This window comes from Uloborus diversus, chromosome 10 (genome assembly GCF_026930045.1).
Source record: "Uloborus diversus isolate 005 chromosome 10, Udiv.v.3.1, whole genome shotgun sequence".
Lineage (NCBI taxonomy): Eukaryota > Metazoa > Arthropoda > Arachnida > Araneae > Uloboridae > Uloborus > Uloborus diversus.
In genome coordinates this window covers 80,712,339-80,815,546 of record NC_072740.1, presented here as the reverse complement: position 1 = coordinate 80,815,546, position 103,208 = coordinate 80,712,339, and the positions used below count along the sequence as shown (strand labels likewise).

Sequence of the window (103,208 nt, the reverse complement as noted above, 5' to 3'; positions counted from 1 at the left end):
ACAAATTGTGCAATTTACCACAGAAATAAAATTGTGTCTTTGAATGAACTTTTCTCTTTGATGGATAAAATACATTAAAATTCCTTCCCTATACGCTCTTGAGGATGTCACGTGATCATGCTCTCTGAAATAATTTATGTTTTGACTGATTTCTATTAGCTGCAACTTTCACTGTTACTGTAAATTCCACCAAAGTTGATTGAAGATTCTGACTTTTTACATTTTGCTCCAGTCTTCAGTGTGTACTTTGGCAGATATGGCAATGAATCCGACGGACGCATTAATAGATGAAAGTAGTCCGGTTATGCTAAATCCGAGAACGCATGAGATATTAAATTTTGAAATTCCGAATGAAGATCTGAAACTGAAAGTGCGGAATTATATTATTTCCAACCTAGTAAGTAAAAAACTTGTTCTGTAAACATTTACTTGTTCCTCATTACTTTATAAAATTAATATCTGTTCTAGATGTTTATCAAAAAAAGGTATGTAATTCTAATTTGAGACACATTTCTTTCTGATTTCATTACTATTAAGATTTCTACTCTGCACTAGTCTTCTATGTGTTCTAATAGACAAAGCGAAAGATTGACATATCAGACGGAAGTATACCGATAATCATAAATTTGGAAGCGTTAGAAATATCAAGTTCTAATGTACCTTGTAAAGATCTTCGCTTCAAAATGTGTTTGTGTTTTTTTTTTTTTTTAATTTATTTAATTATATTTTTTTCGTATTCTGTCCAATCCGATTGATCAAAAACTTATTCACTTGCAGTGGCGTAGCCACGAGAGGGGTTTTGGGGTTAAAACCTTTCCTAGAACACAAGCACATTCATTTCCTCTGTTAAAATCAAGGGAAAAAAGCAGAGTATTTGAGCTTTTCCAAGCAGAATAGTCGGAAATTACTTTTCAATTCTTAAATATAAAAGTTATACTTCATGATGAGCACCCCACATCCCGACGGATATAAGATAGCTAAAATGGTGTCAATAAAGCTCTACAGGGTATCATGGTCCCTCAGAACTTCCATCACTGCACAAATTCTTTTTAGGGAAATCTAGAGAGAGTAAGCCTACAGCGAGAGAGAGAGAGAGCGCCTACCGCACCAGATTTTCTGAGGCTCTTCATCAATTTTCATTGAAAGATCCAAACCGTTATGATCTGGCATTTGACATTCATAAAGACATAAATGTATTTGAGGAGAAGGTTTTAAATGCTCTCGCGGAAAAAAAAAACACAAAAAAGTAATGTAAGATTAAAGTAAAACTAATGATGATAAATATTATGCGCTCTTTCCCACTTTCTTCGTTTCATAGTGATATCAATACGAGTTATTCATTGTTTTTAAGCAAGTACTTGGAATAATTACTAATCTATAGAAACTCTTTGATATTGAACAATTACGCATTGTAATTGAATGGGTAAGAAAACAACAATTTTCGATTTTGAAAACGCCTCCCAGAAAAATTTTCTGGTTGTGCCACTGTTCACTTGTTCCTTAATGATTAAAAAACTAATATCCAGATTAAATGGTATAAAACACTGGTATATAGTCTTAACTTAGAAACATTTAGTTTTGAAAATGATTCCAATAATTATGTTCTGTACTAGTCAAAGTCTTTAATGTCTAGTAATAGGCAACATGAGTGGCCTATTACTAGACATTTTTCAGACACCTTTTCAAAAAAACCTATTAAGGTGTCTTAGAAATTTAAAACTCTATTCGCCAAAACATATAAAAAGATAGTCGCCTGCGGCGACCAGCTGGTTCACCTATCTATGCAAGCAGCCCCAAAGGAGGGGGAGGGGGGGGGAGGTGTACTTTCAATGCCCATTTAGTTGGAAAATAACTAAAAGTGTGTCCACTTTTATGTGAATGCTTTATTTTTCCAAAGTTGGGGAGGGGGCGGGCATTGATCACCTGTTGAACTTCCTAAAATTACGGGCTTATCTATCTCCTACTGATCCTCTACCTATATCGACCTCTATTATATTTACCTATAGATCTATCTATACGATATATGCATATCTACATCTGATGGTTATTAATGATCTTTTTCTATGAAAATGAAACAAAGATCATGCAAAAAACCGTGCGCTTTATTTATTTAGTTAAAATAGCACAAAAAAAACCCCTCTGTTCTCCTTAGTGTGCAAAAGATTAAAAAACCAAACGGCTTTTGTTGAATCAGATGCACACAAATGTGTAACGTTAAATAACTAGAGCAAAATGTCAGAAGGGGGGATGGAAAAATTCCAAATTAAAAAAAAAGAAGCTAAAGCAAGCGTTGCAGTTGAACCACATGACCATGACGTAATGGCCATTGTAAATTGAAGATTGTTAAAACTTCGGCTATGCTTGGAAGTCATGCCTTGCTCCGCATTAAACAAATTGTTAAAAAAGAATATTGCCTATTTTTGAAGAGAATGAAATGTTTTTACTATTACATAGTTTAATTTTAGAAAAGAGGCCTTTATACTCTTTACGGGATGAGTTTAGAAAAAATTAAACACAAAAAAAATATGAAATAAAGTTTTATATTTTTTTATGAATTTTTGAAAAAAAAAAGGCTCTATCTGCGAAATCTTTTTTTCATCGTATTTAAAAGTACATTTCCTACATTTTAGTGCAAAAAAATATTTTTCTGGTGCAATTGATTCAGAGTCTGGGGAGAAAATACTAAAAACCGCATAAAATATTGAATAACTTTTTTTTCTAATTAAAATATCAATGTGAATTATAACCTATAGCCTTCCTCAATAAATGGACTATTTAAAACAAAAAGAATTTTTCAATTGGAACCAATAGTTCCTGAGATTAGTGAGTCCAAGTTAACAAACTCTTCAGCTTTATATTATTAGTAAAGATTATTGTTCATGAAATCCTAAGCAAAGAGAAAAGTGCTTACGCTGCCGTTTTAGAGACGTTTATAACAATACCACTGCAAAATTGCTATGAGAAAACAAACAAGCAAAATCATTTAAACCCAAACTGACTTTCAGCTGTTAATTTCTTTTAAAGAAACAAACAACAAGCAGTATAATTATTTGGCAGTATTAGTTATTTACTGCTTGCAGGAGCATCACAAGTGGGCCAATTTGGTTTTTTGCAAAATTAGCAGATCCTGTGGAAGTTGATCCCTCTAATTTAACTTTAAAAAATGTTCCAAGAATTATCGGTTAATACACAGAAATATGCGTTATTTTGATTACAGATTTGCTTTTTCGATAAACAATTTGTGAAAGATCCGTTTTTGTTTGTCAGAATTTTGTGAAGGGTCCGTTATGGTTGATCGGGATTTTGTGAAAGGTTCGTTTTGGTTGATCAGATGTTTGTGAAGGGTCCGTTAATGGACCCAAACTTTCTCTGGCCAGACCCCTGTTAATATAGTGTTGTTATCACCAGTGATGTTCCCATAAATTTTTCTGAAGGTATATGCCCAGTAATCAGCTATGCACACAGAGCCGGCCTTAGCAGATGCGGGGCCCGATTAGAGAGATCTGGCGGGGTCCTTTACAGAACGGGGATACAAATTCGAGAAGTGCCAACCGATTTTTCTGATTCCGGCAAGGATTCGAAACTGCCGCAGTTGTCCGTCTTCCATCAAATTTCTACATCGCATTTGATTTTTGCATTTTTTTTTCTTTTTTTTATATCATTATTAAAGAAATGAATGAATGAATGACCACAAAAAAATAAGTAAATTTTAAGAACGTAAGAAAAATAGCTCTGAGAATATTTATTCTCAATCATATGCGTTTGGTGCACGAGAAAAGGGGGGGGGGAGAAGTGTGGGGGTTAGGGAACGTCGCCCCTCTTGATGATTTCCTGTTTTTTTTTTTTTTTTTTGTAAAATTGGACGATATTGTGGGGGTGTTTTCCCATTTGGTCCAAAAAAGAAGGGTGTTTTCCCATTTGGTCCAAAAATTTCTCGTGGTTTTGACTGACAAGATTTTCTTTTTGTGTTTGACAGTTTGGGCCAGTTGGAACCTCACCATTGTGGGATTTTAACATGACTGATTAAATTAATTCCAAAAAATGTGGAATATGGCCTCCAAAACCGGAACGGATGGCCACCGTAGACTTTCTTCTTCCAATTCAAAGTTCGATTATCGTGAAATAACACTAGAAAAGTCCATTTAGTTTTAATTTTATTTTTGTGGAATAAATCAATCCACCCATAAAAAATCATTTTTGTATGGATCATTATTGAGCAACTTTGAGAAAATGAGAAGTGAGCGGGCGGTTGGCTCCCCCCCCCCTCCCCTCTCGTACGAGCCACCTACGCAATTTACAGCTTAGACGGAAAAAGAAAATGCACCAAAATTTATCAGTTCTAAAAAAGGAATTTTAGACTACATGCAAAAAATCAGTCGTCTTTGGGATGTCAGAAGTGGAACGGAATTGCAGGGAACGTGGGAGCTCTTCTTGGGAAATTTTTCGAAATTGAAGTTTAAAAAAAGCAGTTTGGGTACGGAGACAAGGGTTGGGGGGGGGGAGGGAGAGGGACGTTCGAGGTCAGATAAACCCCCCACGGTCCCCGGAAGAGTCTTCAAAGCTGACGTCTAAAATCGCAAATTTGGACAATTCTGTGTAAAATGAAGGGAAAGGAGTAAGGCGGAGGTTCCCCGTCTACCGAATTATTTTTAAAATTTAAGATAAGTTTAGATTAATTTTGGTAATGATAGGGAATTGAGGGCTCCTCTCAGAATTTTTTTCTGAAATTTTAGTCCCAAGGTGATGTTGATGAAAATGGAGATGAAAGAATTTGGTGATCTCCTATCAAGGGCTTTAAGGCGCAATTTTAGACTATCATTGATGACGTTAGGGGATTCAGTGATTCTTCGAAAATTTTTCAATATTGAAGTGTTAAAAACTCAATTTTAGGGTCTGTTTGGAAACGATGGAGGAAGTGGAAGAGATTCTTCCCTTAATTTTTTTCGAAACTGAAATCAATTTTATGCTATCCATGAGAAAGAAGGGTTCGATGGTTCTCTCGTAGTAGTATGTTCTAAAACGGAAATTTTAAGCTATTGTGCTGATTCTAAAGAAAGGGGTCATTAGTTAGGAAAAAGGTTTCTGAGAACTTTACCAGAAAATATTTTGAAATTTAAATCTTAAAACACTATTTTAGGCTGCCTTTGGAGCAGGGGCGTGCACGGGGGGGGGGGGGGGGGGGGCGAGAGATGGGACACCTGTTGGCCCGGACCTGAGTCTGAAGGGGGCCCAATATTTTTGTAACTAGGGGTGAAATATAGGGGTAAACAATATGGAAGGGGGGTCCGGAAAAGTCATTTGTGACGGGCCCAAAATTTCTGTGCACGCCCCTGCTTTGGAGACGTTAGAGGAGAAGAAGGGGTGGAGGGTGGTGAAATTTATGAATTTTCTTTCCTTGAAAATCCTTTAAAATTGAAACTGAATGATGTAATTAATTTTAGTCAGTTTTTTTGTGATAAAGTAGAGGTAAGGGTGGGCACTTGAGTAGCCTCCTCTTGAATTTTTTGAAATTGAATTTTAAAAACGCATCTTCAGTCACGTTAGGAGATATGTCAGGATTTGGTGGCTGTCCCAAGAAATTTTTTGGGCTTGAAGATTTAAAAACCTATTTCCAGGCTATATGTAGAAACGTTAGAAGATTAATGGCAATTTGCTTTATAGAATTGTTATGGAGATGTTTTACGCTAATAAAAGCACGCAGTATTTGAAGTATCTTTTATTTTTGTTTATTTTTCAGAATTGCACCTACGTTAGTGTTAATAGTGTAATAAAAAAAATTGTCAATGCTGCTGAGTTTTAAGATTTTTTATCAACACAAATAAAGAAAGTAAAAAAGTAATAAAAGTAAATATTCCTGAAATTTCGGAGTCTCGGGGGCTAAGTTTCCGCATTGAAGATGTGATAGTAAGATCCTGGTATAGGGGCCCGCATTAATTGCTGATAATCATTAAAAAATCGTACTTTGGTTCCCCACTACCTAGTTCCTTTCTCTTGACCGAAAGTTATAGGGTACAGCGGGTATGGCCTTAGATATGGATTTAAAAATGTTCAACTGGCTGTATGTTTTATTTTTTTCTTCTAGAAATTTATCTGTTACTACTAGTTTCAGATAGGTTTCTAGGGACAGATATTTGCTTATGCTTTAATAGGGTTGCTAAACGTCTCAAGGAACTCCCCTTACTCCCTTAATCACACTGAAAGTAGCTCCATACCCCCAGCTTAAATATCAGTTAAGTTATATTACGATTATTATCAGTTAAGTTCATTTGAACTTTTTATTTTCTTAATTTTCTTATTTATTTTTGCGAGGGAATTTTTTTTCTTAGAGCGGGGCCCCTGCTGGCGCGGGGCCCCATTGGGCTCTTTTGCTCTAATCGGCTTAAGGCCGGCTCTGTATGCACAATATGTGTACGCAATCATATACATAATATGTTATAGTATGAAAATTTTTGAAGCTCGAGGGTATACGCTATGTGTCTAAAAAATGTTTGAGAGTCTATGACATATATGAAGTTTATCTAATGAGAACACCACTGGTTATCACATAAAAACTATTGTGTTAAATCGATAAGGTTTATTAAAAATAATTCTATTCAGAATCACAAAGACGCCTGCATTATAAGTATAGAAAAATAAAATCAAAGGACAAATGTCATTCATTGGTCAAGTGCAATAAACGATTTGTGATTGCTCAAAAAACTGGCAATAGTCAATAATGTTTTGAAAAGAAAGAAAATGAGAGGTAAGAAACATCTTTTCTAGTGTATTAAAAAGAGTTCATTTCTGTGATCTCATTTTTTTTTTTTTTTTGGAAAGGTTTCCTTTTTTCAATTATGATAGTTGTTAATTGTTGCATTGAATTAATATCAATAGGAATTTGCTTTTTAATTTGTTCTTACTTCTTAACTATTTTATATACAAACTTTTCCTCTCACTTAATGAAAAATTTATGATCCTTGTAGCCATATTAAATTTTTCTTGATTCAAAATTGAAACTCATATATCTGCATTGATGTTCATAAATTAATTAATAATTTTCATTTTTAGGCCGTTGGACATACAAGTCATGAAGCACAATTGATGGATATGTTGAACAAACATGATTATAAAGGGCTGAATGAAATAATGATGAAGAGACTTACTTTTGGAACTGCTGGTAAAATTTTTCATAAAATTTTAATTACCTTTTAAGTCGATAGTTCCCAACATTTTGAACATTGCTACCTCTTTTTTTCCAATTAAGCAACAACATACAATTTACATATGTCATACTTGCAAACTCTACTGTTTTTAGCAGAAGACTCCTGCTTTTTGCTTTAATCTCCTGATTTCCCGTTTTTTACCACTTTCTCCTGTTTTTTTCAATCATCAAAAAGGTTCACTTTCTTCTCAATAGATGGCGCCCTTTTCTAGTTATCTACCAATGTCAGGGTAAAAGGATTTTTCCAATAAATAACTCATTTAGTAAGTAATTTTTTGAAGTTTTACACATAGCATGTTCAACATGCTTTGCAAAAAATTGCAGATTTCAATCCCTTTGCGTATTAAAAATATTTCAATTATTTTGAAAGTTTGAAGTTATTTTAACATGTGCTACCCTATACCTATTAATTTTATTTTTTATTTTCATAAAATATTGATTTTTTGGGGGGGGGGGGGCATTAATAATTAAATTTTTGTTGCGACTTTTTTTTGGTAGAGACTATGGAGTGTACGAAACTTTAAGCAAATTTACTCATTATTTGGTTTTTCCTTGCAGTATTTTTTATTTTTCTGGCTGCTACCAATTAGCTTACATCCCCAAAGCAGAATATTACTAAATTTGCGACGTATGTCGCAGAACAGATCCCGGAGCTGCAGAAAATTTCTGTTCAAATGTGAGAGGAAAACTCAGACAAATTCTCTGCAGAAACTGAATAAATTTCTGTGAAATTTCTGTAGAAACTGCAAATTTTCTGCAAATATCTTCCACCTTAAGATGAAATTTTGCACAAATTCTACAGATTTCTTTTCTAGAAGAAAATCTAAAATCCTCGGAAATTACAATAATTCGGCGGAATGCTCGTGAAAAATGTAGAATTTGATAAGTCATCTGCAGGAACTTTAGATCTTCTTTGAACTTAAATAAATTTGTAGAATTTGTGCAAAGTTCTATCTTGAATTGGAAGATATTTGTAGAAAATCTGCAGTTTTTGCAGAAATTTCATATTCTGAATCTGTAAAGATTCTAATTTTTCTAGCATTTTTGTTCCCTTTTTCCTTTCTTTTCCCCCAATTGACCTTCATCCACTGCAATTTCCTCCATAAGCATATGTTTTGGAAGCTTGCCAACATTGAAATACGTCCATTGCCGAGAATTGCATGTCTTGTTTGAGATTTCAATCTTTTTGCATCCAGAAAATATTTCAATTATTTGGAAAGTTTTGAAGTGTTTTATTATTTGCTACCTAAACTCAACTCATTTTATTTATTATTTTAATAATTTATTTATTAACATTATTTTAATTTCTTTTTCATGCCATGTAAAAATTAGCCAAAAAAAAAAAAACGTGGTTTAATGTTTCAAATAGGTTCAAATTTTTATAAAACTTTGTGTCTTTGCTCTTTTTATGCATTTTAGAAAGCGCATAAAATATTTTTGGAGAATCTCAATCAGTTTAGATTCCACAGGAATGCATAGCAACAGTGACTTTAAAAACTGAAACTGACGTTTTAAAAATCCGCCCCCCCCCCCCCTCCTCTTGTGTATGAAATTTTGACTAAGGGATCCTGATTTGTGGAAAGGGTCATGTTAGTTGCTTGTGTGCAATGCTTATGAAGTACTTTCAGAACAATTTTGGTCAAATGATCTTACGTTGCGGAACATTGTCATGTATTCTGCTTTGGGGGCTTACATCTGTAAAAAATCCTCATTTAATTTTAAATTTTGTATTCATGTTATTTATAAGCATAATTTAATAACTTTGTTGTAAAATATGTTGCTAGTGAATCACCTATATACCTCTAGTGGAATCTCTGTTTTTGTTTTTTCAATGGTGGGCAAGTATGATTTGTGCTCCCTATGTGTATAAAGATTTCCCATCATCCTTGAGAACTTCTTATATTTTTTTTGCCAACTTGAGCCCCTGAAAAGTACTTTTTTTTTCTTCTTATAATTAAGTCCTTAAAAAAATCTAATAAGTACATGATTTTTCTGATAGGTCCTATAAAATGAAAAACTAATCCTTTTGGCTACCACTAACATTGTGTTGAGCCTTATTATTATTATTTTTAATATTTCAAATTCTGTTGAGAACTTTCACACTTGCTATTTTGCTATGCCCAGTCGAAAATTTCAATCCATTATTTAACTTGAGAGTTCCCCACTAATTTGGGATCTTAAAATTTTGCCAAACATGTCAGTTAATTGTTTTCATACATATTTTCGTCTTATCAACCCTTTGCTCCTTCAAAACTCCTCTACTACTACTTCATATAGTAAATTTTTTTGCTGGGCCTTTCAAACTTGTGCCTTTTGGTGCTAACTCCTTCAAAAATCTTTGCATTTTTAGTTGCAGTAAGCCTAAACTTGCGCCAATGTGGCCTGTCAAACGGCCATGTTCCCATAGAGTATCCTCCATAAATGCCATATACTCAAACATTTTTTAGACATATTATGTATATAATTTAAGTACCCAAATTACTTAAAGACAAAGAGTCAACATGAAGGAGCAAACTGTCTAATCTTGTGCAAATGAAGGCTTCGTCCTTAACTGTAGGTTGTTTATTTTACATCTCCTGAATCACGTAAGAGGAACATTCAAGCTACGTAAAATAAACAACTACAGACAGTGAAAGAACATTCAAGTTATGTAAAATAAATAACATACAGGCAGTGATACAGTCTCTAGTAGTGAATCCTACTGTAAATATTGAGGTTCAATGCGTTGGTGTTGAGAAAAAAATCAGATAATTCGCAGCAGCGTATAATCCATACCTCCTTACTTTCCACTTTTTAAACACATAATCTGTGGATTATATGCAGGAAAATGCGGTAGTCCCCTAACACATTAAAACAAACCATTTGCTGAAGTAAATTTCAGCAAACACCTAATAGAACTGTCATGAATCTCGAACGGTTCAAGCTAATGACAACCGAGGAGCTGCACCCCTCAAACTTGCCATGTTTCCTTGCTCCAACCAATCCTCCTTGCTCCAACCTTCCTCCAATGTATTGCCACAGCCAATAAATTGTGGACATCCATGTTGGTATCGGCTGTGATTTAACGTTAAGGTTCCCTTCTCAGCCCAACAGCCATACCCCTCATAAAATCGTCTGTCTGTTAAAAGTACCTATAACACATATCCTCTGAGGCAGAAACAAAATTTTTTGGATGATTTGTCTAGCAGAAAAAACGGCACGAATAGTGTCCATTTTGCAAGTTCCGTCTTTTATATTTTACTTCACATGCGTTGGAGAGCTTCATTTTTCACATCATTTGCATAACTTGGTGACGTGAGTCTACCCTGAAATTTGTATAAATTTCTGACCATGCCTTCTTGGTGTTGCATTTTCAATGTCAAACAGTGTATTTTTATGTTCCTTTTCAATTTGTTATTTTTAATTGAAATATACTATTGTATATGGAAAGTATAATGTTCTCTTTTTATCTTTAAATAAAGAAAAACTCCTAACATTTTTACTTTGAACTGAATCGAAAAGCAAAGTTTTTGCAGGGAAGGAATGTTTTTTCTTGTTTTTATAATAGTACCAGTAGCAAATAGAAAATGGTATTGATTGCAAAGAAACAAAAATCGTGTTACAGAATGTAATGAGCCCCATGCATAAATAATATGCAAAATATTAAATTTTTTTAACAAAAATCTGCTGAATTGAAAAACGTCCTTTTAATACCCATTTTCCAAGCCAAACACTATTGAGGAAAAGTGCGGAACATATGAAAATCTTTTGTAAAGGAAAAAATTATTTCATGCATATCATGTAATTTCTTAGGTAAACAATTAGATGCACTACAGTTACAAAAATAAAGCAGTAAATTTTAAGCTAAAATTTACTTTTGCGGCCTATAGTATGTAAAAAAATATTAATTTTAAAAAAACGATGAAAAGTATTGTAGGGCTGGTCGATGTAGGAATTTCTACATCGTGATGCATCACCCACCTTACATCGCAATGTAGCGATGCCTCACAATGTTAGGATTTTTTTTTTTAAACTAAACTCGCTTGTTTCATTTTTACAAAATATAAACAAGGTTTAAAAATTATGCATCATGCCAGATACGAATTAACAGATTTCAGCACCAGAAAGAAATTCATTATCATAAAAAAAATTATCAAATATAGAGTGCCCAATATAGAAGGGAGAGAGGGAGGTTACATATATTATCTAGGATAAATTTTAGATAAAATGGATTCGCAGTTTATACTTGTCTTTCAAACTTTTGTTATGCCACAAAAATAGAACTTGGTTATTTCTGAAAATTATATAAATTTCCATAAAACATTTATATATTTTTTTGGTCGGGGGGGGGGGGGAGAGGAGAGAGGTTGGTGACACTACAAGTTACTGACCCATATGACTTCCTGTGCTAGGAACCCCGTTTCTCGTAAGAGTAAAATACATGCTGCCTTTTTTTGTTGCTGATTTGCTCTTTAAATTTTGCTTTTTTCTGGTAAGTGACTATATGATAAAAAGTTACTAGTTCATCTACATACCTTTCGTCTGTAACCAAGAATACATGTGTAATTCTTACATGTTTTGGGAAAAATGGTCTAACTCTTCTCACCTTCATTGTTGAACCAGATTGGATTGACACTGTGATAATTAACATTAGTGTGGAAAAATTATAGATTAAAATGGCAAAAACTTTGGGCCGATGTCTGTACATCGGAGCAATATTGATGCATTGGTTTAGAGAAAAATTCAAAACTGGTTTAATGATGTAGGATGCACACCAGTTTTTGATGATGCATTGATGCATCGCCCAGCCCTAGTGTACTGGTATATTTTCAAAAAGATCAAGAGTTTATTAATCTTGTCACCCCTATCAGTTTAAGTTAAACTGATTTCAATCATTACTTTTACTCCTTTTTTTTCTTTTTTTCAGGCATACGTGGTAGAGTTGGCATAGGATTTTCAGCCATGAATAATGTAGTAGTTGTCCAAACAACCCAGGGCATTGCAGCATTGCTTGCTAATGAAGATAAAACAAAAGGAGTTGTTATCGGATATGATAATCGCAATAACAGTAAAGAGTAAGATTCTTTTACTATTTTCTCAGAGCTACTGGAATTCAATGTTGTAGTTAACAATAAATTTTAAAGAGAAGATAAATATAGTTATAGTCAGAGCTGATAGTGTTCCAGTATTTTCATCTTTAAAAATGCTGGAATTCTGGTATTTTCAAAAAACTTAATTTTCTAAACTTCAGATAATTGAATATGAAATGTATGAATCTTCATTATTTGCACTATAATATATTTAGGGAAATTGTTATTCTCTTACACACTGGATTTCCGGTATTTTTCCATGTATTAATACTGGTAATCTGTTTTTTTTTTTTTTTTTTTTTTTTTTTGTGCTTTAGTATTCCTACTTCTAAAGTTTCTATTCTTAACTCTAGAATTTTCAGCAATTAACTAAATAAGTATTAACAATATTCATCATGTAGACCAGTATCTAAGTTAGCAATCTTATCTCAAAAACAACATGAGATAAAGGAGAAGTTATTTACAAACTCGAAAAACATCATGATTTTGTGTGAAACAATACCCTATGGATATTGTTGCAAATAGAATTGTTACAGCATTTTTTTTTTTTTTTTTGGTGATTTACTATACTGTGACATAAAAAAACTATCTAAGAAATAAAGGAAAAATAAGTTATCATAATGTAACTTTTTTTTGATGTTGCAGCATCTTGCTTTTCAAGAATGATAATCATAGATTAGTATATTTTATTTTTAATTTCGTAAACGATAAATAAATTCATTTCATGAGAAACACAACAATTGAACTTGTTGCAATATAACAGGCAGCCTGGTTATCTCAGCGAGAGACTACAGTTTGGTTCTTCACTATTCAGTCTAGCGTAGTGAAGAACCTAGCCAGAGGCAGATGTCTTCTTATTGAAGCTGAGAATGCCAACAAATGAGTTGATAGAATGAATCCATCTCACCAGCGAGCGTCCACGGTATTATGCAGTTCAACTCGCGAGTTGAAGGCAAAGCTTGGGTATTTAGCAGTAAATTACCACCCTCCAGCCAGGGCTAAGGCAGAACTACTTGCAATATGCTAAATAGCCTAGTTTTCACTGCTAGAGACTGTAGTTTCGTTCTTATTAGAACTCTTCTGTCGAGCATCGTGAATGACCGAACCTGAGTCAGGTGTCTTCGCTTCTACCAGTTTGTTGGCACTCTCAGCTTCATTGAGAAGCTTCAACTTTCAAAATAGAAATCCAAAAAAATTGGCAGGATTAATTACCTTGGCATATGTGTCTTTTGTGCCAAGTATTATGAAAATCGAATATGGTAAGTTCAAAAATTTCGTTTTTTGAATGAACTGACATGGAATTGCTCAATCACCTAAGTATGCTGGTAAAGCACAATCATGTATAAAATATGTTTTTTATTACATTGAAAAGTTTTAAAAACAAGAAATGAGCCAGCATACAAATTGTGTGGAAAGATAAAACAAATAATAAGCAAAAAAAAAAAAAAAAAAAGAAGGAAGGGATACTCTACAGCAGAAAATTGCACTGGGAAATTTCAAATAGAAAAATAAGTTTCCATTTCTAACAGCATTTTCATAGGGATAAGAAATGAGGGAAGCAAAACAGAGCCATATATTTTAGCTCAGTAATATTTGTTCAGTATAATACCCTAATGTTAGTATCTCATTATCCAGAACCTTTTTGTTTATATATGAAAAAATAAATAAAAAAAAATGGTCCCAAAAGAAAGAATTCTGAGATTGTTGAATTTATACAAAGTTTGTATTAATCAGTTCAACAATCTACTTCATAAGTAAATTTTGCTTCATGCTGAGCAAAACTCTTGGCAATCACTTTTTGAAAGTACAGCAGTTCAGCTTTTTTTTTTTTTTAAAGTTTTTTTCAATGCCACGTGTTATGCATAAAAAAGTGTTTTTCTGTAACTGTGCAGCAATCATTTTACATCCGCTTTCAGTTAAGAGTGATTCTTTTTTCTTCTTGTAAGTATACAATACAAAGCCTATTGAACCAAAGTACAAAATTGTGTTTAATAAAAATATGAATTATTTATTGTATCGATCAGATAGGCATCTCGTACAGGCAGAGGTGTGAAAGGGGGTGGAGGGACGCCTGTTGGCCCGGGTCCAAGCTTGAAGGGGACCCAATATTTTTGAAACTAGGGATGGAATATAGGGGTAAACAATTTGGAGGGGGGTCCAGAAAAGTCCTTTGTAACGGGCCCCAAAATTTTTGTGCACGCCCCTGCATACTGGGGGCAACTGTCCCCTCACTTTCAAAATTAAAGGGACTTTGCTACTCCATTTTTCTGAGTTAAAAATTAACAATCAATCAAAAAATTATAAAATTGGTCGCTTTACAAGTTCAAACTAAGAATTGACTTAATAAGTAGATTTTATGCTTTTCTTAAGTTAATACTTCAAAAAAGTAAATTTGAGTTTTAAGTAGGAAAAAAACTTTTTCTGTGACCATCCATCCTGATTTTTGAAGTTGCATAACGAATTTCTTAGAGGTCATTTTATCAGTAATAGCGGTAAACTTTTTTTCATTAAAAAAGAATTCAGCTGTGGAGGCCTGGGTTGTTTGGTTTAAATCAAGTGTTTTTTGTACTAACGTGTAAGTGTTAACGTAATTTTTTTTTTAAATTTCATTGTTTTCTCCCAAATGTTTTCATAAATTTTATATTTTATTACAAAGAGTAAAATCTAATTAATGCAAAGTAACTGGTAAAGCTTTATAGATAAATTACAGATTTAATAAATTTAGACACTTGTATTTCTTAAGGTAATGCAAGTGTGCTATATAGTTTTTATTTTGTTTATTTTTTCTTTTTTAAAATCTATGCAGCTTATTATTCTACTATTACTATTTCCGCTTAGGTACTTAAATATACAAGGCAGACCAACTGCTAAGTTTTTCTAAAATTACATGGAAAAAAATCCAAGTTACTCTTTTTTAATTTTTCCGTTGTCATTATTTTTTAGTCTTTGGCATTTCAAAATAGTCCAAAAAGCATATTTGAACCAAAACTTCTTTTACTACCTAATATGCTTGAATACTTAAAATTTATTGAGACAGATTATGTACGTTGAAGTGATGCATAGTGTATATAAATCCTAATGCTACAATATTTAAATGACAAGAGAAAAAAAAGTCCAAGAACACTTACAGTAGGCATAAAATTGCGCTTATACCTGCACTTTTTGCATCCCCAATAGACGATGCAGTCAGAGCAAGAAAAGAAAATAAATAAAGTTATGAAAACAGAAAGTATTCATGTAACTCTGTGCTCTTATAAAAAAGATTAATGCCTAATTTTCACCTTTCAAAGAACTTTTTTGATCTCAATATAATAAAAGAATTCTCATGTATGATTGGAGGAAGAATCAATAAACTTTAATTTTTATGCCAGTCTTCATTATTAAAATATGTTAAAAGAGTAATTTTATTCAAGTTTGTACTGAGGCTTTTAATTAAAATGATTTTATTTTCTTTGATAAAAGAATTGTACAGTCGGATCCCAACTTACGTGAAAGATGCATTCCAAGACTCCTCTGCGTAGGTCCAAATTTCGTGTTGTGGAAAAGTGTTGTGATTTTTTTTATTAGCATACCCAATCATTTTAAACATTTTAAAACAATTTTTAAACTGTTTTAGACTATTTTTTAACAATATATTACCATTTCTTACATAAAAGAGCTGAATCTTTACTGTATTTTTCAAAAAAGCTGCATTATTCACTGTAAAATACTGTTACGATGCTCAAAATCATTCATCCATGGGAGAGAGCCATAAAAATAAAACAGTACGGTACGTACAGTATGTAGTAATAATAAAGTACTGCACTTAAGATTACTATACAGTAAATACAATGAGTTACATTTATTTTTAAATACAGTAGCTTCGTATTTACTTTTATAACATTTACATCTATGCTAACACCCCTCTTTCAGGGTCTCTATAATCTAGAATACAAGAGCAGATTCCAATTTCATATTGTTTGCATTTTGCTGCAACACTACTGTGCGAGCTTCATATCAAAGCTAAGGTCCGGACTTATATGGATTGCCCTCTCTTGGTTTTAAATTATACGTGTGAAAGATTCACTCATACTTAATTGTGCTATCTTTGACCCACTTTCTAGTTGTTCAAGCATATCAAAAATCTTCATCTTTTCTGAAATTGTCGCAAACTTTCGCTTTTTGTTTCCATCTTCAAACTTTAGATGAAACAGTGTGCCTAGATGAACAATATTTCATCACCTTTTATATTTGGGATAAATAAATGAAAAATGAGAAATGGTGATAAATACACACTAATAAAGCTATGTTAATAGTGCGGTGTGTGATAACTTGCGCAATCAGTGATGAGAACGAGAAATTGGCTTTAGTTCTAAAGTTCAATACTCCTGAAAAACTTGATGTTATAGCCATTTCCTGTATGTGGGATCGCATTGTAGCGAAAGTTGACTGCATTCCTAAATGCATTAAACCAGGAGATAAAATGTCTACAATCTAAAACAAAATGATTTTCTTTAAACTTGTCCTGTTTCTATAATTGTTGTCACTGATATATTAGGCAAATAAATTACATGATTTGTAACTTTTTTTAAAAATCTTTAAACAAAATATGCATTGATCTTTTGATTTTAAAAGTTGTGTAATTTACATCAGACTTATGATTCACTGATACTGCAAAATACTTTCCATGTTTAAAAATGCGTGATTTTGATTTTACTTTTTTATTTATTGTAGATAGCTATGATTATGAGGAAATTAATTTACAAAAATTTATTCTTAGTTATTTGTATTCAGTAATGTCTGAACTAGCACAGTAAATTATCCCTTTGATTATTTATAAAAAAAACCATTTATGCATTGTATTTTTTACACCAGTTAAAGATTTTCAAGCAATAATCACCTATAAAAATCTCTAAGTATGAGGCAATGAAATTACAAGATTTTATTCTTAACTTATTTAATTCATTACAATGAAATTAGGTTTCAAGTATAAATATTAAACATTCCTTAACTATTAATTCATGAAATCTCCATGATTTTCCTAAGGAAAAATGTTTTTTCTTACAAATAGTGTTTAAACCAACAAAAACCTTTTTTTTTTCAAAAAAGCTGTTTTTTTATACCAACCTTGGTAGGGGCACTGTCTGCCTACCCCCCCAACCGCCTTTGACCCCCCAATTTTTTTTGTGTGCAATAGCAGCCTATGATCGTTCGGCACATTGCATAATAATAAAAAGCAACATCCGCAGACAATACGTTGCTGCAAATTGTCTCTGACTTTTGTTTTAGTACAATGAGTAAGTTTTATTTTATGCTGAGCAATAATTAATCATTTTTTGTGAAGATGCTGCTTTTATCACTTTATTTATGTTCTGATTTTTTGAAGGTGATATCTATAAATGGCAGTAAAATCATGTATTTAACCTTAAATTTAAACTTGAGCCATAAATACTAAAATTTTGTAAATTCATTTAAAAAAAATATTTTTTAAACAAAAAAAAACTCCACTGTTATTATATTTTAAAAAGATTGTCTGTCGGACAATTCAACAGGCTTCATGAGCCACTTAAGGCTTGTGGACCATAGGTTGTGCATCCCTGATATTTATTAAAGAACTCAAAAATTTTAAATGATTGGTAGTTCTGCTCTGCTTGTTGTAATTTTATGTTGTTCTCATGTTTCAGATTTGCTGAATTAACTGCAACTGTATTTTTGAAACAAGGATTTGTAGTTTATTTTTTTTCTGGCATGGTACCAACCCCTTTTATACCGTTTTCTGTTAAAAAGCTGAACTGTTTGCTTGGGATTATTATTACAGCCTCTCATAACCCAAAGCAAGATAATGGATATAAAGTAAGTCTTTTGTTCGTTTTACTCAGTAATTTTATTAATTTCATCTTTGAACTAAGTATTAAGCATATGTTAAAAATTTATGGTTAACTACTACAATGTTCATTACATTTATATAAAATGAGGTTTCAATTTTAACATTTCTATGGATAATATTATAACTTTGAAATATTTTGATTTAGAAAAAGAATACCAAGTTGTTATAAAGAGCTCCAATTCACAGACTTTTACGTGAATTATAGTGCTTGTCAAGTTGTGTTGACATTTTCTGTCCCCTCTGTTACGTACCCATTTAATTACAGAGGTTAAATGAGAATGGAATTTCAAATTTAGGTCAATTTATCAAGCATTGTCCTTAAAAATGCAAGAGTTGTCTGTACTTTTTTGTCGAAGAAAGATTTATGATTTTTTTTTAAGGCAAACTGTCTGATGTTCCCTCTTTTATGCTTGAAACTCACCTGATATCAATTTCACACTTTCTTTGCAAAACTTTTAGTGTGATGGGCTGTGTTTTGTGTTTCTGGGATGATGACAACTTTGTTTTAGCAGCTGTTGTATATAATTTCATCGCTATCTTCTTCAGGTGAAAAGACATTTTAAACTAACCCATGAGTTAAAATGAGTTATTGGAAACCATTGGATGAACATTCAAGTACACTTCTGATAAAATTTGTAAATTTTTTAATGCAGTAAATTTTTTTAATTTTGCAAGTTAACCTTTTAAACGTTGCCCTATGATCCAGATATAAAAGAGGGAGTAAAAATAAGATCAAAAGGCAACACTGCACTCAATGGCTCAAGGGGGGAAAAGTCCAAAAGAAAAAAAATCATAGTTTGGCATTTTGCTATTTGGGGACTTTGGCCTGTTAAATGAAGTTTCTTTTAATAAGATTTTTATTGGATTACATTTGATGCTTTTGGCTATAATTTTGTACCTATTCGAAAGTAGTGAAAGTAGTTGATATAATTGATGCTATTGGTCACATTCAAAAGGATTTCAAATGTTAAATAGTTCAGAATAAGTAAAGCAGAAAAAAAAATCAAATAAAGTATTTATTCAAAACTTACTGTATGAAATCTCAAATAACTGAATTAAAAAATCCTTCAAAATTAAGAGTTTGACTTACAAACAATAACTGTATTGTGCCATATAATAGTTATAAAAAAAGCAGACTTCCTAACAAAAATGTTCTTTTCATCTTCCAATACTTGATGATATAATGATTTTTATAACCATGAAATATTACTTTGCAAAGGACATATCATATGAAAGCCTATTTAATTGACTAGGTCTCATTTTTAAATGACACCTAGTGCAACACTCTAGCTCTCCATTGAAGCTGAAAACAAGTAATTTTTGTAAGTACCAAAATTCCACTTTGTGCCATTTTTAGAGCACTTTAGAGGCCTCACTCAAAAAACTAACAGTAAAAGAAACCTTTTTTTTTTCTGACGATGGGAATAAACTCAAACCTGTAAATTTTGTAGAAATTGATGATGGTCATGTTGAGAGACTTGTTGATTTGGTGTGGAGTGACCTAGAACTAATAAAGCAGCTAAAAGCTCTAGATTTTGTATACAGAAAGATCCTTGTTTTAAGCAGGGTTTGCGTTCCCCTGAAATGCCACGTAAATCAAATTAAGACTTAATAGTAGTGTTAAAATAGGGGAATGAAATAGGGGTTTCATAGATGAAAAAAAAGTTTCTCCTTCTAGTGATAGATAAATATATAAAATGATTTTAATGTGTTCATATTCCCATACTTATATCATACCGAACTTTATATATGTAATATCGTATTTTTCAAATTAATATTTATACAAACTAAGAAAACTTCTATCTAAAAAAACTTTTCTAAATTCAATTAGTGATTTACTTCTCTTAATTTTTTTATAGGTGTATGGACCAAACAGTACACAGGTGAGATTTGTTTTATTGTATCTTTTTTTAAAAGTTATTTTTATGTTAAATTTTAAAAATTTGCAATTCTTAATAGTAATATGGAGCTTTAATGAACTTTTATGGGTTTCTTAGAATATACTAAAATATTTTACTTACAGTCAATGATTTTTGCATTGAAATCAAAATTAAATTGTTAATTTTGAACCTTTTCATCACTATTTTTGTGGAAATGCAAGAACTCAATCTATTCCCGAGAGGTCATAGGAGATGCCTGTAAAGTATCATTGCCCTAGTTCTCTATCTTAGGTGCAAAAAAGAAAAAGATCATTTAAGACTACACAAAATTCAACTATCATAGCTGCCAAATTGTAAGATTTAGCCTTACGTGGTAAGATTTTTTGAGGTATTGTAAGTTTGTAAGATCTTATGGCATAATTGTAAGATAATTAAGTCTTTGATCTCTGGTATTGCTTTTTTTTTTAATGAGTTTCCTGTTATGTTGCTTCAGAAGAATAGAGAAACTACAGATGAAGAGCCTAAGATAAGCTCCAAAGTGAATTTTGCTCTGTACAAAGAGATAGTTTGACCGATGTTGTGCTAAAAAGGGAGAGGATCGATAAAAAATAGGCTGCTCTGAAGAAATTAGTTGATGTCAATGGTTCATTGAAGTATGAAAGGCTCTCCTTTTCTATGCTTTCCATTCTAGCCATACCTCACAGCAATGCAGAGTGCAAAAGAATATTCAGTAGTGTCAGAAAGGGGAGGACAGAGCTGTGCAGTTCTCTGTCTGATAATAACCTGGATAACATTTTAATCATTAAGAACATGCAAAAAAAAAAAAAAAAAAAAACTTTTGTTTTGAACAAGTTATTGAAATAAAATTTTTGAATGTTGCAAAGTCAGCAACTTATAAGAAAGCTTAAGTTCCAGTTAAAGTAGTTTCAGCAAAAGCAGCTGACTGCATTAATTTATGAAAGAAAAAGTAAGATAGTACAGCAAATTATTAGTTTCTTCCAAAAGAATATTTTTAAAGATTAATATAAAATGATGCATCTTACAGAAAAATATTAGCCAATATTTTAAAAGTGCACACTTCTATTCTTAAATTTTTAAATGCACAGGCCTGTTTTTTTGAAACTAGCTGCTTGTTGTAATTCTATGTTTCTCTTTTGTGAATCCAGGTTTTTTTTTTTTTTTTTTTCTTTTTTGTGCTGATTAATTACAAGTAAAGATTTCAAAATATAATGTTTTTAGTTTTAACAGTATGTTGTGTGTTGGTTAAAAAAGTACAAATACGCCCACAGCATGCATTGTAAGATTTTTAATGCTATGCAACTAGAGCAGTTGGCAACACAGCAGTCATGGGCTTGCACTAGTTGTAACAGCAGTAGACTGCAGTTAAATAGTTCAGTACTTTTAATTGCTTCTTTATCTGTGATAATATAATGTAAGCCTTTCTAAATGTGAAAAAACAAGTGAATGGAGTGAAATGTATAGTTTGGTAATTTTCTCTGAATAGCACAATCCAAATTTAGGAGCACTTTTAATTTTTTTTTTTTTTTTAATTTTTAGTAGCTATTTAATCTGAGACCTTAATTATTTATGAAAATTATAATTTGATCTAAAAGCACTATGCTTAACTCGCGAGAACTCGCGCCGTTATTCGTCACACAAGTACTCGCGCGGGGTCGAAAACGACCCCAGTATTTCTTTGTTTTTCTTCCTTTGAATTTTGCACGAATTCTTTATTTTATTTTATTTGTTTATGTTTCTCCACCAACAGGGACTTCTACCATAATTATTATTTTTATTTGAAATGAATAAAGATAGATTTTTATGAATTATACAATGCACGAAAAAAAAAATGTTTTATATGTTAAACAATGCATAAAAAATATTTTTCCTAAACTTTTACAATGTTTTTAAGCATATTTATGACACATTTTTCAACAACTATTTTCTAAACGTTTACCCATTTTTATTCCTATTTCAGTTACTATTCAGTTAGCAAGGGTTGTACAAAAAATATAGAATACCTAAAGAAACTTACTTACAGTTGTTGCAAACAATATTTTGATGTTCTTTACATGCATAATTTTTTCACAATACGCAAATCTGTTGACATTTTTTGTCTTTATTTCTTGGGCACAAAGCACACCTGAATCGACCCAAAACTTTGGCCTTTTTAGTTGGGGGTTCTTCACTACCAACACGGTTTGCTTTTTTTTCTTCAACTAAACACAATGCAAGCTTCTTTGGAAAATGTCTTCGGTTCTTATATTCCACAGGAGGGTCCTTTTTGGACAGCAGTATTATCCGTGCGTTTATAGCAGCAACATTCAGAATCCAAAAAAATACTACCATGGGCCATCGATTTGTTATCCTTGCCGTGGTGTAGAATGCTGCCATTTCATCAACAACATCCACTGCGCACTTTGTCATATTATAAAATGTAATTATCTCTGGTTTCTTTTTCTCAGCTGTATCCTCATCAATAGTGTCATCGTTATGCATCGTTGACAATAGTAAAACACATTTTCCTTTCTTTGGAACATATGAGACGATTGTGCAATCTTTTTGGAATCCAAATAATGAAGACTGTATTTCACGTTTCTTCTTATTTACGAATTCAACAGGGATTTCTTTTTTATTTTTTAGCAATGTTCCTACTATTGTAAGATTTTTAGAATTCAAATCTTTGGCCTAAGGACAAATAGTGTACAAGTTATCTGTGGTAACGTTTCTACCTGTATTGTACAGTGGCTCTACAAGTCTTTTTACAACGTCAATCGGTTTGTTCGATTTGTTGCTATTTTTACCACAATAGATTTCCATAGATGAAGTATAAAAAGTTCTTGCATCGACTAGTGCAAATAGTTTTATTCCATATTTCGCGGACGTGTTCAGCATATACTGTCTAAAGGCACAGCGACCCCGAAACGGTTCCAGTTTTTCGTCAATGGTCACATATTCCCCTAAAGTGTAATTTTCTTTGCAGTTTGCATCGAAAGCTTCAAATATTTCATTTATTGCAGCCAGTTTATTATCTTGTTTCCTTGAATCTCTGGTATGTACATCGTCAAGCGTAAACATCTCATCAAAAAAAGAAAACGGTTGTATGACATTACACAACGAAATGTTTCGATTCCGGTTCCGTCAGTAGCCCATAAGTCCCTTGCATTTAGATGAGAAGACTTGTGAAGACCTGCTAAATATAATAGGACAAATAAAGCCTTAATTTCCACAGAATCTGCATTTTGCATCCCTGAGTCTTGAGTAATTTTTTGAAATGTCATGTATAAGAATATTCTTGCATTCTACTATATGGCTTATCATTTTGTCATGGATAAAAACGACCCAGCTCTCAAAGACATCACTGACATTTTTGGCGTTTCCTTTTGGCCCAAGAAGAAGCGTAATTATATTTCGAGCTGGAGCACGGACATTAGCTCGAAATTTCGTTTTTTGCCAAATAGTTTTTGCATCTCTTCCAACAAAGGTGTCATCTTTATCGGGATCAGCAGAACTTTCACTTCCTGAAAATTCACTCTCACTGTCGTGGTCACTGAAGTTTTCTTGATCACTAAAACATTCATCATCTGGAATGACATCTTCATCACTCTCCACATCGGCTAATAATTTGCGGAGACGCTCCATCTCTTGATCATATGGAGTCGGCATGCTTTCTTTGTAATAATTATTACAAACACAATTGAAAAATATGGATTAGAAAGGACAAAACTAAATTATCATTGTAAACCGCACGCGTGTGCACTCAAAATCATGAGTAGAAGAAGGATTGCTGAAAACTACTTCCGTTTCCCAACCTTTTCTCCAAATTCATTGAATGCATTGCATTGGAAATAATTCCAAACACCTGTTCCGTTTCCAGAATTTTACTGACGTCAGTACTCGCGCGGGGTCGAAAAAGACCCCACTCTCAAATACCTCCTTGTTTAAAAGAATTGAAAGGAGATAAGAAAATTCCAACCACACCCACACATCAATCAAGGACACAGTCCCAGCTACTCAAAAAATGATTTCTTTATCTGTCCATGAAATTCCAAGAAATGGAAACAAAAAATGGCTGGGGCCGTTTACGACCCCGTGCGAGCTCTCGCGAGTTAAGGAGAAAAGTATCAACATATGAAAAATGTTGCAACATTGTATACATGTGTATATTTATTCAAAATAGAATAAATAAATAAATAACATTACTTCAGACTCTCAGTTTGTAATAAAAAATAAAGTATGTACAGATTTGTTTTTAAAATCAAATGATACTTATTAATAATTTAAAGACCAATGAAAATGAATGATGTATTCATATGTATAGTTGGAATTAACAAAATAACTGGGGGGGGGGGGGGGGGAATATGTCATCAAGCGCTGATGTGAGGGTACCAGAACATAAACTGTGGAAGTGATCCTGATTTTCTTTAAGAAAAAGAACTAAAGAATTAGGAGGCTTTTTATTTATTGTTTGGAAATATATAAAAGGAGGATGTGTTGTGGGATCATGTACACATTTGTTTATTTCTGTTAGATTTTTGTCCTTCAAAAGATAAAAAGAAATGACATCAATAACGAAAAAACAAAAAGTAGCTGCAAGGCAGGTAATGTGAAAAGAGGGGGAGGGGGACCTAGGATGAGATTAATATTGATTTGATATGGATATGTGTTGAAAGTTCTTTTTATTTATTGCAAATTTGTGGTTCTTTTCATTCATTGCAAATTTATTCAACATAGTTTCTTGTTGAAGTTATGTGTTAAAAAATTTCTTTTGAAAAATATTTTTTTTCTGCCGATTAAATGTCAAAATTAGGTTGATTATAAATAATCGGCAAAATGGCTCATTGATTGGTACTTAAACATTCTACACTTATCAATTGGTGCATTCTTAGAAGCACTTAAACAACCTCTTTGCTTGTGTGATAAAGCTGAAATTTAAGGTATTTTTTTCCACTCTTACAGATTTTACCCGAATTTGCTGAAAGAATTCAGAAAAGTATATTGAAAAATCTTGTGGTGAATATTACTAGCAAGGATAAATTGCTTATTCATACATCTACTTTCTTACATGATCCTTTAGCTGACATGGATCATTTGTATTTTGAAGATTTAATTAGTTCAGTAAATACTAAGTAAGTATTCTTTTGAATCTAAAGCTCAAAATGTTTAAAACAGTGTAACATGATTTACTTATTTACTTATTTGAGTAACAGAATGAAATTAGCAGATTGTAAACATTACATATCGAAATCTTGGAAAAACTCAGGTAAATGCAGCTTTCTTCTTTCAAGTTATGAGCTGTCAAAAAGAGGATTTTTGAAAAGTTTTAAATTTAGAAATGTTATACTTCAAAAGCAAAGTGAGAAAATAGCCCAATTTATTTTTGAAGATTATGTTTGTATATTGAAATATTATTTGTAAAAAAAAAAAAATCTGTCTTATCTCCTTTCTTTTCATGAGATATTCCCTTTCAAAAACTCAGTTTGCTTATTATTTCACCTTGTTTTAGACATTACTCATAGCTTTTTTTTTATACTGATAAAACACCAAATTGATATTGTTAGGCTAGAAACCTTTCACAGATTTCTGTAGTTTTGAAATTTTTAGCATATCTCGACTAGTTTAAGAATTATAGGGCATTTAGTAAAGCATTAAATTTTGCACAAACGGGCTAGCCCGTGGTTTTTGACTCACTATGACTTAAGAAAAAATTAAGTTAGATCTTTTCTCTAAATTTTTCATCATGAAAAATACGGAAAACATTAACTATGGTCCGGCAAACCCTTGTTTGGCAAAATTGTGTGGAATGACCCTAAGGATAATCTGCTTTTAAAAAGTATAAATATTTAGAAAAAAAGTAAAATTGGTCTGAAATTATTGTGGTATTGTGTAACAAAATATGCATGCAATAAAATTTCTATATCATTAGCATGTTGGACCTGTATTTTAAAAGTAGCTGAACAATTGAGTTTTTCAGTTTCAAAAAATATGTTCCTAATACTGCCCACAGTTCATATTGTCTGCATAAAAAGTGTAGGAAAATCAAAGAAATAAATCAGGAACAAATTTAATTATATTTTCATGCATTTCCATTCATTTTATGAAACATATAGTGGGTTAACAAGCTATAATTTTAGGAAATACTAACTTAGTCTCTTTCTATTACATTTGTTAATTTTTCATTAACCCTGTGAGAACACTTCCTATGCATCTTAATCAAGTTTTACTATGTTTGTCGCAATCAATAAAATTCTTCACAAATGCCACATTGTAAGTCATCATTGTCATTGCTACTGTCGCTCTCATCCATTCTCATGTAGGATAGCTCATCATCATCAGCCAAATGGGGTAAGTAGGGATTACAATACCGGACCAAAAATTCAATACCAGTATTCGGTATTTTTAAAACGTGATACCGGAATACCGGAATACCGGTATCACCGTATTAATACCCGTATTTGAAATTTCTCGAAAGCTGCTTGAAAACGTATTGTTTCGTTGTCACATCTCATAATTTTGTACAAAAATTGTGTTATTTATGAAAATGTATTGTGAACAAACATAAAATGATGGAACAAATGTCATAATAAAAAATCAATAATAGTAAAAAAAAAATGCACCAACTGATTTGTCTCTAAGCCTCTCATTTAGTGCTCAACTTTCCAACTGTTGAAAATACTCTTTCTGAATTCATGCAGGTCGGTGGTACTGTTAACAATGCACGATACACCTCCTTTAATTGCCTAAAAGTCCTTCATCTTCAAATAATTTGGTCTCTTGCATGTTATTTTTGGGAAAAATCCTTTGGTGGGTGTGTTTCTTTTGTGTTGTAACCATTCGTGACAAGGGGAGGAAATAAATGGCAAGATGGACATACAATATGGAGAATGTGACATCAAGCCTTTTTTGATAAGAACGTTTATGAAAAACAGTGTGACATGTGGCAAAGGGAAGAGGGGGTATGGTGAAGTGTGATACTTTGTGACAAAGGGGAGAGAGATCAAAAACAAGCACTTGGCACACAAAACATGAAGGCCACATCCACCAATAGGATGAACTTTTGAGTTGAAAAAAACACGTCCACTCGTGGACGATAGACCATCCTCTGTCAACGGTCACTGCATTCCAGGCACAGCCATGCCACAGTAGAGGACTCCTCACCATATGCGGCATAGGAAATTATTTACCTGGTTTCTATGCCAAACAGGAGAACATTCAGTAGTAGAGGACACACTCTATTAGAGGTAACCTCACCCTAATAGGGGACACACAGTCAAAGAGATGCCTCACCCCACACTGAACCCGTACCGTCCGACCAGCTCGGAACCTAGGATGAGCAGCTTTGGATCCTCCGGTCCTGTTAAGCCTAATTCTCAATATTTCAACTCTTTCTTTCTAATTTTTATTTTCACAAAACCGCCTTCCAAACATAGGGTACTGTTTTAGAACTCTTCCTGCACTTCTAGCAGGCAAAACGAATTTTATTTTCACATTTCTTTAATAAACTTCCACGTCCCCTGCATGGACAAATCAACCAGAGCTCACATGCTCACATCAAAACAAACCGTCTGCAGAACAGAAGCAAATCATAAGAGATCGATTGATTGATTGACTTTTTATTTAAACCATCACTGTTACCCCGACACAATGACGTGACGTCATCAAAATTTGCATCTCAAAGCAACTCAACACAGCTACTATTTTAACTGTTGCTATTTTTAAATTATCTTCACTGCTTTCAGCAAAAAGATCCTCAACTCTTGAGGCCTGACGTCATGTCCGCCGATGGGCGAAACACGTGATTGATTTGTTGGGTGTTTAGTCACTTGGGGATTTCTATACTTTCGCCGGATATTTACGTCTTTTAAGACCGGGAATCTATTTTTCTCGGATAGGTTCGAATTTACAGGTAAGTTTTAAGCAATTCAAAATACATTCAAGCTTTTTACGAATCTCTCCAAGAACCAAAAAATGGCTTTTGCCAACAAAATTAGTGTTAAAAAATATTAATATTTATCAAATTATTTAAAAAGTGGTTAAAACCCATGTTTTAATCATGCTCTTTCAGAAAAAAATACTTCTAAAATTTTGAAAATGACCCCATTACCGAAATATCCCCTTTTATTTATTTATTTTGAGATTAACAGTCAAAAAGCTAAATTGGAATAAATTATTACTGTTTGGTATTGTGTGTACATATAGAAACTGTATGTTTCCAGATGTGAAGTAAACATGAGTAAGAGTAGGAAAAAAAATGTTGCAAATAGTTAAATTCATACAAGTTTTCTCAAATATTCATTTATGAATATGGTCGAATTTCGACCACTGGGCGAACACTAGTACAATTAATTACCTGATTCAGAGGCAGCGATTGAGACAGAAAAGGGGGGGGGGCAAAAAAAACGACAATTAGAATCTATATTTTTAGCTGCAGCAAAAAAAAGAGGACAAAAAGTACAAAATTTTGCTAAGGATGGTTTTTAGAGCATATGAGTGGTAATTGATGCAAATTTAATAGCTTAGCTCATGTTTTTCTTAAGTTTTTGATGAATTATGTACAGTAACTTTTCCCAAAAAAACACTTAGGCATGAATTAGACTTACATTATTTACCCCAAAATATTTTGAGATGTCACAAACACTTGGTAATAATTTCATTAAGCAAGTATGGCTTGTTTTAGTTAAACAATTGGTTTACTCATATCTATACTATGAACACATAAACTAAAAGTTATTGCTTGTGCTAAATAATGTTTCTTAAACCGATGTACTAAGTAAAGCAAATAATTATGATCTAAAAGTTTTGACAGTTCTGCTTTTCTTATAATTTCTAGTTTGGTTTCTAAATTGAAAGAAAATAAATGAACTATAAAAAGGTGCGAAGGAGGGGAGCGGTTGCCCCCCCCCCCTCCCCTGAATCTCCACCACTGACCTGATTAATGAATTACTTATGATTTCTCTCTTTTTGGCCAGAAGTTTCAATATGCTCTCAAAATAAAATTACATGATAAGTATTCTTAAAACTTTTAGTTTTATATCCGTAGGGTAACTATGAACATACTATCAAATCAAAATGATTAATGTAGAAGCTAGTAATGAAAAATAAAACTTCTAAAATCTAGAAAAAAGAGAGAGAAAAAAAATTCTGGTCTTAATTTAAGTTATACTTGGTAATTTTGGATTCATTTTATTCCATTTAATTCAAAATCTTATTTAAGTGAAATCTTACTAAAGTGGCAACATTCCCATTTCAGAAAGTGAAAATCAACTCTGCATTTTAAAAACAAACTTTAATGTTGATATTAAATTGTATGTCTAATAGTGAATCAAAAAATTAATTCTGAATTTTTCTGTAATTTTTGTTCCCCTCCTCCCTCTATTTTAGATGTTTATCACACACTGCAATAAAAATAACAACTACTGCCTTGCATGGTGTAGGCCATCCATTCTTAAAAAAAGCTTTGCAGAAATCAGGATATTATAAATGGTTTCCTGTTCCATCCCAAATGCACCCAGATGGTGACTTCCCAACTGTAAAATTTCCAAATCCGGAAGAGAAAGACTGTCTGGTATGACAATAAATCATTATTTCTTTAATAAATTTAATTGTATTCAATTTTTTGTAGGTTTTTTTTTATATAAAATGCAAATGTAATGTATGTGTAATATTTTATATTTTAGTTTTTTTTTTTTTTTTTTTAGGGATTTAAAAATAATATTCTATGTTTAACAAGCATTGATTTAACTAATTATTTTAGCTTTTCATGTGGGTATTTATGTAAAGTAATTAATTTATTGTTCAAATAATACAGATGATTTTAAATAGAAAAAATGGTGCTATGCATTTTGTAGTACTGAATTTCTTTTGTAGAACATTCTGTTTAGTCACTACAGTTCATAGAAAAATAATTTGTGCTTTTAAGTTGTATGATTCTATTTTTCCAATAAGTTTCCCCCATAATGATTATCAGGAATTCTGTTGATTTCAATATCATCTTTTATGAAAAAAACGGTTCATGGCAATGAGCGGAAAAATTGTGAAATATTTTGTTAATGGTGCAATTATGCTGAATTTAGATATCTGTATTGCTGCTGTACTGGTATAGCAAAATCCTGGTTATTCACGGGATAGGGTGGCACAGTAACTTCAAGTAAGAGAATCCGCGAATAATCTGCACAATAGGTAAAAAACAATATTAGTGTTTGTAATACCTTAAACTATAGCTAAAATTATGACAGTGTATGAAAACAAAGCTAAACGAGCTGATGTGTGCATCACATAACTTCCTTTTATGCTAATTTAATGATAATAGTGCCTTGGAGTAAGCAAGGAAACACTAAATGTTTTCACTCCTAGTTTCTTGCGAACTAAAGCATGTTGGCATAAATTTAGGTTAAGGTTAAAATCCAAAAGTTAAGATATTTAAACTAAGCCAACATTAACTGGCCGTGTAATGTCAAGTTGGAGACAAGCAAAAAACATGTTTCAGAAAAATACATTTATTAAATATGACTAGAATAACATCCCCATAAAATACACCCCCAAAATATCATAACAAAAGTGGTTCCAGAAAATAAAGAAAAATGTCACCAAAATGTCGATGCAATCGCTTGCCACTCCGAAGGATCAGCTTGAAGACTCACAAAAGGTCCGCCGAATCACACTTCAGGAATGTCCATACTGAACAGGCAGCATTACACAATTCGTAGATCGGTGAGCATCACAGGTAGACACGTGGAACACACTTCCCCGACATTTTAATTGGCCGGACACAACACAACTGGTTCTTCACCTGGACTCACTAATTCCAGGACTTGGAAGATTAAATATCACATACCAAAAAAACCCCCCCACACGTGAGCCGGACTAGGCTTCACGATCAAACACAACAACTGGGGATCGTTGAGAGAAGAGAAGACGAGAGTGATCGCTTGCTGCCACTCGCCACAATATATATGTTTTATCAACCAATGAGATTCCATGCCTCGATGACGTCACCACACTAACTTCTACTTTGATCATCACTCATTTGCATATTCCACTGCCGCGAATATTCGTACTCCTCTCCATAGCACGTGCGGTCAACGAGTGGAATTAATTCGAGTCGATCAGGTGACAACTCAACTTTTCTGAATCGACACATCGAGACATGCAATCTCCAATGATTTCAGTAAACAGTCGCCATTAATTATGGCGTGGGGGAATCGTCGATTGAAGTGTTAGCACCAACTAGTTGACAGGTTCTACTTTTACCAGACTGGGCTTAAAGTAGGTACACTTAACTTTAAATTATTTTCTTTAAATTATCGGCTGTGGACCGAGAATAAAAATAAAATAAAATAATATTTTATGCTAACAAATTCCCCCCTTCTCGGTCACACAGCACGATACACTTCAAACGACATGAAAACTGACATATTCCAAACAACAATTAAAAAAAATTTTTAAACACTTTTGAGAAACATTGAAAAAATTTACACACTTGAATATTAAACTTTTACATTTTCATAATTACCAAAAATGAGTTTGCACATTTTTTTCAATGTACCCCGAGTCAGAGGCTTGGTAAACGTATCCGCAGGATTTTCTGCGCTTTTCACATATTTTAATTCAAATGTATTTTCCTCTACTAAGTTTCTCAAAAAATGATATCTGACATCAATATGCTTTGTTCTGGAATTTTCTATAGGGGAATTTGAAAATTCTATTGCAGCTATATTGTCACAATTAATTACAGACCCGTTAAATTTATATCCAGCTATTTCAAAATGTGATGTTTCTTCTAAAATTCTTTTTAACCACACCACCTCTTTTGCGGCTTCTGTCAAAGAGATATACTCAGCTTCCATGGTGGACAATGAAACACACTTTTGTTTAAATGTTCGCCAGATAATAGGTACTTTGTCAATGTAAATAATAATTCCCCCCATCGAAATCCTATCGTCCCTATTTGCAGCATAGTCTGAGTCAGAAAAACCATTGATTTTAATTTCATTTATTGCAGATAGACTTAATTTATAATAATTTGTATATTTTAAATAACCTAAAAGTCTTAATAAACACTGCCAATGTCTTTTACCCGGATTTGCTTGAAATTGTGATAATAGATTAACTGTATAGGCAATATCCGGTCTAGTTTTCCCTGCTATATAGGACAAACATCCCAATAAATTGCGATAAGGTACTTTCTCCATTTCTTTTATTTCTTGGTCCGTTTTTGGACAATCACCTAAAGACAAAATTGTACCTTTCGCTATTGGGAGGGTCGAGTATGGGTATTGATACTTTTCAAAATTTTCACAAACTGTCTTAATGTAAGAATTTTGGTGTATAAAAATTCCCCCATTGATTTCTTCAAATTCTACCCCCAATAATTTTTTAGTTCTCCCTAATTCTTTAATATCGTAATGTTTTGATAAATCCTGAATTGTTTCCTGAATTATGATTTCATTTTTTCCAAAAATTATTATATCATCTACATACATCAATAAAAACTCATTTCTGTTTCTTGTATAAACACAGTTACTACATTTAAATTTCAAAAAATTCAGACCTTGGAGAACCCTATCAATTTCCAAGTACCAATTTCTCCCCGATTGATGGAGACCATATAGCGATTTCTTTAGACGGCATACCCAGTCTTCTTTTCCCGGGATTACAAAACCCTGTGGTTGTCGCATATAGATTTCTTCATGCAAATCAGCATAAAGATATGCGTTTTTTACGTCTAATTGAAAATGGCTCCAACCCAGGAATATCACCAGAATTGAGAAAAACATTCTGATCAGGGAGAAATTGATAACTGGGGAGAAAACCTGAGAATACGATTCTCCTGCCACCTGCCTGTTTCCCATCGCAACCAATCTGCTTTTAAACCTGGCAATTTCCCCTTTTGCATTTCTCTTCAAGTCATAGACCCACTTATTACCAAGTACTGGTTTACCGACTGGCTGGGGAACTAACTGCCACACCCCCCTTTCTTGAATCACTTTCATTTCTTCTGACATGGCTTCTTGCCAATGTTTTACTTCTGGGGTTTTCAAGCATTGATTATAGTTTTGGGGAATTAGCACTTCCGACAAATTTGCCTCTGGCTCGGGTTCCATTTGTTCCTTAGGGGAATTAAAAATATCAAACAAAGGATTATAAGGTACATTTTTACTTTTGAAATCAAATAGTTCAGGATTGTAAACAATGTTATTCTTCTTACAATATTTTTCTACATCATTGGGTGACCTTAACCTGGTTTTATTTCCCTTTTCATAGTAGTAGATATCAGTACAGTCCCCTTTCTTTCTTTTTACTGCATCCCTCACCCATTCAATTTCCTCACAAGGGGTGGGAGCCTTTCTTTCATCTATCTCTTTATCTAAGAGAACTTCACTAATAGGTTTAATAAAAGAATAATCATCATCATTGTCTACATTCCCATTCAAGTTTCATTTCCCCCAAATTAAATTTTCTCTGAAGTCCACATTGATAGTTTCAAAAATTTTCTTTAGCTCTGGGTCCCAAATTCTGTACCCTTTTGCTTGGGTTGCGTAGCCCACCATTATGCCTTTCTTACTTCTCGAGTCAAATTTCTTTAGATTTTGTTTTGGCATGCCTCTGTAGGCAATACATCCAAACCTCCGAAAATGCCTTACTGAGGGCTTGTTTCCCCAGAACAGCTCAAATGGGGTTTTCCCCCTTTCTTTTAGGACTGTTCTATTCCTGACATAATCGAAGCATAAGGCGGCTTCCGCCCAAAATTCTTCCCTTAGTCCAGAGTCTTTCAGCATTGCCCTAACCCCATTCATTAATGTCAAATTGTATCTTTCTACTACCCCGTTCTGTTCGGGAGTATAAGGGTTGGTTCTTTCTATGCTGATGCCTTCTTTAATTAAGTGGGTCTCAAAATTAGAATTTGTGAATTCCCTCCCATTATCAGACCTTATGGCCAAAATTTTCTTGTTGAGGGCTCTCTCTACATGCCTCTGGTATCTAAGGAAATATCCAAAAGCTTCATCTTTTGACTTTAGAAAGTAAATAGTGGACTTCCTTGAGAAATCATCAATTATGGAAAAAATATATCTTTTCCCCCCTAGTGACTCCACCGGAAATGGCCCTGCTAGATCCATGAAAAGAAGCTCAAGTTGTCTTTTAGACCTTATCCCTGGAGTGGGCTTAAATGAACACCTTCTTTTCTTTGCAATAATACAAGGCTCACAATCTGGCCGGTTTCTACTTTTTATATTAAGTCCTTTGACACAGTTTTTCTTTTCAGTTTCCAAGATACTGTCATAATTAATATGGCAAAACCGTTCATGCCACAACTCCAGGTCTAATCCTTTGACCTCGGTTACATTTACATTTGGTGGTGAGTCACTACTTTGATTACTTAAAAATGAGGTGGGTTTTACAAAGTACAATTTATCAATTAAAAATGCAGAAAAAAGTTTGATACCATCATTATTAAAAATACATATTTTACCAGGATACCACCTTAATGAAAAACCAAGACTGTCTATCCTGGATCCGGGAAGCAAATTTCGTCTAAGTGTTGGAGCATAATAGACCTCATTCAATGTGATGGTTACTAGCTTACCATCTGTTTTAATTTCGAAAACAATTTTCCCTACCCCCTCGACTTGACTATTTACATTGCCCACAGCTACTTCCATTTTTGTATTTTTAACAGGCCTCAATTCACAAAATAGGTCCCTATCTTTACAGAAATGTGCCGTGGCACCTGTATCCAGTAAAAATACTGGTATTTCCTCCTTCAAATTTGTGTTGTTGGCCTGTACCCCTGATACTTTACTGATGGTGCAAAACATTCCAGCCTTAGGGGGATTACTTTGTTTGGAAAAATTACGATTACCTTTATTTTGATTATTTGGTTTTCTGCTCCAACACCTAGCCGAAATATGCCCCTTTTTCCCACATGTGAAGCAAACTCTCGTTTCAAATTTATTTACATTTTCAACTTTCCGCCCAGTCTGGTGTTTATTTTGAACAGAAAAAGCATTAACACCTGAACTACTATTTCCAAAATTTTCATTTCCTAAAAATTTTAATCTCCCCTCTTCTGCCAAAAGTTCATCCAAAACATTTGAAAAGTTAAATTTCCTTTCATCCCATCTATAAATATTTTGTACTATTCCCCTAAAATTTTGATCTAAACTACGTATTAGTTGAAATCCCTTTAATTTCTCATCCATTTTATAGCCATTCTCCTCCAACTGTCGGAGCAAACACTTCAATCGAGCCGCGAACATTCCAATAGTTTCTTTTTCATTAATTCTGCTAGAAAAAAACTCCTCCCACAATCCGGCAACACGGGCTAAAGACGGAGGTTCAAAATTCAATTTCAATGACGTCCATACAGCATATGGATTGTCTAAATCATCTATTAGTTGTTTTAACTCATCCTCTATGTTGAGGTAAATAATCGCCACTGCTTGGCCCCTCCGTTTCTTTATTTCTGCCGAAATACCTTCTTCTAATTTTGTTTGGGTTAATTCCCATAAATCTGTTTCTATCAGTACCATTTTCATATTTTTCGACCATGTTGCCCAATTGCAGGAGTTAAGTTATTAACAAAACAAAAATAAGATAAAATTTATTAACAAACAAAATACACATACATAACAGTAAGCAAAATTAAAAAAGGAAAGTACAAATTATAAAACATAAATTACAAACTTCATAACAAAACATTAAGAAAATCTTGACTATAGTTCAACACAAGTTAGTATTAAATTTAACACTAAAGAGCGCCAAAGGCACTGTCCGCAGTGTTTTTTAATTGATTTAGTATGGAGTACAAACACAAATATGCATTAACAGAAATATTTACAAATTAATTTTACACAAGTAGTAAAAATTTTACACAGAACAATTATTGGACTGTTTGACTCCAGAGAAAAAAAAAACACAATAACTCGCATTGAAACATTCAATAGTATAAAAATTACAATACAAAATCCCCCCCCCGGTTGGCAAGTCAGTATATTTTATCAGCTAAAAGTTAATTGTTGATACAATGTCATTATTTTGTATATATTCATTGACCCCTTTTTTATATTTTTTAAAGTTCTTCTCATTCCTAACATCTTCCGTTAGTTCATTAAACAGCCGCGGTGCCAAGTAAAAGAATTGTTTTTTAATAATCGTTTTATTTGGTTTTATAACTTTATATTGTTTACCTGAAATTCGAGTATTATATTGTTTTTCATTAATTTCAAACCAGTTATTGTTGTTATGCAAAAAATACAATATTCTCTGTGCATATATTTCTCTGATATTATAGATATTCTCTGACTTTTGTAAAATAGTATCGTTTTTATTAAGTTCTTGTTTAGCTCCATAAATTATTTTCAAAATTTTTGCATAAGTTCTATTTAAATTGGTAAGATTTGTTTCATAATCGCCTCCCCATGCACAAATACCATACGTAATTATTGAGTTAATCCAAGCGTAAAATAAACATCTAAGAAACTTTTTCCCAACTATATTTCTCAATAGATAGAGCCAATGTATTCTACCTCTTAACTTATTCACAAGTTTATCAGTATGGCATTTCCATTTTAAATTTTCACTAAAAGTTATACCTAAATAATTTATATTTTCGACTCTTTCTATGGTAGGGCAGTTACAGTTATTTGTGCTGTCACATGTTGGTTCGTGATATTTTATGCGTAAATCAATTTTATTAATTCCATTCTTTTTTAAATCAAACTTTATGTATTTTGTTTTATTTATATTAAGAGATAACATATTGTCAGTTAACCATTTATTTATAGCAGTTAAATCAAGTTCCATTTGGTTTTTTATATCATTAATGCTCTTTGCAGAATATGTTAATGCTGTATCATCTGCATATAGAGTAATTGTACCGTATAATTTAATGTATGACATGTCATTAATATATATTAAAAAAGTAATGGACCTAAAATTGATCCCTGAGGGACTCCGGTTTTTGTTGTTTTATATTTGCTTATACAGTTATTTAGTTTTGTTGCTTGTTTTCTGTCCGTGAGATAGGATAATATCCATTTGTAAGGTATTCCTCTTATTCCAACATTGTATAACTTTTTTATCAAAATCTTTATGCTTACACTGTCAAATGCTTTACGTAAATCCAAGAATACTGCTGAAGTTTCATAGTTTTCGTTAATGTTCGCATAAATTTCACCTGCTAATTTTAATACAGCTTTTTCAGTATTTCTGTTTTGCCTAAATCCGTATTGTGCGTTATGGAAAAAATCATATTTTTCTAAGAAATTCATCAACTGAGAGCTATAACATTTTTCCAATAATTTAGAGAATATTGGTAGAACTGAGATAGGTCTGAAATTATTACAGTCATCTTTAGCACCTGATTTGTGTATCGGTGTAATTATTGCTTTTTTTAGATCTTCTATGAATTCCCCCCTTTGTAGACTAATATTGATGATTTTTGTCACAATTTCTATATGATACTTAGCAATTATCTTAAGTGCATTACTTGTAATTCCGTCATGTCCCGGTGTTTTGTCATTTTGCATATTATCAATAATATTTTTAACCTTACTTATTTCCATTGGGTAAATATACATAGAATTTGTTTGGTGTGTTATGTTATTATCATAGTTTGATGCTTAATCGCCGTTTATTTCCACACAACAATTTATAAAAAAGTCATTAAATTTTTCAACTAGTTCATTGCTATTATCTACATCGATGGAATTCTTATTCTTAATCCCTGTAATATCTTTAATAATATTCCATTGTTTTCTTCCGTCTTTTCCAGCATGGACAAATTTTTTATGAAAAAAAACCTCTTTTTCTTTTTTAATCAACTTTTTTAATTTATTGTATTCTTTATAATTATTTTTATATTCCTTATTATAAGGAAATTGTTTTGTTTTATTATATAATTTTTCTTCTTTATTGATCATATTTACCAACTCTTGTGTAATCCATTGTTTTTTTAATTTATTAGCTTTTTTTATCTTCTTGTTTTTTTCCATGAGTTCCTTAATTTTACTGATAAAAGTGTTATAAATCTCATTTATCTCCATGTTTTCATCTATTAAGCTAGAGAAATTAATTTCTTTAATATCCTGTTCAAAAGTTCTATAATCGATGCATGTTTTAATTATTTGCTCGCTACTCCGATTACGTTTCAAATGTTTTTCTAATAATTTTTTGTTATCAATTTTTACTAGTAATGCATAGTGATCGGTTATTGTTGTTTTATGTACTGCAGCTGTTACTGCTCTATCTATTCTGTAATTACATTTATAAAAGACATGATCAATACAGGATGAGCTTAGGTCATTACACCTAGTTGGTATATCAACATATTGCTTGAAACCCATAGTGTACATAGTATTAATATAATCATTTGTTGTCGTGTTATTCTGTAAAGTATCAATGTTTATGTCACCAATATACAAAATGTTTTTACATACAATTCCTTTAACCTTTTGTTCAAGTTCTAATATATAATCATTTATACTACATTCAATAGCCCTGTAAATAAAAACTATAAAAAAATCAAGTTCCTTATTATACAAGTATAATGCCTCAGCAGTATTCATTAAAATACTCTGATCAGAAAAGTAGTGTTTCTCTTTAATATAAGCTATGACTCCCCCTGATCTATTTCTTTCTCTTGTATTATAAAGTTTGTTATACCCCTTAAGATTATAATTATCAATTTCACATTCCTTAATCCATATTTCACTTAATAACAAAATATCTATATCCATATTTTCAATTGTTATCAAGAGTTCATCTAAATTTTGCCTTATGCTCCTTATGTTCAGATGATAAATGTTTAATACCGCTGTATTGTCTTTTATAAGAAATGTCTCTGCTTCGTCCACGTTATTTAGTTCAGTGATTTTTTCAATTGAATCATAATCCATGAACACACGTTCACCTCTCTTAATATCGTGGTCTTCCATCGCACAAAAACTGGTTTGAATTATTTCTCAATTTATCCAAGTCCTCTTTCCTCCTTACCTGTATTACTCTATCATTCTCACTTTTTCGAAGAAAGACCTTTCCTCCTTTCATCCAAACAAATTTATAATCATTTTCACTCTTGAATTTTCTGGCTATAAAATGTAATTCCTTAACCTTTCTTGTAACATGTTCATTGATAAAAATCTTTTGTTCTTCAAATTTACTGTTAATCATGGTCGTGGTTAAATTTTTATTATCTTTGGTAGCTCTGAGCCATGTATTACGTGTGAGAATATCCTTAAATCTCACTATAATTGGTTTTATTCTATTTTTACTTTGCGTTGGAACTCGGTGCATGTTAATTATTTCACCTTTTTCTTCTAGATGCAACTCAGTAGCCATCTTTCCAATTATATCATTCAGATTCTCTCCTTTTTCCTCAGGATAGTTGTTAATTTCAATGTTGTTTTCTTTCGATCGAAGTTCGATTGCATCTAATTCCCGTTCGATGCTTTCTATCTTATCGTTCAATGTTCTATTTTCCAGCACCAATTTTCTATTTTCTTCTCTAACTTGTTTTATTTCATCGACTATACCGATAAGTTTACTGTTCATTTCTTCAGACGATTTATTGCAGAAATCCAGGGATTTTTTTAGTTCACCAATTTCTTCTTTAATAGGTTTCAGTTCTCGTAAAAATTGTCCTTCGAAACTACGGAAACAACTCTTGATTTCATCTCTAATCTTCATCTCTAATTAGTTTCTTAATGTTTCGATAGTCCCGTTCCATTATTCTGAAAACTTTTGCAAATTTGTCTCCAACTAAAATGACATTCGACCACGCTCTGCTACCACTCTGTTGGCATAAATTTAGGTTAAGGTTAAAATCCAAAAGTTAAGATATTTAAACTAAGCCAACATTAACTGGCCGTGTAATGTCAAGTTGGAGACAAGCAAAAAACATGTTTCAGAAAAATACATTTATTAAATATGACTAGAATAACATCCCCATAAAATACACCCCCAAAATATCATAACAAAAGTGGTTCCAGAAAATAAAGAAAAATGTCACCAAAATGTCGATGCAATCGCTTGCCACTCCGAAGGATCAGCTTGAAGACTCACAAAAGGTCCGCCGAATCACACTTCAGGAATGTCCATACTGAACAGGCAGCATTACACAATTCGTAGATCGGTGAGCATCACAGGTAGACACGTGGAACACACTTCCCCGACATTTTAATTGGCCGGACACAACACAACTGGTTCTTCACCTGGACTCACTAATTCCAGGACTTGGAAGATTAAATATCACATACCAAAAAAACCCCCGCTAGCATCGCGGGGAAAAAACCCCCCCACACGTGAGCCGGACTAGGCTTCACGATCAAACACAACAACTGGGGATCGTTGAGAGAAGAGAAGACGAGAGTGATCGCTTGCTGCCACTCGCCACAATATATATGTTTTATCAACCAATGAGATTCCATGCCTCGATGACGTCACCACACTAACTTCTACTTTGATCATCACTCATTTGCATATTCCACTGCCGCGAATATTCGTACTCCTCTCCATAGCACGTGCGGTCAACGAGTGGAATTAATTCGAGTCGATCAGGTGACAACTCAACTTTTCTGAATCGACACATCGAGACATGCAATCTCCAATGATTTCAGTAAACAGTCGCCATTAATTATGGCGTGGGGGAATCGTCGATTGAAGTGTTAGCACCAACTAGTTGACAGGTTCTACTTTTACCAGACTGGGCTTAAAGTAGGTACACTTAACTTTAAATTATTTTCTTTAAATTATCGGCTGTGGACCGAGAATAAAAATAAAATAAAATAATATTTTATGCTAACAAAGCAAAAAAAAAAAAAAAAAAAGGTTTTACACAAATTTTTTCCCCTTTTATTGGCATTTTAATGTGATTCAGTGGTTAACTCTTTAAATATCACCAACATTGGCCAAATTAAAACCAGACTTAAAAAATTAAAAAAAAATCGCCAAATTTTTCGCCAAGTTGACGACAAAACTTGGCGACAAAAAGCTTGCCGATATATCACCAAGTGTTTGACAAATTATAACACCACTTGAGTTAGCATTGAAATTAGCAATGATTTCCCCCAAAAAAGGTGTAAAAACCCCCTTAGGAACATCCAAATGCTACCAAAAGGGAAGGTGCACAACTAGACCCCACTAGGAGTCTGCGTACCAAATTTCATCTTTCTAGGATATACCGTTTTTGAGGTATGAGAGATATATACACACATACATATGTACATACAGACGTCACAAGAAAATTGGTTGTAATTAACTCGGGGATCGTCAAAATTTATATTTCTGGTGTCTATAAGTTCCTAGGCATATATCTACATGTGGACGGGTCGAAAAAAAACTCAACATTCATTCGGGGGGTGAGCAAAATGGAAATTAAGGCCGATTTTTGAGCGAACATTTTTCGTGAATACAGTACTTCCTTTTTTGTAAAAGGAAGTAAAAAGTATCTCACCTAAAACATACTGGGAAGGGGAAATTTTTGCAAACAAACCTGGCCTGGTCACTTGTTTACATGCATAAGGTAGTGTATATCTAAAAATCGGTAAGTAGTATCGTTCTAAAGCTGTAAGTAGTTTACCATTGAAAGTCATTCAAGGATTTAGGAAGGTTTGATATCATTAGAAAAGACAGGGAGAAAGAAATAGTATTGTCTAAAAATAGATTTTGAATTTGTTGAGTTAACCCATTAATGCCGGTTTCGAAAAAAACAATAAACTGTGATAATTTTATTAGTATTTATTTATTTTATGTCTAGTAAGTGCATTATATACAAATTTAATTTTTCCCGTTAAATTTTCTATTTTTATTTTTATGGTAGATTTTTCTACCAACCGGCGTTTGTATGGTGTGAGCACATTTTGATTGCAAATTTTACATTTATTGTTTGATTGCAATAATTGCATTGATTACCACTTATAATTACTTATAATTGTAGAATATTACTTACACTTACGTAAAAGAGTTTTCTAATTACAATTTCATTTATTTCAAAAGAAAAAAGAAATGTGTTCATTTTGTAAAATAAAATTTTATGAAATATGAACTTGGAAAAATCGATACTAAAAATGTAGTAAAATTTCGAATTGAATATATTTTTAACCGAATATTTATGCATCACAATCTTCTCGGAATGAATAGCGAATCTTCTTTTCAAGAAGTCTGGAACATTCGCCATTCTTTTACAGCACTTTGCAGAAATTGCCCCCCCCCCCCCCCCGCCCCAAAAAAAGTGACCTCCCCTTTTTTTTTTGCAACAATTTCTAATACCGTATTCTTCTACGGATCAAAAAGGTCTATCCGACAGATGCACTTGCTATGTGTTTCAATAAGTACGATATTGGAATAATAAAATTATTTTTCTCAAAAGCATCTCATTTACTGCTTGATTCACATCATATCCTGAATACTTTATTGCTTGGAATTGCTACTGCAGTACTGCCGTTCCATTTTACAGCATCATCTTTATAGCAGCATTACCACATGCTGTTCTTGGTTGATTGTGTGTGTATTTCTTCATTTCATTTCTTGAACCCAATGGAACATACATTTGTATACTCTTTCAATGTATAAGTTGAAAGAACATCATTTAGCACAGGAATAAAAGTAAAAAATTGCCCATAATGGCAGGCGTTTCCTCTGGTACTTAGGTTCTTATTATTTTTTCATACTATACCAATATACTATACAAATACTATACCAATACTAATATTTTATGCTATACCAATTCGTCTAGGTGACGCAATATGGTACCGAAAAAAATAAAAGTCCGTATTACGAGAATAACACCCACAGCTTATATTCAAATCTAATCGAATTTCCTCTTATCAGCTTTTTGCGTCCATGACGTCCATAATAAATTAACAACACTACTAAAATACTTAAAAAAGCTTTTAAAAATATCACTTATTTGTACAAATTTTAGATTAAACACTTCATTTGCCCGAAGCAAGACAGTGACTACATATTCGCCGGTTGGTACAATTTTCGACCATTGAAAGTAAAAGAGAATTCATAACACGAAACAAAGATAAAAACAACGTTTTAAAAGTATATCTGAATCAAATACACTGTTACAATTATGGTACAATTTTTAAACCTTTTTGAAATTACTAAAATACATGCAAAACTTGCATTTTACTTTTTGACGGAAGACGAATGCTTTTGGAGTTATGATTTATTCAAGTTTTAAGCCTACTGTTACGACCGTTTTCAACAAAGATACAGTAAACATATTTTTTTCCCTTTTTGTGATTATTTACTATGTAAAATGTACAGCTATTGGGGAGATATCATCATGTGAGGACGAATTATAATTTTTTTCCCGGTTGGTATATTTTTGTACCAACCGGCATGAATGGGTTAAAATGGGTGCATTTATCAGCATTAGTTAGTCATTACCATTTTTTTGTTCCTTTGAAAGTATAAAAGAAATTGTAAGAAGCCTCCTGTATATAATCTGGAATTTACTGTAATCTTAGAGAACAATAGTCTGAACATAAATTGTAGTGTTTGTTTCTAGTTTTGATACCAAGTAAGAAACAATTACAATCTTTTTGTTTTTAACACATGCATTAAATATGTTCATGTTCAAACTATGTTTGGAAAATGTTGACCTCAGACCCAGGGGAAAACATATGATTTGTTCATGCCATATTTGTGTACTTGCAGAGATATTGTAACCATTCTAAAATCAGAATCCACAGCAAAATCTTAGTTTAAAAAAAAATGGCAGTGCATATACTCAAGTTTTCAAATCAGTGCTGGCATGTGTTTTTTTTTTTTTTAAATAGGTAAAAAGTCCAGCATTTTTTCAATAAAATCCTCTAATTATCTTCATCAATCCTTTTACTTGGTTCTTCTGGTGCCAGACAACCCCAACAGAATTTGGTGACAAAACTTTCCTATTTCTCTCATTAGATAGATTTATGATTTTCAAATTAATCCTTTTTGGACAGCATTTTGAATGATTCAGTTTTCAAATAATTCATTTTAAGTTATAAAAACTTGTGGCAAAGTTGATATACGTTTTCCTCATTTAAGGATAAAACACTTACGCAAAACCATTCGTCCAATCGCCAGCTTGTGTTATTAACCTTTGATACCACAGAAATGCCATACAGTTAAAGGTTGTTAGTCTGAAATATTGCTTGGCATGAAATGCTAGTTTGGTCCCATGAATTAACAGTCACTTAATAATTGATTGCATAAGACATTGCTGAGCAATGTCAATGGGGTATGGATTAGCAAATACTAAATAAGGCTTTATGAAAGGAGTTTGCTTGTTATGCAATGTGCAAGTGTAGCAGTAATGTGCTGTAAAAAGACAGAAAGTGGAAAATTTAGCAGTGAATGATAATATAGGATTAAAAAAACACCTCTCATGGGTGCTAGGAATTCAACATACCACAACATTTACATCATTCAACATAATTACTCATCACTTCCCTTCAGTTCACAATGATTGCTCATCTTTTAGTAAGCAAATATATTTTTAGTTGTAAGTGTTGTTTGATGATCAAATAAGTTTGAATATGTTGGTGCTTTTGTATTTAATATTTTTAATTTTTATACTGTATGTTTTTTAGACCAATAGAATTTACCAATTACTTTATTTTCTGATTAAAATTTTAGGCTATGGCTATTGCTATTTCGGATGAAAAGGAGTGTAGCTTGATATTAGCGAATGATCCAGATGCTGATCGACTTGCTGTTGCTGAAAAACTTCATGAGTATGTTTTTATTTTCTACATTAAACAGGTATTTTATTTGTGAACTATTTTAAATTTTGAACAAAACATCAAGTTAAAGGTATAACATTTTTTTTTTTTAATTTAAAAATGCTTCTGAAATTCTTTCAGGTAAGTCTTTTGTGTCTCAATCTTTTTTTTTTTTTTTTCATTTACAAATAAAAAAAAATAACTGCTACAAATTATGTGCTACAGGGTGTGTATGCAGCCTTGAAAAACTTTAAAGAGTCCTTAAATTTCCTTTTTTTTCTTTTTCTTTTTTCAAGACCTTAAAAGTTCTAGAAAATTGGATTAAAGAGCAAAAACGCCTGGAAAATCCACAATTTTCTTGTTCCCATTTTTTGAGACATGCACTGAAATATCTGCTTAGATAAAATCTGCTGATAATCATTCAGCTCAAGTTAAAAAATCAAGAAGCTTTATCCTTATTGTAAAATCTAACAGCTTTCAAAAAATTTCAGTGAAAAGTCATGTAAAATTACTCAACATTGAAAACAATATTTTAAAAATTGGATGTAATAAAACACTAAATAAGAGAATTGTTATTTATCTCTGTTATTAAAAGTAAGAAGTATGATTTAAAAATAGTATTATTTTTTTAATGTTTTCTTTTTAGCATGCTGTTTTAAAAATATTAAATACAATTCAAATTTCATGTTTCATGAGCATTTAAAAAATTTGGTCCCTGAAGATCATAAAATAGTCAGACTTTTTTTGCACAAATTTGTTTTACCGATAAAATCATTTAGCTAAGAATGCAAAGCGTTGGTATTTAATTAATAGAACTTTTATAGTGAAAGAGCAAATGGTTTGAATTTTCGTCATCTAAGGTGAAATGGACGTAATGACTAGAACTCCACCTACTTCTCCTAGCAGTGCTACTATTGTTGGAAGCATTTCAAGAAGTCTTGTTTCAGAATGGAGTTTAGCTCAGCTGTCAGTGCAACCTTAATGTCTTCTGTTGTGAAATCTCTCTCCTTTCAATCACCTTCTCAGTTTGGAGAACAGCCAGAAGCTGCAAGGGGCAACAACAAAAACGTGAGAAACCTGTTGAAATGCAGAAATCTGGTGTTTCATCAAAAATGTCTGAATCAAGTGCAAGAAATATGCTGGAAAATAGTTATCAAAAGCCATCTGGACCTTCTAAATGGTTGATTCTTATCAGTCCTTCAATTTATATCAAAGCTTGATGCAGTAGCCCTGCTCCAGTTCCATCATTTTCCTTAAAATTAAAAACATGATAAGAGCACTACTTATTTCCTATGTCAAGTACTGTTTGCCAGCCACTGAAGCTGTAAAGAGATGTGAAAACATTCAGACATGGGCAGAAAGATTCAAGCTCTGCTCATGCAAGTGTGTGTGATTTATATCCGTCACGTTTTCATTAAAAAAAAGAAAGGTTGGATACTTTACTAGCAGATCTCATATGCCAGCTTGAAGGACACAACCAAAAAAAATGGATTTAATGTGCAGCAATCAGTAACTCTACATAATTTGTGTTGAATAGGAATGTAGAAATATAGGCAAAAACATATGTATCTAAAAGTTGAATTTTATGTTCACTATAGATTAAATTTTTCTTTTCAGCAAAACTTGGCATATATATTCCGGGAATGAAATTGGTGCCCTGCTTGGGTCATGGCTTTGGAAAAAATGCCCTGCTGAAAAGAAGATCATTCCAAGTAATTTTTTTTCTTTTGTTTTGTAAAACATTAGTCAGCTTACAGTTATTGTTGAAGTATGTCATCTATTTTTCTAATGTTTAAAACTACTTGTTTTTGGAATTGAAAGCAAAGGGTGCATTCAAATAAATCTACGAAATGTTTGTTTGTCAAAACTCAATCTTCTCTTCACAATAATAAAGTTAATGTAAGTGTAGCACTGTGATAGCTATTAAGTTTTATATGAGTGTATATCTTTAAAACAATCAGAAGAAATCAAGGAACTTATAGCCAATAGAATTTTGTGGAAAGACTTCCATACTAGTCGGGAATTTTAATCGCCCAAAAGTAAACTATGATAGTTCAAGCGAATACTATTTCCATTTCAGTAATGTAAACCCTCCAAAAATTAAGATTAAGGACCATATATACTTTGAAGACTTTCTACCCCAAAGCATGCAATGTGTCAAAAAATGCAAGAATAACAGGATGGAACACAGAAAGAAGTTTTTGAAGCTTTCCTTTTAACTGCATTGCTGTCTTGGTTGTAAGAAGAAATGTTATCAATTTGTGTCGGGATAATATAATGGTCTAATTTTTTTGAAAAAATTTCTGTAAGAAGTTTTGACAATATAGGTTCTTTTGTAGTGTTCAACTGCACAAATAAATGTTCAAACAAGATCCGTGAATTCTAATTTTGCTAAATCCGCTTTTATATTATTTGAACCAAATTCCTGCTTATTGTTATTGTGAATAAAATGCTATGGTTTTTTTTTTTTTTTTTTTTTTTTTTTTTTTTCAAAAATTAACCACTTATCATTTTTTAAACTTTCCACATTAATTTTAAGTACTGCTTTTACTGCTCAGATTTTTTTTTTTTTTCACAATATTGGCATTAAAGGGGTAAAATTAAAATTTTACTGATACCCTAACCTTAATTTTCCAAAAACGTGTATGCTAGAAGTTTGGAGTGAAAAGTTTTATATTAAGACCTCTAAATTAATTGAAAACACTCTAAATGATAGCATTTAACCTTCTTTACATTGAATAAATTCAAATGAGAGCATAACATTGTTTTCAATCTTTGGCTTCCTTTTGGAATCTTTTCTAGCCAAAAAATTGATTCTTAAACACTTTTTGACAGAAAGCTTACTTCACGTGGTTCTAATGTCCCTAAAAGTTTCCTCAGCTTGCCAATTAGACTATAATGTTTTAAACATATTTTTTCTTTACAAGTTGGTAAATGTTATATATATACATATATGCGTATTGCTCTTCCCCTCCCCCCATCTCCCTTCCACACTTCCAGAAGTGAAAATTGGTTCAACTAACTTTTTAAAATGTTTTTAAATACTTGAGTAAGTGCAATAATGTTAAAAAAGAACTGATTAGAAATTAGCAATTTTGACACAAGATAAAATTAATCCTTCAAGATCTCATTTTTTCTCCTTTAGAACACTTTCGTTTTTATTTCTAAAATTGGTTACAAATCCTGAAGAAACATGAACACAATAAGTTTGGAAAGAAAATGTTGATATTTAGGCCTCTTAATTGTTTAAAAGTTTTCTAAGTGACAGATTTTAGTGACGGCCATATTAGATAAATTTCAATAAGTTTTCTATAAACTTTTATTTTGGTTTAAAATTTTAAAAACATATAAGGTAAACACAAGAGTAGTGGCCACTCCTTGGTTTATATTTGAAAATATAAGATTCCAGGTTTCCCAATGGATTCAAACATGCAGATGTACCTCCTGCACATTTGATGAACTTTTTAATTTTTGGTGAATGATTGTAAAAAATTGTTTTGGGTTTTTAAAGGGTATTTAAGCATTTTAGTTGAAGTAGTTTATTTTACTTTGAGTGCTTTCAATTGTTTGTTCAATGAACTTTTTTTACCTTTATCATTTTTTTCAAATGATAGCTTTTTGATAATTAAATTCTTTTCCATACGGGGGACGGTGCAACAGGATTTCTTGTTTGCTCTAGATGCAATACCATGCAATATATCAAGACCTTTAAGGGCATGCGAGGAAAAAGTCAATAAAGCCATGTGGGCTAAGCTCAGTGGGCATTAGATAAATCAAGTTGTAATAAATGTATGCATTGTGGCACAAAGAATCTTTAAAAAAATTTCTTTTTACATATTTTTTTTTTTTAACGAAGCAGTCCAAATACTTGATAGTTTATCAAATCCTTATAACTTTACAATTTGCAAAGTTTGAATGAAACATCTGTTTTGTCCTCTAGTAACAATATATAATTTCTAAAAGCCTTAAATATATGCATTTCAGAAATGTAAATAACAGAATCTAGTTTATTGGATTCTTGAGAATATTTATTTTTTAAAGTACTTATCAAACTCATTTCTCACAGCTTTTTAAGAATTAAGGGATTCAAAAAATCTACTCGTAACATACTAAAATTTGGTCACATTGTAATAACAGAACTGAAATTCTTCTGACTTTTGCCAGAATTCCGGCTTTCTCTGTTGGTTTTTAAAATGTTTCCTTGTCTTTTGCTATTTTCAGGCCTCTTAACTCTCATATTTTTCTTCAAAATCTGAAAACATTCTGATTTCTCTTAATTTTATGTCCCCATTTTCTTATTCATTTCCCCCCCCCCCCTCCCTCGAATCTTTATTTTCCATGATATCTGCCAAAACTTATGTTAGGGAAACATGCCAACAATGTCAAACACATGCTTGGCTGAAAACAACATGCCTTGTTTGAGATTTCAATCTTTTTGCATCCTACAAATATTTCAATTATTTTTAATGTTAACAGGTTTTTTACGATATGCTACCTTATATCTGATTATTTTATTAATTATTTCAACAATATTTTTATTTCTTAAATTTATTTTTGGAAAATTGCAAAAGTTAATCAAAAAAATGTGGTCTGACTCCCACAGTCTCAGATTTTTATGAAACTTGGCATGGTTACTTTTTAAAATGTATTTAAAAAAGTGTACAAAATATTAGTGGTGAATCTCAAATGGTTTAGGCTTTACAGCCTGTTAAAAATGTTTGGAATTTCATGATTTTCATGATTAAAGAACAATATGTGCCATATATTAATTGCTGCCGAATTAATATGGGAGAAAAATTGTATTACCTTTGAAACTGGGGCATTTTTGTTTTGTTTTTTTTTGAACTTTTGAATATCATAACTTTCAGGTGCTATTTTGATGCAGTTTTAGATATCAGCTCTTTTCCACATGATTTTACTTTTTTTCTTTCTTTCTTTCTTTTTTTTTTTTTATTTCCTCTTTTTTGCTCTCTGACCACTCTCATCCCTGTAATAACCTTAAATATGCCAAGTTGAGAGCAACTTTTTTATAAAGAGAAAAAAAAATCCATGTAGTGTAAAGATCTATCTCCATAATTTGAAGCAAAGGAGTTTCTATTGTTCTGTTAAGTTCTAAAGCTTTAAATGTAGAAGAATTGTTTTGGCTGCTATTTTTTAATTTCTCAGCTAGAAAATGAATGCAGTCATATTATACCAGGGAGCAGTTATTAGATTCAATTAAATCTGTGACTTGTGTTTGACTACTTTTGGCCGTTGATTCTAAAAATCATCTCAGTTTTAGTTCACGTCAAGTTTATGAGCTACCTACAGCTCAAAGCAATCAATTCACAAAATGTGGGACATTAAAAAAAATAAAGGGAAAAAGAAAAGATTTTTTTAATAAGTAGGATAACAGCACCAGAGTAACAGAGAAGGGTCCAGTAACAGACTGCCATAAGTTTGGACTTAAATAAGAATTTTAGGGGGTAAAACTGATATTGCTGTGGCCCATGAATATGGTGCAGCCATCTAGTGTTATCAGAGTGATGAGTCAGTTGGTAGTTTCAAGACGGTGGAAAGTTATGAACAGCCACCACAAGGTCAGGACCCCCTGGACGGTGGAACCTAAGGCTTACAGCTAAGTGGTGGGGTGTGTGTGGAGAAAAGTTGGTGTTTCATGTTCATTTGAATTTAATAAGGCTTTAGTTTTAAAATGAAAATCTTTTTCACATTTTGAAGAGAAAAAGGGAATTTTGTCCATTACTCATCCTTTCATCATCCTATCTGTTACTGGATATCGTCACATTTTTTGGTCTCTGTTACTGGGAGTCGGACCTTCTATCGAAATTGAGCAAATAAAAATAAAATTAACTAATTCCGCGGATCCAAAAGCAGCCAAACACTAGATGAGATGTAGTTGCATGAGAGAAAAATAGTTTAATAAGTCTTAATACATTAAAAGGCTCAGAAAATTGAGTTAACCTGAGAGCGATGTTTTAAGCATGCGTGTTACCAGTGTGGTTACCCTAACAAGTATGTACTTTGCATACATAATACAGAAATCTTTCCATTTTGTGTGTTTGATTAGCACAAGGTTGTTTTACATTCCTTACTGAAAATTATATATTTGCCTTGACATTAAAGCATATGGAAATTTGTCACAATTAGTAATAATAGTATTTTGGTAAATAACACTACTTAAACTTAAATAGATTAATATCAGCCTATAGGAGAGCAGCAGGCCTTTCTACGATAGGTACTCTCCCCAAAAAGTCATCACATTTATATAACCTATAGAGAAAAAAACATGTGGTAGAAAAAACTAACTACTGTTCTGAAATCATCATGCCTATTTTTCTCTAAAATAACTCAAAAATATAACTCACCATAAAATATGTTTAAAAAAAATTTCCGAAATTATTAATTCAATCAAGAAGAGTGAGGCAAGACAACACCCCTGCCCCAACCACCCTATTTGAATCTTTCATTTTTATAATCTAATCCAGTAATGTCCAAACTACAGCCCATAGACCACATCTGGCCCGCAAAGCTAATCCGTGTGGCCCGATGCTTCACTCAATGCTACCAATCAAGAAGCATGAATTCTGACAATGTCACAAATTTGGAGCCAAATGTTCAGAAATTGGTTTGGTTTTGGTGCATGTACTAAAATAAGCATCAAAAGTAGTCAATAACAACAATTATTGGTTAGTGGTTTTCTTTCCTTTTCAATATATTCTCTTTTTTTTTTTGGAAAAGAATGAAATATTTTGAAAATTTTATATATGTTCTGGCCCGCAAGAAAGATTTTAATAGTGGCCCACTGACAGAGAAAGGCTGAACACCACTGATCTAATTGATATGGCTATCGCTGCCTAACAGTTACTTCAATTGAGGCAGTGAGAAGCAAAGGGATGTAAGTGGAATTTTCGAAGTTTCGAGCAAATCATGTTTTAAGTTCAGATCCTTGGTAGGCTTTCATTAAAAACATTTTCTAAATCATGCTATACATCAGCACCTTTTTGAGCCACTAATACTATCTCAGAGGAGAGGACCACGTACCATTTGTACTGGTTGTCCCCAAATTTTTAATTTTGTTACTTACATACTTCTCACTACCTCAACTGTGACATTGTTGGGAGATACAGAGTGTTCCCTCCTGTACTCCTACCTCCATGAAAATATATTGAAATTTTCTCATAGGTCACATAAGATAGGGCAACATATTTTCAAACTTTTCCTGTTGCTGAGTCGAATATAGTCGATTCCTAATGCATTCAATGTGCTGAACCTAAATGTTACAAAGAAACAGTCCAACTAGTTGTGATTTTTTTTTTTTTTTTTGAAATGTATATCGTCGCCTAAGATCAACAGTAAGATATCTTACTGCTATTTCTTTGATTAGATATCTTATTGTTTCTCTGAGGTGTCAATATGCAATGTTTAGAAATTTATGTCTTCATACATTGTAACACATGTTAAAAGTTTTTTAATCTGCTCAATTCTATCAATTTCTTTTGACTTTTAGCTTATAGTCAGCCGGCGTTGCTATGATGCAATTCCCTTTGGATCTTTATTTCATGTTAGCAATGTCCTGATGAAAACTTTTGCCATGCATGCTCATCATTGACCTGTCCATAGTTATCAGGGAAGAAATTCAAATAAAAGTTTAGAACATTTTTATAAAGAATATTTTGCTGTCAAATGCCTGAATTGAAGCCAGCAATCTTCAACTTTGTTTGCATAATTTGGCCCTAGGCATTCCCCAGAAAGTGTTGATATGAAACAAAAGGCATCCAAAACTTGTTTTGATTTAAAGATGTTTCCAATTTTGGAGTCAATCAAGATGTTTAATTCAAGACCCAACAAAATCACTTTCCTACTTTAATTATTGTTGCACTTAGTAGAAGGAATTTTCAACAAAAAGACAGGAAATGTCTCGCTTTTTCAGTTAGATATTGGGCAATCAAATTCCTGATCTCATATGTTGATGCAAAGTGGAAATAAGGATAGAAAAGATGATTTAATGTGACTCAAGCCTCTCTGAAGCATGTATTTATGATGTCTAAGAGAGTTTTTGTGTCGCAGGAAACATAAATATCTCTGTAATGAGAGCCAATCAGCTATTTACAATATTCACATTCAGCATATTAAATTCAGTCAGATTTGGGTACTAGTCCCTTAGAAGCAATTTTATTGTTGACTAGTATAATTGAGGAACATATCTGTTACTTTTTTTTTTTTTTTTCATTTCAGGTTCGGCATACAAGTATGTTTACTCTGACCTTTAAATGATTTATATTTTTTACATATGACCATTAATTTCATTCATAAAAATCACTTAGTGCCTAATGATTTTAAATTTAAAATTAATTTGAATTTCTTTACATATTTTTCTCATTTTAAATATATCTTTTATGTAACATAAGTTCAATATTTTCATACAGGCAATTGCTGCATGATATCCAGTACTGTATCATCAAAAATACTGCGGAGCATTGCACAGAAGGAAGGATTTACTTTTTATGTAGGTTTTTTAAAATATTTCTGACTCAATAACTAAATTGCAATATTGACTTTTTGGAGGCTCTTTTGCAATATTCTCTATAATTTTTTTGTTAACCTGTATCTGGGGAGGTGAAAAGGTAGGACATAACAGTGGACATGAGGTCTCAGAGACTGCTCTACTTTAATTTTTTTAATCGTGTAATTAAGATGAATTCCTGTAAATTCCCTTAAATATTCTTTGTACTTTTGTTAGTATGGCAAAAAAATATTTTTGAATTCTAAACTGAAAAATACCGTTTCCGAGGAAATTTAACAAGTGTATAATAATTCTTCCAAGAGAAATCATATGTTGCAGTAAATAATTTACTTTTCATAATAAAAATGAATCTATTAGCAATTAATGATTTTATTTTAGTTCTTTAATATATACAAGACATTTTAATTCCAGAAAATCGATTAGATCACATTACGAGAAAATTTTGGCAGCCCATTAATTATTAGTATTTCAGGTCGTATTTCCAAGAATAATTCAGCCTTTATTGTATTTAGAACATCATTGCGTACCTTTTGTAAGCATTTCAAACAATGCTCAACTTCATCTAGAATATTTTGCATTTCTTCTGCATAACGCGGATGAAATGAATAAACCTATATCTGTGGTTCTGACGTCAATAGCCATGTCTACTACGGCCAAAAATTTTAACACTGAAGGGGAGGTGCGGTCTCACAGACCGCTTCTAAAGAATGCAATGAAATTTACACCAGATGCAATTGCCAAAAGATACTGATAAACAAGGGAGGTGTTCATGGTCACAAAACAAAAAGCTATTGAGAAAAATTATTCAATCAGACCAAGAATAAAGTAAGGGTGGTGGGTTGAACTTTCGCGCGGCCTGGGAGACCACACCTCCCCTGTTAAGGGTTAAGTACTTATTGTTTATGTTTCTTCTTTTTTTTTTTAATTTGTATTTGATTTCAGTGGTAGGGGTCTTTATAGTTAATGCTTCCCATCATACTCGTTAATACTTTTAGAAATTTCAAATGAAAAGGAAGTTTTTACAGTTTTAGTATGCTATGAAATTTTTTTTTATTGAAAAAATATATATGTATCACAAGTAATCTTATACTTACATAATATTTACCAATATTATTAAGAGTAAAATTTGTTATTGTTAGGAAAAACCTTTCGTTGTTGATATTCAATGAAGTGAAGTTGGATGTTAATCTTTCAAGAAGTTTATTTGAGACAATTAGGGGTGTCAGTTTTCTTGCTGTAAAATTCATATATTTCATTATATTTTTGATTATGCTTAATTAGCACCAAGTTCTCGCCACATGCAATATTTTTAGTACTGCTGTCAGTTAGTGCAGTAAAGTTATCAATAGACCTATTCTTTAATCTTGGGGCTCACAAAGTGAGTGTCGGAGTGTAAAGCGTTTTGATAAGTTCATGAGTGTATATGTATCATTTAGCTAGAGTGCTGTGAGGAAAAATTTGTATCTTCAATAGTCGGCACAACTTAGAAAAATTTGGGAACTCTTGATTTAACCTATAGTTCTTAAAGTGAAATTTTATACAAAATCAGTTTGTACTTATTTCTTAGTTTTTCTAAGATGACAAACATAAGACATGCAGAGTAAATACTAAAATAATAATGTTAAATTAAAATGAGTATTATTTTCCAGATAGTGCTTGATTTATTTTACAGGTGATGCAACTGGTGTTTAATAATATGTGCATTGAGTTAGCTTTTGTATGGTTTGTTAGACACTGCTGTGAAAATTTTTTGAATGAATAATGTGCATTTCTCTGCACCTGTATTCATAATATTGTTCTTACAACCTTTGGTTACTTCTTCTTCTTTTTGTTTAAACTCACTGGAATTTCTAATTGAAATTCCAGTGAGTTTTTACTCAAAGGTAATACAGAATGGCCTTTAACACATTAACATGATAAACAATCAACACTTTTGAATGAACAACAGGAAGTCCAATTTTGAAGTCTTAATAAATATTTAATGACTATTTGTACAGAAATAACTCATTATGAACAATAACTTTTATACAAAAAAAAATTTACAAGTTTGTATTTCCCTTTTGACTGCAGCATACAAGTTTTTCTTTGTCTTGAGAATAACTTGGACACAATTGCAAAGATTGACAATTCTCTGAAACCATTAACTCTTATCACCATTGATTGCTCATTGTGCTGATATTCAATTTTTTCTACATTTCAGCTGCCACATTTCCCTATATGTTTTACTCTTGTTCTGGGACAATTTTGACACTAGTCTCTCAGAAGTTTTTCTTATATTTCCGATTCTCAAATTTTTATTCATAGCATTAAAGTTCACAATTTTAAAATTAGCTCTAGTGATATTTTACTGGATTTTGTGTTTTCTTGGTTTCTAGCCATAGTTCACTACTGACCACTAGGTTGATCTGCAATCTTACTTTTCAATTTTCATTCTGCCCTCATAAAATATTTTTGTGTACAAAAAAACTATAACCTCGTTTGGAAAAGCCTTCTTAAGCTTGTTGTTGATTGTTAAAGCATTCTCATTATGTTTTACTGCAAGAAGTAGCATTTTGTTACTCAGTATATTGCATTACCATTTCTGTGATGAGTAATAAAAACACATCTTCACTTCCCTAATTAGAGTCCGTGATTGCACAAATTTATGTTTTACATCAGCAATGGTCTTGATGATCAAGATCTCTCTCTCTCTTGCACCAGAAGGGTATGTTTATGCTAAGTTTAAGACAAGGGTGGATCCAGAAATATTTCAAAGCAGGGGCAGTTGATATTTGAGCTTACTTTTTACTATGTATCTGATTAAATATGCTTGGGGGGGGGGGGACTGCCTCAGCATTTTTATTTAAAACAACTAAAAATATACAGATTTAGTCAAGGATATCCAAAACTAGTCTTTTCCTTTTCTATTAAAAGAAGTATTCTAAAATTGCATTTTAGAACTTAAATTTCATAATAATTCGAGGGGAGTATTTTAGAACTCCGCCCTCTGACATCATCAAAGGTCTTCTAAAATTATGCTTTTTGAAACTTCAGTTTTAAAAAAATACCTAAAGAAAGTCACTGAACACATTATTTTCCCTCATGCTACCTGAGTTATCTACCTATGTGTCTTTAAGACCTAAATCTTGCAAACTACTTGGGGGAAAACCAGGGTTTGACGATACATATCACAATATATATTCAATATTTCTTTTGAAATATCATGATATTTTTATATTTTCAATATTTACTTTTTCAACTACAGTTTTTTTATTATAAAAAATTTATTCATAATAGTAATATTGTTCATTTATTATTAAAAATAACCAAAAAGTTAGGTACTATATTTTTATGATGTGTTAATACATCATTAATATAATATTCCTTTTTTATTTTATAATCATAAAATTATTAGCAATGTAATAATTTAAATTCAGATTAAAAGTGCCAAAATAAATTTTAAACGTCGGTCAAAAGAAAAAAAAATGAAAAAAAATGTCTTATGACTGCACTGATTCAGGCATATCTTTTTATTATTGAATCGTATAACTGTAAAAGTAGCTAACAGAAGAAAAATGAGCAAAACAGCTAATGCTAAATTAACTTCATTAAAATTGATAAAATGAAAAATGAGATATAAGATAAAAATAATGAAAGAAACCTTAATTTCCCAGGTCTACATATATTTTTAATAGTAATATAGGAAAATAAAGAGTAGTTTGAGGAGGCTTTTACTATTTTGAAGACTTAGTTTGTGCTGATTGAAAATGTCGGATATATATCAAAATATCGGATTTTCAATATTTTCAAATCCTGGGAAAACCTACAATCGCCTCCTCCCAACATAGCCGAAAATTGTTTAAAATTTCCCTTTTGAAGCTTCAATTTTGAATAGTTTCGTTTAACCCCATTCTTTTCTTTAACACTCTCAAAAAAAAAAAACCTACACTTGCATTTTAGAACTTAAATTCGGAAAAATTGCCTGTGCGAGGTCCTTTAAAGGAGGGGTAGTTGCCCTCATTGCCCCCTTTCGGTTGGATTACAACAACTTGTTCCAAGGATTAAAATTCTTGACTACTGTCATGTTTAAAAACCAGAAATTAAATCCTTAAAATTATTTAATATGCTTCACTTTTAATTTGAATAACTGTTTTGAACCACTATTGCTAAATATCAGATTTATGATTCTGTGAAAAAATCTCACCCTTTACAAATGTTTTCTGCTCTATTGATTTTATATTTTAGGAAACACTGACTGGATTTAAATATATGGCTAACAAAGCTGCTCAAGCAGAAGAACGTGGATTGCACTTTGTTTTTGCTTTTGAAGAAGCAATCGGTAATGATTCTTGGCACTTAATTGCCAAAATGTTTTGTATTTCTGTCAAAAAAAGTGTTATTGAGTATTTTTATCACTGTGTTTGCTGAATGTTTGTTCTCTGTTATCTTGTTATCTGTGAAATAGAATGTTTTCTAAATTCTACATTAAACTTGTTAAGCAACAACTAAATAGTTTTTAAATTTTTTTTTCAGGATATATGTGTTCTACAAGCGTAATGGATAAAGACGGAATTCGAGCTGCGTTGTTGGTGTTTGAACTAGCTGCCTATGCTGAACGAGAACATAAACTACTTTATGATGTATTGAAAGAGACATACTTAACGTAAGTCTAATTTACAACAGCAATAATAGGTACCTTCTAACTAACAATACTAACAATATGTGATTGCCTTTTTTTGCCATGCATAGAAATTTCATTTCTTCATTTATTTAAACTCTTATTTTATCAGGTATGGCTATCATTTTGCATTAAACTCATACTTTATTTGTCCTGATCCTCAAAATGCAAATAAGATGTTTCATAACCTACGACATTGGAATGGAAAACGTGAAACTGTAAGTTTGCTATGCTTTGATTGTAAGTTTCAGTTTATTCTGTTTTTGTTGCAACAATGCTGCTTATAAAAGGGAAAGTTTCGTCACATAATGCTTTTTAATTCGTAAATAATATAATGCTAAATATAATTTTTTTCTCTATATATTCAATATGCTCTCCCCCTTCCCTTTAAGTATTGCTTGGCTATTCAAAAAGTTGAAAGAGGTTTGAAAAATAAAAAAGAAAAAAAAATCTCTTGTGAGATGTGTGTAAATATTGTTACTGATAAAATACCACAATATGCTACCACATTTTAAATCAAGGGGTTGCATGCATGTATATAATGACTGCATTGTGGTGGAAAGGATATATTAACCACGTTTTATTTGCTGTTTCACTTTATAAATTGCTTCTATAATCAAATTACAACAGCTTGTTAGAGCATTTAGAGACTACAGTTTCACACTTGTTTTTGTGATCATTAATGTGGAATTTTATTTAAGTTTAGACAGGAGTGTTTGTGAACCAAAAATTTTGGGCTGCTATAACTGAAAACTTTGGGCTGACAACACATTTTAAAACTGAAAAACTATTTTCAAAAAAAAAATTTGAAGTATTTTTTTTTTCAATGATTTCAGTGATTTTTGTATGCATATTTGAAGAGTTTTTACGGGGGGTCAAGTTTCCTCATAGTTTCCAAAGTTTTCATTGTCTTCAGAAAATTTTACTTGAGTCCACTATCATCCCTGTTCAGAGGACTAAAATGATAGTGTGTGGCTAATTTAAAGTAGCATAGGTTGAAACAATATCCAACTTCCAAAATAACTAACTTTTTAAGTATGCTAAAGGATTTAAACCTCAAGCGCAACATGAAGTTATCGACAAACCACATGTTTGTTGTTGGCATGCTTTCAGTACATATGCAGAAACAGTATTGAGAAAATATTCAGTTCAAATATTGTAACATGTTCCTCTGTAAAAAATCATGAAAATTATTTTATTCTTCAAGTTCTATCAACATTTTGTTTAGACTAACAAAATATTTGTAAAAATAGTAATTTCTGGCAGTACTCACATTTAATTCATTAAAGATTGCTTCAGCTCTAAATGCAAGATGGAACATGCATGATGGAAGAAACAACCTTGTTTGTTCGGCAACCTTGAAGGAAAAAGGAAAGATAGTGTATCTTCAATGAGCATTTTGCTCAAGACAAGCTTATTTTCAGTGAAAAGGGTGTACACTTTTGGCAGACATTTTTTTTAGAAACTCATATATTTCTAGGTTGGAGACAAAAGTGAAACTGAGATAATTTATATGCCATCCATAAAAACATTATATTTTATTGCACATTCACAGTGATGTGGATTGGGTGATTACCCAGTGGGTAGGTAAATATTTTTGGTGTAGTTACTGTAGTCCTGGGTATTTATCCAAAAACTGAATATTTTGGAAACAAAAGTAAAAGGTGAATAAATAATGAATTTTTATCTAAAAAAATAAAAAGGAATAAAATCGATATACACATTTGTAGTTAATGCTATTCTGTATTGAAAAATTTGATGAAAATATTAAAAAAATAAGTTGTGAATCGACTTGCAGACTTACTTGCAGTCTAAAAATATGTTGGTGTTTCATTTCACCTTGTTGATTTTTAATCTAATGATGCAAGGAGATAGTCTGAAACAATTCAACCTACTTGATAGTTTACCTTTTGTTTATGTTTTGTTATGAAGGACAGAAGCATTTGAAACTAGACAGTGTTCAGCTGAAGATATTATAGGATTGTTCATCGTAAGATTGTGTCAAAATTTAGTGAGCATGAGTTTACTAGTATGGTGGAGAAGTTTATGAGGAACAAGTGTTAAAGTAGCTTTGTGCATTTTAAACGCATCAGTTACATCTACTGCAGAGAAAGAACTTTCAGCATTTTCAGTTAGATTCACAATAAAAAAGTTTTTTTTAAAAATCTGACACAGTGACTAAGCTAAAGCTTTAGATTTGGAGTCACCAGTCACCAACATGCGACCATTTCATTGAAAATGGCTACCAAAGTCAAAACCAAGTCTTAGTCGACAAAATGGTGACCATATGTTTTATAATATGTATAAAATCATGTTGCATATCCTGCAATGAAAACACGCCTCCAATCTTAAGATGTTTAGCACATTAGTCTACTCCACCAGCAATGTAACTCAGAGTTAAGTCCCTTAAGGTTATTTATTTATTTTGCTCAATATATGTATATTTTTAAATGGCTGTCAAAAGTGACTACCATTCAAAATTCCTAGTCTAGAGCTTTAGGCTAGGCTCAAATATCCATCCTATAATTGGAAGCAGCTATGTTACGAAAAGGAGACAAACCAAAAGGAACTAGAGACGAATGAAAGAGCAATTACACAAACAAATTGTGCAATTCAGATGACAATTCAAAATCTAAGTCTGACTTTGAAATGTTTGAATAAATCCATAGTTTTCTCTAAAAGTGGGCAAAAACGAATAATAGGATTTATTTATTTATTTCTGAAAGATACATTTTAAGCTAAGATGCAATCTTTCTTTATGTGTTTCTTGGTTTTTTAAAACGTTGTTTAACAATTTTTTTAATTAAGGTTGTTCCTGCAACAGTTTTTAAGGACTTTTGAAATAGCAAAGCAATTCCCCCAATAATTACAATATAATTATACACAAATGTGGGTATCTTGTGTGAATCAATTTCATTGGAAAATAAATACCCAGGAAAATACTCATTTTGTGTATTTACCTGTGTATTTCCTCAAAAATAAATACCCAGGTATTTTATGTCACTGCACATTCGTGATATTTGCAGACACATGATAATGCTTGGCACCTCTGATGATAATCAGTGTATTCTAAACACATTTTTCTTTGCATAGTTCTCATGCTTTTTAAAAACTTTAAAATGCTTGAAAGAGTTTAATTTTCAAATGGTTGAAAAATGTAAAAAAGTATCTTAAGTCCTTGAGTTTTGTGATCTACTTAAAAAATATTCAGGTGCATTAAATAAGTTTGTTTTAAGAAAAAATCCATTATTTTACACAGAGACTCCAAGATTTTATGTGTATACTTCGAAAATCCAATTTAAAAAAATATAAAAAAAAATCAGATTATTTAGGGAAACTTTTTTTTTCTTTTGAATACCTGGACTAAAATTTAGCGCATTGAATAACTCATTTAATAAATATATTTTGGAACCTTGCCGACACTGAGCTTGTGCTTCACCAAAAATTGCTGTCAGTGTTTAAGATTTTAATCCTTTTGCATCTTAAATTTTTTTTAGATATTTTAAAAGTTGTAAGTTATTGAAACATAACCTTAAATCTGCCGATTTTATTTTGATTTTAACGATTAGTTTATTTTTAAAATTTGATTTAAGGTATTCACAATCAACACCAGCAATTAGCACCATTATTTTTTAAATCTGCAGCTTCAAATATTGCATGTGACTAAAAACAATGTATTAGAAGTCAAACTTTTGAAGACTTATAACGTAAACAAGCATTGAGAAAATATTTCATCATATGTTTTCTAATAGTGCTATCTGACCAAAATTTTAATTTTTTTAATAAATATTTGATTTTATACATTAGTCTTTCTTTTCTAAATATTGTGCTTTTATTGTTACTAGTGTTTGCCCAGTGGTTAAAATTCGACCATATTCATAAATGAATGTTTGAGAAAACTTGTATGAATTTAACTATTTCCAACATTTTTATTTCTACTCTTAATCATGTTTACTGCATATCTGGAAACATACATTTTTTATATGTGCACACAATACCAAACAGTAATAATTTATTCAAATTTTGCTTTTTGTCTGTTATTCTCAAAATAAATGGATGAAAGGGGATATTTAGGTAATGGGGTCTTTTCTGAAAGATCATGCTTCAAAACACAGGTTTGAACCATTTTTTAAATAATTTGAAAAAGTTCAATATTTTTTAACAATTATTTTAATTGGTGCGCAGATTGAAATTCATTTTTTACGCTTCTGCACATTCACTGATGCCATTAGTGCACAGCCCAAATTATCATAACCTGGAAGTGCGGTTGACAGCTAAGGGTAAACATTTAGCATTGCAATGGAGTAACGCTCCAAAGTACATCACTTTTAACGTCATAAAGACCACGTCTTATTTCCAAAATCGAACATTTAAAAAAATTAACAAAAAATAACTGTTGGGAAAGTAAAAGTTTTTTTATGGCTCCAAGGTTTTTTTTTCTTTTGCTTATTCGATCAGTTTCAGTGACTAAAAGTAGTACTTTTGACTGAAGGAATTATTCCCATTGTGAAATTGGTGTGGTGGTCAAATTCTTGGCTTGAATAATTTTATTTTGGATACCATGTTGCTTTGTGCTAATCCTATTCAAATAGATTTTTCCCTACTCTTTGTTTACATATGCAATATTTTTTAACAATTATTTTAATCGGTGCACAGATTGAAATTCATTTTTTACGCTTCTGCACAATCACTGATGCCATTAGCCCACAGCGCAAATTATCATAACCTGGAAATGCGGTTGACAGCAAAGGGTAAACATTTAGCGTGGCAATGGAGTAGCATGCCAAAGTACATCACTTTTAACGTCATAAAGACCACGTCTTATTTCCAAAATCAGACATTTAAAAAAATTAACAAAAAGTAATTGTTGGGAAAGTAAAAGTTTTTTTATGGTTCCAAGGTTATTTTTTTTCTTTTGCTTATTCGATCAATTTCAGTGACTAAAAGTAGTACTTTTGACTGAAGGAAACAACCCCATTGGAAAATTGGTGTGGTCGTCAAATTCTTGGCTTGGATAATTTTATTTTGGATACCATGTTGGTTTGTGCTAATCCTATTCAAATAGATATTTCCCTACTCTTTGTTTACGTATGCAAAGGAAAAACATTTTTCGTTGTGGCATTAGAAACAAAAAATTTGACGCCAATGGATAAAAATCGCCTATTAACCAATTTTCGAAATCTTTCCGTATGAAATAAAGCATCAAAACTCGGTTTATACGTAAAACTACTGTATGAACAATATTACTTATAAAACGTCTGCTATTATTGATTAAGTTGCTTCTTCGTCATTAGAAATATAAATTTCCAAGTAACAAATGAACGAACTCTACTTGTGGCAACTGTCCATTCGAAAACACTGGACGTCTCAATAAAAGTTCATTTTTAAAAAAAGTTCGTCTTTGTGATTTGTTTATGGTTAAGGGCAGTGCATAACTGATGTCAGACTTTTCAACATTTTCGACACTCTCCCCCATTTGTCGCAAAGTTTCCCACTTCACTATACCCCATCTTCCTTTAGTCACATGTCAGGCTGTTTTTCATAATGTTCCTATTAAAAAAAGGCTTGTTGTCACATTCTCCCCACTGTATGTTCCTCTTGTCATTTCTTTCCTATACCTTGTCACAAACTGTTACTTATTTCGTTAACCCCACCTTAAAGCGGGACTTCATTCATGGACTGCCCCAATTTTGTGGTAACCATAAGCAAATATACATTTCCCTGCTCTTTTTTTTCGTATGCAAAGAAAAAACATTTCTCGCGCTGCAATTGGTGCCAAAAACTTGACGCCAATAGATGAATAGCGCCAATTTCCCAATTATCTATATCTTCCCGAATGAAATGATGCTGCAGAACTCAGATTATACGTAAAACTTCGGGATGAACAATATTTCTTTTTCAAAGTTTAATGTTATTTAGTAAGTTGTCTTGACTTCTGCCATTAGAAATATAAAATTTCAAACAGTAAAGTGAACGAATACTACTTGCAACATTAAAAGTTGTCCATTCAAAAACACTGCACGTTGCAATAATAGTGCAATTTTATTTAAAAAATTGTGTTTGTGATTTGTTTACAGTTTAGGGGATAACTGACTAATGCATTTTTCAAAATTTTTGATCCCTCTCCCTTTTGTCACGAAGTTTCACACTTCACCATACCCCCTCTTCCCATTACCACATGTCACATTGTTTTCATGAACGATCTTATCAAAAAAAGGCTTGATGTTCCTCTTGTCATTTATTTCTTCCACCTTGCCACGAGGGGGGGGGGGACTTCATTCGTAGTCAGTACCTTGCAAATAGACATTTCTCTACTCTTGTTCTATGAATGCAAAATAAATGTATTTCTCACCATGCCAATGGCGAGAAATATATTTGTTTCTTCTTATTCTTTCTTATTTTTTTCTTACTTTCAACTTTGGATAAAGTTTGCCAATTTCACAATTTTGGAAGTCTTCCTGAATGAAATGATACCGCGAAACTCCTTTAATTCGTAAAACTTCTGTACAAACAATATTCTTTGTAAAAGTAGGCATGACCATTGCCGTTAGAAATATAAAATTTCCAACAGTCAAATGAACGAATTCTACTTGCAGCAACATATAATTGTCCATGCATAAGCACTGGAAGTCGGAATAATACGCCAATTTTATCAAAAAGTTTCACCTTGAGATCTGTTTGTAGTGATAGCAACTGCAGATATGGTTTTGAGCTGTGTGTGTGTGTTTTTTGAGCAATCACGATTGCTTATTGTTCTTACTTGACTGTTTTTGGCGTTATGCTGATTTTATTTTCCCCCCGCCATAATCTGCAGCACCACGGTCGACCGGCCTCACGATGCTGCTCCTCTAGCGAAAACAGTCTTCAGGTTGCGTCCATATCCTACACACAAGCATGCATACACACACACATACCCACACACTCATGCCTGCAGACAGACACAAACACACGCACCTACACACACACACACTCACACACATACCCACATATACACACACATTCCTGCACACAGACACAAACACTCACGCCTACATACACGCATACCCACAAACACACATGCCTGCACACGCAAAAAAACACGTGATTGCGAAAAACATAATTTGAATTCAAGATATCAAAATTCAAATTGTTATTTTTTTTTTCCAGAAGGTGGTTTTACTGAAACTGAATGTCCTCCCTTACGCCGGAAAATGATTTATTTAAATATTAAAATTGCAAAAACATAATCAAAATGAAAATATTTTAAATGCCCGTTGTTACTCAAAAAGCCTCAATAATAAAAACAAATGCAAGTATTTCATTTCTTTACAGTCAAGCGAGAAATGGCAACACCACAATATTATCCAGCAATTTCTTCACGCTAACTATGTCACGTGAAAAAGCAAATAACAATGAATTTTCGCTAACTTATAATTGCTTGTAGCTCATTTTCTAGTCAGCGTAGCGAATTTCCATTTTTGAGCCGTAAACGGGGGGGGGGGGGATGTTTTTTGAAGTATTTTTCACAATCTTTCCAATCATACCAAACTCGAAGCACTAAAATGCATTTTTCGTGTAGAAAAAGCGGTTCAAAAAATGAATTTAATTAAAAGTTAATGTTTCATGCTTCCAACAATGAATTTCAACAATGGAAAAGGGATAAAATTAAAATTTTTGAGTTCCGCTAACTAAAAAACGCTTATAACTTTTTTTCTAGTGGATTTAGGTTATTGGACCTTGGGCGCCCTGACAATTTCTTCGTAAGGAGTATTTTTTAAAGACCTTTCCAACTCGAAAAAATTGGACCATCCGTTCGCGTAGAAAGAGCCATTTAGGACGAAAATGCGTTTTTTATTAATATCTCCGTTAAATAGCGTTCGATTTCAAAAACTTTTATTGATGACACTAAAACTCGGCAATAGCTACTAAACAAAAAAAGAATGAACGAAATCGGTTCACAAACAGAAGAGGAATGGTGCCGAAAGAAAACGGCTTGCCTATTAATATATAAAGATTTTAAATCAGTGATAGTCAATCTGATCCTTACTGCACACAATTAAGGATTGATTTTGAAGCTTTCATAGTGTGCTTTACAGTCATGGGAAGGTAAAGAGCAGTACATATCTGCAAACTTTTCTCTTTTTTTTTCATTTTGTCATATATTGTGCTTCAGTCTTATTGTACAAGCTTGTTTATTTTGTTTGTGCTAAAAATAAAGCACCATCGTTAGTATTTTTGGAATCTAAATCAGGTTTCTTCAAATATCTCAAAAAACTCGTTCCTGCAGATATTTCCCTTTACCTTCCCACAGCAATGTAAAAGGTTTTGTCTGATGCTGAAATTTTATATGAACTTAAACTGAACCAACATACACTTATTATTTTATTATTGTAAAAAAGTTCATGCTTCCAAATAGCCCAACTATTCTTTGAAAATGCTCATTTTATCCTTGAAAAGTTCCTGCATGTTCCTTGAAAAAAAAAGTTTAATTTACCTATGAACCATACTACAGCTAAATCTGATTAACAAAAAAAACTTTCTTAATCAGAATTGGATTAAAAAGTAAGAATTCTGTATATTTAGTGTTATCATTTAATCGGGTATAACGTACAATGACTTAGTTTAATTTCCTGACTAGTGCCCCTTCCCCCCCCCTCCCCGTAGGGGAAAATTACCGGGAAAATAAGTTGCACTTCATAAAATATATTTTCAACATAAACCCCTTTGTTTTGAAAATAAAATAATAAAAGCGCAAATTAGGCATGCTTATTTTTAATTTTCACTGAAGATATATTACCAATACGACTGACGGACAAAATAAGAGCAAACAACTTTTGTTCAAGTGAAAATAGTTCACATTGTTTAATTTTTTTCATTCTTATTTTTTCACGATTTCAGATGATGAAAAAAAATAAGCTAAACCTTTAAAAAACTTAAGTTTCACTAAAATAATGCTCATAATTCCATTTCTAGTTGATTTAGGCACTTCAAGCTTGCTCGGTACAATGGAAAAAACTTTAAATGAGCTGTTTTTTTACAGGCTTTCTATACTGCCTAGTTTGATAACATTTAGAAATTCCTTTGCATCAAAAGAACAGTTAATTTTTTTTTTTGTTTAAAATTTGTATTTAAAAAAATAACATTAGAATTTTAAGAAAACCCTTTGCAGTGAATCAGGATGTCACTCAAGGTACCTGTAGCCAAACTTTCATGTTTCAGGACCTTTTCATCTAGCCAGGAAGCAACTGATGCACACACCAGCATATGCACACATACTCTTAGTTTGTTTACATAAAGATTATTTGGATAAAACTTGCAAGTTTTACAAATTTGGAAATATTTTTAAGCTAGTTTGGAAATTCTTGCTGAAATAATTAGTTTGCATGCTTAATCTGCAACAAGTGGAAAAGTAATTGCTTTTGAAATGACCTTATTAATAGTTAATTTTACACATCAACTCTCTACTTTTGAAGTTTCGTTGATGCCCTTATAACATGAACTTATAACAAATTTGTCACCTACAAACAAGTAATCACTGCTTTATTTTTTGAGATTATTCGACCTTTATTATTCTTGTATCAAAACATGACCTTACATTTTTTTTTAAATTGTGTCCAAATTTTTTTTTCTTGTCACTCCTACCCATGAACCAGTTAATAAGATTTAATCCTTGTTTTAAAATGTGAATAATATGAATTTTTTTTTAAATTTACTTTTTTTTTTTGCAGTATCCTGACCATTTAGATTTGCCAAGAGATAGAAAGGATATATCATTCAAGTATGAAGTTGTCCATGTCAGGGATTTGACTACTGGCTATGACTCAAGGACACCTACAAAGCTTAGTGTGAGTATTGACTTGTTTTTTTTTTTTTTTTTTTAATAAAGTGAATAACACAAAGTGTTTCTTTTCTTTATTTTAGTCTAGAATTTGCATTGCAACTTTGGTTGAGAAATTAGTAAGACCATGATAGATGAGGGGTACATCAGATTGAAATTTTTATTTGAATCTAAATGCATGGCTGATATTGCTTCCAGTTAAGCATTAATCAATGTTAAAAATAAAAAATAAAAGTAAGAGCTGATCAGACAAAGAGGAGCAGTTATACATAAATTGCTTCTATATCATTTTCAGTTTTAAGTTAAGATTACGTTTTTTTCCAAAATATTTTTATCACGTTTTTTTTTCTGGTGCAGCATGTTTAAACTTGCTTTATTCCGACAGCAAAAAATTAAATGATCAATAAGAAAATATATTACTCTGTATTCAGAAGCAACACATAAAGACAATGTTTAATTATTATATGAGCATAATTTAACAATTTTTTTAGTTGGTCGCTTTGATCTCTGCACTTACTAGAGTTCTGCAAATTTCAATCTTATGATTCCAAGAATACCGTTTTTATTGTTATTCCTTTCACTTTTCTATTTTTTTCGTTTTAAACAGAAAGTTAGTTATTTGACAAAAGGAAAAATAACGGTTTGGGAAATAAGAAGTCATATAGAAAACTAATATCAGATATTTAGATATTGCTGCTCAATTTCAGAAATGCTGTAAAATAATGTAAGCACATGATGCTTGTAATATATAGTAAGGTTTTGTGTTGTGCCCATTAAATATTATTTAAAAAAATCCTTATTTTTTCATAGATTGGTGACAGTAGTGTTAAGCAAATACAGGTGTCCCTCATATAACATGATTAATTCGTTCCATGTAGTATCGAAACCGTGTTATACAAGACTTTTTTAAAAATAACATTTTACTTATTTTTAATACTAGTTATGTATGTGCATGAAACAAATCAGGTTAAGATGTATCTTGTTATATCGAAACCATGTTCCGTGTTATATCGAAAATACAAGACTTAGAAATAGTGTAAATCAAGGGATACATACCGTGTTATATCGAAACCAAGTTTCGATATAACCTTTGTTTCATAAAAACTTATTAGAGTTATCAATCATTAACAGAATGTATTAAACAAAAATGAAATTCCATCTTTTTTAAACATTAGAGTTATATCAAAACCATGAAGTATTAAATTCAAGTTTCGTACCGTGTAATATCAAAACTGTGTTGTAGAAGTACCATGTTATTATAGGGGCGCCTGTATATCATTATTTTGGATGAGCTGATTTTTTTTTTAACGTGGTGTGAGAAGACAACTTTAAACAGGGTATCCGCACGCCTGGAAAGTCAGGGAAAGTTATGATTTTCAGCGAAATAAGCCCAAAAGCCATGGAAATAGACTTGGTTTTGGGTTCAGGAACATACATACTTATCAAAATATACTGATTAGAAGTAAAATTTGCGCATCTTAATCGTTTTTTTTAGTCATTCTGACACTTGTACACATCAGCCCTGATTTTTTATGCATTTCGAAATCCGAGTGCATCTGCTTCTATTAAATTTTCTTGTTTTCATTACTATCTAACTCTAAAGTTTGAACACTAATAATTTTGTGTTTAGCATTATTTTTAACTTTTCTTACACTTCTTATTGCATTGTTAAGAACTAGAACATTTCTAATTTTGCTGCCCTCATTTGAAAATTTTAATTCATTTGAATCAAAGTTGATTCAAGAGACAGTGTCTTAATTTTATGAAGATTTTAAAAATAAAATTGGTATAAAGAATTAATAAAGAACGTTTTGGATAGTGATATAATATAGAAATTTGGAAATTTTGATTGGTAAAATTTTAAAGTTTAATTTCATGTTGTAAATTACAAATTTGATTTTTTTAATATTTGTTGCTTTTCCTAAAATTTTGGTGATCATGTTAATTATTAAGTAGGCTAATTTAATAGTTTATTTTAATTATTTAATAGATTCATTTATCTATTTGGAACTTAATTTAAGTAATTAATTAGTTATTGCTGGTCATAGATAGTTTAGAAAACTGCTAGCTTATAAAAGAATTAAAAACTTCAGATTCTTTATTCGTTTCAAACTTAATAGTTCTCTATTCACTAATAGATTAACACCATTATTAGAACAAGTTTGCAAATTCTTTTACTTTGGAAAATCATTTTACAATCAAAACTTTTCTTCAATATATTTAGTGACTGAAACATTGTTGTGTTTCATATCATATTTTTTAGAGAATATTTAATTAATTTCTCTACTTGTAAATGGGCTACTGCAGGATTTTGTCAAAAAGCGACCAATTAAGTGAACAGTCAGCTACACCAATTACACAGTTTCAAGTGCTCAAGTTAAACTTTAACTGTCAAGATTACATTGAACTCATTAACTGGCAAATAGAAACATATGGTGAATTCCAGGAAAATGAGGACATGACATTTGAATTTTAAAAATTAACATTCTATAACTTGCCATATACCATTCTCTTCAGAATAGCAAAAAATCTTTTTTGTTACACACTGTAATTTCAATAAACTTGTTATCAGCATATAATATTTAGGTTAATTTTTATCTTTTGAACGTCTAGTTAAGCATTTTGGTAAGTAATTTAAAAAAAAAAAAAAATATTCAACCATGAAATACGTCCATTACTAAGGTGACAATTTGATGTCCTTCCATTACCAAAATATTACATCTCAGTTCATTTAACTAGAAACTAATGTTTTTTTTTTTTTTTGCAAAGCAGAATTATGTCTCTTGTCAAGGAGGCATAGATAGAATTTCACTATTGATTTCATTTATATGGTTTTTAATGGTAACAGAAGGACAAAAAAATACGGTAATAGAAGGACATTTAACTAAGTTGGTACAGAGTAAAATTTTAGAATTCTAGTACAAAACAAACTATTATTTAAGTTAATAGCCACATTTAAAGCATATATAAGTAATATTTGCACAAATTTTGTATGCTTTTATTTAAAAACTGTTATTTACTTTTTTAAAAACTGTTTTGTAATTTTATTTCTTCTATTGTATGTGCTGAAAATCATGAAAACTACACTTAAAAACTCCTAAGCATGTGAAAATCATTTTGGTATGACATGTTTGTGATTTGACAAGCCGATTCAAACAGAAAAATTTGCTAAAAAACTTGAAATTTATATTGGAACAATACAATATTTTGAAACTGCTTTCAGATTTGTTGCCACAAGTCACAGGAAAGAACTGTTGAAAGCATTGGTTTAACCGTTAAATGTACTGCAAAGAGATCAGTAAATTCATAGATCAACTTTCAAAAAGAGTAACGAAAAAGGACCCAAAAATATCCATTTTCATCCTGACACACAAAATATGCGCTATTTGAATCCTGTAACAAGTTATGTTATTGAATATAGTAAATACTTCACCAAATTGATTGATATTTCACTTCAAAGTCAACAAACTGACTTTAAAAATCAATAAATAATGTTGAAAATGAAGATACAGATGAATCTAAAACACCAAATCATAAGAATATGCCAAAGGGTTCATTAACGTTTGTACAAGTTTTTCTAGTGGGATGGAAGGGAAAGAAATTAACAAAGAGAAATGTTGCACAGGTACTTCATGTAGAAGATGAAGGAATAAAAGTACCTTGTTAGAGAATGCGTAATAATGTGGGAATGATCTTCATGTTTGCTGAGAAAGAAGATAAATATTCTATGGATTATGATAAAATTATTGAGTATTTAAAGAGTTCAGAATTGTAACATTGTTGCTTCAGACTGCTGTATTAGCTGAATAAATGTTTGTAAGTTGAAATTTACCAAGTTTTATTGTTTTGGACTTCTTGTCCTTCCGTTAGTCTTAACGAATACATAATTCATATGCTTAAAATAAGTATTTTTTAGAACTAAAGGTGAAGTTGTAATGATTGAACACTCCCGTATGTGCTCTAATTTTTATAGAATTTTTCCTTTTATAGTTTGGCTGAACTTTTGGGGAGAACATGATAGCGTGAAAATCATGTCCCAAAAATGTCCTTCCATTACAGACTTTTAAATTTGAATTTTAAAAAAAAGTTACTAACAAAAAATTCTTGGCTTCGTCTTTTTTAGCAACTTACTATGATGTGTATAAAAGTCTATTCATTAGTTTTTGAAAAAATATGTGTTTTGATATGCTCACTGATAGAAATGCATTGATTTTTTTTTTTTTGTAAAACTCCTTCCGTTATTGCTGGAATTCACCATATGAGACTCCACTAACGAAAAAAGTACCCACCTCTGCCTTTAAGTCTTTCTTTAAGCAATTACTTCAAGGTTAAAATAGTTTGGAGGAACCAGTTTGCATTTGGGACATTCATGAATACCTATGTCACTGACAAGCAAGGTAACTCTGCGTCAGATTGGTAACAGAGGCTTCAGAATCTGTGGTGAAGAAAGACGTGATGGTTTCATCTTGAGCAAACTAGAGTCTAGATCAAAAATGCCGAAGTTCGACACTTAATCAGAATTTCATGCCAAAGCTACTGTTGTTCATATTGGGTGTTTGTTGAGTTGTTTTAAGGTACTTGAGGAATATATATTCATGAATAATCATTATGAAGTACCCATTTCTTGGAAAGTGAGATAACGCAATGTTATGTTTTTATTTCCAAAATATAATTCCTATATAAATTTACAATAAATTATCTAAATAAGAAATTAAATATTTAACTTGTAAAAAAGTTTAGATTTTGTGCTCAAATATTTATATTTTGTGCATTTAACCTATTTTTGCTTTGTAAGATCCTGTAAATTGGGAAAAAAAAACAGGTTGATTTTTGGTTTATTTTGCTACTTTTTGGAAATTAAAAGAAATTACTCTATTGAAGTAAAACTTTTATGAGATATTAATGTTTCTTGGAGTGAACATGTACCCCCTCAAACATTTTAAAAATCGTTTTTTGCATTTTGTGGTGACTTTGGACCTTTAAGATATTATTCTTGGAGGTTTAAGTTTTAAGGGTGATCTATTGATGCCAAAAGGCAACTTTTGAGACCCCAGGCATTTCAAAGGAAAATTTTTCCACTCCACCCTATTGTATACACAAGTATTGTTTTTTAACTATTATTCGGATTATCTGCAGTTACTGTGCCACTCTATTCCCCGAATAATCAGGTGTTTACTGTAGTTACATTCTTAGGTCCTCTATGTAAATGAATATATTTAAATAAGCATTAATTACATCAATTTTCCATAACATTTATACATAATTCATTATATTAATTTTGGTTAGACTTTGCCAACTGACCCATCTACACAAATGATCACTTTTTACTTTGGCAATGGAGCTGAAGCAACACTTAGAACAAGTGGAACTGAGCCAAAAGTGAAGTACTACACTGAAGCTATTCATCATGGTCCTGAAAGGTAAATAAAAACATGTTTGTTTCTTTGAAAACCAAAACATACGTTCTATGAAAATGATGCACTTGTATGGTTTATCATCATCACTGGTTTATCATTTTCATTCAAACAAACTTGATATTTGTTTTATTTTGAAAATAAAACAAATATCAAGTTTAAAATTACTTTAAAATTGTAAGACCTTTTTTCTTTAAATTACAAGTGTCTTCTGTTATTTTTCACAACAAATGATCATTATGTTGTGCATGTAGCATTTAACTGTAAATATTTGTTCGATTTTAGTTTAATATATTTTTTGAAACTTCAAAAGTAATTGTTTTAGTAAGCAGTCTAATTCCATACTTGTTCTTTTGGGAAGGGAAAGAAAAATACTGTTCAGCAACAAACCGTATTGTATGAAGGTGTTTATTGCCTAAAATAGCTCTTGTATTGATATTTTATTGACAAAAGGACCTTCTCTTAATTTTTACTTTCCATGCAAATAAAATAAAATAAAACAAACTTTTGCTCAAATCTATTTTCAAATCTGAAAACTCGATTAAGTGAAGGATTTTGTAACAAACCTGATGGTATTTGTCAAGAATAATATTTTATTCTTTAATACTAGCTGATAACATTATTACATTATGGTTTTCAATATGTCTTTGTTAGTAGAGAGATAGATACTGGACTGAATAAATCTTTTCAAACATATACTCCTTACTAGTGGTCAGCCAATACAAAAAAAAAAAAAATAATAATAATAAAATAAAATAAAGTTGTCATACAAATTTTTATACCTAACCAGTTAATGTTAAAGATTAATTGAATCCTGAATTTTCTTTAGATTTATTGGAACCTCCAATGATTAAAAAAAAAAAAACTATAAGTCGAACCAAAGCATGAATAAAGAGTCAGAATGATCTACTTTTAGGATGATAAACATTGACTGAGAGAGAATAAGTCCATCTATGTGTATGGCTTTACCACCACTTCTTCGGAACTACCATTTCAGTAAAAGAACTGTTTTTAAGTAGGTATTTTGAAAATTTTATCTGGCAATTAGAAATAATTCTTCCTGCAGTTCTTAAAGTGATAATAAAAACTCTAAGAAATTAGTGAATTTCATTCCAATACTTTTCTGCCTTATCTCTACCCATTTCGTGACTTCGAATCCCCTCTAACTCCCCTAACTGACGAACCTACAATTGCCATAATAATACTACATCAAAGGAGTTATTTGTTTTTATTTCATTAAGCCAAAAAATCAAGTTCTTCTATGATCTTGCCATATATTCACATTGCATCTTACTGTTCCTTTATTTGCATTTAAGGCAGAAAGGGCATAAGTCCGGGACTTATGCCCTTTCTGCACTGAACAAAAAATGTGACCCCTAAATAAAGTGTTTTTTTGTACAAGGATTGCCTTCCTAGTTATACTAGTCGATTTCTTTACATACAAATATGGTAAAACCACAGCTAACTCATTTTTAAAAACATGTGACTTATGCCCTTTCTGAAATAATCTATTCATTTGAATACAAAATGTAAATTCCCATTGGTTCTCGCCTTCATAGACATATGAAACTCATGCTATCTTTAGGGCAGAGTCATGAAAAAATCAGAAAGGGAACATCCATTTTCAAATCATTTTGAGCCGAGATGAGATTAGATTTTTTTTCCCCCGTCTTGGTATTAATTCAAGGAATAGTCTGCTCCACCTAAGAGGATCGAGTGGGCTAGCAACAAGTAACGGACTAGGTAACTTTGCAACAAAGGTGCAGAGATTGATGAATTTGTTGAAATGGTTCGTCATTGCAATGCATGTATTACAGTTGCAGGCCGCAAGTTTTAACAAGCGCTTTACACCTTTCTTTAAAGCTAAAATGTGTCATAAAATCGTCTTTGTGTAATAAATTTGACTTGTTTTGCATCTTTCAGTTTCTGGTTTTGCCTGCATGTAACATGTCAGCATCACGTTTGAAAGGATAATTAGCATTCTTGCTAATTATCCTTCTATTCAACACCTCTCAAAGTTTTACCCACACCCTGTATATTTATATGTATATGAATATACTAATTTGTTTCATTACAGTGAATGGCAGTCATGCCGTGACATGCTTTCTTTGTTGGTGGAGTTAATGGTTCAACAATGGATGCAGCCACTGAAGCATAGTTTACTCTCACGACCTGAGGAAGCATCAAAAAAATGATTAAATAACTGAAAGTGGCATTCATAAAATATATTTACTATTATTTTTCTCCTAAGTTCATATGCTTTCCTTTTTATAAAAAAAAAATGAAATTCACACTTAAAACATATTTTGAATAATGATGTATCTGAAAAAGATAAAATCCTTTTTGATTTGTTTAATTCTAAATTAAGTTCATAAGTTGAAAAAACAATTGTGTACTTAAAGAACTAGTCATATTATATACAAAGGTTTTTTTTATCCTAGTCATTTTCATTTTAAATTCTTTCTTTCAGTATAAATGTTTTTTGGATGTGCGTTAAGAGACATAATATAGCGATTAAAACAACTTATTTCTGTATTTTTATTACGTAACTGAAATTTTATAAGTGACTGAAAGTGCAAACTTCTGAGTTCATATTGCTAGTTTAGAAAAAGTATTTTTCTATTTCAAAATTTTTTATGCACCTTAAATTTTGTGCAGCTCTTTTTTATTTATTAATTATTCAGTCTGTGCTTTACTTGAACTAAATATTCTCTGCAAAGGGGCTTGAAGTTCCTGCTACAATTGTTTCTTGCATCAGAATTTTTTTTTCCCACAATGTCATCTTGGCAGCTAAATGCTGGAAAAAGTTTTCAGTTTGTATAGTTATGCCCACAAAAGGCCATTTTTTGTAAACTGTCTAAAACAAATATGCCTTTGTAAAATTCAAAAATAAGGAAAAATCTAGAGCTATTAGAATTGACCTAAGAGGATATTCTGAAATGTATCCCCGTAAGTCAAAAGAATGCTAGAAAGTTCAAACCTATAAAATTACAACAAAAAAAAAAGACTCTTCGTGGTTGTGCTTGATACTTTAAACTTTCTCGGATCAAACTTGTGAATAGGAAAACAAGTTTCTTTTAAAAAATCATCCATACAAATTGTGACTTAAAGTCTAATAAAGGAAACAAAATTTGAGCTGGAAGAAAAACTAACATGCAATGAAATAAAGTTTACAAATAGTTCTATTAGGAAGCAATATGTTCAATAGCATTGAGATTTTTCGCATTCAATTACTGTAAAATATATTACATTACAATGCAAACATTCTTTGTTGAATTTCTGTTTTAACTGCTTAAATGTTTCGAAGTCTTTTCCATTCATACTTATGCTCTGTTTTTTTTTAAATAAATGTTAAACACTTTTGGTCCAACAGGGTTCGTACTTCCTTAAAAAACCCTTAAGAAACCCTTAATTTCATCAAGCAAAATTGAGGTCCCTAAAAAACCCTTAAAAAGTCCTTAATTTTCTGAAAATTTCCTTAATATTTTAACCACTGTATCAAGTTTGGTCCCCTTTTTCTTATTTTTTTCGTTTTTACCCCTTCAAATCTTTATAATCCGCGATATGTGCCGAAAACGTATGTTTTGGAGACATGCCGACCACGTTAAACACGTGCTTCGCCGAAAATTGCTTGCCTTGTTTGAGATTGCAATCTTTTTGCATCCTGCAAATATTTCAATCTTTTTAAATGTTGGAAGGTTTTTTTACAATATGCTACTTTATATCTGTTTATTTTTTTCATTATTTCAATAATATTTTTATTTCTTAAATTTATTTTAGAAAAAATGCAAAAGACTATCGAAAAAAATATGGTCCAACTCCCAGTCTCTGATTGTATTTAAACTTGTCATGGTTACTATTTTTATGTATTTGAAAAAGCTTTCAATATATTTATGGTGAATCTCTAAAGGTTTTGGTTAGGCTTTACAGCCTGTAAAATTTTTTGAAATTTAAAGATTAAATAAAGCAACTTCAGTTTTTTTTTTTTAAATCGTGAAATAATATGAAGTTTTTTAAACCAAACTATGAGTTCCATTGCAAGGAAAAAGGATAATCAATTATATATATATATATATATATTTATTTATTTATTTATTTTCAAATGTTTTTTTGTAAAAGAAATGTTAAACCCCCTCTCCCAATATATATATATATATATATATATATATATATATATATATATATATATATATATATATATATATATATATATATATATATATATAAAATATTTATATTATTGAGTGATACAGCCAAGATTGAACTCTGGCTCCATCAACCGCTTTATTCAAGGACTCAGGAGTTAGAAATTGCTTTCTCTCTTTCAAAATTTAAATTTATATAGAAATAAACAAACTTGCGAGAAATAGTATGATATAGCAAATTTGTTCGAAATAGGATTTTAGTAACAATAACAGATCAAAAGCAATAATAACAAAACACTAGTTTAAATATCTTGAAGAAAAAAGATTTTAGTTATTTTCCTTCAATTTGCCTCTCATTCTAATCATGTATGCTAAATGATAATGCTTTAATATGCAACTAATTTTCTACAGCTATCCCCATTTTCCTAATCTTTTTTTATGACTGAAATTTGAGAATTAAATGTTATTTTTTAAGAACAATATGTGCTATCTATCATATTAATTACTACCCAATCATTTCAAGCCTAATTAATAAGGAAAAACTTTCGTATTATGTTTGAAACTGGTTAATTCGCCATTTTTTGTTGAATTTTGGAATGTCATGGACTCAAAGGGCACTCATGATCTCATCTCATTTCTGCTTGATTTTAAGAACTCTTTTTTTCTTGGGGGGGGGGGGGGTTCTCCATTTTCCTCTTGGATCACTATGATGTGAAATTTTAAAATTTTATTCACTGATAATGGGACATCCCAGTTGATTGGGCCTCTCCCTGCTTTTTGGAAACTGATGCACTTGTGCATGTGTATATATATAATATGTGTATCATATACTTTGCCCCCCCCCCCCCCGGAAAACTTTAAAATGGTATACGCAAAGCTATCTAGTTATTTTCCCGATAAGTCCTTTTTTTTTGAGAGAGAGTCCTTAAAAAGTCCTTAATTTTTAGTTTTAAAAATGAGTATGAACCCTGTCCAAATATCTAAATTAAAACTAACACTTAAGAATTTCATATGAATGAAAAAATGATACCTCAGAAATACAATTTGAACTTGTTATTATAACTTTCATTTGGCTCATATTTTAAAATATGTTTTTACCCCTGCAGTTTTAAATTTAAAATAAATGTGTTACATATCTGTAAACTTGTCTTATACATCATTTCAAATAACTTTTTCGAACCTCAATGAAACATTAGGTAGGTAAAAAATTCCAAATTGTTAAGTTGTTCAACGATAGATTCTTTTGTTACAAGAGATACCATTCTTTTTGTTACTGTACCCTTATTGAAGGACTTTTTTTCCTTATTCCTGCCCCCACCTTACTTAGTTTCATAATATATTCTACTTAAATATATAATGCTTAAAAAAATATTTGGAAAATTTTTTCAAGCTTGAAAGTTTATTTGAATATTTAAAAATGGGATATTTTACTTTATTTATCTAAAAAGTGTTTTTTAAACATAAATTCTCTTTTCATTAATATGTTTTTTGAGTTTCTAAAATACTTTTGTTGTATCTTATTTTATGGTTTCATTTAAGGATATCTTCTTGCTACTGTGAGATTTATTCATACATATTCAGACCCCGAAGAGTTCCTATTTTTCCTACTTTTTAGAGCTCTCTCCTTATTTTCCTACTTTTTCCTTCTTTTTCCTACTTTTTCTTTCTTTAGTATAGCACTTCTAATTGTGCACTGATTCTTATTTTTACAATGCCGCACCGATAGTTTTCTGCACGTTTCAATTTTGAAAAGCAAAAGAAGCAAACATATCCTGAGCTTTTCATTGACTGACTACATTAATTTCTGGAAGGAACGCCGCGGCGTTTGCGTGTTTAAAAGTTAAATTTTCATAAGTGACTCTTTTGCCGTTGCGACGTTCATGATCGACTTTTCTTTTTATTGCCCCGACTTCAGTCCTACTGTTTTAACGAAACTGAAAAAAATAGATACTGGCACATTCTGATGCAATTATATATTATTTGCCCGTCAATAAGAAGCTTGAAAATTAAAGTAAACGACCGTCTGTTCAAGAAGTGCGGGAAAAGCCGAATTTCCTATTCCCCAATTTTTTGTATGATTACAAGTGAAAAGGATGTATTTAAAAAGAAAGGCAATTTTAAAACCTTAAAAGGAAGATAAGGAAGCGAAAAATGAAAAACTTGCACACTGTACATATTTTATAGATGTTAGTACAAAATAAAAGCGACAGATAACAGAAAGTCGCAAAAACGGACCACTTCAAAAATAATCGCGGAAACTTACTTTTTTCGTACATTAATATGATTATTGTTCATTCTAAATCGTAAACATGATTATAAAATTTATAAAATTTCATTTTCTTTCCTTGCAAAGAGTGTATTTGAAAAAAGAAAGAAAAGAAAGAAAGCGGCAAAACCTGGATGGGCAAAACGTTCTCGATTTTTTGGAGAAAAATCGGAAATCAATTTAAATGCGAGATTACGTTTTTATTTCTTCACATTTTTAAAAGTTGGGGGATAGAGCCACAAGCAAATATGTATTTTTTTTTCTTTTTAATGGGTATTTTCTACTCTGATATATCATCGATATCGAGGAGTTGTTCATCATTTTTATGTGCTGTGTTTATGGCAATGTGACATTTCTGAACATTTAAAATTTTTTTGACTGACTCTTATTCTTTTCGGGGTGCGCAATTATACCGATCTACTGTAAGTTATTGTACTTAGTACGCCTGATCAAAGGTAGGGGGGAGAAAGAGATATATGCAGGCATTTGATGCCAGGTGCTCCCCCCTCACTCTCAAATTCGTGAACCATTTCCGAATGAATATTTTTGTTGCATGGTGAGGATTGAGAGAAACTACATGCCTACCCTTTTATGCACAGAGAAACATTAGTAACTGATCTTTGTCTTTGATAAAAATGTTATGTTTACCATGCATGGATGTTTCCTTTTCTTTTGTGACGAAAATTTTGGAATAAGAAGGAGGTAAAAATCATCAAACCAACAATATATGAAATACACCGCCAGTTCAGTCAATTCCAGCCGAGGAGTTAATTCCTTAAGAGTTTTTCCGCCTCCATCTCAGTCACTCCCATGCCGGGTTGATGAGTGCTAATAAGCACGAAATTGTAGTCCTCGGCTTGAATTGACTGAGCTGGCGGTGTATTTCATGTATTTCTGCCTTAGCCCTGGCTATAGGGCGGTAACTTACTGGACATTAAAACAATATTCATTTTTATTGCTTGATTAAAATTAACACTGGCCCGTCATTTTGACCCCCCCCCCCCGCTCCCGGAGGTGGCTAGTGAAGGATGTATACTAAATGCAAATTTTATCAGAAAACAACAAAAATCGCACAAACTTCTATAGTTAAGCATTAATTTTCCAAAGCCAGGGAGGGGAGAAATTGACCCCACTGACCCCCATAAATGACGTGCCTGAAACAAAAATGTATTTTGAATGCTAAAAATACATAACATAGTACAAACCCAATAGTATACTTATTTCGTTATTTATTTAGTTTCATTATTTTATTATAAATTTTATGTCCCATATTTAAGAACAAATTTATTTTAGTTCTGCATTTTCAGTTCTTTTCCTTTTTTTTTTTTTCAAATTCAAACATCTGACATGCAAGAATGCATGTCAGATGCTGATTATTTTGAACTAAAACTAATTTAATATTTGCTTTGCTTCTGTATCATAGTTTACGACAACAGGAGCTGAAAGTGCTAGTATTTTCAAATGATAAATGGATGTTCGAAGGAATGTTTTCGTTTTAGACAAAACAAATCTTAAAAAAATGGTTTTATTGCTCCATAGTAGTTTTATTATTATTATTATTTTGCAATCGCTATATTGCATTTTATTCTTTCATACTTAAAAATTTTATTACTGTATTGTTGAAAGGTATTTCTTTGTTTGGACTTTATTTTCATATTTTTGTAATTAATATTTTTGTTTCCACCAGTTTATTTTTCATACTAATGATTGTCAGTCGTCTTGACGTGTGTGTAGTCTTATCTCTTCCTATTTTTTCCTACTTTTTTAAGTGATTTTTTTCCTACTTTTCCTACTTTTTAAATTTTTGATTCCTTATTTCCTATTTTTTTCCCTCAAAAAACTACTTCGGGGTCTGCATATTGGAGGGTTGCTATGCAAGTACAATACTGATTTTTAAAAAAAATACAATTTTTACTCCAACTATCTGTGATTTTCATCCGATGCAGAATTTACCGAGTTTAAGATAATTCATTTTTAAATGTTAATTTAGAATTTGCTTCATTCAATATTTATTGAAGTTCTGCTTAAAACATATTTTGTTTTAAAAATATTTTAGTATATCAAATTCAATACCAACTTTAATTTCATTTGAAATTTGCTAATGTATCTAATGTTACTAATGTGATCCACAAAGAGAAAACTATTTTATGATTATCTAGTTTGTTTGCTATGGAGTAGCTTCTAACTAAAGTAGTATACAACTCTATTGCAGAAGTTATGGGCAAAAAAAAAAAAAAAAAAACTCAACAAGAAAACTTTCCCGTGCAAATTCAACAAATTTTGAGGAACCATTTGTTTCTGTATTTTATGATGCTTGTGATGTTTGATTTTGGAATCCTATTTCTCTAACATACTTTTAAAATGTTATATAAAAAAAGTATTTTCTTTTTAATTTTTGATATAGAATTTATAAACATTCCAGTTCCAAAGATTAGGCAAAGAATTCTTTTGTTCTTCATGTTTTTATTTTATATTATTTAGAAGTGGTAAAATTTAGTGCAAAACTATTTTAAGAGGCAATGCACCTTAGAACATTCTGTTAGATTTATGACTCATTGTAGTTCATAAAATTTATTAAAATGTTTTGATAGCATTTAAAAGTGTTTTAAGAGTTAAATATAAACTATGCATTTGTGCCTAGAATATTTTTCCTATGGAAAGAAAAATTTAAAAAGTGAATAAACTTGCTTTATATATCTTGGTTTCTTTTTTACCACAAGTCTCATGTTTCTGTATTTAATGATGTATAGATAGCATTCAGAAAAAGTAGCATAATCTTATATCTCAAAAAGCTTAATAGCGAAGTGAAGAATAGATGAAAATGTGCTACCCTTGTCTCTATTCATGACAAAAACAATGCAGAGTGACCCGAAAATAACATGATTCTTCCACTTGTATACAAAATAGTTTACAATACATCTTAAGGAAGGCATTAACTTTTAAAAAAGCATGCTTTTATAATTTTATCTTTGTCTTAGTTTAAAATATTGATATACATTAATGTATGAATTGTATATAACATTTTAATCTCCAAATATTTCATACTATGAATCAAGAGCACATTAAAAACAAAATTCCTGTAGCCCAATCAAAAGGTTTTTTATAACAATTGATTTCAAAATATGGAGAAAAGTTATCTTAGCATGCATATTAATGAATATAAAATGTTAATACATACTCATGCACATATTATTTTAAAAATTCAGTAGCTGTGTAGCCAGTGAAAATTACATTTAATAGCTATTCAATTTGAACCAGAGTGATTGCATTTGTTTTTATTTCTTGCATTTTCACTAAAGTGTTAATTGATGTGTGTGTGTTTTTACATGGTTCCAGTAAAAACGAATAGCAAGTCCAAAAACACTGACAAAATTAGCATATTGAAACTGAAAATAATAATTATTAAGGACAAATCGGGCTTCTTACCTTGCTAAATACATGAATTTATCTGGTCTAACCTTATTAAATCAGTTTATAAATCTAAAAATTAATAAAAGTCTATTGTGACTATCTATCCACGTCGTCGTTCCTCCTGGTGAATGACAGAAAACTAAGCATCAAACCAGGTATCCATAGATTGGTAATTTTCTTGGCTTCATGTTTAGCTATGTGACATAGCTGTGCGGCTTCAATTAGAAGAGATATTGATTAAAAATTATTTTAAACGAATTTTCTCTCCTCTCATGTTTTTCAGACTCACTTTTCCCTTTATTTTTCCCTATCATTCTGGCATGTGGCCAAGGCGCTCAAGGCTAGGTTGATCCTGCATTCATAATTTCATTTTTTTTCTGCTTAAAGCGGAAGTCACCGACTAGTCCAAGTTAATGGTTTAGTTACTAGGTGTACGGAACAGAATCGAATGATTCTAGAGCTGCGCGGCACAAAAAAATTAAACCACAGTTTATTATTATGGGGTATGGCAGTTAATGTAGGGAAATGTCAAGTGCTACACTTAGGTCATGGAAATAAGCGTATGAGATATCGTTTATAGGGTTCAGTCATAAATCAGGCAGAAAATGTTATGGATCTGGGTATCTTTATAAATCAGGACTTCAAGTTTAGTCAACAGTGCAGTATTGCTAGTAACAAAGCCAACAAAATGCTTGGGTTTATCAATAGATCTATTTCAAACAAATTTAAGAAAGTTCTTCTGCCTTTATATAGGAGTCTATTAAGATCTCAATTGGAGTATGCTGTTCAGTTTTGGTCGCCTTATCTGAAGAAAGATATTTTTGTATTGGAAAGTGTTCAAAGAAGGGTAACTAAATTAGTAAGGGGACTCTCAGATTTAGATTATGATACCAGACTCAATAGGCTTAACATGTATAGCCTGGAGCAAAGGAGAGTCAGAGGGGACATGATTCAGTTATTTAAATTTATCAAAATGAAAGATGTAAATGGATTAAATTTTTGCGGGGAAAGCAGGACAAGGGGTCATTGTTTAAAGCTATTTAAATCTCAGACTAACTTGGAAATCAGGAAAAACTACTACTTTAGCAGAGTCGTGGGCACTTGGAATAGCTTACCGGAAGAGGCGGTAACGAACAAGGGAGTGGATAGCTTTAAGAGGGCCATTGATCTTCATTGGGGACTAATTAATTGACTAGAACCAGCGTAGCTGGGCCCAAAGCCTGTTGCTGGTCGTCACATTTGTATTTATATTTGTATTAATTAATGTACCGACACAGGCAATACTACGCAGGTATTACTATAATCATTATTTTCAGTACAGGACTGCCAACTGCTCTGCAAAAATAGAAAAACTCTGTGGCTCCGCAAAGTAATTTTGCTCCGCATTTCCCACTTTGTCTTTATTCTGACCAGGCTCAACAAAGTTTTAATAAAATAAAATTTATTTTTATTATATTTTGCTAGTTTATTAGGCATGTAAATATGAATTAAACCCTTGTACTCAGAGCATTACATATTGTTCAAAGTGCATGACATAGTGTTTAAAGTGGTTAAAGTGTAATTACTTTAAAAATAATTATTCTTATGCTAGTACTTAAAATGATTATCAGAGCTCAAAAACAATTTTAGATAAGAGGTTTAATTTTTTTTATACAAAATACCGAATTGGACCGCAACATTTCAAAATGCTCCTCAAAATCACCCCCAGATGCTCCTCAAATTGTTTCTCCAAGTTTGGCAATGCTTTCAGTATCAATATGCTAATTTGGTTAATGTTTTCGGATTTACTTTTAATTTTTACTGGAACTATGCAAAAAAACACACACACACACCAAATAAATACGAAGTGAAAATGCAAGAAACAAAACAAATGCAATCATTCCAGTTGAAATTCAATAGCTATTAAATGTAATTTTCGCTGGCTACACAGCTACTGGATTTTTTTAAAAATATGTGCATATGTATTACAATTTTAAGTTCATTAAAAATTCATAAGAATTATGAACTTCTATTATGCATGCTAAGATAACTTGTCTCCATATTTTGAAATAAATTGTTATAAAAAAAAACCTTTTGGTATACAGGATTTTTTTTGTTTTCTTAGTATCTCAAGGTGTAAAAATAATTGCTTAAGCTGTTTTTTAATGCAATAATTTTTTCATCTTTTCCTTTGAAGGAATGTAATTTATGCACTGAAAACATCAATTAAATTTCTTTCACTATGCCAAGCCAAAGGAAGTACAATGCCAAGGGGAATGTACTTCATTTCTTCAGAAGAACCGAGTTGTACACCAACCCACCGGAGTTGGATTGTGTGAGCTGCCTTGGCGGCTAATCTAACTACCTTGGTAGCTAGTATATATTTTAATATTTTGTAGAATTTTTAGTATAGTTCTAGAAATTGAACACTGAGTCTAAGGGGACAATAAATGACTTTTAAGCACATTAACATAACAGGTTCACACACTGATTTTATAGCAGAGAATTTCTGACAAGAATCTAGGAATGACACATTTTTTATTTGATCAAATAATTTTTTTTGTCAGCAATTTTAAAAGACTAACAGCATCCAATATAGTGAATTATTATTATTATTTTGTTTTGCAAAAACAGGCGCGCTAGAAATATAATTTCTGCACACAAAATCTGAAGATATTACCTATTTCATTCAAATATCATTTTTATTGTATCGATAGAACTTAAGGAGCAAAAATATATTTCTTATCAAAGTGCCAACACATAATTAAAATACTGCCACTGACATAGCTGTTCATAGGTTTTTAATTTTAAAACTTGCCAAGGCTTTCATAAATTATTTAAAAAAAAAAAAAGCTAAAAGAAGAATAAATGTGCTGTATATACATATATAAACATAAGTAATATAAAATAACAAGCAGCCAAGGTTACATAACAAATAGACAAATTAAGTAGATGAATCCAGTACTCCTTAGCAGTGGAGGCTTCATCCTAGGATCAAAAGACCAAAAAATTACACTAAAACTAAATGGAAGATGTCCAGTTCCGAAAAAGCTAGCATCCATTGGGCTAAATGCACCACATGTGAAAATGAATACAGATTTATATATGAACTTACCCTGTCCTAATTCAATCCATTTACCTTACCTTTATGCAATTCTGAAATTCCACAAAACACCTGTTTCTTTTCGTTTTATATGTTCTGCCATCAACAGGATTGGGGAAAATCTGTGTTAAACTTGAATTCTTTCTTAAGAAGATTTTAGACCAACTTAAATTGTCAAGAGGAATGGTTTTGAATAATCCATAACAGCAATGAACTGATTAAATTACTTAATATACTTGACATCTTTCATCTAGAAACATTTGATTTTGAAAATATGTTTACCAACATTCCACTCAATGAACTCATATTCAGTTACTGAAATTTTCAAAACAGTAGATGCTTTGCTCAATATTAATGAGGAATTTTTTTCTCAAACTTTTTAAATTTTGTATCTATAACAACTTTTTCAAAAATGGCAATTCATGCTTTCAACAAATCAATAGTATTGCAATGGGTGCTAATTTTAGTTCTACCCTAGCAAATCTTTTTCTATTCTTTCTTTTTCAAAATTATTTTTCTTATTTTCTGAAAGAAATTCTTCTATTAATAATCCTAGTGCTACACCTTTTTTGTTGCAGATATATCGATGATTTATTATGTATCAACTACTCAATTTTTCTGAACTCAGCAAAAAATTTATCAGAACTACCTTATATTAAAAAAAAATAGTTCTAGTTAAGTTTTTAATTTTCTTGACATAAAAATTAACATAGACTCCAACTGTGAAACCACAATTTACAATAAAAGACTGGAAATTCAATTCAAAGTTAAATGTCTGTCAAATCAGTAAAAAAGTTTTCATTGGCATCATTGTTTTGCAAGCCATCAGAATCAAAAGAATTTGCAACACTTTTTTAGCATTTAACCAAGAAATAAATCTACTTAAAAATAAACTACTTGAAAACAATTTTCCAAATACTCTCTTAAATAACATTTTCGCTAGCATAGCCTTTAATAAACATGCTCTACTGTAATCTATCCACTTTTATGATTTAACTTTTGGAAACCACTTCTGTGAACATTAGTTACTGATGCTTTTTGACATTTGTTTTTCGGTCGACCCTGCACGATTTGTGAACCTGTTATTTACAGATGATCCTTTTTTTTTATTTCGAATTGATTTATTTTTTTATCAACTGGCACGAGCACTGACATGCTTATTATGCATTTGGTTTGCACCCGGACACATAGGTAAGACCTTTGAATTTTTGTTATTGTACAGTGAAGAGTCATTATTGATCGCCTTTGGCTTCTAATAACTGAGACAAAACCGCCAGCTTATAATTTTAGGTCTTAGTTCCATAAATCTGTATTCATTTTCACATGTGGTGCGTTTAGCCCAATGTATTTCTGCATGCTAGCTTTTTCGGAACTGGACATCCTCCATTTAGTTTTAGTGTAATTTTTTGGTCTTTTGACCCTAGGATAAAGCCTCCACTGCTGAGGAGTACTGGTTTCATCTTTTTAATTTATCTATTTGTTATGTAACCTTGTCTGCTTGTTATTTTATCTATATTTGTTATGTAACCTTGTGTGCTTGTTATTTTATATTATTTGTGTTTATATAATATTTACCTGGCTCGTTTCTTTCGCTGCTTTGCACATCTTTGGGCTTGTGGTTTTTTTTCTTTATATTTTCCCCATAATATGTTTTCAATCTATGTATATGTATATGGAGGAAAATGACTTCAAATTAAAATATTGTTTTCAGCTAACTTATCCCTATTATTAAAAAAAAACTTTTATTGCTGTTTAGAAATAATTTATTGTAAATTCTTGAATTATATCAAAATTGAACTTCATTACTTTATAGGTAATATATATTATTAGTGTCCAAAGAGGAAGAAAAATAAGTTTTTTAACACTAAATTATATGTATTAATTTTTTTGCTTAGATTTTCTAATTTTTTTTCTTGCAAAATATGATTTTGTTTAGCCTTTTTAAAGTGTTACAAGAACATACAAACATTTTAAAAATTGATCATTTTTCTCTTCAAAATAATTATTTTGTTTTTGAATCTTAAAGAGAATTCATAAAATTTTGAGTTAAAACTTTGATGAACGTAAAATATTCTTTTATGTAAATGAAAAGTCAATCTACTATATTGTTTGAAGATTTTGTAGACATATTTAACCCTTTAGCAAACGAATTAAATCACTTACAGTTAAGATTACTTTACAATATTTAAAACTCCTTAAGATACAATGACTTCTGTAGGTGGCATTCATTTCAAGTGCCTTTGGTGTCATGAGTCATATTATTGACTCTGCCATTTCTGAGACCCCCAATGTATACTTAAGGATTAAGAACTCCTTTCAGAATTTTTTGACATTATTTCTCTTATGTGCTAGCAGAATAATACTTTTTTTCCTTTACATTGACCATTATTATTTTTAAAGGCAACAAATTTCAAGGGATCAAAAAGTATTCAGGGCAGTTTACACTTCTTCGTCCAGTTTGACCTATTAAAAAAATTATATATATATATATATATATATATATATATATGGTGGTTATAAAATAACGTGAGGTGTTCAGAGCCCTCTAGCAAGTGAAGTGTTGGATGAAACATTGCCAAATTTCATAGGCATACACAGTAGACCATGGGATTTCGATTTCTGAAATAAAAAAAAAATTAGTCCCAAAAATCACCACCAGGGAAAATTTTGGCGTTGAAAAGGTGTATTACTGTGACTATTAAAAGATTAAAAGCTAACTGATAAAATATGCATCAATTTTATTCACAAAATATGATTTTTACCAACAAATGAGGTTCAATGTGACCAACATCGAGATTTTCCAGGTACTGCATACAATGCACAATATTTTCCACACCTCTGGGGAGGGGGGTGATTAATTTCGCCTACCTGTAACATTTTTTAGTTTTGAAAGTTGAGATATCGGGAACATGTCGCAGATACACAACACTGTTACGAAATCGCCATGGTTAAAAATCACAAGGTGAAAGATTGGGTGACCATGGTCTCCATACCATAGGAAATGCATGACTATTAAAACTGCTATTAAAGAAATGTTGCCGCCATACATTCAGTACCTGAAGCCCAACATATGGGACTTTACACCCCCAACAAATATTTTGAATGAGTGGTTGAGCCCCTCAGAACCCCTGAAGTTGCCCAGTTCTCTATGAATGTGTTCACCACTTCCCTCTCACTCCTTTGAAAATGACCACCTAGGGTTTGGACCTCCATATCTCGCGCCCGTCATATTGCCGTGCTGTGGTGTGCAATGTTAATGTATCGAAACAATTAAAAGGAATTCATTTCTTTTGCCCGGAATACATTTTATTTCTATTTTTATACACCAGATGGCAGTACCAGTCAATTTTAAATAACTGTAGATTGTTAGTTTTTTTTCACCAGATGTAGCACTAATCGAAAATGTGTTCTTGCGATATGTATTTGTATATGCTTTGAAATTTACCTCACAAGAAATATGTACTAATCTTTACTTATATTACACAAAAGATTACTAAAATTCTCTTTTAATGTTTAAAAGACGTACTTCTTAAATTTCTGCTGCTTGCTGGAAAACCAATATTCAATCAAAATAAGCCTAAATGTCGGCTTATCATAAAATTTTAATTTTTTAATATTTATGTCTAAAAAATATCAAAAATTAAAAAGTGAATGCACGTTTGTACACTTTCATATAATTTTCTTAAATGAAATGTGAAAAATAAACACTTTTGTGACCATTTTCTTGAAAATTATTCGATCATTAAGGGGTTAAAAAGATTTTATTAGAGGGGGGAGGGGGCAAAAAATGATTGCCTAGGATCTCCCAAAATCTTCTTAATTAAGCACTGCACATATTATGTACAAAGATCCAACTTATCACACAACATAGGAAGTGAGCATATGCAAGGCAAGAACTTAATTTGACGTTAACTTGTTTAAGCTTCATTATTAAACTTACCAGGCAGCAATACAGAAGAAAAAAGAAAACAAACTGGGTTTTCTACTAGATATGCTTTAATAAAACATCTACAGTATTGAACAAAGAGCAGATCACATTTCAAATTCAAACTATATTTCCAAGAATCAACAAGCTTAGATTTGAAGAAAAAAAAACTACATGATTGCAGGGTCATGAGTCAGTTCGCTAGCGTTTCTCTCCTATCGGAAAAGCGCATGACGTCACTTCCTATGCCATTTGACGTCACAAGGGCTTGAACTTTAAAAATTAATTTTAAAAAAACTACTTATCGTATCGCAAAATTTTTTTCACCTATGATGTTCATACATGTTACTCTATCATATAAAAATAAAATTGAAAAATCGAAAACTTCCCTATTGAAATCTTAAACAATGGAAGCTAATTTTTGCGAACCAAGTTCAATGTTTGCATGTTTCCCATTAAGTAAATGTATTATTATTTACTAAAATTAAACATAAAATATGCTATGAGTTAGCATGTGTGAAAATAGCAGACGTCAAAATAACTTTGAATTTTCAAAAACATCAAAACAAAAGAAGCTATTTTTTGCAACAGTAGAGTAAATTCAATGTTGCTATGATTTTCCAAAATAATTCCTTTCTTACTTATTGAAATTAAATTGAAATTTCAAACATGAAGGCAATTTTTTACGATAATTCATATTGAACATATCCTTGCCTCAAAGCAAAAGTAAGGTATCTAATGCCAGAAATAGCACTAAGATATCATACTGTTGCTCTGAGGCGATGATATGTTTAGAAAATTGCACTGATGAAATATTTTTAAGAATTTTAAGCACAATCCTATGATTTTTGATAGAATTCAAGCACTAAAAAAACCTTTCCAACTTTTTCAAGGGTTTAAGTACTTGAAAATGAACTTTTTTTCATACTCTTTTCAAGGGTGTATGAACCGTGGTAGTTCTAAGAAGATTTAGATGCTTTTAAACTTTATGCCAGGCACCAGGGCAGCCAGAATTTACCTTCTGGGGGGTGAGCGTTTGGTCATAACAGTCTCTGTATGCATATAAACTTATATTAGAATTGGCAATTTGCAGGGTGGCGACAGGAACTGTGAAAAAAAGTTCCCTGACTTTTCCCTGATTAAGTTCACCAAATTTCCCTGATTTACGTTACCAATGATAATGGTTTTCTTTCTTTGCTTTACTTGATATCCATTGTATGTTTGTATAAAATGCAGTATTTTAAACGTTTTAAGTTATGTAAAATTGTTAAACTAAAGATATATTTTAAAAAGATGCTACTTTTTTTAAATAAAATGGTTTAAAAAAAAAAACAAGACAATTGGGGGGGGATGACCTACAAAACAGTATGCTTAATTTTTATACAATGGAAAGATTATAGAAAATTAAAAAAAAAATAAAACTTTACTTCCAGAAACCACTTAGCATAAGAAGTTAAGAATTTATTCTTGAAAATTAACTAATTGACATATTTATGCAAAACAGATGAAACCATTTGACAACCATTCATAGGGAGCTTTTCTCTAATCAAGAACATAGGTTTTAATGAATGAATACAGCATTTTAACAATAAAAAAATAAAGATATTTTCTTAAGTACACAAGTAGATTGCTTTTGTAACAAACAACTTTGAAATGCAAGGGGGAAAAAAAGGGAAAAAAAGCAATTAGTTAATTTCAAAATACATAAAAGAAGAATACAACTTTATATAGCAGATGACCAAAGTAATTGAAGCTCTATGACGATAAATGTGAAAAATTTCAAATTGAACCACCCCAATATAGCCGATAGCTTTTGATATGCAATGAAGTCAGGGGTGCAAAATGACTACTGTATATACTTGTATATTAGTCAACCCCCTACTTTTAGGTGCAAAATCAGGATAAAATGAAAAACCAGCATATAGTTGAGCCCCTACTTTTTGAAAAAAAAATCAGGGACAGTTTGCTTTGATTTTTAAAAATAAGCCATATTAAAATGAAGGAAAATTAAATGTAATGAATTTTTACCACGGAAAATGAGCGATTTTTATACTTTTGTACAAAAAGGGTTTATTTCTGTGATTGTGATTCGTGAATTTTTGTAAAGGGTTTGTTTTGGCAGTTACAATTTCTGTTTTTTGTTGCTTTTATTTTGAATTAATATCAAGAAAGTTTTGCGCTGTAGCCATATTACATTCTTTTTTTTAAATGAGCAGTAATTCCCACCTGACCAACTATCGGGAAAATTTGCGAATCTGTTTTGCGATATTTTTCGCATAGTCTGTCTTTTTCTGTAATTCTTTACTTGCCTTTATTTCACAGTCAGGTTATTTAAAATTACAGCAGTCTGTGGGAGAACTAATTTCTTTTACTTTTGAAAAAAAGGGTTGGACAAAAATCAGGAAAATGTTTACATTTTCGAGTGTTTTTTCCAAAGTATTGTTCAGCAAAAAGTTTAGGAAATACTGCCTTATCAATAAGTCAATCTTCCAACTTTTAACCTCATTTTTGTACTAAATTTCTCGACTTATATGAGAGTATATAAGATATTTCTAGAAAAATAATAGCACAAAAAAGAGACAAAGACTTCAAAGCAATTTAACTAACTTTGGTTCTGGACAGAAATAAAAATACTAACAAAGCAAGTTTGCATGCAGTTTTATGATTTTTTTTCACGAACCTGTTTTTTACAAGCATTCGAATATAAAAAGTAGATATTGCAGTCTTTTCCTGCTCGTTATAAGTGAGCTCGACTGAAAAAAAAAAAATAAAACAAGTTGGTTACAATGCATCTCACAGTTCACCTAAACAAATACTTTACGATTTTCCTTTGCAAATATTAGTTTTACACTTTGTTGAAAGCTTTATTTTAATTACAGTGAAATTTCTCCGTTTGTAGGAAAAATGGTCGTTAACGGAGGTTGGTTGTTCTTAGAGGTTGTTTATGAAAATGCAACATACAATAACTGCACCAACAGAAATAATTTATTTCCTGTTTAAAGTACATTCAACATCAAGATAAGAATATATTTAAATAGAGAAACTAAAATTTATTCTTCAGGGTGGCGACAGGAACTGTGAAAAAAAGTTCCCTGACTTTTCCCTGATTTAAGTTCACCAAATTTCCCTGATTTACGTTACCAATGATAATGGTTTTTTTTCTTTGCTCTACTTGAAATCCATTGTATGTTTGTATAAAATGCAGTATTTTAAACGTTTTAAGTTATGTAAAGTTGTTGAACTAAAGATATATTTTAAATAGATGCTACTTTTTAAATGAAATGGTTTAAAAAAAAGAATTTTTTTTTGGGGGGGGGGAATCCTACAAAACAGTATATTAAATTTTTATACAAATGGAAAGATTATAGAAAATTAAATTTAAAAAAAAAATACTTTACTTCCAGAAACCACTTAGCATAAGAATTTTAAGAAACTATTAAAATTACTCTTAAAAACATTTGTGTATTTATGATAGAACAAAAAAGTAATTGAAATTATTTTGAACTAAGTTTTCAAACAATATAATAATTGTTGCAAAAATAACTAGTAATAGTGAAAGAATAAAAGTAATGTAGTTATTCTTATATAACTAATTGAAATATTTATGCAAAACAGGTGAAACCATTTGACATCCATTCATAGGGAGCTGTTCTCTAATCAAGAACATAGGTTTTAATGAATGAATACAGCATTTTAACAATAAAAAAACAAAGATATTTACTTAAGTACACAAGTTAACTCTATTTCAAATGATTTCAGTATGTAACAAAAAAAAATCTTAGATTGCTTTTGTGACAAACAACTTTGAAATGCAAGAAAAAAAAAAGAAAAAAAGCAATTAGTTAATTTCAAAATATATAAAAGAAGAATACAACTTGGTTATAAAATTAAAGAATCACTAAAGTCTGAAGAAAAGAAAACCTTTATAATCTGCGGTGACAACAAATAGTATAACGGCAAAAAACAAAGTTTTTTTAATTGAAAGTTCAATTTTAGCAATTAAATTAGAAACGCGAAGAAGTAATAACTTTTAAGCTTTTATAGTATTAATTCAAAAACCAAAGATTTCTTCTTGAAATCGTGATTATAGTACGCTAATTACTTCGAGACAATGGAATAAAGGCAAAGGAGCTAAGGCATAATTGAAGGCTTCCTCTTTGCCTGTATGTTTGTTTATTTTACGTAGCATTGAAAACATAAAAGGAAATTTCAAGCTAGGTAAAATAAACAACCTAACAGACACAAAAGCAATCTTAGGAAGTTCATCCTGTGGTTAATAAGTAAGATTCAATATTTTGACGTTCAGGAAAAGAGATGCACAAATATGCGGCAGTGTATAATCGCACCTCATTAATTTTCCTCTTTTTTTTTTTTTGAACAGATAATTGGCGGAAAATGCGTAAGGAATTAAAAGTACTTAATTTTGTAAAGCAAAAAAAAAATGTTTTTCTTCAAAAAATCAATTTTCCCTGATTTTTTGTTATTTTTTCAAAATTCCCTCATATTTCCCTGACTTTTCCCTGATTAATAAAGTTCCCTGACTTTTCCCTGATCTCCCTGATCTATCGCCACCCTGAATTTGTGTTACAACTGAAGGTGCTAGTGGGGGGAGGGGTAACTCTCCATTTGTCCCTCTTGGTGTGCCAGGGAGTTTTTTTTTCCAGAGATGCCACTCTCAGTTTTCAATGTTTGTTAGTGCCACATACATGTCTTTAGCTAATATTTTACTAATGTGAGGGAGGACTTGATGAGATAAAGATCAAAATTTTATCAGTACAAACCTTAATAAACATCCTGTTTAACCTCCTCAGTATCTACGGCACCAGTAGTAGACACTAAACCACACTTACAAAACATGTTAATAAAATGCTGCACAGTGTTAGTTAATTATTGTTAGTAGGTGACTTTAAAAAAGGGGCATTTCACTGACAGATTTTCTTAGATTTTTTCTCACAGCTTGTTTACAGTCACATGAAAACAGCTTTTTCTGAAGGAAAAAAAGAAAGTTGCATGCATGCACATTGGGAAGTGTACCGATTTTTCATAATTTTTCTATGAGATAAATTATATTATTAAACATGCTGCTGAATTCTTTTTGATGTTTTTTTCACGTGCGGTTATCAGTTTCCACTCAAATCTTCCTTCTAATTTGGAACACTAACATTTCAATGCTGCTCAGTCGAGGAGACACAAATTTTCTCAAAACTTTATTTTAAGAATTGTTTTTAAAACATTTTTCTAAACTTTTCTGTGTAGTTAAACCCATGAATACAAAAAGAAAATTCAATTTATCATTCAAAGTTGGTATTGGGCGTAAGGAGGAATATTACAAACAGTGGTACCGAGCTTTGAAAATTAGTGGTAATACTTGAATTTTGAAAAGGGAGAAGGGGATAGAAAGAGGGTTAAACTTCAAAATGGAACTTACATGAAAATGAAGTTCAGGTATTTTTTCATGAGAAATAACTAATGAAAACCATAAAATAATCCACATGAGAAGTACTACATCCACTCTCTACTCCAATTTCTTAACTTCCAAAATAATTCAGAATTTTTTACAAAAAGAAATATTAGTCAGAGAAATAATTCCAAGTATGTGTTTCATTCATTACACATTGATTGAAAATGTACTAATAGTTTATTACCTAATTTATTCTATTGCTGAATGGTTTAAAAAGCAACTGGGAAAAGAGATCAACAGATATGAAAGTTTTAAATCAGTGTCTTTTCTTTCACTCTACTGATTTTGCCACCAATTTAAAGATACAAATTTCAGAATCTCATGAAAGATGAATTTTGCTTAATGGAAAGGTGGATGAGAGGGATAGAGACAAACTTACTGAAGTGCTGAAAATTTCACTGACTGAATGAATACATTATCAAAGTAATGCATTAGGTTCATGGCCAATCACAGTATCAAGAGAAAATTGATTTTTTACTCTTTTTACTGCATTCATTTGAGATTTTATCAAATCAGAAATTCTTGGTAGCTGCTGCAATGACTACAAATTTTTATTTCATTTCATGTTTATATCATATAACTTATACCTTTTTCTTTAAATGTATGACATGCTATTTAATGGCCCCTGTTGAAATACATTTCAAACTAAACTACAAATCTTTTGTATTATCGACATCTTGTTAAAATTTACAGGGTTCATTCCAGTGATCATGCCCCAGATTTTTTTGAAATTGTTTACTGGATACCAGGCTTGGAGTAATCGCCGATTATGTAATCGTAATCTGCGTAATCGATTACATTTTTGTGTAATTGTAATCATAATCATAATCTGTCAATGGGACACTCGTAATCTTGTAATCGTAATTTTAATCAAGTGTTTCTTGCATAATCGTAATTGTAATCTAAGTTTAGATAATCGTAATTTTGTTCCATAATCGTGTAATCCCGACTTGCTGAAAGTGAAAACTTTCAAGTTGCGTTTCTACAATGCTATGCAGACGATGGGATCTGGACTGAGGAAAAGATAAGACTTCAATAGAAACGTACCAAGGACTAGACAGCAGAGCCTTTAGGCCCCAGGCCCTGCTGTTAAAAGGGTTCGTTGGCGAAGGGTCATAAACATGCCGCATCTTAGTCTGCCCTGTAGGTGTCATTGACAGGAACGCGTCCCCAAGTTGGATTGGGGGGATTTTCATCTGTGAATGACAGACAAACAAGCGGAGCTACCGCCTCGGAAAGAGAACAATATCAACAGTGCTGTACGAACACATGTTTTCGTTTCGACAAAGTTCTAAAAAAAAACAATTTTATTCCTTTGGTGGTTTTTTTTTTTTTTTTTTTTTTTACTTTCATTGGCGGAAGAGGAGGAATTTTGTCAAAAGAAGAGCGAATTTGGATTTGCACTTCAGTGCTCATTCACACGCACTATCTTAGCGGTTCTTTGATTTTTGTGATGACATCACTCTGGTAAGTGATTTTTCAAAATATTTTCACAGCTAATTTAATCTTAAATTTATGCTTTATATTTCAATGCTGATACTTTTTAATAGGTATATAAGAGAAAAAAGTTTGCATTTAAAGATTTTAAAAACATTTGTTTTTGAAACTGAGATATAAAAATATCATAAAATGCTTATGCATGTGGGGGGAAAATAATAAATGGAAATCATAGCAAAACTTATTATACTCATTTTTACTTTTTAAAGTGCTTTCCAATTATATTGCTTTAAGAGTGTTCAAGTACCATCTTGAGGACCTCCTTACCAAAAATTTGCAATCCTCTAATACGACAGTAAAAAAAAATTTTGAAAAAAAAAATAGAACCGACTTCAAAATTGCTCTAAAAAGTGAAAAATAATTTTATTCTTTAAACACCATCGATAATACTTTTAAACATAATTTTTGAAGTTGACGCAAAAACGATCGATAAAATCATTCACAGCCATAACTCAACTACAAGTATAAATTTTACCAGGTCCAGTTTCTTCACTACCACATGCATTACGCATTGATGACAGCATATTTAAGTAGCGATATAAATGTTTCGTTCCTAACTTTGAATGATTTTATGATAAAAATATGAACGAAGCATGGTTACAATGGATTTTACGTTTTGTTTTTGCACCAACTTCAAAAATTATGTTTAAAAGTATTATCGATGGTGTTTAAAGAATAAAATTATTTTTCACTTTTTAGAGCAATTTTGAAGTCGGTTCTATTTTTTTTTTCAAAATTTTTTTATTTCATTCTTTGTAGTGTAAATGTAGATATTTCAGTAAAAGTAAGAAGTTACCTAGTAAGAAGTTCGGTTCTATATCACTGTATTGCTTTAGAAAAGCTTTTATTCAAAATTATCATTACAATTACTATTAATGTTACTGTTATATGGCACCAGACTTTTATAACAATGAGTTTCATATTGTCGCGTAGATGAAGATAGCGAAGACAATGTAAAAGCCAAATGAAGCGAATACTTGAGAAAGTGCTGGAACTTTCCAGACTTGGAAAGTTACAGAAATTAATGGAACATTCGAGAAAATGCGGGAAACAGTAGAAACGAAATTTTAGTAAAATTCACTTTGTCCTAGTCGGGATTTGGACCCGGGTAGCTCGTGTGGAAAGCGAGAATTCTACCACTGAGCCACCGTTATCCACGGATGAAAAGTGCGAACTTCGCTACAATATCATTTTAATTGCATAAAATTTACTGTTTTTTGCCCATAACTTTTTTTCTAAAGACCAAATATGGTCAAACAAAGTAATGGAACCTAAGTTGAGCCATCCCCTATCCATTAAAAAAAGAATCATCAAAATCGGTTCACTAGGTGAGACGCTATGAGTGGACAAACAAAAAAAAAAACATACATACGGTATGAACTGATAACCGCCTCCTTTTTGAAGTCGGTTAAAAAAGCTGTTGTCAGCACTAACTTCTAGAATGAGACACTATGAAGAATCGGAAGCATTTCAAGTGGTTTCATTTTTAGACCCAAGGCTCAAATGCAACTGGTACGATTCAAGCACAAAAAATAAAATAAAAGAAATTATCACGGAAGAAATAATGTCTAACAAAGACTGTCATAACATTTGCACTGAATCAGAAGATAAGGACACAAAAGATGTGTCACCAAAACAGCCTGCAAAAAAAAAAAAAAGGGAAATTGTTCGCATTTTTAGAAAAACCAGCCAGCACTTACAAAAATAATAATTCCTTAATACAGGAGAAAATCGAAAGCGAAATAAATGCGTATGAAACTAGCGTACCAAATGGGCATAATATTGATCCCCTAGAATACTGGGGATCCAATATTCATGTATACCTGTATGTATACTGAGCAAAATTGCTCCCAAGTACTTGTCAATTTGTGCATCATCTGCACCTGTTGAGCGGTTATTCAGTATTGCCTGAAAGTTTTATACCTCACAGAGAATGAGGATGAAACATGATACATTTAAAGCATTGGTATCATTAAATGCAATAAAAAATTGTCTTGATTGCAGTATTTATTTTGAACATTTATTTTCCTATCATTTATTTATACTATTTGAATATATTTTAATACTATGCATGTTTTGCAAAATTAAATACATATGTTTTTTTTTTTTTTTTTTTCAAAAAATAGCTTGAATTAAATAATATTATAGCAAATTGTAGAGAATAGAGTGTTGAAATATAGTGCATAAATTTTATAAACGGTATTGGTTGTATGAAAAATAATAATGAAAATTTAAATCATGTACAAAATGCATTATAATGTGGCAAGTCATTTGGATATGGGACACCTAATTACCTGTGCAGGATATATGGTCAAAATAGTTATGTAGCATTTAAAAGCACAATCAAAAATCATAATTTTTTAACTATGACATTGTTGCCGCAAAATAATAATGAGAATAATATAGTATATGTGTGCATGCATTTTCTTCTCACGAGTCTGTAATCGTAATCAAAATCGTAATCGGCACATCGTAATTGTAATCGATTACATTTTTAACATAATCTAATCGTTGCTGTAATCGTAATTACGTTTTGGCGGAGGATTATAATCGTAATCATAATTGTAATCTCCTATTTTTCGAGCTGGTAATCATAATCGTAATCGATTACATTTTCTCGTAATCAACTCCAAGCCTGCTGGATACTGTAAAAGCACTTATTTTTGCAAGCCTCGCATTATCCTAAAAATTTATGCTGTATGAAGTTTTTTTTTACTTTCTGTTCTGTTCATATTAAATTTAAAATTTTCAGCTCGCAAAATCGCCAATATCTTCATTTTGGCAAAAACAAGTGCCTTTACAGTAGCTAGTATCTCATCTAGTATAATTAGCATTATATGATAAGACGGGGGTTTTGCAGCATAGGCAACTCCATTGAAATTTCTAGGGGGGTTGCAGCATTTAAAGAAGGACTCCCTCATCCTGTGGGTAGTAATGCTTAAGATTTAAAAATTTAGACAACTACATTCCAAGAAATCTCATTAAAACATATCTTCTATAAAAAAAATATACATACATGTTTCAAAAAACCATTCATTTTGATGAATTCTGTACATAGCCTTCTATATTTGCATACTAAATTTTCTCTTCCTTTTATACCAAATTCAGGAGTTTGACACATTAAAATATATTGATAGGCCTGTTTGTCAGTTTTAGAGATGATTATTTTATGCCTAGTCATGCTTCCATAATATTTAAAGGGGTATTCTTGTCTAGAGACTTGATTTTAAGGTGATTTTACAGGTGTAATAGAAAAAAAAACAGTAGCAATTTTCAATATCCATTTTTATCAATGTTTATTTATACTTTAAAAGTATAAAAATGCATAATAGTTGAAAAAAAAGTCCAAATTGAAGTTGGTGGAGGGTGACAAAGTAGGGACTCTAAAAAAAAAGGGGGGGGGGGTCTCCTGGTTGACATAATTCAAATCCTCCAGGTTATCTGAAGCATAAAGTTAAGGGTACTTCTTATTGAACAAGGATGTAGAATTGTCTGAACCTAGCTGATTTGAAAATGAAAAAAAATTGCATAAAATGGCATCTTTTTGAGAAAAAAAAATGTTCATTTTTTGAACTTTGGTGTTTTTTTAAAAATAATAAAAATCAAAAATTACAAAAACCCCTACGTTTAGTCAATTTTGATAATACTAAGAAAGTCTGTACCAAATTTCAAGAAAATCGGTGCATTAGAACTTGAGATATCTTGTCCCCATATCGCAAAAACAAGTTTCGAGAAAAAGGCGTTTAAAGTTGGCAGTCTCATTTCAGCAAAAGAGTTCGTAAACAAAATTAACTGTAACTCCAAAAATAATTTGAGTTTCAATAAATCCTCTTAGAAACTTATTCTTAAAGGTCTACACTGTGAGAATATGAAGGGAAAAAAATAGATTTTTTGAATTTCTAGACTAGAATACCCTTAAATAAAAAGGAGAAAAAAAATCTTCATATAAATGAAATTACCTTGACTAAACTAAATTTGCAAGAAACTTCCTTTATGAAAAACCACTCAGCTGAAAGCTAGATTTTTGAGCAGGCCAAATGGATCCTGTATTTGCAATCAATAAAACATCATGTTGACAGGCTAATTATATTCAGTCAAGTTAATGTTTAATCTGAGCAACACTCCACTTTCACTATTTTCAAATGCTGGGTAGCATTGATATGTCGTTGATTTTTGCTTCCTGATTTAACTTTAATGTGAATGACCTGTTGCATGAAGAACCTTGAATAAGTTGTGTTGAGTAAAATCAAGAATATTTGATAAAAATAAAATGAGAAATAAGCATTAAAGGATAAATCAGCCTGAAAAAGGAATTGGGGTTTGACAGAAAGTGACGATCAAAAAGTTTTGTAATGAGTGCTCTTTTAATTGTGAAATGCAGCACAACAGAGATGATTGGCGATACTTTGATCATGCTTGCGAGCAAAATAACATGAAAAATAATTTAACATTACAGGGTGAGACATAGATTTGGCCAGGGTCCTTTCTTAATACAGTTCATTCAGGAATCATAGACATGTTTAATAATGTAAAAAAGTACTGTCCCATGTTTCTCAAGGCTGCTGAGAAATCTGCAAATTTTATGGCATTTATGAGATACAAAGCCGATTAAGATATTCATTAGATTTTTTTGTTTTTGCCAGTCCTTTTTAAGTTATACATCACTCCCTGAAGGGCCACAGGGGGCTTGTCAGCATTGTAACCTAATCTCAGTAGCTTCCATTGGGATAGATTTTAGGTTACACAGAAGGAGGGTGTATCTTCCAGGCAGAACATATATAAAGAGATTTTCACTGGCTCACAGTAAGGCTATGAGCCAGTGCCAAATCTTTGACTTTTCTCAAATGGGCAGAAAAACTTGAAATCACCACTCCTCATTTAGTAAAACTTGAAATTGAAATAAACACATTACAGGGTGACAAGAAATAACTTAGGCACACATAATACACTGTAACTTTAATGCTAATAAAAATATTATGATCAAACTTCAAAATAAATATGAATACTTACATACTACAAAAGAAATTTAATACAAAATTTTCGACTCTGGGCCGCAACTCACTTACTGATATTTTATCCCATCCCTTGCATAAGGATTTCTTCAGGGATGCCAAAGGAGACAAGGAAGTTTAGCACCCACCCTTGTCTCCAGGAACTTCTTGCAATGTTGAACTGCATCAATGACCCCAATCTAATGGTTTGGGGTTGGATATGTGCTTGTGGAAAAGTATCACTTGTTTTTGTTGATCAGGGAATAAAATTAGTCAAAAAAAATATTGCAAACGTATTTTGAAAGACGTTGTCTTACCTTGGTCGCAAAAGTTCTTTGGAAACAAAAGATGGACCTTCCAACAGGATTCTACACCTGCACACAGAGCCAAAGGCACTCAAGACTGGTGCAAGACTCATTTTCTACACTTCATTGAAGCTCAAGAATAGCCACTATATTCCCCAGATTTGAGCCCAATGGATTATTCTGTTTGATCCATCGTGGAGACAAGGGTGTGAGTGCTAAACCTCATAAAGCTTTGGCATCCCAAAAGAAATCCTTATGCAAAGCATAGGATAAAATATCAGTAAGTGAGTTGTGGCTCAGAGCCAAAATTTTTGTGACACGTTTAAAGCTCTGTATTACTCCTAAAGGTAGCCAATTTGAAAATTTGTTAATATATTTGATGAAATAATGTATTCATATTTATTTTGAAGTTTGGTCATAAGCTCCAAGTTATTTCTTATAACCCTGTACATGTATTAATGTGTTGTTTTCACTTAATTTGATGAGGTATATAATTACAATTTAGAACAAATAATGTATCAGTAGTCAAGATTTTTGTTCTAACTCAACTTGAAGACATAAAAGAAAATAATCAAATTCAAATACAGCTATAGATGAAATATTTGATATTATTTGCTTGCTTCAATGTATCACCATTAGTGGCAAACATTGTCTATATATACAATCATTATTATCATCCATGGCGAGACAGTCTACGCCTATATACAGTAGCTGGTTTAGTTTTCAAACATGTGTTTCCTCTCCCATCTGTAAATAATCACTAATGTTATCAGAGGCTTGAATATCAATCCAGTCCTTTATAATTAAGTCCTCCCTAATGGCTCCTAATGTATTCAATAAAATTGGCTCATTCTTTTGTTTACCTTGCAGAATTCCTCTTGCTGGGGGAACAGTATCATAATTGCTGCCAAGTTTTACTTCTGAATTCATATATTCATGATTGGAAAGTTTGTCATTTTGTAAGTTGAAATAATTATGAAT

At 31.4% G+C, this 103,208-nt stretch overlaps 2 protein-coding genes across 2 annotated transcripts in view; one reads left to right on the top strand and one right to left on the bottom strand.

The window, feature by feature from the left end:
• Positions 1-251: 251 nt before the first annotated feature.
• Positions 252-76,492, top strand: LOC129231873 (phosphopentomutase-like). The gene is made up of 16 exons (XM_054866263.1): positions 252-397; positions 7,048-7,156; positions 12,108-12,255; positions 17,934-18,102; positions 19,996-20,019; positions 24,976-25,145; positions 29,398-29,581; positions 44,647-44,744; positions 46,350-46,444; positions 53,159-53,238; positions 57,481-57,574; positions 57,769-57,898; positions 58,026-58,131; positions 67,621-67,737; positions 73,017-73,150; positions 75,222-76,492. The coding sequence occupies exons 1-16, from the start codon at positions 257-259 to the stop codon at positions 75,337-75,339; spliced, it is 1,917 nt and encodes a 638-aa protein (XP_054722238.1). The 5' UTR covers positions 252-256; the 3' UTR covers positions 75,340-76,492.
• A 26,163-nt stretch (positions 76,493-102,655) lies between these two features.
• Positions 102,656-103,208, bottom strand: part of LOC129231071 (vascular endothelial growth factor receptor 1-like) — a 32,533-nt gene continuing 31,980 nt past the window's right edge. Inside the window, exon 10 of the mRNA XM_054865319.1 lies at positions 102,656-103,208. This exon is cut by the window's right edge and continues 51 nt beyond it. Coding sequence (XP_054721294.1) covers positions 102,951-103,208 — 258 coding nt within the window. The 3' untranslated portion in view covers positions 102,656-102,950.

Bases quoted from the DNA above. Each gene is read 5' to 3' on its own strand.
- LOC129231873 (XM_054866263.1), top strand. From the start codon at position 257: ATGGCAATGAATCCGACGGACGCATTAATAGATGAAAGTAGTCCGGTT. The intron at 398-7,047 runs GTAAGTAAAAAA...TTTCATTTTTAG, and splicing joins ATTATATTATTTCCAACCTA to GCCGTTGGACATACAAGTCA. The intron at 20,020-24,975 runs GTGAGATTTGTT...CCACTCTTACAG, and splicing joins ATGGACCAAACAGTACACAG to ATTTTACCCGAATTTGCTGA.